The sequence below is a fragment of the Falco biarmicus genome, chromosome 4 (genome assembly GCF_023638135.1).
Source record: "Falco biarmicus isolate bFalBia1 chromosome 4, bFalBia1.pri, whole genome shotgun sequence".
Classification (NCBI taxonomy): domain Eukaryota; kingdom Metazoa; phylum Chordata; class Aves; order Falconiformes; family Falconidae; genus Falco; species Falco biarmicus.
Genome location: NC_079291.1, coordinates 42,431,516 through 42,575,694, shown reverse-complemented (window position 1 = coordinate 42,575,694; position 144,179 = coordinate 42,431,516). Strand labels below are relative to the sequence as shown.

Here is a 144,179-nt window from a genome sequence, read left to right as displayed (position 1 = left end):
CCCTCTAGTAATGACACTGTGCCCCCTGCAGTTTCCAGGGAATACGGGCTCTCTCCCGCCTGCCTCTTCTGAGCTGCGGGGCACGAGCTTTGCTTACCCAAACTGCTTGCTTTCAGCCCGAGGGAAGTCTGGCTTGAGACTGCGCTAGCACAGCTAGCAAGGGCTGGATCCTGGGAAGGAGCGCAACACGAGAGCTTGGGCAAAGTGGAGTTCTGCATCTCATTAACTGCTCTTCATTGCTGTGGAAGGTACTCAGGGGAAAGTCTTTATCAGTGCAAAAACAGATTTTCAGAGAAAGTACCCTCTTCCCTCTGGAAGCTCAGCCTTCCTCCTTCCTCCGCTGCCAAGCAGGACAGAGACACACTTATGTGCCACTTCCATGTTGTCAGACCAACTCCAGAGGCCACAGAACCAGCACCGCTCCTTGAGCATCCCTCCTGCTGCACCACCCGCCTGTCAGCGAGGGATGCTGTTGCCGGGGCAAAGCTCAAACTGAAGGCGAGGGCAGTTACATCTGCATGGCGGGGCCTTTCTAGCAAACTTTGTAATAAATATCTACAAACTCACAGATGGTATGTTACTGGCTGTATAATTACCATCACAAATCATTTTTCCACACAGAGTTAAGCATAAGTTCGCAGCAATCCTGTATTATTAATATTGCAAACAATGTTATTAACACTATTGCAAATAACATACAAAGCAAATAAAATACACAGCAGATGATACCTCTGCAGAATGATTGAGAACTAGCGAAAGCACAAGCTTCACTGACTATACCTATTCCTAAAGGACTAAGATTTAATCTAAAACTTCCCTTCTAAACAAATCATGATTTCTGTAACATAAATAAAACACTTCTCTGGCTCAAGCCCAGGCAGCATGTTGACCCATTTACACAACCTTGTTTCCTGCTCATAGGTGGTAATTACCACATCTGTGTTTGTTTCTGAAATTGGAAATTAAAACACAATTTGGTTTACCTAAAACAGGGTCATCATCTGCAGGCTCAAGAAGAAAACAGCTTTCTGTAACACTTAGGGATCACCAAATCTACACTGGCTGAATTTAAGGAGGCAAAGGAATGTAAATTTTTTTGCCCCATGTGAAACGTGGACTCTCACGGAGTCAGGGGAAAATCCTTTTCACTTCAATCAGGCCAGAATTGGGTCACCTCTGCCACCATATCCCCCTTCAGCAAGTGAAATTTTGAGAGAATGAGTAACAGACTATGCACTGAAAAACATTACAGAGTGTAATATTATTGTCAGTTTTACAGAACAGCTAACATGCCTGGTGACTTTCAAAGGACCTTCTAGTTTTTAAGCAACTTAGCTGCTCAAGACAACAGCAAAGATTAAAGCAAGAAGTATGCAGTTCTTCACTCCCATGTGGCTTCTTTAAGATGGGATCTGCTGTCGCTGTGTTCCAGTGGGGGCTCGCCAGCCTCGCAGTGTCAGTAATTTCTCCGCAGGGTTTCTCTGGTCTTCCTACCTCACTAGCTCATTTCGTTAGAAATACTGAATTATTTGCACTACATCACTGCAAGGCAAGGTGGCATTATTCTCTTAGTTGTATATGCAAGACCTTGAAAGACAAAATTTAAAGCTGAAATGTTTGATCTCTCAAACGGTTTTGATCAGGAAGCAACAAGGCCTGGCTGCTCCCCTGGCTGGCAGGGCAGAGGCTACAGCATCCTACAGCATCACTGGGACAGGGACTGATGGCAGCAGGCTGGGCTGATGTGGGGTCCTGGGCCATGGGCAGGGTGGGTGAGGCCCCAGGTGAGGTTGGGCAGGGACAGAAAGACCTATTAGTGCCCTCAGTTTTGGATGTCCCAGCTGGAAACAATGGGAGATGGGTGTTGTGATACCTTTGTGTGCTGTAGTACTTCACGGATTGACAGTGTAACTCTGAACAACTTTGAAGCGTTTCCGAAATCAGATCTCCTTTAGTTCAGGTCTCAGCTGCTCTTTAAGCACCAGAAATAAGAACAGCACAAAATGGCCATCCCAGAAAAGTTTGTTGCAGGAACCAGCCCAGGTAACAGATGAGCTCTGCAGCAGAGGCAAAGCTGTGTCCCCAGCAGCCCCGATCTGCTGCCTGCAGGATTCCCCCTCCCGCACTGCCTACTCCTGCTGCCCACACAAGACCACAGCCCACACAAAGGAGGAACAGTGACTGAAACACCGGAGTCACTTGCAGGGCATGAGGTATCTTCTGCATCAAATGAGGGAGTCTTGCAGCAAAGATGATGCAAAAATCTCAAAACCAAAACGGTCAAAAAGCCCATTACAGTAAGGCCATGTTAACTTGTAGGGAAAATTTTCATTCTGTTGTTTGCTAATTTTTGAGTGCTTGATTTTATGTACCTATTCTTTTAACAGTATTTTACTCTGTGAATTTCCTACTCAGAAAAACACAACCTCCCAAGCAGCATGAAAAAAAACCCTTCTCATTGATTATAATTCTATCAATCCTGCACTCCATCACCTCACTTGGGACATCAGAAGCTGCAGGTGAGTCCTGTGTGACTTGTGTTAATGAAGATACAGTGTAGGAGTGTGCCTAGGGAAGGAAGGAACACAACTTCCCAGCAGAACTCGGTTACTAGACTTGGGAAAGAGGGGGGAAGAAAAAATAGCCATAACAATTCTTCAGTCTGAGTTACTCACGGCCCCACAGATAGCTCTGCGAGCACTGCACAGCAGGCAGCACATGGGCAGGAATGAATAAACTGGAGATAAGAGAGGAAGAGCTCCTTACCACCAAACGTGAGAGCACCACCAGTGCCACTGGCACCTCCTCTCTGGCTAGCGATAAGGTATGCTCACATGGCTCCTGCACTTAGTGTTGTGGCAGATCGTCCTGAGCATTAATTTATAAACTTGTGTTTTTAAGTAGTTTTCTGAAAGCTTGATGCCACATTTCCGCACAAATAATTAGCTCTCACCCTTTCAGCCTGGAAGGCAGCACACTGGATTTAAGACTTCACAAACAGTAGCACTAGCAGTCTATACACAACCAGGCATGCCCTAGCATCTGAAATAAAGGCTGCTGATATGTTTTGTATGAGAATCACTGCACAAAGTGCATTAATTTCACAGGGCACAGAGTCCCCAGTCCCCTCCGTTCTGGCAGGAGGTCCACAGCACGGGCTTTGGGCTCCCTTCTCATTTGCTGTCTGGCTGGCCCAGCAAACCCGGCGGCCCCTTCCATGCAGCACCCCAGCTTCACCCAGAAGGCCGCATGTCCTTTGGCAGGAGCAGTGCCCTCAGCTACCCCCATCTCGGGAGAGAAAGACAAGGCTTACCTCATGAGCCAGAAGCACGCCCTGGAGGCCAGGTGTCGGTTCCCCGGCAAGGGCTTGCAGGTATGTCAAGGCCAGCGGCACCTTCCCCTGCACACCTCGGTGGCCTCACCTGTGCCTCAGCTGCGCGGCGCCCGCCCCGCCAAGGGGTTATGCTGGGGACCGGCTCGTTCCCTCTCCCCCGGAAGAAGCGGGCACAGGCCGAGCTCGGGCAGCACCTACACAAGTCGGCCCCAGCACCGGTGCTAGAACCCGGCCGCGGTTCCACACCCAGCCGAGGGGCTGGCGCTCCCCAGCTCCTCCGGCCTGGCTCGGAGACCCCAGCGCGGGGCCCGACGCCGGCGGGGGCGCCCCTCCGGCCCCCGGACAAAGGCCCTGGGCGGCCCCCGGCAAACCCTGCCCGGCGGCCGCCCCGTCCCTCCCGCCTCGGCGGGCGGCGCGGCGGGGCCGGGCGGCGCGGAACGGCCCCCGGGAGGACCCCGGCCCCTGCTGCCGCACCAGGGGCGGCCAGCGGGAGTGCGACCCCGCTCGGCCGGGGGCGGGGGGTGCCCGTTCTCCCGGAGAGCTTATCCAGCGGCCGCGGGGGCCAGTGGCCGAACGGGTCCGCGGCAGCAATGGACCGGAGAGCCGGGCCAGGCATCGCCTCCGCTCCCGGGCGCCGTTGTCCCACCGCGGGGCGGCGTGCCCGCCCGGCCGCCAGGCGCCCCCCGAAGCCCCGCCAGCTGCCCCCGCACCCCCCCGCAGCGCCTCCCGCCGCCAGCCCAGCCTGTCCCCGGGAGTCGGGACGGGGGGCGGGGGCGGGCTTTTCCCGGCGGTGGGGTTTCCCGGGTAGCACGGCACAGCATATGGTTTACATGTTGCACTACTGCATTCACGGGCTAAAATTCAGCCCAGGGATTGACTTGATGTAAAAAAAGCCCTAATTACAATAATTTAGAGGTGCCTGAATGACAGCAGGCTCAATTTTTGGTTGAATTTGCAATTAAGGGAAGATAATTATGCCTCGCACTAGCGCAGAGTATTAATATTTATGGTACGAGCCAGAGGCTCCTTTGGCCGGGAGGATGCGGCGGAGCAAAGGTTGAAGCCCCGCGGTATTGGGGAGGGGAAAGTTTGGAGCCCCATAAAGCAGGAAGACCGCGGCTGCCTCCGTAGCGCTGATGGAATCCAGACCCCGCCAGCGCAGGCAAAGATTTATACATATCCTTTTATATATATTTATATCGCCTGAGATACGGATACTTCCTCTATAAACCTTTTACCATTCAGCAGGCACCTCCTTCACCTACTTCGGTTTTACTCCCGACTATCGATCCCGGGGGCTTTCCATGCCTCATTAACAGATTGGTGACTAAATGAGTAGAATTAATTTTTAAAACCCTTTAATTTACTTTATTAATTACACACATGCGCCCTTGACTACCCTGCGCGTCCCGGCTCCCTCGGCACACGGTGCGGGAAGCGGCTGGAGCGGGGCGGGGAAGGGGTGAAGGGCTCCGAGCCGCCCCCCTCGCCACAGCCGGGGCATCACCTGCCGCCGCCTTTTAGCGACCATTTACGGTTCCTTCCGTGACGCCTTCGCCGGTGCCGGGCTGAGCACAACAAAGGCGAGAGACCCGGGGCGGGGGCGCTTCCCCGACAGCTTCGGCCACTCGGTTTCGGAGAGAGGCGAGAGAAGCGGCTTTAAAAACCAGCGCGCGCCCCGAACGCCCCCGCAGGCCGGTGGCGCAGGCAAGCCGCGGGGAAAGCTGCCCCCCGGGCCGGCCGCCGGTGCCCGGGAGCCGCGGGCCGCCGCGGAGCGGTGCGGTGCGGTGGCACGGGTCCCATGGCAACCGGGAGGGAGGGCCGGGGCGGCGGGGCCGGCCAGGAGGGCTCCGCGCGGCGCCCGCGGCTGCCGGTGCCGGTGGGGCGGTTCTGGCAGCGGGGCGGCCCCGCTCCGAGCGCCGGCTGCGAGCTCCCGGACCGCGCGTCCCCTTCCGTGCTGACGCCGCTAAGGCGCCCGTGTGCACCTCTGCACCAGCGGCGGGGGCAGGTTTCAGCGCAAACGTGTGATGCGGACACGTAAACGAGTCAATACGTAAATGCTCCCCTGTATTTATATACGTCAAAACGATCTTGCCGCCGGGAAAGGCTTCTGTACCTTTCTCTAAGGCAGCCCCCGCCAATTAAAGCAGAATACTGGGAGGTAGCAGCCATAATTTGTTTGGTTTTCCCTCTCTGAGGACTTCCACTTACTCGCAGCGTTGCCTTCAAACAGTTAAACTCCCAACCCTCAGTCCACATGCCAGTAAATTAAAGAAAACCACCTTTATTTATTTATGCTTATCCTTGAAAAAATCCCTGTAAAACCCTGGCTGATTTTGTAGCCGTGTTGAAACACTATCTACGTTTTATTTTCATGAACTAGAGGTAAGTCTGACAGTGTAGAGAGACGTACACCTATGAATCGTTGCATCGTTTACAGTGCAAGTCAGAGGTATATTGTACCAGTCACCATTGGCTTCATACAGCTCGTATCCTTTTGTATGCCCTGTCATTTACTAAGCTGCTCTTTTTGACGAAGAGGGTAGGGAGGTGGAGAAAAAGAGATGCAAATCAGTTTTTGGGGGGTTGGAAGATGAGTATATATTGTCTTGCTAGTAGAGCTGGCTTTGCCATTCCAACAGTTTATGCCAATAGGATGATTTATTAATGGAGTTAGCATGACATTTCCCTGCACTGCCTGCGGAAAGGCATCACAGCATCATTGTAAACTCATCAGCGCTGCATGGAGAAAAACAATAGGATGCGGAAACTGCAGCTGGCTGGAAGAGAGGAACCTAAGTGGAGAGCCTTAAAGTATCTTCCATGAGGACAAATCCTGCCCCCCAGACTTCCAGATGATGAAACGCTCCGGTCCAAAGGACTAACAAGAGACCTCTGCAGCTTCCAAGCCTAATGCTGAGAGTCTGGGGGATTTAAATGATTCACTGACTTTGTACCTGTCTTTCTACACAGAATTTAGGATGAATTTTATCCATGGCTAATCCTATTGACTTCAAAGGGGATGCCTGCAGTAGTAAAGTGTTTTTTACTTAAGTGAGATCTTAAATATGTTTGAAAAAATGAAACAGCTTTGCCGTTTAGTTTCTAAGAATAATGCTGCTTGGATTCTGTTTCTCAGAAAGTTCAGTTTTTAATTTCTCTGTAATCTGACTAATTATCTCTGAACAAGTCCTCAATTTTGGGACAGCAGTCAAGCAGAAAGGCTTCATATTGTTCAGAATCCACTTAAAAGTGAAATATGGTACAATCTAGTCTGGACTCAATCAGAGAGACCCATGGACAAAACATGTTTGGTTTAGATTTTAAAAGCACAACTTAAATGTGGAGAAAACAGCATGGTGAGATTTTAATCAGTGCAGTAGTGTTTGAAATCATGGAAAGAGAAGATGCATAGACCTCTTCTTGTCTGGTTTTCTATTTTACTGCTAATTTCAAGGAAATCTCTTAACTGTGACTTCATCCTCTACTTATCAAAACACTTCTCAAGACAATTTCTTTTACAGTAATGGAGATTCCCAATCCCAGCAGTTGAGTTAAGTCTTTGATGTTTCTTCTCTTCTGATAAGTTCAACGTTTCCTGTTTTTCCAAGGTTCTCATGTTGGTTGATTTGTGTATTATTGGTGTTTGTTTGTAGTGCCATTCTCATCACCCCCAGTCAGCACCTTTTTCCAAAATAACTATGAATTCCAAAAAGTCAAACCTGTCACCTTGTTCAAACCAAATAGCAACCAACTCTATGGGAGAGCTGTTCACTGAGTAAAATAGTCTCCAGGCTTGCCCATATAGGTAAATAGAATGTGCAGGGATGTAACATTCTTTAGAATAATATCTTGGAAACTCTGACCATTCCTAAGTGGAAGAGACAAGAAGCTGTGCCATTACTTGAAAATGCAAATGAAGCGCACAAAATTACAGGTTAAAAAACCAACCAAACAAACACAAAACAAAACAAAACCTTCCCCTCGGGAGGAACATCTTTCACCATCTATGGATTACCATTTTTTTAAGACAAGTGGGCAAGAAGATAAATCAAGCTGCAGAGTTTATCTGATGAATGCTGTCTTCATATGAGGTCCTGTTTGGTCTTTATCTCTTAAGCAGAGATTGACTTCAATTGCAGTTAATATAAAGATTTATTAACTTGAGAAGTAAATATTGACCAAGGTGAAGCTAAGGTCAATGTTTACCTAGAGGACTAATAAATCTTTGCATTAACCTAAATATGGAAGCTGGTGGGCCATATTTTGCTCTCAAATCAGTATCTACCCTAAATTAACCCCAGTAAGATCAAGGTATTTGCACCAAATGTGTTCAGGATACACAGTGTTGTAAAATACATACTGTGTTGATTTATCATTGAGAGAAGAATTGGGCTTTTTTTCAAAGGGTAACTGATTATTTCTTCACATATTAAAATCTAAAGAATAAATAGCAGTAGATGGGTAGAGTTGTTTTTGCTTAAAGGTGAACAGTGATTTAAGTGAATATAGGTGCAGGCAAGGGGTTTGTTTTAATTAATGCACTGATGGGTAAATATTATAAATTACCATGGAGATAAAAGGATACTGATTTGACATGACCGATTTCAAGAAACAACAGCTTTTTACCCTCTTATTTATAGCAATACTAGTGCTGGCCCCTTCAGAACATGTGAGCTGCCTGTTCTAGGTAAAACAGCTGAAATACTCATCATATCTGCTGTCCTGCCTTTCTACAGCACCTCTTGACATAATTTCGGTGTTACAGCGCTTGACTGCTTTTGTCTTTGTAACATTTAATTTCTAATCCACACAGCTGTGCTGTTTTATTGGCCCTTGTAGATTTAGCTGTTTAGCTTATTTCATAGGCATTACTGGGCCTTTAACTTGTAAAAATGCCAAGAAAACACCAATCCTTTGGACCTACCTCAAATATTCTACTACAGCCTAGTCTCTATGTGCCTTGGAAGAATATCACCTTTATAAACCTCTCCGGATGCTTCATGAGTTTTGACAGAATTAGTATAAGTGCTTTTCTCTTTTGTTATCTCTTTAATAGATTTTTTTTTTTCCCTGGGTTCTCTGTCTCAGTTGTCTGGTTGAAATGCTGCTTTCTCTGTTCTCAGGAACAAAGAAATGGCTCCTGTTTAACTTAATCAAATACTCTGGTCTCTTTCTGATAGAAAGAATAGCGGCCAATTTACCTCTAGCACTATTAAGTCCCCAACAGTTTTCCTGTGTTTGATTTCTGTATGTGCTTTCAGTACAGCCTTTTTTTCCCTACCCGTTTTCCTTTGTCTCCCTCTCTTTGAGAAGACTGACACAAAAGAATATCTTACCCATAACATATTTTTCTTGCAAAATTTAGTAGTTTCATTAATTTATTTCTTGGCATTTATTTGCAATTAAATTAATTCTACCTTCTGCGTGCATGAGGTTTCAGTAAATAAAAGTATTGCTGCTCCAAGCACCAGATCTTTCTATCTTTGCTTTGCTTAGCCTTTGTGCAGCAGAAATCCCGTCAGCTGTAATGGAAAAGCAAAGTATTACTGACTTTAACAGTCTTGCCTGTGTGAGAAATGAGTCTCAAGTTTTGTCTGTTAGTAAATGCATTCTGGATCATATTTCACAATCAGACTTTCATACGCGCTCTGCTAACATTCGGTTTCTAGGCTCAATTTTTTAGTTGCACTTCCCATTCATCACACAGAATAACTGATCCTAGAAAATTAATCTGTGTAGGATGAAACAATAAAACGAGCATCCAGTCTCTGCTGCTCACTTTTCTCATGCAAGTGGACCCCTCGAAATCAATAGAATCATTCAGGGGAGTCAGACAAGCAAGAGCTAACTCAAAACAGGTACTCCGTACTGCCCAGAAACAAAATGCTTCTGTCCTCTCTGCCTCTATGAAATATAGGTGCCTCAGGCTGTATCAAAATTATGAAGGGAAACTAATTTTTTAAAGAATTGTGTGAAAAGGTCTGTTTAAACACTGATGGCTGGCTTTTGCATGCAAAGAGCACAGTTTGGCAGATGAGCAAAAATGCTATGATCAGGAAATGTTAAGTCACTTTTTTTTTTTTTTTTAAGGAACTATACAACTAATGCACAGTTAAAGCTCTTTTAACTTGTTTGGAATAGCAAATGCAACCTCTAAACTGCTCAGCTTTTTAAATAGTAAGTGTTAATGCAGAAGGCTGGGAACGCCTTAGAATGTTACTACAAAGTAGTTCTGCTGTTTAATTAATTTGTTTTCACTCTGTTTGCATTCCTTTTGTATCCAGTGTTTTCAAATGTGCTTCAGAAGTATAAAATATTGTCCAGGTGTTTGTAAAACCATCACTGATACAGTCATTTTTAATCAAAAGTGGAAAATACTCACAGAAGGGGAATCTGGAATTTACTGTGGTGCATGGTGGAAACTCAGGGTTCCAGGGCTGTGTTTCAGGGAAAGAAACATTCCTTGAGGTCCAGTCAAAATACCTCAGATGTCTACATGCTTGTCAGAAACTTGTTGTGAAGAAACTGTACACGAAGATTTATTTGCTTATATATTTTAAAATAACAAATATATTCAGATCTCTCCATATGTATTTAAAGTTAACATTCATATAAGAAAAGAGATTAATTTTGTTCATGTAATTGACAGACTAGAAATTATACTTACAGGACTGATGGAATACAGGTTGTCCACATGCCACATTTCTGTGGCAATGAAAACCTGGTCAGTCTGATGTTGTTTTATCTCTTAAGACTTGAATTTGCAGTTATTTATAGACAGTTTTTTTAAGTGTGGACTGCTCTCATCAGTAAAGCTACACACATGTTTAGGCTGCTCTAGTTTTACTGTGTTAATTACGCTGACCTAAACATCTACAAATTGCCTTTTAATTTCTACTATATCATGATAATTAGAATCTTTACAAATACTATTGTGAAGTCAAAAGCCTGGCTAAAGCATCAATTAAAACCTTAAGTTATGTTACTGCCAATAAGTGGTCATTAAGGGCATGTGAGGGCAACCTGCTTTTGTAGAATCAGATTCTTAGGGGTTGGTCTCTAAAGCAGAAGGTTTTAATTTTTATTTCTTTTTTAAATGACTTACAAACTAGTGAGACGACTGTAAGGATAGTGAAGATTTTTTTCTATCAACAGCACATTGTGAATGCAGAGCTAAGCTTTTATACACTAAACTGTGTTATTGAACATGGAAGAATAATCCCTGATCTGTGGAAAGACAAGCATTGCAATAATATTGATGGTTTAGGGGAATGCTCACTACATTTTAATGGAGAAAAGAGAAATTAGTAGCTTTCACTAGTCTGACAATTTTCCTGCAACATGAAAAAGGAACTTCTTCAAATATAATAAAGGAGCAGAATACAATTTCTTCACGCATTACAATTCTTCCTACTTACTGGAAGCATACTGCAAATTTTCAATACATGCTATGAAAAGGTAAAGTTTTAAGTCTGTTCAGTGTGATTTTTTTTTCCTTTAGTATGTCATGCATAGCTACAATGGAAGGAACTCTTACTCATGAGCTTGTGTTTTTCTGCATGACCTGCAAAATGTAATATTTGCTCAAAAAGTATTACTGCTAAAATACAGTCCCAGAAGAACACTTCCAAATGGAAATAGTTAATTAAACAAACCTCAGAGTAGGTGAAAACTGTTAATTTCACTCGCCTCCTTATTCCCATATCACATTGCCACCCTAATTAATTTAATCTTCACTGAAAATGAAGTATAAACTCTTGTTTGGGAAGTAATAATCACAGCATGTAACAGGCTGAAATACTGTTCTTAGTCAACACCAGCTGTTTGGCTTGAGGTAGTTTGTGGTGTTGAAAAAGCATTTAAATTATACAGCAGCAGTGGACTTTTAATGGAATATCTGTTTCCACTCAGTAGAAACTTCTCTGTTGAATCTCAACGTGAAACAGAGAAAAAGACAGACTCTCATCTCTTTTCTTGACAAATTTCAGCATGAAGTAGATGAAATTATAAGGGTTTAGATATAAAGCCCAGTGATGTAAGGAAAAATAGTATCCTTTGTGCACAAGCAATAAACTAGACTCTGAACACAATTAATTTTGTAAGGTAAACCACAGAATTAAATAGATATTAGTGGTGGGTTTATGTCCAACAAAGTGACTGGGCAATTTAGCATGTCTTGTGATATCCTCAGCGTACAGCACAGAATAGCTCTTTCTGTTTCCTTTCTCTGAAAATATTTTCATCTCAACTCAAGAACTACGGAGTTAATGGAATGGAAAATTCAGGCAACCTCATGGTCCTGATTTATGCGCGACAAGAGAAACAGTTCCCGTAGATTACTATGATAAAATGCTTTCCTTTTATTACGATCAAGTTCTTTGCAGTTTGTTTGCTTTTTGTGGGGGCGGATGTTACCCGTCACAAGTTGGACAGGACACAAGTGCTTTTGAGCTACTAAAGAGTTCTGCTGGGGTAGGTATGCAGGTCAGGGTGGCTAATCCCTAACATAGATGCAGTTTTACTAGCCTAATTTTGTTGTGTTTTTTTTCACCAGTACAGTTCGTGGAAAGTGATCCTGCAGCTGTGCAGTGTGCATTTGCAGCCATAGCACTTTACCAGTACGTTACACCACTCTCCCTATTTTGGTAGCATCTTCCTAGTAGAGGCATGACAAAATTACCCACCATAGCCCTGCCAATGCAAGTGCAAGCAGCTCGAGCAGGTATAAGTCAGGCGTCGCACAGAGCTATTTGTACATGCAAACCCTGACCTGCAGTGTGTTATTTGCAGCCCTCCACCAGATATCTACATTTGACCCTTCAATGTCAACAGAAATGTCTGACTACCAGCACCTAGTTGTCATCTCCTTTCATTATCACAGGATTTTCTTGGGCCTTTTTCTGTTCTTCATATTCGCAATGCTAAGCTTCCATATTAATTAAATGTCAACATTCACTAGTCTGAGACTATGTTATCCAATAAATACCTGCCTGAAGCCAACTACATGAAGGGTGGAACTCGCATGATTTTTAATACAAATTATTTGTTTGATCAAATTAATCAGTAGCAGAATAAATGGGAGCTGTAATCAGGGCTGAAAAGCATTTGAAAAAAAAAAATGCTGCTGTTGTAACTCGTCTCTCCACTCTGCCTCTGCCAGCCTTCATTTTGGGGAGCTCAGCCTTCCCCATGCAGGGCTGGGCTGCCTGCCTGTATCCACAACAAACAGCTGAAGACGGTGGGAAACCCCACACAAACAGAGCCTTACTCGGAGCCGGTGGGGCTTGGGTTTTATTCTCTTCCAGGTGTCTCAGCTCCAGGTGGCTTAGAAAGTCGAAAAAACCCGCATCCTGGTGGGAGAGCTAACAATACATGGCCCTTCTCTCTCGCTTGGTTTGCTCACGTTACCCGCGGGCTGCACCGCCGCAGCTCCGGCGGGTAGATGCTGTTGGCCGGACCCCCCCGGACAGGGAGCCCAGCCACGGCGGGGCCGGGGGCTGCCCTGCGCCCCCCGCCCACGGAGGCCTCCCCCGCCGGGCCTGCCCCGCCGGGCCCTGCTCCCCGGGGCGCCCCCAGCCCGGGCCGGCTGTCAGCCGCCGCGGTACAAGGCGCCTTGCGGCGGGGCCGAAGCAGCGCCGGCCCGGCAGGGAGCGCGGGCAGCCGCAGGCCCGTCCCGCCGCCCGCAGCCGCAGCGCCCTGGGCCAGGCGCCGGGGCCGGGCCGGGCCGCCCTCCCGCAGCCGGCGGCTCGGGGCCGGGCTCGGCGCAGGAGGCGCGCTGCTTTCCCCGGCGGTGCTGCAGATGGAGCTCCAAGCAACTGTCAGAAGCGCGGGGCCTCGCACCGCCCCGCAGCGGGAGGCCGCTGCAGCCGGCGGCGGCGGGCAGGGCCGGGGCGCCTTCCCCCGCTCCCGCCGCCCGGCCGCGCTGCCTCACCTCGGCAGCCTCCGCGGCTGCCACAGCGTGCTGCGGCGCTCCAGGCCTTACCTCCTCGTCGGGCCCTTTGGGATTCCTCGCCCTCCACGTGCTGCGTGCCATCTTCCCAGTGGGGCTTGCTGGGGCTCTGGGAGAAGCGGCCCCCGCCGGCGCCTGCGGCCCCTGGCAGCCCCCAAGCACGAGCTGAACGGCAGCTGCCACCCGTGGGACCCTGCAGGGTCGGCAGCCCTGAACCCGCTCTGCATCCGAAGCAGGAGAAACCCATGTAATTCCTTGGCTTTGCCTTTTCTTCCGGGGCATCAGGGAAGGACGAGGCAGCCCCGAGGAAGGGCCAGGTGTGGGATGAGCTTGGTGCTGTCGGCGAGGCTGGCAGACCCCTGCCTTGCCATGGTGCCCCGTCACCGCTCGGCCTTCCAGCAGGCTGCCGTGGGGCTGGTGCAGGAGAGTGGTGGGATCTCATACACGGTGGCTTGGAAGCCCTTGGAAAGGGCCTGGGATTTCAAAACAACATGCTGCCACCGCCAGCACTGCAGCATTTTAATTAAGATTCCACGATATCTGTATGACAAAACCTGGCAATCTTAATAACAAAGTACCACAATGCCACAAAGTAGTTTTACAACTAAAAAAACCTCTGCAGAATATTTCCCTGGAATGTATTAGGATCCGATTTCTGCATTCGTTAGTAATATCAAATAGCATGTGGTAGATGGTTATTTGGAAAAAATGCATTCAATGTAAATTGATTTTGTATTTTCAGGAATAATGTGGAGAGAGGCTTTTCCAGCATCTCCAAGCTTCAGCCATTCCACCGCCTGCTGCAGTTTGTGCCCTAATCTTGTGAGATTTACATAGCATTTTAATTTTCAGTCTTGTCTGCATTTGCCAGCTGAGGGATTCTTACTATACTTTATATTCATTCTGAATTCACACCATAACAATAGCAAAAAATCAAGTACTGACAAAAGCGAGAGGCCAAACATGACTCAATTAAAATAATATGTATCACTATTAATCACCTCTGCCTGTCCGCCTACGTTCCCGTGGCCGTGCCTCCCTCCACAGCAGCATCACCTATGAGAAAAGCCAGCTCTCATCCCTCCCCTCCTCCCTCCGCTGCCTTCCTGAGGGATGACGAGGAGCCGGGGAGAGTGGGAAGGAGCCCCCAAGGGCCGTGCTGGGAGAAGCCTGGGGCTAAGAGGAGAGGCGGGTGCTGAGCACCGTGCCAGCATGTGTTGGGCTGCCCTGCCCGCCTCAGCTCACACCAGCCACTGAACCGCGCGGCATGGCCAGCGCAGCGAGCAGCCTGGTGCCCGCCTTGTCCTCGTATTTGTGCAGAGCTCAGCTGGTCACCAAAGCTTAACACTTCACATTATTATTAACAGTTAATCCACATAAAAATAAGGCAGGACCAATGACAGGGAATAAAAGCAAGCCGGTAATAACTGTGCTCCACAAAGTAACCCCCCCTGGGTAAGCAAACCAAAGAGGACAGGGCTTCTGCACAATTTGCCACCATCCAGTCGTCAGGGTAGCAGGAGACTGATCGGAGACGAACAGTGACAAAGGGAACACCAGAGGCAGAGGCAGGAGGGCTGGCCCTGGCTGTCACCTCCCCAGGCCCTGCCACAGCCACGGTGCAGCACGTGAGCTGACGTGCAGAAACAGGGCGAGGGTCTCACAGGGCCTCGGCCCAGGGCAGCTGCTGGCAAGCTGGAAATCAGGTCAGTGAGCCGGGGGGCCACCCCCCTCAGAAGTGGTCGACAGAGCAACAAGCCCCAAATCTGCTCACTGCAAAGCCTGCCTCTGGCTGTTGTGGAGACCAGGTTTAACAGGGACCACAGGAATCAGTCTATCCCCTCTTCTGTGCTTCGTGCAATTACTGGCATTTGCTCAAGGTGGACACAAACCGCTGCTGGATCCAGCCAACGGCAGCCCTGTGCCCACCGGGACAGCGGGGGCCCCACTGCAAGGGAAAGCCCTTGTGCAGTGATGGAGAGCAGGGCTGGTATGTCTCTGTGTGACAGAGCAAAAACACAGCCCCACACGCTGCAGACATGCCCAAACATGATTTTGAAGGTCATAACATGAGGCTGGAAATGCAATGGCTGCCCATGAAATTATGAAGCTTTATAAGAATAATCTTACTGCTCTCCAGCATCTGTCTAGCCAAAGGCAGGTCCCCTCACCCCCAAAATCATTCAAATACAACCCAGGGAGCTTCTCTCAAAAGGACCTTTGACAAGGTCTCAACCTGTGACGGAAACGGACAGGACTGTGTATGCAGGAAGTGATGTGGACATCTGCTCCCCTCTCTTTTTCCAGATAAGTCCTATATGTGTCAGCGTTACCCAGAACCTATAGCACAGAGGCAGCAGTCACCAGAAACCACAGACTGCTTGGTTCAAAGGAGAGCAAGGAAAACCATGCAACACTTACCGTAAGCATACATATTTCATCTGGCCGTGCTAGCTGCTCCAGCCCAGTGCGTATGGGCTCCATTTCGTTTGAATAAAAACACTTCGGCTAGCCATGGAGGAAAAGCAACAACTTGCAAGAAGCACTTGCTAGTTTCACATGAGTAATCACACATCTGAAACTGGTAACAAAAAAATGGCCCTGTCGCCAAGCGTATCAAACTTCAGCTTGACTAATTTGTGACTGGTTATCTCTTTGTGAACAATATGTTGAATCAAATCCGGGGAAAAGTGGGTAATTAATGAATCAGTCAATGACATCAGGTCAGTTAGAGACAAAGCTCAGCATGGCTTTTAGCTTGGGACTGTTACTTGTTGCAAATGATCGAACACCTAAAGAACAAACATTTTTTCTGAAAAATGTACTGAGCCAGGCAGACCCAGAAGCATTCGCAACAGAACTGGGCTTGGCTGCTTCCTTGGGTAGCTGCCGTACCACACTTTTCCTCTATGGAAATAGCAACATGAGATGACACATCAGCCAGGTTAATAGTAAAAGGAATTATTTTTCTCTCCGTTCTCATAGCTGAAACTGCTGGGAGAGGCATTTCCGATTTCCTTTTTCAGTAGCAACTCTGGCCATCATGTAGTTTATCTGACCTTTGGCTATGCCACACCATGAAATCAGACACCACTAGGAGGGGGGCCAGAACAAAGCCTGGAGAGATTAATAAGAGCATTATTTGCGATGTGGCACAGGGCCATGAGTCACCGTGCAGCTAGGCTGCTGCACCTTCTGGCAACAGGAACAGCCCGAGTTCTGCATCAAGCTTTCTGCTTTAAAAATAAATAAATAAATAAAAGAACCATTATAATCTTCACTTCTGTTCTTCTTTTACACAAAATCCTGGTCTAATGAATGAATGGGAGAAAGAGGAAAAAACCCAGTCAACTGCAGTAGAAGCAAAATATAAACATAAAGTTAATGTGTGACTTTCATTCAAAAGAGTCTATTCTTTCCATGATTGTTTGGGGCTTTGGGGGATTAACCAATAAAGAAAAAAAATCTGCTTGCTCAGCCTGATGTTAATGTTAATGTGGTACTTTCATCAGTGCAAAGATTTGCTCACATGCCCCCTAATACCTTCCACCTTCACAGCCACAGCGTCCTCGGGTGTGAATGCAGCACTCTATGGCAAATACAACTTCATCTTCCAATGTCATCATGTGCAAATGTCTTGACTTAGAGAACACTAAATTCTGTACAGGTCAGGTTCAAAGAGCTCAAGGATAAATAAATATATGTAATTATTTTTATTACAGTTCTATACCAAGCCCAGATAGTAAGAAGGGGAATTAGATTTCTTATCTTTGACTGCATTTGACTGTAAGGTTAGAGATCAGCAACATCTTGATTAGGAAACAAGAACGATATGAATCAAGAGATTCAAAATGAATCAAGATTATGTGAATCACAGTGAAACAAACATGAACAGTATGACTTGTGCTCTATGTTAAGGAGCTCCCTGACAAGCTCCAGCAGGAAAGCTGAGACTGGGGGAGTCTCTGGGTGAGGAGCAGGGGGGACAGCCCTGCTGGAGGTGAGGCAGCCTCTCACAGCACAGCCAATCAGGAGGAGCCCACGAACGGGGCTTTCTACAGACAGACAGCAGAAGTGTCCTTCTTACCAGCCCTGGTCCTTACAGAGAATTTCAACCATCCAGGCATCTGCTGGAGGGCAACACAGCATTGAGCAGGCAATCCAGGAGCTTCTTACCCTGCACTGATGATAATTTCATCATGTGAATGCAGGAGGGGCCAGCTGGGGGTTACACTTGACTTTGCAGTGGTGAATGTGCTCACAGTATCAGTCTGAGTTTATCTTCCATCACCAAAATTGAATTCAGGATCTAGAAGAAGGCTGGAAAGGTAAGCTACAGAGTTATGACTTCGGATTTCAGAAGAAGAAACTTCAGTTTACTCAGCGAGTTGCTAAATAAAATCTCCTGGGATGCAACCATAAAGTGGAAACATGGCCAGAAGATCAGAACAATTTTTGAAGAGATCTTATTGAGAGCTCAGCAAAAAGCAATCCTGTTGTACAGGAAGATGGAATTTCAGGAGAAGACCTGATTGGGAACATCTTCTTGATGTAACCAGATGCAAAACAAGAGCATGCCAGAGATGGACACGAGCGATGGCGCACATTTCCTGAAAGAACTGCCCAGTGTGACTGTGAGACTTGTCTGCTGTCTGTGACAACTATCGTGACTGGGGAAGTTCCCAATGGCTGGAAAAAGTCTAACACTTCATCTGTCTTTAAAAAGATGAGAAAGGAAACTGGGGAACCATCTGCTGATCAGCAGCATCTCAGTCACTAGAAGTTCAGGGAGTGTGTCCCTCTCAGAATCCACTTCCAAGGCCATAAAGGACAAGAAGACATTTGGGAACAGTTAGTATGGATTCACTGATGGCAAACAACTTGACCAGCTGGCCTGATTTCTAAGATGAAATTACTGAATATGTGAAGAAGATGAAAGCACTGGGTGTAATCTACCCTGACATTAGTAAGGCTTCAACACCACCTCACACAGTGTCATCATTTGGAGGTTCAGAGGGTGTAGGCTAGAAAGACAGTCTGTAAGAGGAGCTGAAATCTGGAAGGTCATGTCTAGCAGGTCACCAGCAACCAGAGGAACACCCAAGGCGTCAGTACAGAGATCCACATTGTTCAGTATCTTCATCAGCAACCTGGTAACACAGTCAGGTTTGTTGGTGACTTAAACTGCCTGGACTGACAAAGGGCAAAGCTTCGATGCAGAGGCTCCTTCATAACTTGAAGTCTGGGCCAACAGACACTTCATGAAGTTCAACAAGGAAACATGATCCATTACAGGCTGGGAAGCACCTCGCTGAAGAGTCGTCTTGGTGAAAAGGAGCTGGGGATTACAGAGGGCACGAGGCCAAATGTGAGTCACCAGCATGTTCTCATCTGAACAGGGCATGTCACATCCTGGGCTACATTAGGAGGACAGTGGCCAGAAACCCAAGGGAAGTTATTACCTCCCTCTATTCAGCTTTGCATTGCAATTTTTGGGTCCAGCAGTCCAAGAAGGGCGTGGAGAAACTGGAAAGGGTCCAGTAGAGGGTTACGGAGGTGATCACAGGCCTGGAGCAACATGAGAGGGGCTGAGGGAGCTGTGCTTGTTTAATTTGATCAAGGGAAGGCTGAGGGTTGCTGGAACAGCTGCCCACAGCTCTTTGAAGGGTGGTTACGCAGACAAGAGCCAAACTTGCCTTCTTAGTGCTGGAGGCTGTAAAAGGGGCCAGTGGCCACAAGCTGTGGTATGGACATGAGAAGACGTCTTCACCAGGAGGGCAGTGTAACCCTGAAACAGATGAAGGTTGTGGAACTTCTGCTTCTGGATATGCTTCAAGATTTAGCTGGACCATGGCTGACTGTTGGTGACAGCCTCACTTCAAGCAGGGTGTTGGACTAGATGAACTCCAGAGGTCACTTGATTCTGTGAATAGCTAATTGAAATAACAACTGTATGAAATGATAACGAAGTATGATTATAAATAAGATTAAGTGGATTCATTTTCCATTTACACAAAGAAGGTAGCTGAATATGCTCTGTTTCATATTTTTGCGCTACACTAGAAGATATAGTGATTCCTGAGTAATATTTAAAAAAACTCGAAGATCAGGGGAACAGTAAATAACAAGGAGGAAAGACTGTAACCCAAAGAGTCAAGTTGATCATTTGCATGGGCACAATGAAACAACAAGCTTTCCAATACAACCAAAAGCAAACTCAGACATTTACAAGGATGAAAGATTTACAGTGGAAGAGATGCCATGCTGATCAGCAGAGGTTCGGTAAAAAGACCTGGAGAGCACAGTAAATGAATTTGAATTTGCAGAGCATATTGCTGTCACAAAAGGAGCTAATGTACAAAATCAGTGCACACCAACACGGATAAAAGGAGACACCAAGTATGACGCAGTAGGTTACGTCACCTCCGACACCAGCTCTCCTGAGCTGTTCTGCTGGCCACCTCCTGAGCTGAATACAAATGAACAGGGGAGAGTCCTAGAGGGTACGAAATGTCTTACGGTGAGAGACTGAAACATTTCAGTACGGTCACTTTTCAAGGTGAACCTAATGGAGATTTCTGCATGGGTTTGAAGAGAGACAGTTCCACATGGCACAGGGCCAAAACTGAGTTTTGCTGCTTCCTAGCTGAAAAGAAAAGAGCCTTTACGGGCACTTCAGTGTGTTTTCCTCCACGTTCAGCACAAATGCAGAGCCAGTGAACCCTGTAAGCCCATGTCAAGCCCTGCAAGCCTGTGCCGAACCCTGCAAGCCCATGCCCCAGTGCTGCAGGAGCAAACTCAAAGCCAGGCTGTGGGCATAAGCAGCAAGCAGGAACACGGTTTTCCCTCTGCAGATCTGTTTTGCCGCTTCCAGCAGTTTGCTGCCTGGGGCATCTGTCTGTTCAACCCTCACCCAACACGGGCTTTGGTCTCTGCGTATTTAGACAAGGAACACAGATTCAGCATCTCTTAAAGCTTTCCCAAAGGTTGGAAGTTGAAGCTAGATCAGCTGAAACAGGAAACATGCCACAGTTATGTACACAACATATATCTGAACTAAGTAACAGTCATTAACCATTGAAATAAATTACTGGTGACTGGCAAGAGAATGCTATTAAATTGAGTGTATGTTTGTCCCAAAAGCTGGTGTTTTCTGCAGCTATTAGGCTTGAAACATGACTTATTCCTGGGTTGGCTAGGCGGGAGGTCAGCTAGATGATCATCCTGGGTCTTTCCGGCCTTAAATTTTGTGGCTCTGTGGAAATTATGTGTCAGAGGGTTTTTCTCATTGTAGCCAGACTGAGAGCTTGAAATCCACATGGTTACTGACAACTCCCAACTGTCAGTAAAGCTGTTTCACAGAAAGTGTTACATGACTGATGTCTCTACAACTGCACTTTTCCAAACAGATGGGGGGGAAAAAAAAAGGCACTGGTCTCAAATCAAATTAGTCTTGATGGATTACGCAGAAGAAATTTAACACATGCTCCACATTTTGAGAAACTTCTAAATATAACATCTCCATTGAAAACAAAGTATATGACAGTGCTAAAAATATGTAAATACACAGCTATAAAACTATCTTCACATTACAGAATGAGGACCACTATTAGGGGCTGGAAAAATGACGTTTTCTTGATGTAGAAGACTCATGTCAGCATTGCCACACCTTGTTTAACCTCAAAGATAAGCTCATTTTTGAAAGCTCACTGTTTGGCTTCTTGAGGTTTGTCTTTACAGAGCACAGGACAAAGATAAAAACATTCCCATTGTAACTGATGTCGTCATTGTGTTTAGAAATAATAAATCCATTTTACATTATGGAAAAAAATAAAATAACTCACAAGAGAAAACATGATATTTAAATTCTGTTGCAGCTGGAAACGTACTGTAATAAAGAATTAACTACTGAGTCTTTGTCTACACCCTGGTTTTCTTTCATTATAATTAGGCAGGGTATAATCTTATTTTACCAGAGTAGTTATACTGGTTAAACATTTACTGCATATGCAATTTTACTCATCTAAAGGTATGATGCATTAGTATAAGTTACGCCATCACCATTTCAGGAAAGAGATACAGCAACATTAAGAATAGCACACTAGTATACCTACATATCTATCAAGCAATTGTATTGGTTTAAACAGAACCATGTAGTTAAGGGAACATACTGTGTATGTTCAAATAGGTTCTTGGGAACTTAGAGAGTGATATTCTGAAGATGTAAGTTTTTTACGATTACTTGTAGGAATTAATAACAATAGAAAAAGCAGTCTCAGAGACAGAATTAGCAGAATAAAAAGACAGAACTGAGACTTGTACAAACAAAAAAAGCAGATTTTTTTTCTGAATAATTTCAAATTACACAGGTCAAACAGGCCCTGAGAACTATAGCGAATAGGGTCTGTATAACAGAGAAATTATTTTCTCAAGAAAATTACATTTGAATTCATTTATAGCCATTTTGGTGCTCCAAGTGATAAAAAGCAAATCACTTCTCTAGGTTCTTTATTCCATGTAGAACCTGGTTTGAAAAAAGAATAATGACAGCTTCCTAATTATTATTTTTAAGGTAATTTTTAAAATAAGAAAAAGAATCTCCCATGTAATTATCAAAAAGAATAAATATCCTTCCAGGAACAGCAGCAAAAAATTGGCCTGTAGCCTCCTACCTGGTACAGCGCCAGGGAGTTTTCTTTGGTAAGACCGCGGCAGGAGGAAGAGGCATAAAAACCATTGTAGCAGCCGGCATTAAGAACACTGGCACAGAGGACAATTTTATTCCACTTGTCAGTGAACTCATACAAGATCATCTTACTTGGCTCGGTAAAGACCAGTGCAGCTCTGTGCGAGCAGCAGAACAACATCCCTTTCTCCATGAGAAACACCCGGAGCAGCACTGCAGGGAAAGGCACTTGCAGTTCCTGCAACAATGGTTAGGCTTATAACTAGGAGTACTGAAGAAATATTAATTACTGCCTAAGCAGTGCTTCTTTATATTCAGTGTATTTTACAAACATTCGTTTTGATTCAGCCCTGGCTTCCGCCAGCTTGTAGCAGCAGCCAGATGGGGCTCACTGCCCCACCAGGCACCTACACGACTTCGCGGGGATGTTTATATGGTGGGAGGTGCTGCCTGGGAAAGGATCTTGTTCAGGCATGTGCTGAGTCAATGTATTTCTCTGGCAGCTTGTAATGGCAGAACAATTATAGTGGCCAAAGAGTTATTTATAACTGTCCTCCTGCAACAGGATTCTTGAGGGAGGATGTTGGTACGAGCACTGCTATTCCATGTACACACACATCTACACACACGACAGCTGCGTCTCTATTTAATGAATGCAGCACACTGCTCTGACATAAGTTCTGGGTGGTTGTTTTTTTTCCCAAGGAGGTCACTTGTATGGCGGGAAAAAAAGAATGCAGCTCCAACCACAGTCAGTCTGCACCTCATCCGAAAGCCTGGAGGCCTGCCCGCAAATTGCCGTAACTTCTTCATGAACTCATCAGAACTGACAGCATGGGTAAGCCTCTGACCATACAAACAAACCCGAACGCTCATGTGGCTTCACTTGCTTTGGCTTGCCTTAGACTCACCTCCTCTCAGAAAGCAGCCACCACACAGCTTCTGAAGCCCGTGTGAGAGCGAGGAAAAGGAAACTTGTCCTTGAAAAACTGAGGGCTCTGAACTCATCACCCCGCAGGAAAGCCAGCCCCATCACAGCCCAGCCTCGCTCCCTGCTGGCTGCAGCCCCTTCGCTTGCTCATGTGGAACAAGTTACAAAATCAAATCGTTGCCTAACAAATTTAAGGAGTAATCTGCCACAGGTGAAGAATGACCTTCATAGTAGTGCTACTTTCTTCTACTCTAGAATATGGATGGACCAGGCAGAAAAATGACACAATCTGAATATGCAATGGCAAGTGCCTGATCTGCAAAATGCAGTTGTATGTATGGGGCCTCCACGCAGCAGCGCGCCTTTGTTATTGTACTGGCTGTGAGCAGATTGGTGAGGAACAGAAATAGTCCTTAGGCACTCAAGAATGTGTGCCTGCTAGTTTATTTTCTCTGTTTTGCAGTTTCAAATGCAAGCCTTCAGCTTGCCTGTCTGCTGCTAGAAGGCTCTGCAGAGGAGGAGACACTGCTTCCCGCGCTGAGGTTTTGTACAGTTTCCTTTCCTGGCATTTCCCTGTGCAGGGGGAACATGTGCCTTTTGCTCTTTGTATACAGAAAATGTAAAGAAACTGGGAAACAGGATGGGGCTGTTTACTAACCCTCTCCACAAGCCAATGTAACGGTAAAGGAAGACTGAATGTAAAATCTCCACGAGAGAAAACAAAGCCTGTCTCTCTTCCATCTTGAATCTCAGGGTCCTGCCAGGCAGGCACGATGCTTCGCACATTTAAAGATGCAAAGCACATAATAGGAGCTATATCATAGGGGAAATAAATATGCCTGCATGCATTTCAGAGAAGGTAGGACTAGAAGCACCACCCTTTCTCCACCATTTTTCTTTGGTATGTGGATCTGAATGTTATGAACTACCACAACAGTAAAAAGAGGTGTTGCAAAGACAATCAGGCGACTGATTCCAAAATTGGGATTCAAAACCTCTTGCACACAGCATAGACATTAGACTAAAGAAGTAATCTTTTGTACTGATGGGGCTGAATTAAGAAGCTTTCATCCATGGTTGTTCCATATTTATTTCAGCTGCACAAACCCTGGTTTTCTTTGGGGGTTCAGAGGAGCTGGAACGATTTCACAGTGCCACTGTGTCAAGAGTCTGATGGCTGGTTTTCACTCCAGACAACATAAGGGATGTACAGCAGCTATCAAAGTGCCAGTATCAAACAAACAGCAGTGATGTTGCCCTTCACAATTATTTTTATTCTATGTGCTTTGTTATATTTTCTTTAAAAAAATGAAAAAACCCCTATTCTTAGTGGTGCTAAAATTAGCAATGCCAGAAGTAGATACTGAAATCATCATCTTCCCCATTTATTTCGCTCAGATGTGAATGATGCTGCGTCAAGCACACAAAAGGAATCTCATGCTGCTGGAAAAACAAGTGTATTACATTGCTGAAATGTCAAGTTTCCACCATGCATTTGATAATAGATTGTGTGCTCAGTTTCTTGCATCCGTTGCAGCAGCTTACTAAAGATAGGCTCTGCACTTGCCAACAAACCAGCCTGCCCTTTGGACTTCCAGGCAACTGTGACTTTATCATTAGCCCTTTCAGGTGTGGCCTGGCCTGTCAGATGGTTGTGTATTTAAAAAATAGTTAATACTTTCTTAACAACAGAATCCTTCACCTGATTGATCTTTTTTTTTTTATTATTATCCCATAATCTTCCATCATGTGCTCTTCCCGCAAAGATTTTTGGCTACCGTAACAGGTGAAAGGTCACACCTGGACATCATCCATCACAGCGGCATTTTCTCTGCACTGCAATTGCATGGACAGTTGTTTGTTTTGCAGGCTGTGGTAAGCAGGTAGGAACAACTCCAGCAAAAAGGGTTGCACGCTGTCAGTGCCGGTCCCCAGATGACTTCTATCATAATTTTAAGGCTCTGCATGTCATGAAATGCCCTGACACTAAGCTTCAGTCTGTTTCGAATTATACCAAATGCCTGCACATAAATCTCATTCGGAACGGTCCCCCTCAGACACAGGCTGTGACAAGCTCAGGGTGTGGAGAGCTACATAACTAGGTACAATTGCTATATCCTAGTTATCATTTGGGGAAAGAAAGTACTTAGAGTACCTTTCTTCAACTTGCAAAAAAACAAGACTGGAAAGCATCAGTGGTCACGCACATCTCCGAAAAGTCTGGTGAGGAACTGGCTTCTAGAAATTCTTTCCCTTCAGCTGCAGCCTTGTGAAACTTGCTTGTCTTCAGAATCTTACAGCAGTAGTTGAACGAGCTGTGCTGTCACCTGCCCGGTTTTAGACACACTGCTGCTGCAGGCTAGCAAATAAACATGGGGTCCGTACCCAAGGGATGGGCACAGAGAGGGAGACATAAGAGGAGGGGAAGAAGCCTGTATCTATGAGAAGTGACCCACTTAAAAAGCCCCTGGTCACTGCCTGCTTTTGTCCTCCCACCTTGCCCCTGCCTCCTGTGGTGTGGGATGCTGTGTTGTGCGGGAAAGGTGAGCTGAAAAGCAGTGCAGGGGGAAGACAGTAACACACTACCAGGCACTGGAAAGTAGTCAGCATCTCCAGAAACAGGGAAAGCGGACAGTATCAGTGGGTACAGAGAAGATGCTATCAGCTTGACGGAGGTAAGAAGAACAGTTGTATGAAAACGAGAAAGTGAACAAATTAGCTGAATAAATTTTGTGGTGAAAACAGCTGGATGAGCATCTCTGGAGACTGAGAAAAACCAGAAACAGAATGGAGAGATCATCATCATCTGTCCATGCTTATAATGATGACAGATATGACAGCCTGCCCAAGCCAAGCATTCCCATCCTGCTGCAGCACTTTCTTTTCCCAGAACAAAGCTCGGCAATTGCTTCGAGCTCAACAAAAAAATTGACACCTTTCACTGCTGCCTTCTGTGTTTTTATTTACTGTTCACTATTTCTTTTTTGCTTTTCTATTTTCCTTTCTCCCCATCTTGGTGATGACCAGTAAAGAGCATTACCTGCAAAACTGCATTGGCTGTAAGCGGGCACAAGAAAAATCTTCACTGCCTTCCAGCCTCTTTCCCGAGCTGGATCCTCTCAAAGTCTCCTTAGCAGCATTTGTGCCTCATCAGATATAAGAAATAGCTGTGTTTAATAGTGGGGCCAAAAACTGTTCATTGGGGTGTTTCTTTAGCCCAAAGGGCCTTTATTTAGCCATGCTCTTCAGTTTTGTGCTCATTTCTTCTGTTAAATCCTAATCTATACAATATGCTCTCTCCTCCCTTACTCCAATAAACTGCCAATGCAGATATTCCTGTCATGCTGTAGAGAATATCCTACCAATTAGCAATTATATATCAATAGTAGGTATAAGACCTACAACAGAAACTGTATTATCACCTAATCTCCATACATCTTCTCTGTATTTTGCAGACCATTTAATGAGAAGCCATGTAAAATGCCTTGTCTCTGTGGAGGGAAGTGTGGGAAAGAATAACTGGCGCCTAAGTACTCACTTCAAAAGTTGAGCAAATGTGTTTTGAAGTTAAAAAAAAATTAATTACTGACATTTCTCTGGATGATGGCTTCCACTCCTGAGTAGAGCTCCATTCTGTCCCTGACTGCTGTTCATACTCACCCTTCAGCCCTGGGCTGCATTCGATGGGGAAGGTAACCCGGCATGGCAAGCAGCAGGCTGCCAGAGGGATGGCAAGCTGCCATTGCAACTCCCAGGCACAGAAAGGACTTTAGAAGGGATCCCGAGATTTGCAGACCAGGAAGTTTGCCATCCATCCTTGCTAATGGCAGTAGAGTCTAAAAAAATAAAAGTCACTGTAGACAGGAATAGACATGGTCTGTTAGGAACAAGGCAGTGTGGCTTCTGCAGAGAGAAACCCTGTCTCACCAACCCAGCGCACTCCTTGGAATAAATCAGTAAAGACAGAGTGGCTCCAGCAGACGCAGAACAGTTCAATTTTGAAAAAGCTTTTGATGAGGTTCCACACCAAAGGTCATCAGAGAAACTAGCTTGCTACAGGATGGGAGGAAAGCCTGTTACAGACAGACAATTGGAGGCAGAACACAAAGGGAAAGATAAGGCTTAATAATCACTTTCCAGGGTGGAGAACAGGCATCAGACCATCCCTGCTGTGGGATTAATGGTGGGACTGGCTTTACCGAACATTTTCAGTGAGTACCTGAAAAGCAGAGTGTACAGTGAAGTCCTCAGGTTTGTATGTGATACTAAGCTCTTTCAGGCAAGTAACTTTAGAAGGACTTCATAACACTGAGTGGGCGATTAGTCCATAAGCAGATACTAAGAGGATTAGGCAGTGATGAGCCTCTAACATCCAAATGCAGCAGCTGGGGATGCCAGGGGAGTACAGAAGGGATGGGCTGCAGGACGTGACGAGGGTCACCTGCTCTCTGCAGGTAGTGCTGCCTCCTGCCACTGTTGGACACAGACTCAGGGCTGGATGGACCATTGGCTTGATGCAGCAGTTAATGCCTTACATTCTTAAATGTGCTTCTGCACACTGTCCCAAGACACTTCCTATTTCAGCGCATGCTCTAATGGGGTGAATTCCCTGCCTGGCACTAAGCTCGGGATGTAAAAACCCATGGAATCCAACCGCTTCAGTCCCTAAAGCCGGCACTGGCAACCTCCCTCCATGTCTTCATCATAGGTGACCTGTTAGACACGCTAAATATAAACCCCTTCAAGAACCACAGGACAGTTAAAGAGAGAAGGAAACTGTCTTCGCAGATGTGCTTTTGCACACATGCACTCTCTCACTTCCTCCATCTCCATTAGCAGCCCTTGAAGAGTAAAGGTCTGTGCAAAACCGACAAATGCTTGACTCGAAATCCCTGCTTCTACCTCCACACCTCTCCTTGGATATCTCTGGGGTTTGACAGCATCCTTTCAAGGTCCAGGATCACTCAGCGTTCCATTCTTCCTCTTCAGTTTACCGGTGCAGGCATGTCCATCCCTGCACTGCAGGAAGGCCTGTCTGTTTCAAAGGCAGGGTCTGCTGATGCTCGTTCCTCTACCCACATCCTCTACAGACCCAACCTCAGAGCAGCTGACTGGTAGAAGTCAGTGGCTCAACCTGCCGGCTCCAAAGCCACACTTTTGGTAGCCAAAAACAGCCTGATGCAGTTCCAAAGCACAGTCTGCCCTCAACTGTGACAGGGATATCTTAATCCATGCGGAAGGTCACTGTCAGAAATACCATTAATGAAATGAAGCTGAGGCCCTGCAGCCGGCAGGGCAGATGCCCTCCAACTGCTGCGATGAGGCTCTGCCTTGCAGCGCTGACACCGCCCGGCACAGAATCAAGGGCTGGGGCGGGGGGGGAAGCTAACATCAAGCATCAAGAAAGCATGATTTTAGCAGCTTCTGTAGCCTGTCAACCCTCCGTGCTGTGTGGTTTCTGCAGTGATAGGTAAAGGCTAAACCCTCTGTCTCTCACAGCTCCTCCTGCTTCCCTGTTTGTTCGGGTTGTATCCTGAAACCTTCCCTGCATTACATCCCCGTTTCCAACACCCAGATGCACGACCTCAGAGGCTCCTGAGTTCTCTTCACCAAGGGAGGACTGATGAGCCCAGCCTGAAGACAGACCTCTGCTACCACTTAGAGGAGCTGCATCCCAGCTCCCCCTCCCCCACCCCCTTCAACACCACCCACACAGCAATCCATCAGCATCACCCATGGAGCATCTGGGGGCAACATGTAATTAGGAATGATGCTGCCTGCCATTTATAGACATACTACTGCAAAGAAAAGCTGGTAGAAGTAATACCCACCAACAGACATACCTTACAGTGTGCATCAAACATTAATGGGGAAAAGTAATAGAAAGGTGGAGGAAAGATACAGAGAGGAGAGAGAAGGATGAAGGCAGCAGCATACTCCATGCAGCTCTGGAACAAAGCAGTCATTAAAACACATACTCTGAGTGATCATGATGTAGCTGTGTGACAAAACAGTTTATTTGAAGCAATAAACAAATTCTGTAAAATAAGAACACCCTGTCTTGCTGGGTAAGTAGAGCTGCATTTGCTTCATGATACCTTTATTGGGATACAACCCAGCAGAAATTGTGCAGGCACGCACGTGCTACGTTGCCTATACACAGGACATCACGGGGCCCATGGTGTTTTCCTCTCCTCTTGAAGTCTTTCACTGCAAGAGATCTTCTTTGCAATTTTCCTCACAGCTGATACTGTGTGGCTAATCTCAAGCACGCCTGCTCCTCAGTTTAGGAATATTTCTTCTCAATTATTTCCTATTTTGAATCTCCACCTTGTTTTTTTTTAAAGGACTCAAAAAAACTGGTTGTGCTTGTCACGACACTGTAAGCATTTAACATGCAGGCCTGTGTGTTCGCTTTTGAGGCATACATCAGCCTATTGTCACAGCAAAAACCAGCTGTTTCCGAAATGCTGTAACAATTCTGCCAAGACTCAGTAACCAGTCTTGGAAAAAGTAAAGTCAAACAAAAAGACTGTGAACTCTGGCAAGCAATGTGTGGAGTGGTAATTCACACGGGCTGAAGAAGACATAAAGAGTAACTAGTCAAATAAACAAAAACACAGGACAAATTATTTAAGTGCATCACAACCTGGAATCAAGGAACAGAAGAGTACTCAGAGGTCTGTAAAAGCATCCGAAGGAGCTGAAGGAGAGATTCTTGCCTCTCTCCCACAGATAAAGTCATGTAGGAGATATATGTATCAGTGAATTTGAGTTAAAGCAAATGAAAGAATTAAAAACCAAAAAGACAGGCAAGATGAAGGAAATCCAGACAAAACTGACTGAACCACTATTTCATTCAGCAGGAAAAAGGGAAGGAAGCAGATGAACCAGCTGTCCGCTCAAGGCACAACGATACAGCAACTGAAGACAGAGAAGACCTCATGCTCTGCTTTGGGGGCTATGGTAAACACTCTTCAAATGAGGAGTTTTTCAACTGCATTATGAAGCCAGATCCAATCTCTCCGTTGCTTTGTTCTTTCACTTGGTTTGCCAACCTGCAGCAGTAAATCGATGGTGGTTAAACAATGGAATTTTTATCAGGCTTACAAACTGTACTTGCTGCCTACAGTTCCCCTGCAGAACAGCTTCAAATTACAGTGCACTTGTGTGAAGTTGCAGAGTTTTGTCATCTAACCATCCCACCAGCCCAGAGCACATCACGGGAGCTGTGCCGCCGTCATCTGACTGCCATATGCCCAGGCCCGGGAACCTTCCTTCAGTGCACAGTCACCCTCAAATCAACAAAAGCTTCTGCCTGGCTGAGAATTTTCAGGACCAGCTCCCCAGACAAGCAGGATGGCCTCTCAACAGCACTATTTAACTAACATTCATCTTTTATGTATTCTTCGTGTGTCTTACCACCCCAGGATTCCAACACACTAGCACCACATTTCATTCATCTGCAACAGATTGGAATGAACATTCAGCTTAAGTTTTATTACCTTACTAGTGAATTTTCGCAAATTACCTTTTTGTTTTGTAGATTTTTTTCAGTTCCTTAACAGCTATTGCAAGGGGGTTTCACACTATGAACCTGACAGGTGACTTAACTGTGTATAAAAGGATCTCTAGGTCTGGTCCTTTGGACCACTTAGGTTGAGGGGAAAGGAAAGGTATATCCCTCCTTCAAGATTCAAATCATTTTCATTAAGATTACAGAAAATTATCTGTGGTCTCTGAGGAGCAGGAAAAATCCAGGTTTCAGATTGCTTTTGTAGTTCTGTGTCCTTCCTTTAGGTGTGCAATGATGTAGCTCCATTTTCACACAGAAGGAATCCAGCTGAGAGCACATTTTTTATTATAACTCCAGATGATGCTCAAGAAGATGAAAACCTCATTTTTCTCAGGTGGTCAGAGAACAAGTCCCAGTAAACTGACATTCTTTTCTCTCATCTGAATTCTGCGGAGGAACTCAAATTGTTTGTAAAGCCGTTCCAAAGATATTTTTAAAAAGATGCACACAAAATACAAAAGAGAGGACAGTCCTGGACTTTTTCACCTTTTCAATCACTTTTCAATCGCTTAAGAACAGTCATTTAGGTCAGAGTAGTTAAACTGCTATGAAACAGCTGCTAAAGCATTCTTCTATTGTAAATCAAACAGCAATTTTACCAAACGTTCCCATTGTACAACTACATTAACATAAACAAAAAAATCAGGATTTTAAAAAATCCTTGGGAGGGGGAAGGGCTAGGCCTAAAATAATGATTCATGACCTCATGATAATTCGAGTCAATGGCAAAAACATTAGCAGATTTTGTTACTAGTAGGTCGTGCCTGATATAAAAAGATACATAAATATGGGGAGATGGTCCAAACTGGAGCTCCACACCTCAGAGAGAAAGCCAAGTTTCCCATCTTGCTGTCAGACAAGGTGATGTATCACAGGCACAGCTATAGCTTCTGAAATGGCAGCTTCTTAAAACACTGCCATCAAAACGGTTCACGTTCTCCACTTTAACCAAGGGAATTACCACAAGAAAATGAGTTAAGGTCAGCTACACATTGATCACACTGGTAAACAGTAATAACACTTAGCACTCAGAGCAGTTTTCAACTTCAAAGCACTAATGAACAACACTCCTGGGACATCCTGAGGAGGTGGAAGTTCTCCCTGTGCCAGACCCAACCAGGCAAGGCTGGTGCACTGCTGCCAAATGGACATGGGATGGAGAAGGGGAGAGGAATCTATAAATCCTCTCAGCCCTATGGGTATACGCTGTACTTTGTCTTTTCTAGGGAAGGGTGGGGTCTTAATCCATGCAATTAAGGACAGACTGATTTCAGCTGCATCTCTGTGGCTATGGTGGCATATAAGCAGCACAGGCACAAGGGCTGCTTTCCTTGCCCCCTTCCCAGCCTCCCGGATTCTGGTGTGCTCCAAGCCCTTGCAGTCTTCACAGATAAACTACTGCAGGATTTGCTTTGGAGTGACTAAAAGCAAGAAAGTTTCATATTGTTAAACTGATCATAGAATCACTGGAGTTATCCTCCTTTCCATTCCCATAAAACAAAAATGTCTGTAGGAATCACGATCCAGTACTAGGCTGGCATGAGCGGCACTGCCACTGCATCACCAACCGATGCAACTGCCTGGCCCCAAAGTTGGAGGAAGAGACAAGCCCCATGACCAAACCTGGAGACGGCCACAGCAAGGAAGTATTACTCATGAAAGGAGATAGAAAACTTGAAGCTTCCTTACATATTCATTTCCCAAAGCAGGTAATAGCTGCAACACCAGTATGTTAGCGATTCTTCCAATCTCCCTTTCTATCTCATGCTCTGCACAGCTGGGCAACACAGCTCAGTCTCCAACACAGAGCATGAGCCATTCCCCAAAAGCTCTAGAAAGATTTTCCTACTGTTCCCTCATTTGAAGCACGATTGGGGAGGAAAAAGAGAGTAATTTTATCACTTCTGCTTAGTTTCCAGCAAGAAGCAGAGCTGTTCAGGGCACAAAGGAGTATAGCTGATGCAGATCCAGTGCCTGATTCTCACTGCAACGGAAATCAGGTGGGTGCTGCTGACCTTAATGGAAATTAGTACCATAAAGCTGGCATTAGTGAGCAAAGGACCTGCCAATGACCTGCTCTCCTCCAGCCACTAAAGATGCTTTACAGGGGCAAGCTTTGTGAAAGCAAAGACAGAAATCATTACAACTACGTTTTGGTTGACCATGCTTGCAAGTGTGCATGTGTGTGTTGTGCAAGTGTAACAGGAAGGGGTTGCCTAAAGATCAGAGCAGACTACAAATGGCAGCTGTTCTTCCTGAATTTTACACATTGCTCAAGTCATAAAGAATTAACTTTGCCCAACTCAGTAAAACTCCCTTCCCTCTTTGTTCATATTCACTCTAGTATAACCATCATTTTTGATCCTCTAGCAATTTCCATTGTTGGGGCTTATTTTCTGTGACTTGAGAACCTGAAATTATGCTATATACCTTTGTAGCTCATTGAACTAACCAGTATTTCTTTTAATTTAGTAAGGAAACATTTAACTGGGTGTGACCAAATAAATACTGTGTCTAAACCAACACAAATATACGTTGCACAAGGCTATAAACCTGTCTCAGAGCTCCAATGATATTGCAAGTCAATGAAGCTTCAGTGTTCTCATTAACGTGATTCCATCAGACCTCTACATTGTATATTATTAATTTTTCAGCAATAGATTGTAATATAATTTATGGCACTGTGGGGCAACAAAGGCTGCATCTTGGTAGTAATCCAACCTTTTAGGTTGATAATGGCTTTAACACTGCCCTAATATTAAAAGGTGAGCATGTACAGAGGCCATCAGACCCAATTATAAATAGAACAGGGATAAAACACACCACTAGTCTGTATCAGTGAAGACAAAACCTCCCTTGAAAAGAAAGGGCACAAATCTTGTCACAAGATTACAAAGAGTTTTGTTGCCAATTTTGACACAAAATATAATCAAGAACCTTGTTTTTTAGAAAGACATTAACATGCTTTCTCCCCTCTCAAAAATTTTTTTTTTTTTATAAAAGGAACAAAATATAGAACAGTTAAAGTTAATCTGGGTACCTATTCTTTAACTCTGTTTGGAGGTAGGAACTAGTTAGAATAAGTGTACTTTTCTGAAGAAAATGCAAGCCTTCAAAACCTCTGTGGAAATCTGCTAAGATGATGGCATCAGTACACTCACATTGTTCTCCATAGCTTGCTGATGTGCGATAGTGAACACAACCAGTTTCTGTTACAGACAGTAGATCACGGTCCTCAGCACTTCGCTGAGAATTCAGCGAGCCTTGTGATCAGACCTCTGAGAGAGAACACAAGCAACTACAAAATGTGTTTAACCCAAGTAAGAGTAACCTCTTGTGAAAGGCAGCACAATACAATTTACTGGTTTAAAAGGCATTCTCATCATCAAAATATGCATTAGTATTGCTTATATGTATTTTTTAATTCAATCTTTTGTGCAGTATCTAGAAATACAGTACAGTGGTAATAATATAATAGGTATTTTCACTAGCTAAATTATAGAGCTGACTGCAGAATACAGCATAGTAGCATCAATATTAACAGTTAAGTATTATACAAAAATGACATCAATAGTTTTACTATAGTCATGAGAGACATTGTAATTTCCTCTTTCTCCAAGATCCATTGAAATTGTGTCAGATGAGGAAACTCACAAAACCCACTGGCTTTTAGTTCAACTCAAATTCTAAAAATCAGCATCTCTAAGAGTCTTAGGTAAATTTTTGTCAGTTCTTGAACAATATTCCTTTCTGAATATGGTATTAGTTATAAAGAACTTAAGTTCCGCTGCATCAACCTCTCATATGAATTTAATTTTCCCAGCCCTTCTGCAGGTTAAAAAAGGAGTATAACAGGTACTTCACAGCTGAAGATGATGATACATTGGGATTTGTAATAATTATCCAAGATCATAAAACCAATCCTATGTCAGTGCAAGAAGTGGAACAACTGGCTTTGCAATCTAGTGCTGCTCCGTATTTCCTTTCTAACCTAATCACACAAGGAGATCTAAAACTCTTAACCACCAAGATACTGGACACCAAGCAGCCATTAAGAAAAATACCGAGGTAAGCATGTTTTCACAGATCCCTCACCTGAAGGGACAATGGTCAGCCACCCCTACATGCCCAGAAATCAGAGGACTCCAATTTACACCAGAAGCTGAAGGCTACCCCGCTGCACCCCCCCATGCATAAAACTCCCTTTTGGCCGACGTAATTCACAACCCCCTAGACCAAGTCAAGAACTTTAGGATCTACTCACACTCCATCCACTTCCTAATTACAGTAACTTTATGCTTTACTTCACAAAATGAGATTCCTTTCTTCCTTCACCAGTTCCACTCAGCTCCTTCATGATATTGTTTGTTAAGATGCAGATCTCCAGCAGACTGATTACTTCAGATGAGACAAAGCGATCCCTTGGTAAATCCCTCTGTACAACACTTGCAGAACATACTATATGCGCTATATGCACAAGAGCTAAACTCCTTGAATTTCCTCTTTTCGGATCCTCTTGGTTTCCAGTCATTCAAACAAAAATGGAGCTTTTGTAGGCCAATTAATCCATCCACTGAATGAAATATGGTAAAGTTTTACACATCCACATTTCTTTCAAAGCCCTGGTTTACATCTGTAGATTTAATAATAGCTGTAGTAATGTAGACAAAAATCATGGCTCAGGCCTCCAGAGAAGATCTTTAAAGACTTGGGTGGCAATATCCCAATGCTGCAGTCAAAGGAACTGGCAAAATTATTTAAGGACTGTTTCCGCTTAGATTTATTTCTGCCAAAACACTGGCTTAATTTTCTTTGTGTCTCTTAATAAGCTACCTCTGTGAGATGGACACTTACTTGAAATGCTTGTATGTCCTAAGCTCAGAAGTAGGCACTGTTCGGTGGCAAACTGAGACAAACATCCAAAGGTGGTGTCAGGCTTAAGCTGCAAAATGAGCCTGTTCATCTTCTCTAGCATCAGTCACAAACTAGCATGAAAACAGCATTTACACAATGAATTAAAATGCAAATCTACATTTTATTCTATGAAATTGAGACAAATGATACACACTTGAAGCCTGCCAGAGTAGCAATTACAAACATTAATATAGTTTTAGATGATGACTTAAGCCAAATGAGAGGATGCAATAGAAACGCTGAGCTTGTGAAACAGTACTGGAAAAAAACCCCAACTCCTGCCCTAGTAATGTAAGCCTAAAATACACATTAGTGATAATTCTGCTGTAAAGGGCTAGATCTACTTTGTAACTCCAGAGAAGCCTCCAGCCACAAGGTGTATATACAATGCAGGGAAGCAGCCTGCCAGCAAAGGAGAGCTCAGGGTGTCTCAAAGTATGTGGGAGAGGACTTCACACTGTCACAACTTAATGGCATGCGACATTGTCCAGGGAAGTCCCGCAACAAGAGGCCAAACAGTCACTGGCCTAGGACAGAACTGCCTAGCTGGTGTAAAGACGTATTTATGCTACGTCTGATTTAGATTGTGCTCTGCACAATCAGATAGATCTGAAGGTTTCCCTTGTGCAATCATTTCCTTTGCCAGGAATCAGAAAAAGACTGTGAAAAGACTGTGAACAAATTGTTTAGGTGTTGAAATTTAACTCTGTAGAATCCTTACAGTGTAATCACAGTGTGACACAGCAGGAGTACGTTTGTCAGAGGACTGAAGCCTCTTTGCTCTCTCTGCACAAAACTTATACATTAGCATTGTATGGTGTGGGAGTGCTCCCAAGCACACGATGCAGCTATGGGTACTGTCGTGGTTTAACCTCAGCTGACAACCAAGCATCACGCAGCCGCTTGCTCAAGCCCCCTCACCCAGAGGGATGGGGAGGAGAATCAGAAAGAAATGTAAAACTCAAGGGTTGAGATAAGAACAATTGAATAGGTAAATCCAAAGCCGTGCATGCAAGCAAAGCAAAACAAGGGATTCATTCAGTACTTCCCATGGGCAGGCAGGTGCTCAGCCACCTCCAGCAAAGCCAGGCTCCATCACATGTAACAGTTACTCGGGAAGACAAACACCATAATGCCAGATGTCCCCCCCTCTTCCTTCTTCCCCCAGATTATACACTCAGCATGATGTCATATGGTATGGAATATCCCTTTGGCTACTTCGGGTCAGCTGCCCTGACTGTGTCCCCTCCCAGCTTCTTGTGCCCCTCCAGCCCTCTCACTGGCAGGGCCCAAGGAACTGAAAAGTCCTTGATTTAGTATAAACATCACCCAGCAACACCCAAAAACATCAGTGTGCTATCAGGGTTGTTCTCACACCAAATCCAAAACACAGCACTGCACCAGCTACCAAGAAGAAAATTAACCCTATCCCAGCTGAAACCAGGACAGTACACAGCTCCATGCCTACCCTGCCTCCCATCTGCACTGCGACTGCGTTCAGCCCTCTGCACCATTTCTGTTCTGTTAGGGAAAATAAAGGCTTCAGATCCTTCAAGACTGTCTGGAAGACTTTCCATTACATTTTCTTTTAGAGACTGTATAAGAGTTTATTTTTAAATATCCATAATGTGTATGAGAAAATTATTACAAAAATCTTTTTAATAGACCTAATGTTTTTTCTACTAGTGTCCTAGCATTAATAATGTCAGAATATGAACACCAAAACTGAAAAGGCATTTAGTAGAAGCTAGTCAGTTCCAAGACTTTTCACTCTGATGTGTGCTAAGGAAAAAACCCAGCTGGTGGGGTTTCTATACCAGCATTCATGTCACCAAGAGTTTCCATCTCAGACTCCATACAACAAGGTACCATGCATCCCCTGCTCCTCTTGAAGAGCAGTCTGAGGGCATCAAGTACCTCACAGGAGCCGTACAGCCCTCTGTAGAATTAAACCTTTACACAAGATAGCCCATCAATGTTTTTGTGAACTGTTGAAAAATACGCTGACAAGGATAAAAGAAAATAGTCATTTGGAATTTTGCAGAGAAAAGCCACTCTAAATCATTTCCAACTGCAATAAGTTTTTGCTCCTGTTTTACGAGTAATAGAGGAGACTATCCCTGCTTTATAAACTCAATCAGTTAATATGTTTAAGAAAGTAGACAAGTTTGTCTCCTGCGGGGGTTTTCAAATATTGTCTTTCCTTGTGGCTGCCAGTATTTCAACATCCCGTTCCAGAAACACTCTTTATTACTCTTTGGGAAAAAAAAAAAATTAAAAAAAACCCACAAGAAACAGCTGCATCCGAGGAAAAGAAAAATGGTTAGAAGAACAAAAAATGGTAAATTACATTTACATATTAGGCAATACTAAAGGGTTGTACGCTGCTCCCCGCTGCTACAGTACACCAGAGGAATAAGCAGAATGTAAAAGTCTTTTCACTCTAATCTCTCAGGATGTTCTACAGACAAACAAGAGCTCACATCTCCAATAACCTCCACGTCAATGCATTCTGCAACTTCAAGACTAAGTTTCAAGTGTGTTTCAACTCAATTCTGCAGTAATTTCAGCTCTTGAAGAACAAGTACTGAACAGCCTTAGTCCCATCACGCGGGTCCCCTCTGAACGTGCTCAGAACTTTGCTAACACTCTTCCTGCAACCAAGCAGTTTTCTCTTCTGAGCTGCATAAATTTGCTGCTGATCCAAATGCAGATGAACCTCGGAGGGTCCTTTGTGCCCATGGAAGTTCTAAGTTCACTCTGTCCTTTCCAAGAAGAACAACAATGCATACACCAAACAGGGTACTGCTGCTTCCCTCCACAGTGAATCCTGCCTGAATTAGAACTTTTGAGAAGATGTATCCTCTACCATGCCAGGACCACCAGACTGTCACATATCATGCAGAATTCAACCCTTTTATCACCATCAGATCTGATTATTTCTTTACGTATAGCAGCTACTAACATGTTTGGAGATGCAAAATCATATCACTTTGCTTTCTGAAAGGTAGCAGTAGGCAATACCTCACCACAGAATGGATTCCATAATTAGAAAAAGCACAGGAGCCAGCTTTTTCCCCCTCATCAAGCTTGGGAAGCTCTAAACAATATGCAGAGGCAAAAGGGGAAAATGGTTACAGTACTGAAAAGGCTAAAATTTGAATGAGATAACAACAAACCTTTCTTGTGGAAGGAAAAGGAAATGACCGATTCTAAAAAAGCTTCTGTGATAAATCATCACCCCTGCATGAAATTCCATTCATATATGCTGCAAATGGGAGTGATGTCAGAGAAAAACAAAAAGGAACAAAAACTTAGCAACAAACAAGTTTATAAAGGACAAAATACAGCTTGCTGGAATTGCCGAGCTCTTTCAGTAGTTCAAACAGTAGAAGATTTCAGAATCAAACAAGTTTCAACGGCTGTATTTGTATTACAGCTCTAATAAAAATTTTGAGGTTTATAAAACTGGATGGTAATTTTCCACCCTTTCCAGAAGCATCTCAGAATATCCAGGGGAATAATACCTGAAAGAGAAACATTTTGTTTGTGCATTAGACTACAAGGCATGTTCTGTGCTAAATAATGAAACACTCTCTGTATTTCTATTGATCAGCAAAAATCCTAGCATTAAACACTAGTCAAGGAATTCAACAGTTATTCCCCTACAATATTTTAAGAGTCTGCTTTTCAACTTATATTACCACTCATACTTGGAAGTCAGGTTTCCAAAAATATGTTTAGCTTCTGTTAGGGTACGTAGGTAAGTGGCTAGTTTTCAGATAGGTTCAGCAGCCATAAGCATTGTCTTTACTGAGAAACGTAGATGTTAACTTCCTTTGAAATTATGTCCTTTAGTAAAAAAGCATGAGTTTACACAGAACCATAGACTGCCAGACAACAATAGCCTACTGCTGTTTGTCAAACATAAGCACACACCCCAAAATTAATGTGAAGTCTACAACAATGCAAGAGACATTGATTCTAGAACAAAAAAAAATTATCACAATGACCTTCTCTAATACCAACTCAAGGACAGAGATTATCCAGTAGGTTTTCATTAGAGTAGGACTCTATGGTGCCATTGTTGTCCTCCTGTCATTCAGTTGGTTTTCCACAACAGGCCAACTACATGCTTCCAATATGCAAACATCACCAAAACTGCATTTAATACTTGTTTCCCAGGTTAAGAGTATCTGACATTTATTACTGTGTGGTATTCTAAAAACATGCATCTTAGTACATTTCTGGTTTTGCAGGCATGTGAATTGTAATCTCTGAGCCCTGGAAGCTTTAAGTATAAAGATAGAGGAACACACTTCCACATAATGCATGCCTGAAATGTATTCAGGCAGAAATCCCCAATGTTTTCACACTGAAGGAAGATCTATTTACCTTGTTGATTTTCATTTTCTGGGTGATTTCTGCATAATGTAACTCTTTTTAAAACTCATATTAGTTCTCTGATTGAAAGCTAACTTTTCAATGCATTATTATATTCAGTCTGCAAACAGCCTAAAATAACAGGTCTCCAGGACAAACCCAGAGCTGGAGTCTATTATAGCAGCTGTGCCTCAGGCAGCACAACCAACATCAGGCAGTAGCACAAAGAGGCAAGCAGTAGATGTTGGAAGGGGCCCTTTTCTTTATTACATCCCAGCCTACATGAGTAACTTGTTTCATTTACAGGGGAAAAAACAGCTGTAACAAAGAAACATTAATTATGTCCAGCAAAGCATAAGCAAATGTCCTCTTCCCCTCTTAAGTATAAGCTGCAGAATGAAGTTTCTTTATGGTTTTGCTTTTACCCATTTGACAGCCACTAGCTTTTCCGTGTCAAGACAAGCAGGACTTCATTTTGTGTGACTTTGTAGCTACTATTAGCTGAAGAACTCTGTTGCTATAATTAAAATGATGATGCAGATTTCCAGAGCCTGTAGAGGGAGTGCACGAGTACAACATCGTTTTTCTGTGTTGATAGAGTGAAGGACTGCTAAATGGGTATCTAGAATCTAGGAGGGCATTTCTCTCATTATTACAATTTAAGATGGTGACATTTTGACTGTAAGCTATTTAATAGTGTTTCTGTATTCATTAAGGGCAAAGTTCAACTTGGTGCAGACAGCTGGTGTATGGTCTTTTTATATAACACTTAAGCCTCATGATGAGGCTTGGGGGAGGAAGGGCAGCTGTGGGCAGAGCAACTGTGCAGGAGAGTCTCTGGACCCTCTGTACATGAAAGGAAGTTTCGAATGAGCCTCTGAATACACTAATTCAGAAAGATTCTTAGGGCAGTCGAGGATGCAACCAAAGATTCACCAATACCTGTATTTTGGAGCCTGAGTAATCCATAACTAAGTTACCAAGTACAAACTGAACATCCACAGACATTAATATGGCAGCAGTTGTGCTGAAGCCTCAGTCTGGGTAGTGCAGGACTGACTCTTCTCTCCAGTTTCCTGCAACAACCTGATTATTTGGGCTTTGCTTACAAAGACATTTGATTCCAAAACCAATCAGAAATAAGAAAGTGTTCAAAAGTATGTGTCTAGCGGTTGTGTTACCACTGGGGCAATTAACCAAATGTTACAGTGTTTCATTAAAAATAAAATTAACATAGAAGTTAATTAATATTTTAAATACTTGCTTTGTATTGTTCCTGTTAAAAACATCTAACAGTGTTGTAAGTATGAATTTTTAAAATTTAATTTTCCCTACCTTACTATTTCTTCTGGATAGCAATTGTTAATAGTGTTGATATATTCTTGAAGAAGTGACCCAGGCTCTGCTTTTATTTCTTGAACCTTTTTAAGTCCACCAGTTGTTACAAAGAGACGACGTGCTTTACTGTCATGTGGTAACACCTACACACAGAAAAGTACATTAAAAAAAAATATTGTCTTTTAAAGGAACCTCTATGCTACTAGGCTCAAAGATTGCTTATCTGTTTTTAATTCAGAGGATAGATAAAAAGGAACAGAAGTACAACATCTGTAATGACTACTGTATTTTAACACCCAGTTGTACAGGGAAAAAAAAAAAAAATCACAAACCAGCCCTTTATGGTTATAACAATTTAGCATGTAATTTAATACATAACATATATCTAAAATTAATGAATTGAGTATTTCTTTTTACGTAAATAATATTTCTTGAATTATTCCTATGGAGACAGTAAGATTGTAGAGATGAAATAGATAATAAAAACAGAACACTAACATGGAATAACAGCAGCATCTGTTCCACTTAAACCAAGTTATTCAGGTCTTTTATGTCAATTCCCACAGTTTAATTGTAGAGCAGAATTTTATATCATTATAATGATCTAGTATAGATTAGTGCATGAAAACAATACTGAGAATCGTTGCAAGTGAACAATGCAGCCTTGAAGCATTACATGCTACTATTAAATTCCTAGATATTAAAATCCTACAACACACTGTGCAGCCATGGAAGCCTTTTACAAACACATACACACATGCACACAAAGCAAAAAATGTGAAGTTTCTGCAGCCAAAGGGGATGAGAAGCAGAAATGATCAGACAATACATTCTGTGCTCCCTGAGTGATGCCAATATGCAGCTCTGTCCAGAGGATGGGAGGGAGGGAGGTGGGGGCTGGGCCAGGCAAGGGAGAATGACAGCACATAGTCGATAGGCCTACAAGGCTGCAATAATATTAAAAAAAAAAAAAGAAAGAAGGGTGTGTGGGGGGTGTGTGTGTGTGGAGACAGATAATGCAAGACATCAGCTGCATCTACAACAAAACCACATGGATTTAAAACCAACTCAAGAGTTATATATCACAGGGGCAAAAGCATTTTGTAAGCCCTCACACTGGTCAGACAAATCAAGCCATAAATTTGACTATCTCAGTGTAAAACAAGAGCCTTGAAGGAAGAAGGGATTGCCTAAAAGGCTGAAGCAAAAGAAGGATGAGGCTTCTGCCATGCGTATAGGCAAACAGCCTTCATCTCTCTGGTCTCTCTAGGCTGTATAAAATCAACACACAGGTGAAGAAAAACACAGGAGCAGCATGACCTCTCCCTATTATATGCTCCACAAAAGTATCAGGAACAACTGTGATCATTTAATTGTGGGCACTGAAAAGACTGCTGTTTCCATGTATTTCCCATAACAAGAACTGCCAAGGAGGAACTAGCAAGGACACAGGATACAGCCCTTTCCCTGCCTTCCTCCTCCACACTGTGACTCCCGGGCTGGATAAGACAGCAGAAAACTCTCTTGGAAGAGACCCTAAAGACAGCAACTCTGAGACACATTCCCTTCCCCCAGTCCAAACTGAGACAGCACAGAATTGCACAGACCCTGAAAACAATAATGCTAAAATTACCCAGTCCAGCACCAAGAATGGATAGCATCCCACTCTGAAGCACAGCTCAGAAATAAGGCTTTTACTGTGCTATAAATAAGCCCACAGAAGTAATGCACCACAGCTCTAAGAACTGCAAATTCCCAAGCTATGGTACAGGAGAGAAAAAAAGCTTTTACTGCAGAGAACTTAATTTTAAATGTATACTTCAGAAGAGCAAATGCCAGACAAGTATAGTTTGTTTAATACAATGTAGGAGAAGAAGAAAAACAAAACAAAACATCAGCTGATATAAAGGGTACAAAACCACTTCAACAGCAAACAACATTCAAATCTATACACTGGGTAACCAACTACTGTGCACTCAGCTCATTAACAGCTCCAGTCAGCAGACAAACAAAAGGCACTGGATTCTGACCAAACCTCCGATCTTTGTACAGACTTAGCAAGAAGATAGGACAAACCTAAGTGTGGCAATGTAATCAGAAATCTGCACTACAAACACTAGTGCTTCCAGATCTGCAATAATCAGAACTGAATATCAAGAGTGTTTTACCTGGCTATTTCTAGAAAGAACACCTCACCAAGAGAGCCTGGTACCTCCTGCTGACATTATACTGCAGAGTATCGCACAAAAGATAGTCTATAGTTGAGCAGGATTCCAAACAGCTGGTAAACAATGCAGACACTGGAAATTTTCTGATTAGTTAGCAATTACTTAAATAATCTGGAATTTTTTTATCAAAGCGTATCACTTTTTATGTGCTGCACTCAAAATCAACAATGTAATAACAAACAGTTTCAAATTTTGAGAGGGATGAAAAAAGATCTAGGATTTTTACACTTACTTAATTGAGACTGAATATTATTAACAAGATAGAAGTGGTGAAGCCTTCATACTCTAGATTATTGTAAAATACCTGACTTAAGTCACTCCTGTACAGACAGCTTGTAGTTTATCAAAAACAGATGTGACTGGGATTTATGTGACACATTGGCTCAGTGAAAATATTTGCACATGAGTTAAAATTCCACTTCATCTCAAGAAGCAAGGAAGAAAAAAACACCTTGCTTATAAGCAACTGTTTTCCCAGCATTAGGATGAATTATGGCAGTTTCCAAATGAAACAAGTCTCTAGCTTTATCAGACAAAAGAACTGGTTGCTCCAAACCTACTTCTGCAGGGGATGCTTCAGGATCCTGAGAAAATAACTGAGACCTTTAGAAAGATTTCATCTTTGGAAAGATAGCTTCATTGCTAAATTGAAAACGATTAACATATTATCAAGCAGAGCCTCTTCTTACCTTACTAAACTGCCCAACAATATGTTTCATAATATTGGGAGGGGCATCATGCAGCAATGGTTCAAGTGCCGGAAGATAGGTGCATTTCTGAAGGATGTTCTTTAAGGCTTTTTTAGTCTATTGAAATGCAAAATAAAATTTCTCTAGTAAGACATCAATGAAAACAACAAGAAATCATGTTATATATCACTGAAGTCTAATCAAAAAGGCAAATTGATCAGAATTCTCAAAGAGCATTTTCTGAACAAAAAACTATGATATCTATCAGGTCACTTAATGAAGAATCAATTTTCTACTTAGATTTATTAAACCTCAAAACCTACAGTGCATCATATTCTTATTATGTTATCTATGGTCAAAGTAATGGCAATTTACCTTTGACTACAATAAAAGCAGGAGTAGAACCTTTAAGTAAATTGAAGTATTGTAATATAATAAGAAGGCTAAATCAAAACACATTTTAAAGGATTCTATTTTAGAAATGGCTTCCTAGAAGAGTCTGCCGATCTGGGACGTCAAAGTGCAGTACTGTCCAGGGGAAGAGAGAGTGAAACAGTTGTACATCAGTGCTTAGTTTCTGAAAACAGACTCAATGTTGACTGCTACGAGCAGTAAAGATCTTCTTGGGCAGGATTATAGCTACGGCTAATTCCACCTTGATATTTTGGTAACTACTGAAAATAATTATACAGAAGTTACTTTACAGATCTGGAATGTTATTCTTCAGTGGAACATACAGAAACATAGTACAACATGGGAGACCATATCCTGTCATATTGTACTCTTCAGCTGGCTGGCTTACTGTTGCTCAAAAATACACTTTTACCCAAACTGCAACTCTACTAGCTCCCACACAAGGAAGGCCCTAAACATGAACAGCTACATGTTTTCAAGAGCAGAGCTTTCAATATTTGTTATAGTTTTATTATAATAATAAAAGTGTAAGCAAATTTCCTACAAGGACTATATTTTGTACAAGGTCTTATACTTTAAAAAGAAGTAGATAATTAGAGATTAGTCACAAGAAATTATAGCATTTATGGGTGTATGCAACTGATCTAAACTGGGAAGAAAAGGGACCAGACTGCTGGTCTCTCACTGCACTCTCAGTTATGGTAGCAATCATTATTACTCTTCAAAAAGTTATCATTTAGGTGCTTTGCTTTCTCATTAACATAATCCTGGATTTATCCCATTTAATACAGCTTTAAAATGGCTGTATCATATGATTTGGTATATGCCATATGCACACCCATTAGGGCCAGCCAGTCCTAACAAATGATACACAGCCTTTGGACACCCTACACCCAGGAAATCCATGCCTCAATAAACATCAATAAAAGCACATACCATTTAGTAGGTTTTAAGCACTTATACCTGTTGATTACAATAAATATACTGTAGATACTACAAAAATACTTGCTTTCATTTGAAGGTCTTCTGAACTACGTGTGTCCACATACATAGCAAGCAGTGTAGGTAGCACGTTTGCTACTGCAACAGCACGTGCATGCGCAGGAGTATGTCTTCCAACCTGGCCCAAGGCCCAAGCAGCTGCTGCCTTAATATGATCTTCCTGTTCTTCTAGCAAGCAGGCACACAGTGGTGGTATTCCCTGTAGCATCAGTCAAAAGCACAACCTTAAAAAATCTACACCAGGGAAGGACAAGTTTAAACTGATACAAATTGGTAGAAAATATTTCTCTACACTCTTCTAAAATAAGCTATAAGAGAACGTATGCTAGTGGTGTCATTTTTACTTCATGACTATCAAGAATTTTTAATAAATCTTAATAAAGCTAGTTAAAGAAAGAGACAAACAGATTCAATGTTCTGACTCAGAAGGCAGTTTGAGCTAACACACAGATTTAAGGGATAAAAGAAATACATGACAATCAGGCTGTACTAAGAATAAAGGCTTCAAGTTTTGTCAGAGTGAAAATAAAAGAATTTCAGTGTTTATGAATTATTAAAGCAGTTTAAGACCAGAAGGGCTCAATCATTGGGTCTTTTTTTTTTTTTTAATCCACAGCACTAAATTTCAATTCAGCAACCTCTTCTTGAGTCCAGTACTTCATGTTTGACTCATCCAATCACTTCCAGAAAGGGTTTCAACTGTTGATTTGAAGACATCAATAGATGGAGAATACCTCACTCACATCCAGCTGTTACTTAAGTTCTTCTGGTTCAGGGTCACAGTCTTTACCCTTTCTCCACAGGATTATGGAGCTACTCAGTAGCTGGTATTTTATGCCAGGATACTTCAATAGGAATCATTTCATGCTAATTTAGGTAAGGCAAGGCTACTAAACATCTAACCAGAATACCTTTTTCTCCATCCCATGGATAATTTTTTAGTCTTTTCTGCACACTCATAAGGTTTTTTTCAGGATCCTTTTCTAATTACAACAACAGAACTATATACACTAGTACTACAGATAGATTAACCTCTCTTTTCCAATTATGCTTTCACTCTTCAATACCACAAAAGGACTGAATTGTCTGTCTTTTTTGCCACTACACTGCAGCAGACCACCACAATGAAGTGTTTGTTCAGTATGACCCCAAAAATCATTTTACAGAATTCATCCTTTCCAGGATATGCTACTGTTACATCGTAAGATTGTAGATCTGTAACTGCATGTGGTTATCCAACAGTGCATTTCTTTCAAATGGTTCCAGTTTATCAAGCCCTGTCCTCAGCACTATGTACCACTCCAAAAGCTTAGTTTCCCCTAAAGCAAATTTTTTTTAATGGGTTTTGGGTTTCTTTTGTGGATCATTCCTTAAAATATTTAATTTTCATAAGAGTTTGAACAGAATCCTATTAAAATCTCTCACTGCACTCTCAATCAGTTATGGTAGCAGCCATTATTACTCTTCAAAAAGTTATCATTTAGGTGCTTTCTCATGAACATAATCCTGGATTCATCCCATTTAATGTCAAGCCCTCAACAGCAAGAGCATGTTTGCTTTAGGCATCCCTGAAAGTGGAGAGAAATAGACACATCCCAGACAAGGGCCTCCAGAGAGGGCAAGGAAAAAGTGTCTATTGCTTTAGTTTTCAAATGCAGAAGAGCTTTTTTTTTGTAATCACTTCTACCTTCCTTGCATATTTATTGATGTTATGTTATAGCAACTTCCATTTTTTAACTTGCATTCCTACTAGAAGACATTTCTATTCCTCCATCTTTATTGTTTCTTTGTTTCCACTCACACAGTATATTTTAAATGACTGACACAGTGTGAAAATGGGCCAACAATGCTCAGTGAAATTACTTCCTTCCTCCTGTCATTAGTTAGCATTATTCACATCAGAATATTATGTCAGGCACTAATTTCACCTATTGTGAATATTGCAAATTCTCTCCCTTCTATATCATTGCACATTAGAATTTATTTAAACCTGAAAACGTATAGCTTATCTCATTTGAAATGTCACTTGCACAACTGAATCAAACCACACAACTTTAGAAACTGAAGTCTTTTCAAGTCTGAAGATTTCTGTTGTGAGACTACTCTGGCAGTACTAGCAAAGTCATGCTAGTGCAATGAAGAACATGTCATTAAATATTCTTGTTTCAAAAAGGGTTTTGATGTAGCCACAAATATTCATTTTAAGAGGAAACAGACCACAGAAATTCACTGACTTATTTTCTGTACCCGTGCAATTGCAACACACAAAAATCATGTATTGTAATACAAACAGATGCTCACAAACTAATCCAGGACATTTTATTAAAGGTTCTACTTCATGAAGACACACTTTGATCAGGTTACCACAATTTCAGCTGTATGAAGCAGCAGTATTAGGAGAAAGTGTGTTTGTCAACAGCAAGTATGTAATTCTGTTACAAAATACATTCTCTGTATATGTTAACGTGTATCTCCTTCTCAGAATACCACTGAAGAATTCCAGAAACACAATATAAAGTAACAGCTAACCTTAGAGACAATCACTGCCATTGACAGGTTCTCCGAATGAGCTGCTACGTAACCAAGCATCATGATGCCAGGCAGTCTGACAGTCCCTCTGCAGCTGCCAATACAATCAATCACAGCAGCAACTCCACCTGCATTTACTATAAGCTGTGAAAGCTGAAAAGATAAACAGAAGAATTTAAATACTGTGAAGTATCAACAGGCATAAAGCACTACATTAGCAAAGTCTTTAATGTATTGCTCCTGATTTGCAAAGTAAAGCTGCAATAACAGTGATATACCATACAAACTGTTGGGCACCAAGTGCAGCATGAAGTTCTCAGGAAGGAAGCTGTTTTGCTACTGGTTTTGATTGAGTTTACTGCAAAGAGATTGGGACTCTGAATTCTTGATGCTGTATAGCATGGAATGATACATCCTCAACTCCATTAGTATACACCAAAGAAATGTGCAAGTGACAGCCCGGTACATGAATGCTCTTGAAGATGCACCTACTAAGCCAGATATTCTTTCATACTAGTGCCCACTCATTCCCAAGCCAACATCACATGCTCTGTGCAGGGACAGAGGGAAAGGCCCAGTCCTCCTCTCACCTGCATTCTAGAAAACCTCTGCAGCATGAAAGCCTTTGTGGATCCCCCCACTGAGGCATGAAGCCAGAGACAACTGTCACGGGTGTGCAAAACAACTTGGACTACACTATTCTGCCATGTTAGTGTACTCAGAGAGGTGTCCAGGGAACACACTTGATGGGCAATGGAGTTTGCCCCAGAATGCCAATACAGCCTTGCTTACAAATTATAATCAAGCTATGCAACACATTTCTCCCCAAAAGGTATCACTTCTCACATCACTTGAAGGACAGTAGTAGGGTATGTACGATAGCAACAGTGAATAGAAATTAAAATTATTTTATATTATGATTATTTTCTTCTATCTTTTTAGGTATATCCCACTTTTCCCAAAGATTCCACAGCAATAGAAAATATTTTTTTAATATTTATTAAATATTAAATAAATACTTTAAGAAATAACTTTCTTAAAAGTCAAAATTAAATGAACAATACTGAGGAATGTGGATTTCCAATGCAGCTGATTCCTATAAACATGAAATCCACCCTTGCCTTAGAGCCTTTAAGAGGGCATTGTTTTATTCATGAAACAGCTACATGAAATTTAAAGTTATAACTTAGGAAAAGCTGTTCACACGATTATGAACTGCAGCTAGTGATGACTAAGTCCTACATCTGGCCACAGCCACGTGCACTTAGACACACAGAGCTGCTGCATAGACTCCCCAGTGCTGTGACCCTCAGGCCCTGCTGCAAGTCCCCCAGATCCTGACCTTCACATGAATTTTACTGCATATGCAGATATGCAGATAGAGAGCCGAGATCCAAAAGCCACAACGCTCACATGACTGACACAACCAGCTCCTCTAGAAATATTATTTGTCAATCTGTCTCTGCTGCAACATGTGTTGCTTGAATAGAGTTGCTCAGAGATGGACACAGATCACCGTCACTCTGAAGGTGAATAGTTAAATATGGGTTGTGACTCGCAAGTCACCCATGCACTTCCTACAGCTCCTTTAGAGAGCTGCTAGAATGGCCAATTCCCCTTGCGTGGAGGATCCCGTGCTAGCAGCTCTTGTGACTTCACCTGCAGCCTTGAGAGTCTGGCCTCACGCTTCCAGCTCTAGTGCCCTGCTTTGATAATGATAATTTCTTCACTTTTTTTGAGAAAGTGAAGTTGCATTGTTCATGAGAGGCAGAGAGAAAGCAGGAAATGTGACAAGAGTGTAACCTTTAATCACCAGCAGCAGCTTAAAGACTAGTAGGCTGAAGAAACAGCACAGTAGTAATGTTTAAACACTTCTCAGTTGTTAAGCTAGTATCATGATTTTGAAATGGCTGTGTTCCACAAATACACTGCTTGTATTTTATTCCAGTCATTTTTAGAGCCTTTTAATTACCTCTATGGTCCGACAGATTAACAAAAGTTATAATTCCTTGGTTTTCCTATTTCTTTTCTATTGACTTTGCCAAACATCCCCCACCTTTCTGTATCAATTACTGGCAAAAATGCTGCTAATGCTGAGACTGCAATTATAAACTTAATCTAATAAAAGAAACTACCATCAGTTTAATAATAAATAAAAGAATTTTTGACCTTCGTTGTCATTGGAAAAATAATTAAAATGTGATCCCAGCATCCCAGAAGATTTTTAAAAAAGACACACACTGTCTATTATTGTTACAGGATGATCTTGTAATTTATTAGCTGGTATCACGACTTCTGTGAGGCTTTTCTCATGATATTTTTAATATCTAGGACTGACAATACTGTCAGCCTAGAACTCCCTCTCTGTGCAGATATCGTATGGAATGAGGTAGGTAGGTATACATTGTATGATTCCTAGTTTCCTCACCCAATTCATATTCAATACACATCTCATAATATCAGCAACCATTTCCATATTTTTCCAATGAACATGCCAAACAGCTATTTGCCCTCCCTTTCGAAAAGCAAATGACAGAATAATCCTGTATTTTATTTAAAGTGTAAAATCTAATGATATGACCTTGTATTTGCATTTTCAAGGTTTTACCTCAGGCGTATGCTTTGCTATCTCTCTAATTAAAGTTGCACCATTTTTCTTGACATATTCATCTGAGTCCTTCAGGCATGTGAGCACAACTGGGAAAATTTCTGCTTCAACCACCAACTCTGCAAGATCCACTGAATGCTTTGCTATTTGGCTTAGAGCTGACAGCACCTGACGCTAGTAAATAAAAATTTGTTATAAAATCAATAGTATACAAACATCCCACAACACACACTCCTCCTGCACACAAAAAAATCTATTGCATCAAGGAAAACAAAGCACGATAGGGAAAACAATTACAGCTATTTTACAATTCACTGAGTCAATTCATGCAGGAATATAATGGCACAGAACATTCGCTGGTTCCTGAATAAAAGTTTCTCCTTTGTTTTATCCCATTCAAGCTTGCTACGTATTAAAAAAGAAAATATATATACACCTTTTAAAACTGTAATTTAAATTTAGTGAACTCTACAGAAAGTATCTTTATTTGCCTAAGTTTGGTCTGTCAGATCTTATATCAAAGAATTTTTATCTATTTGTTTGAAGTGGCATTTTTATGTTCTCTTCTGTTTCTGTTAGAGTAAGACAGAAAAATCATATTAAGAAACATTTTTTGTGTCCATTAAACTCTAGTGCTTAAACCTTTGACAACAGCTATTCACATCAGATAGTACGTACTAAAATACAATAATACATTTAATATTAACTGCTTTATAGTATAATCTTAAGTATGCAAACCCTTTTAATATAACTGAATTGCGCAAATTTTATCTATTAAAAATTTCTGTTGCATTCTTCACATACTATAAAATTCAAAAAAATTCATACTCTTCACTTTAAAGATTAGTTTAGCTGCTGCTCACAGAGCAGCAGTTTTTATCCGGTAGCTAAATCTGTGAATATGTTCAGAACTCTTTGTCACTAACTATGTAGTTATATTTTGTTTATGCCCAAAACAAGAGCTTCCTAAATAAATATGCACATCAGTGTCTTTGATGCAATATCAAGTAATGACTGGTATAATGGAGATTTAAAAAAAAAAATTTAAATGTACCTTCAGTTTAGCATCAGGGTTCAGGATCATCTGAGCTAAGTGAGCGATAGCTCCTGCATCCACTACTGTCTGTGCTAACTCTGGAGAATGCTTTGAAATATCACTGAGAGTTGAAGCAGCAATCCTTTTCAAAGCAATTTCTGGCTCCTGGATACAGAGCACTAAAAGGGGAACAGCGCCTGCATCCACCACAGCTTGTGACAGTTCTGTAGGTCCAAGGAAAGTAATTAAGTGAGTATGGGTGACTGACCCTTGTGCAAGCCATTTTTCACCCTGACAGATACAGCAAAGGAAAAAGGGGAGGGTGTAGTTCACTGTCTCGACATCTGCATTTCAAATCAGCCCTCCTGGTTTCATAAACCGTGTGGACCAATCCACAACTGAAAAGAATGCAGGTCAATAGATGGACCCCCATTTACATGCACACATTTGAGGTAGATTAGGCTGAAATGGTTTGTTATTCTGTTTTCTTTTTCTTTTTTTAAAGTAAGCAGATGTCAGCTGTTTAAACCCTGGCTATTCTACCCTGATCAATAGGAAAGCATTTTATGCATGGCTAACAACAACAAAGAAAGCCAAAGTACCAAAATTTTACCAACCACCTAATTAGAGAGCATTTTACCCTCTTTAAATGATAAGCAGATATTAGCATAGATCAAATGCCAAAAACAGAAATACAAAAAACATACATAAAAGACTTATCTCACATAAAAGATGGGAAAAATGGAAACTTGCTGATCAAAACTAGGCTTTGCTACCATATATGGGACAAGACAGAATTTATAGTTTAATCACATGAAAATGTTATCATACACAATTAGACAAATGAGAAATATCATCAGTGGGATATTGTGTGTCTGAGATTAGTACAATATCCTTAACTAACAGCACCTCAAATAAAAAAAAAATAAAAAAAAAAGAAAAAATCTGAGCATATGATTAGCTGACATTGACAAAAATTACACTGTTAGAAATTCATTAGCTCTCTCCATGTATGCAGCATTAATCACAGTCCTAAAACAAGAATTACTGGATATCAGAAGCAAAATTTATACTAAAACCAAGCTGTCCTATTTTAAAATACTGTTGAAGAAGTGGTAAAAATCAGGGGGGATTCAATAATCTATTAGGTTCTTAGTTCAGTTTTGCTACACCTTATTATGCATATCCATTATTATCTTTAACATTTATCTTGACTTACAGTACCATGGCAACATACGGCTGTTGTATTTCAAGACTCTAACTTAGCTTTTGATTTATAGTCCATCCATAAAGAGATTTTCATACTAAGAAAAATATAGCATACTTCATTAAATATACATAGACTAATATAGTTTTTCATGAAATCTCTAAGTCATGTCATTATTACGTTGTTAATATCCAATGTTCCTGACCAGATTTGTTTTCAATTAGCGAGTTATAGCCACACGCTCCAATACATGTGATAAGTCAAATATTTACACTGTGTATTATTTTATAATATTTTAAAGTACACTACCTCACAAAATTAATAAATAATGCAGTAATTTTTAAACTAATACAAAACCAACCCTTCAAGATTCACTTTTCAAATAACTATTTGACTGACATTTTAGAAAGTGCATCCTCCAAATACACACAAATCGTAAGATTTCAACAAAACCCAAATGCCAGATCTTCAGTTTTACAAATTTGAAATGAAATATACCTGAAACATATCTGAAAACAAACCTGAAAACTAGCTATTCAATGTAAGTGGTATAAGCTACATTCAGCTTTTAATGGAAAAAACATACCTTGTTTCTTCAAATAATATTTTGATGCAATACACTGGCCAACAGTCCAGACTAATCCATCTGACTGTGCTTCAGTAGCAGCTTCAGAGCAAACAACTCAATTCCCTACAGTCTGCTAGGAGATCCTAGTATCGGGAAAATCACGTCAAGTGGGACAGGATACTACTAGAAGAATAGGTTTCTTTGATGCCTTACGAGCTGAAATCATGAAGTTTGAGTAGGGAGATAAAAAGCAACACCTTAAGGTCACAGCTATGCCCAGGCATGCAGAAGTAACCATGTAGAGCAAACTAAACTTGATCCAATTTAGATCAGCTCTTGTTGTTAGAAGTCTGATATCATTTAAATACTGATGGTTACTGTTGGTCATGGTTAATTAAATGGTTGTTCTTCCAGTGGTGTTTATAAGGTTCACGGCTAATAACTTACCACATAGAGGGCTGTACCATGTATAAAAGACAGACAAGCAGTAAAAAGACTGTCACAAAAACAGGAAAGCTGAGGCAGGGACAAAAGAAAATATAGATCTATTCATCAAACTCCCCTGCAAACTCAGCCCAAAACTGCAGTTATAAGTATTAATGATTCTATGATATTTCTTTTTCTCATAAAGAGGCTCAAATAACTTTCCCACTCAGCAGAAAATCTTTAATTCAGACTATACACCAAAGAATTCATGAAACTTTGCTATCCAATTACAAAACACAGACAGGGTGGGGAAAAAAATGAAGGCTGAGAAAGAGTTAAAGGAAAAAATGCAGTTGTCAAGAAGAAATTTTAAAAACAACTATTAGGTCAAAGAAATTAAAAGATTTGGAACAAATTACAAAAAGACTTTTCTGAACACTATGCCAAGACTGCATTATATGGGCAAAGACAAGACCAATAGCTGAAGAGGAGAAAGGAAGCAGAGAAAAACTAATTTATGAATGTCATTTAATTCCACAGAAAGTTATGAAAAGCCTGGGCTTGGAACTTCAGTTTAGGATGCAACTCAGTAAACCTGTCCAACTACATAATGATAGCGTAGGACTTCTCCCTGCATGAATGAAGGCAGGGAATGCTGTTCTACATATGCTCAAAGACAAGAGAACCAAAATTCAAAACTCACCATAAATTAGTCACTTTAGGAAGATTTTAGCAAATGGAGATACTGCAGACAAGACAGACTGACATGGAGGTAGAAGACATACTGATAATGAAAGACTTCAGAGATTAGGACGTCACCAGTTCAACTAGAAGTTGTACTAGAATTGTACAGATTTGTCTCAATACAGAAGTACTCATCACAGACCAAGAAATTCATCCAAAGCAAGTTGAGGGCTAGTCATGAGTTTATGTGATCAGGAAGAGTGGCAAGTGAATGAAGAGGAGTTAGGATCCTGACTACATGCCCACTGAAATCAATGGGAAGTCTTACAGGATTGGTCTAAACTGGTTTACGGTGTTACCAAAAAAAAAAAAATCCACACTAACATTAGCATGTTGGCAATAATAGCATGAATAATAAAAAAAAAAAAAGATTAGGGAGAAAAGATGAAGTTGAGAAAATGAATGTGCAGGTAGTTCTCAGAAAAAGAAAATCAGCTCTGAACAAATGCCATATTCACATAACAGAGCAGCAGCAAAACTTTCTTTGCCTGGAAGCAAATGCAAGTTTCAGTCCAGACCAGGGTTCTCAAACAGACTCTGCTGTGGTAGCAGGTGTATCCACAGTAAATAACAGGTTTTGACCAAAACAGCCACCAATACTGTATTTTTCTGAGGACTGTGTCATCTTGTAATGGCTGCATAGGAAGACTAATCCCCACAAGTAGTCCAAAGGCTGCACTTCATAATCACAGGTTTATGCATACCACTACAACCACAGTGCTAAAGATTCCACTAGAACCAGTGGGAAAACCTTTCAGCAGGAGAAGGATGCAAGTCATTAGTTATGGGGCAAGCTTAGATCCTGGAATAAGGCAGTTACTGCTAGACTTGAATCACCGGAGCGCTGAGCAACCTGGCCTAATCTTGTAGCTAAACCTGTTCTGAGCAGGAAGCTGGACTAGAGACCTCCTGAGTCTCTTCCAAGCTGTGCTATCCTATGATCCTAAGAGTACCACTGTATGACAGAAAATGAGCACACCACCACTCTCAGCAATACACTTGAGTATAAACAGTACGGGGGGGGGGGGGGGGGGGGGAGGGGGTGTCCTACCAATTTACAATATGCTGAAGCAGGTAAGAGATGATTAATAAATTACTCCTTTTACAGACGCAAAGCAACTGGAAAGCTATGTTATTTACATACCTCAAACACAAGAATTTTGCATTTTAAAAGTAACTGAATATGGTATTAGTAAAAATTTACAAAATACTTCTCATGGACTGGATGGTATTTTCATGGTATTTGAAACACTTTACACTTTTTTTCAAACACAAATAGAAATAATGAATGGCAAAATCACAGCACACTGATCTGTACACTTTGGAGTAAGAACAGCATCTGAAATTCAGCTCAAAGGAATCTGCCAGACAAAGCAGAACTGCAAGAGCTGTTCCTAGATTTTGGAATCTGACCTGGCAAGATTTCTAGTGTCTTGAAATCTCATGAGACATCTGTCTTGACCTAAAATCTCACAGGCCTTCTGGAGACATCTGTTCACAGAAGAACTGCATTTTAAGAGATTGTTATATGAAGACAGTAGGGAACTTGCTAACCAGAGAATGTTTTCATCAGGGGAAAAAAAAAAAAAAAAAGAAGCCTTGATTTCTCAAAATTGAAGTCTTTTCATGGGAACATACACCACAGTTCCTAGAGAGCAGCTTTACCAGGTCATGGATGGAATTTCTGATTAAAAGCAGAGAGATCCTCCCATTGCACAGTTATTGCCGAACGCTGGGAGCCTTTGCTTGCATTCAGGGAAACAGAGGTTCACATCCTGCCTGAGACAAATCAGGACTTTAATCTGTCTCCCACATACATCCCAGACATATGTGCTAACTATTGAACTTTTCTTGCTGGGGCAAATAAGCCTCCCTACCCCTCAGACTTCTCATAAGAGGAAAAAAAATGAAATCTTGTCTTAATGTTGTCCCAGTTTGGAACTGAAACAGTTTTTGAAACTGAAAAACCTTTTGTGGGTGGGAAAAACATTTCACACCCAACTCTATTTTTAGAGTTTAAGCTGCAATATGTGTCCACAGACAGTCAATGAAAGAGACCCATAACTGCTAAATGTTGCCAACACAAGCATTGTGAGTTTAATCCAGAGTTTCTTGAACAGTAACACCAGATGTTGATAAGAACAGGTCCATCTATCTTTGTATCCCATCTCAACAATATCCTGTTGCAAAGGCATGCTTGTAGGAGTGTAAGAAACATACCATCACAAAGCGATCTTTCTTCAGTGTAACTCCTCTACTTTCAGTAATCATTGTAGAGACTTCCTGTGACTGTGTTGCACAGGAAGGTGAATCTCCAAAATTGGCTGTAGCTAGGCAGAAACAATTTCTTTCAGGGTTTTTGTTTTGTTTTGTTTTGTTTTTAACTGACTACATCTAGTGACCTGTCTATGTCCTGATGCTTGCAGCTTGGTAGCACTCGTGATTTCAACCTTATTTCTGAAAATGCTGTTATTGCTGGCATAAATTGACAGATATGTACCCATTCACTGTCAGTGAATAATTCATTCATAACCATGGAATAAAAATTTGTACAAGGAGTTTGTTGTTTTCAACACCCTCACATCACCTCCATCTTTGCAGACAATGCCATCACAGAGTGAACTGGATCACCCTAAAAATCAACCAGCATCCATGCAGTGAATAGCATGAATGGCAATTGAAGTGAGTCAATATTGATTTACTAACATAACAAAACCACAGAAATGTTTATGTTAGGAGTAACACAGACAGATACACTACACACATTTATACAAACACTTTCAAATGACACTTAAATATCTTTCAGATGGAAGCAACAATTATTTTCCACTAAGAGTGGAATTCAGACCCCATGACCAAACAATAAAAGATCTTTACTACAGAGGTGCCCCAAGAATGAATTTGTTCCCCAGAAAGAGCTGTCTGTTAGGAAAGGGCTGACAACTTTGGAGTCTGTCCCATTAAGTCAACCCCCTCTAAGTTTGAAGGGGAAATCCCCCATGCCTTCCACAGTCCAACACTCCATAACAATTAAAAAAAAAGGAAAGAAAATAACAGCTTTCAAATTCGGTCTACGTACATTTTAGAGCCAAAACCAAACATAAATGCATGAGTTAATGCTATGATCCTAGAATAAGTTTAACTTTAAACAACATGAACACAAGCCATTTCTCCCACCCTTTCCAGACAGCCGTTTCTTCCCTCAGTTCTTTTGATTCATTGCTCTAAACTTTTACTTGAATTCTTTTTCCAGCTATTTATATAGTTATCAACCACATGGATCAGCTTTTAAATAGGAACATGACACTGCCAGTGAGTTATACAACTGCTTGTGAGACAGCAGCGAACTGCTCGATATCGGATTCCTAGATCTATTCCTGACTCAGAGTATGGTCTACTGGCTAATGATAATATAGTCAGTGCAATGAATTTGGCACATTTATTTTGCAGGCAATGCTGTAAGCTGAATGAAACTTGGTTCTGCCTAGGCTTCTCCATTTTACTATGTATATAAAATAAGAACTAATGTCAAGCAAAAGAAACTTTGCTCCACAGGAACAGTTACACAATACATCAAGATTCTGAAATTTCTTCATGAAGGAGAATAAAGCAGAGTATCATTTCCTGGCCACAGGCCCAATGCATCTCCTCTTAGAGCAACTCTCATAACAACGCTGCTGGTGTCAGATATGCCCGTTTCCCACAAAAGGTACAGCACTGTTGAATTGGTATAGTTAGAGTAGGTTCTTATTCCAATTTAAAATTTCATGACAGTAGAGAAGAAAAAGAATCTTGCTATATTTATGAACACGACAATAATGCAATTTACTATAACGCTTACATAGCATTAAGCTAAAAGATAACACATGTGAAACCTGTTACCTGAATTGTGTCGGGCAACATACTCAAGCGCCCAAGATGCAGCTTCTTTGACTCCAGGGTCAAAATCTTCCAAGCAAATCACAAGCATTTCCAGTGCTCCACACTGAACTATTGCCTGAGCTAGCTGTGGAGAATGTTTAGCAACTGCTCTTAGTACAAATGCAGCTGCTTTCTTGTAGAAACGCTATACAAATCAGAAAGAAGAAAAAAAAAAAGCTTTCACTAACATTAAGTAGTTTGAAGCATAATACAATACAGACATGCATAAATTAGACTTCTTTAGTAGCAGCAATGTCTCATACAGCTCCAAATGAGGACCACCAGACATCACACAATGAACCTACAGTCCTTCTTTAAGACAGCTCACGATCTAAAACCTGCAGTAAGTGCATAAACAAACAGAAAAAATGAGAGGACTAAGAGGATATGGGTAAAAGATGATAGTCTAGATATGTCTGTCTGTCTAAGTGAGCAGTGAACAAGAAGAGCTGCAAAAACAATAGCTCTTAACATATTTAACCAGATTACACAGGTTGTGCAGGGCAAGCTCCTAAAGTAGTTCTATGCATTGTGACACTTGCAAGGTTTCACAATTTCTAATGTATATACCCTCACAACATCGCTATGAGAAAACATTTACATTTACAAACAGGAAACTGAGACATAAAGAATTAGATCCAACAAAAGCGTTTAGGAATTGAATCCTGAAATGCCTAAATACTGCCTAAGCCCACAACTAAGATCCTGAAAACACATCCTACCAAACACCCAACACTGGATGACCCTCCGTTTCAACCAGGCAGACTGCGATTTTACTCCTCCAAGTGTCCAGAAACAGCTCACTTGCAACAGGACTAAGCACCTCAGCACCTCTATCATAAGTTCAAGCAAAATCCAAGGACAGTTAGTCCTGCCCCCAGAAGTCACATTTCAGTCTCCTCCTGCAATTTCGTAACTATCATTGCGATGTCCAAGCTTAAGATTAAATTTCTTCCCCTGCCTTACAGTTTCAAAATCCAGAGCCCACTTAAAGTACTCCAGCCAGAGACAACCACATTGTGAGAAAGTTCCTCTCCCTCGTGATGCCACTGTGCAGCAATGAGTGCAAGATTCACTGGGACACAATTGACCTACTGCTATGTCCACGTGCCCAGAGTATGCTCTCCAGCCTGGTAGATCATCCTGACAGATCATCCCTATGGACAAGCTCTAGAGGGCTCTCTCTCCATGTCCAGTTGGCTTTAATCTCTTTCCAAGATTTGACTCTCCCCTGCTCTGCACAGGCAGCCTGAGCACTTTACAGTGCTAGATTCCTACTGCCAAGGTACCCAAAACTTAAACAATGCAAAGCCCACATCCCTTTTGGATCAAGTCCAGAGAAACAAAGAACCACATGAGTACTTTTGTACATCCTGTAAGGTGCCCAAACACCTCCAAATGTCTGATCTAAAGCACTAAGGCACAGCAAGAGAAGAGTATCTGCAGTGGCTCCATCAGAAGCAAAATGGACCCAGGCCTATGCCCTGACCCTGAAGGAAAGTGACACAACATGCCACATCCATCCACCTAAACTCCTCGGCCCTCAAAGCCCAATGGCCTCATCCATAATACTGGAAACTGTCCCTGCCTTGTGCTATCCCCTAAACCACATCCAGGGATTACCAAACAGTTTGATGGCTGGCATTGGCTAAAACCATATTAGGGAGCACGTTAACAATTAAAGAGCACTGTCATCTTCCAGCGCTCAAACACATGCCCTGGTCCTCCTTAGCTTACCGGTACTCATCTAATTCCTTAATGCCAAAAAAAACCCAGTTTCCTAAGTTAAGGCCTACAAGCAGGTACATTAAACACAATTTACAAGCAAAGCATTAAACATCATTTAGAGGAAACAGAAATTATGGGAAACAGTACAGACAAATGGTCAAATCCCTAGCTAATGTAAGTTATCGTAAGTTTTGCTGAACTCAATGGAGCTACAGTTGTTTACACCAGTCTGTCTGTGCAAATACAGGTATGTTATTTCCGTTACATAACTATGCTCCCGGCAAAGAAAAAACCACTTCTTTGTTTTTATTATTCAAAACACATTTATTTACAAACTGTATTCATGGGCACAGTCAGAACACACTGTAAAACTGTATTTTGTTCAGTTTAATTGACAAAACATTGATTTGGGATATGACCCTGTAACAGTTCTCCATAAATCAGCAGAATCAGTATTTGCTCTGTGCTCAAAGAATCTGATCCTTATAGATGTTGATACACAAAGAGCGAGTGGAATGGAAACTTTTTTTTGCCTATGGGAAGCAACAAACTGCATGCGTTGCTAAACTCTGCATGAACTGGATAATGAGCTTCCTTCACTTGCCCTCAGTCACCAAGGCATAGTAGGCTTTCCATGACCTCACACTAATCTTGCTGCTGCCCCAAGTGATTCTGAATTACAGCCATCTCTATGTAAGGACAGCACAGGCAGTAACATGGAAGACATAAATCAAGGTACTCGAGCTAATTTAGTGAGGGCTTTGAGTTGTAGCAGGGGGGTAGTTTCCAACCCAAAATAGAGGATAAAGAGTTTTGTTCCCCTTCTTCCCTTAAAAATAGAAATAACCAAAATGGTTATAAACTCTTCTAACTAAAACCTTAACTTTCTTTCCATGATAGACTAGTATCAACATCAAGGTTTTTCTTTAGCTTTTGGGGTTTTTTTAAGATTAATTGTATAGGCAATGACTTATATCCACCAAAAAATATGCAATGACTATTTTTGTTTTCCTCAAATGACTGAAAATGAAGATACATAGTTTTCCAAATTGATTTCCATTGAAATCCTACTTTTCCTAATTCTAATAAATCAAAACTGCAACCTAAGTATAGCTGTGATATCAGTGCACATAAGTCTCAGCTGACTCTTTCCAGTTATTAGGAACCTTATTTCAAAGTATTTCTGTTAATCTAGGTTAGAATCACTTGCAAAATCAAAGCTAGAATATATGCAAAACCTGAAGAAAAATGGCAAGGGAGAAAAAGAGACCACCAGATTTATTTGCATTGCAATTGTGACTACACTTGTTTGGTTTTTACAAATATGAAAACCTTTCAGCATAATTTCCTGTGTCAGTAGGTTGATATTTCTCATGCTACAGACTTCCAGAAGACTACGTTTGGATATATTAAATATTTAATTATAGAAGTTCAGGTTTTTATATGTATTTTACAAGTGTTTGGTATTACCGACAACTCCTAGTCAATTACCGCTACAGCTTTCAAATTGTCTCATTTTTAAAGAGGGACCTTTTGAAAACACAACAGTGCCATGAATATAGTTCTTATAGTGCACTAAAAGGTAAGATGACTTCAAATAAGCTTGACTTCAAAATATCAAACTTAGGCACACAGTACACACTGATCTCTCAGGGGTTCAAACATACGTGCATGTTGCCTCTGACTTCAGTACATTTATTGCTATATTAGAATAACAGCAGATAGCTAATACAGAAATATTTCCCTCTCCCTGTGCAATAGTTTAAAGGAAAAATATTACTTAAGAAAACAATGATGCCTTACATTCTGCTCAGACAATGAACACACGAGCTGTGGAAGAATGTCTCCCTTCACGACTGCCTCTGCCAGGTCATCGTTATAATTGGCAAGTCTCCCAAGAGCCAAAGCAGCAGTCTGTTGAACAGTTGGGACAACATCCAGCAAGAGAGGTCTCAGCAAAGATATTACACCTGAGTTATACCAGGAAGAGAAAAGCCCATTTAGTAAGCAGAATTTTTTCTAAACTTTTGCCTTTATTCATAAAAACCCTCTTCCAGGTAATAAGAACTTGTAGGAAATCCAGGTGTTCCGCTGAAATTAAGCTGGCACTTGGATAGCAGTGATGACACATAGCAAAGTTTCTGCCCATTTTTCATAGGTACAGAACACTTCTGAAATTTAAAAAAAAGTCACATGTAGAAATAAGCTATATGCAAACATATTAAAGTATACACGAGAAAATAAGGTATATTCAAACATATATAAAATGCATGTGTTAAAGTATGCACAGGAAACTACTCCATCTGGAGGTCCCAGTGAGCTGACATTGGCACATCACTCATTCAGCATGCCAGCAGAACCTCTACATTGAATTACACAGAAGTACATTTCATCTGTTATATGCAATGATTGATTTGGGGACCAATATCCATAATATATTACAGTCCAGACAGAAAAGTTGTAGATTTTCTTATCATGTTATTATTTATGTATCTTCACTGATGAGTCCACCGTGTATCAGTTAAACATGAAAGAATATTAACCATCCTCTAAGGTGGTCTTACAATACATGACATTATAAGTGAAGTAAGCAGCTGTGACATGAACCATTAGAAGTTATGGCCTAAGAAAGTCCTTAAATGGATAAACATCTGGCTAAAAACAGGAAGTGGGAGGAGTAAACTTTCCATTCTTGCAATACAAGGAAGGAGGTCACAGTGCAGTTCTGCAGTGCCATTCAGTAATCATCCATGATCTGAAACAGCATGAACAGTGAGGCAACTCAAAGTTAGCCAAGGTAGTACCTGTGAGGGAAACTATAAGAAACTAGAGGCTGAATGACTGTGTAACAAAACAACAAATGAAATGGAGCATATACAGGGAAACCAATCCCAACCTCACATATACAGTGATGGACCCCAAACAGGTCACTACCACCCAGGAGAAATATCTCTCTGTTAGAGCTGACAGTTGTGTGGAAATACCAGCTCACTGCTCAGCAGCAGAGAAGAAACTCTACCTACAGAGGTATACAGAGCACTCAGGTTTATTTGGAAAGGAACAGAGCACAAAGCAGAGACCATCATTATGCTATTGTATAAATCCATCCCACATTTAATACCCTCCCCTAGAGCAGAACTGAAAAAGGTTCAGTGAAAGGCAACAAGGATGATCAAAGATGACCAATCTGTAGGAAGAGCTTCAACATACAGAGAACTTCTATTTAATAAGACTGTCCAATAGGGATAGGAGATCCACATGGTTACATAGAAAAAATACTATTTGTAAGGTCTGAGAAGGAAAAATTACTTGTCTTGTGATTCTTCAAAAGTGCTGTCCCCTGTACCAGCCAGCTGCATGAATTAATACTTCTGAGCTTTATACCTCAGCCAGAAAGCAATGCCCTCTGAAGATGCCGATGTGCTACAACTGAACACCAAACACTCAGAGCTACAGTCAGAAATCTCCTTATCAGCTGTCTCAGTTCTTTCCACTACTTTTTTTTTTTTACTAACGAAGATAAAGATTTAGCTGGGTGAATGTGGAAGAAAGCAAGACCTCCTTCTCAAGGGCTTGTGTGGTTGTAAGCACTAAACGAATGTCTTTTGGTGCAACAGTCCCACAACAGTGGGATCACTGCCTAATGGCAGATGACACTCAGGTGTTGAACTAGCACACCACGACAACAAAAAGCTGAGGGCCTTAAAGCAAGGAACAGTCCACAGGGATGGAGCCAAGTTACACCCATAGCGTACTTCTGTATAGAAGGGCACTCTGAAAAGAAAAAAAAATTTGAACAGCAGTGTAATTCTCACAGAGAACATTTATTTTAAATTAAAACCAAATTGCTCCCAGCAAGAAGAAAATAGCCTAATAACCTACACATGGGTCTGAAGGGGGGGGGGGGCAGGCAGGATGTAAAACCATGGAGGCCATGCTGACCACTAATGAATTTGTTCTGAGACTGTCAATACTCCAGACAGAAGCTGTACTGTCATAAGAGGTACGGCCTCCCAGGATGTTCACAAGTCAAAACAAAACAGGTCTCAGGGGGGGCACACAGTAAAGGGAGAAAAGTGAAATGAAACTGTGATGTCTAACAGCAGTACAGAAGCACGAAAAATGGCTCTGTAATATGCATTAACTGAACACGCACATATAGAACCTATGGAAATAGGTCTGTAGTAAAGCTGGGGCCTGCTCACACTTCTGTCAAAGCCAGTGGGAGCTGAAGGAGGCCTCCTGTGTACAAACAGATAAAAGCTAGATTCTCCAGTACTGTAAGATCAACGCAAATTCATTTAGCACTTGGCAGAAATCACTACCTTCAGAATGTGGTCATCATATTGACATCATATCACAAACTCTCCCAAATAGCAGGTATGGTCTCACTAGCAAGTTATGCTTCGTATCAAAGTGCACTAAGTACTTTATATGACAAATTAAAAATAAACTAACATGTGAGTTGGAGCCAACCCCATATGTCATGTACAGTGACCTATCTTCTAGTAAGTCACCTGCACCCTCTACGGTGCATTTTCTCATCCTTCCCTCTAACATCAGTTGCATGGTCAAAAGCTGCTGAAATTCCTAAGGGGTCCTTCAAACTATTCTGACTACTTACACTGAAGGTATTTTAGCAAAGCAGGAACAGTTACAGTAACATGCTTGTATTTAGCGTACAGATATTACACTGGAGCCCCGAACTTGAGATAATATGAAAACAAGATTATTTTATAAAGGGTAGAGTTAGTTTTATTAGTTTTACTGATATTAAAGAGACTGTTAGAAGTGGTTGAGGAAGAGGAAAAGGAACACTTCAGTGTGCAGTGTCCTGACCCTAGAAAAGCCAAGAGCCTGATGGGTGGGACATTCAACCACGATGTCCCAGACAGTTCAGTTCCGGTGATGGTTTCCAAATCTAATGAAATTTACATCAACTACAATCACTTTACCCAGGAGGAACCCACAAGTTAGATCCAAACCACAGGACGTGTTTCTGGCCTGCATGACATACCTAGACACCGCAAAACATAAAAACACATTTAAGGAAGTTTACCTATACCTATGTTTTGAGTTGTCCCAAATACAAGATTTATAGCATTTGTATTTTCAAGATTAGCTGATACAGATTTCACTTTTAGAATAGGCTAAAAAGCCTTGAGCCTGAAAATGCTTCCAAGCAGCATGCCTCCCTATGGCCAATACCATTAATTTCATGGTAGTATAAACCATGTAAAGTGTGGTGATGATATTTAAGTGTCAGCACAAAATATTCTACTGCAAATTATTTTAGCTGATGAAACTGAAGGCAAGGAAAGAGATGAAAAGTGAAATGGGAGTTACTGTTTGAAGAAAGGACACAAGATGCTACAACAGGGTTGAAAAAAAAAACCAACAGTGAATGAATGGAAAAGGTTTAGAAATAATAGAAACTGTGCTGATCCTCAAGGAGACTATATTTTCCCCGAAGTGATGTCCAAGTGTGAGAAAAGAAGTGAACAAATAATTATCATGACAAGAGCTTTGAAGGAACAAGAAAAAGAAAAATCAATTCTTGTTGCTGTACAAGCCTTATATTGACATCAAATTAACTGAGAATTTAGAGAAGTGTATAGGCTTAGATTATGTCTGTGCATTGAACAATTAAAATCTTGTACCTCTACTTCCCACCTTCTCTAAAACCATTTTCTTTCCCTGCATCAAGATGTTATCCATCATCTCTAACTAATCTGCAAGACCAACTGCTTGAGGAGTTTTCACCATTGCCATGATTTTTACATCTCCAGCAAACCAAGTATTTCTTTCTTTACAGCACTTAAAAAAAATAAACAATTAATTCCGAGAGTGACGGTTACATAGAGATTATATGGTCTCCACTAAAACACCTATAGGAAAACCAAGACGTCCACCTTTCCTTCTGTAACTTTTGACAACAGTGCTGGAAATGAGATGCCTGATACAGAAGGAGGCTTTCCTCTCCTGGGCCCAGCCCAGCTTTCTTCTAGAGACAGCTGTATTTGGCAGGCTCCTCTATTTGATCTCTTCCTTCCTTGCTTTTGACTATCCTGTCTACAGCAAAGTCTACCTCTCTTCTCCAAAGAGGTCCAAGCCAGGATTCCTATCAGCATTTTTAACTAAATTTAAATGTATTTAACATTATCTTACAGCAAGAAAATAGGTAAGAACCTTTCAACAACTTCCTTTTACCTCTACTATTCACTCATGTGAACAGGGACATACAGAGCCAGGAGTAGCAGTGGCTTGCCCCTGAAAACTTTAGGAGAACCCTTTGGTCTTCTTCTAAATAAGTCTGTTGTGACAGAAGTAGGAAATTCATTAGCTCTAATTCAAAGGCAGCAACACAGAAAGTAAACTACAAAATAAGGCATTTAGACCATTGGACTAGATTTGTTTTGGAAGAGTTCCCACCAGCAACTCAGAGTAACAAAGAATTACTGCCAAATAATCTCTCTTGCATCATGGAACCTTGACTAAACTTGGGCAAGAAACGATTCCCCTTTCTATCCTCAGTTTCCCACTCAGATTTGTTTCAAAGAATAACACACTTTAGAAGCTGAATCACCCTTAACACACTCTTCTCAAGTGGAGCTGTTGTGCACAGGCCTGATGTACTTTCTTTTAGGAAGAAAGTGCTGACTGCTGCCTATCTGGGGGAAAAAAAACCAAAACAAAACAAAAAAAAACAACAACAAAAAAACCCAACAACAAAACCACTCAGGGCAGCAGCAGGTTCCAAGTTTTTTCATTCCAAGTTTTTGTAGCCAAACAAACGGTCACTATTCTGGAGACAGCAATCTTCATTTGGTCATTTTGATTTCTGGGAGAAAACTACCTGGAACACAGGGTCCTCTACCCTCCTCCCACCCCTGCAAAACCCTTGTCAAACCTGACTAGTCAAGCCAGAGAAACACCACTGTACGTTTGAAATTCTCTCCATTTCTGCACCTGAAGATAACCACTCATATCCTATTCTCCTTCCTTAAAAATAAAATTTATTTCCTTTTTAAAACGTAAATATGGAAAAAAAGTCATTCTACGCTAATGCTGTCTCTGAACACACCCTTATCTTGAAAATGTCCTTCTAATTTATGCTTTGCATCAAATATAATGTTGTCTTCTCATTTTTGTATGCTACCTGTTAGGCTAAGAACATTCACTGAGCTAACATTAGCACTCAAACATTCATCATATTACCTTGACTTTTCAGTACTCCTGATGTCAAATTCAGCTGATTTAAGAAGGAAACGTAACAAATTTATTTCTGTCTCACCACAACTACTTATCTTCAACTACCCTTTCCTAGAAGCAGCAAAGCAGCGAGTTTCAAGTAGGAGACAAATTTCCCAGAAGAATAGTGACAGAGAACTTTCACACTCGCTTGTCTTAACACTGCCTCTTCCAGAGACAATGTGGTACTCACTCCAAGAAAGGACTCCTCACTGCAATGGTTCCATGTATAACACAACTACAATCCTTTAAATATCAGAGGGAACCCAAATACAGTTTGGTAACAGAGACTCTGGGTAATCAAATAATTTGTACAGCAATGGTGTATGACATAATGCAGATTCAGTTTGACAGTGAGACTGGAGATTTCTGAAGGATCAAGGAGCTAAGTTTCTCCTGAAAAGCTGATCTGGCTGATCATTTCCCAGACCCTGTTTCTGCATTAATGGAACAGAACTAATCCTGATCCAAGAGGGCTGAGTTTCTGAAAATGCCCATCACAAGGCTAGTTAGTGACCGCCACACAATCCTTTACAGACACACCAAAACCAAGGCAGCCACAAAAGGCTGCTTCTTTTTAATGGCCACTTGTTCAGATGAGACTGAAATTCCTAACCAATTCTGGCTTTGAAATTTTACTTGCAAATCTCCTCCAAACAGGCCAGGAGGAATCCTGGAGCAGTTGAGCTTTTAGCTAACATGAGCTACAAAAAAAAAGAAGCCAGCGCTCCAGTTCCAGCTGCATTTACTTTCTCCTTCTCTGCCATCTCTCTGGTACTTTTCTTAATACATAGCCTCCTCCTTCCCTTCATCAGGCACCATCACCACCATCATCAAGCCTTGGGGAAAGCCACTCTCTTCACTTGATCTACTACAGCTCCAAAGATAAGCTTTTGCCTTTCATGCCACATTGCATACTTCTCTTCCACTTCTCCTCCCACTAAAGCTCAACAAAGCTTTTAACTCAAAAATAATTTAAACCAAAAAAATGTGCATCCTTCACAAGGAATGGTGCATAAACCCAAATACAGAAACTGGCTATATGGGGGCACTGGAGTCTGTCCACGCACATCTACTTGCAAGGTCCAGATAGCGCAGATGCTTTAAGGGAGCAGCTCTTCCTGCACAGCTGACTTGGCAGCCATGCTCCCTACACACCCTGTGCTCCCAGCAGGCTTTTTACAAAGCACTGTGCTATCAGAGCACATTCTTTAGTATTATTTTAAATGTGGAACTGCATCCTGAAATCCCTTCCAAGAGTCAGATTCTCCTTACACAGGGCCAAGTGTCCAACTGCCACATTCAAAACAGGTACATTTAAAATACATAAACTAGAAAGAGAAGTGGAGAAAAGCATAAGCAAAAAGCCTCAGTGTAATTGGATGAGGGGAAAACATTTGAACAGCCTTTTCTCAAAAATGAAGACTTCTAAAACCACCCCAAAGATCTGGAAGTACAACTTTTAGAACCTGTCACCAGTGGAATAGCTCTGGACCTGGGAAAGGACCAGCACTCATGACATCATCCTTTACCAGCATAAACAGACTATGAAGTAGGGGGAAATCTGCCATGCCACAAGGGTCTGTGACAGAGCCCTAGTCTGACACAGACAAGCCCTGCCCACAAACTGAGCCTCTTGCCAACATGGACTGTGAGGAACAGATACAGAAGATACCAAGAGGTAAAAGAGGAGGAGAGGATATGGCCCTGGAGTACAGCTTGTATAACTGGAAACATGAACTGAGATCAGGGTTGTGGGCTGATGGAGTGGGAGGGCAGTTGGAAAAGATTCACTGGGAAAGGGGTCTTCTTTTACACTGACATTTTGGAACTTTCTTGGAACCCTGCAGCCTGGCCAGCAAGTAGGTGTGGATAACTGGCTAGCTGAAAAGGGTCACATAGACATAGTCCAGCTGGCTGGACAAAAATGCACATGGCTCTCAGCTTATCTGAAGTAAAGCAAAAGTTACACAATAACAGCAAGATTGCAGTGGGAAAAGAATGTTGCAGGTGGGAACAGATAACTACAGAAGAGAAACTAGGGGCGGGCTTGGTATTTAGGCAACTAACCAATAATGAGCTTAACTTTTGTAATATGTATGAGCTAATTATAACAAAGGCATAAAAGGTGACTGTAAGGTTCAATAAAGGAAGTCTGCTGATCACTCATATTGAGTGACTGTGTCCTCCCTCCGTCGCAACAAGTAGGTAAGGCAGACAAACAGAAGTTGAATTTATCTGCCCAAGATGACAAAAATACCCCAGCAGCAATGAGAAGGGAACCCAGGTGTGCAGGGTCACAGCACACAGAGTGCCATGGCATCACACAAGCTGCTAGACCACACAGCTTCAAATTTCTTTTTCCAGATTCCAGACTCAGCTTTCCCTATGACTTCCACAGCCATTATGCTTAATAATATGATGAGTCCCAAGAAAGCGGTTAAAGACCTGATCTTGTAATAGCTTTAAAGTCAAAGGCTAAGTTGCAAGACTAAACTGTTTCTTAATCCCAATGATATCCTTAAATACCTTACAAATTAAAAAAAGCAGTGAACCCATCACCACAAGCTCTAATGCAAATAAATAAAAATTTAATTGATACTGTAAGAATACAAAAATGAATATTGAGAAGCAACTACAGTCTTATTCTGATACATTTACTAATGCTGAATTGTAAATGCCTTTAAGAAAATAAATTTTAAAACCGCACCATTTCAAAAGGACTATTTATTTACAGAGTGCTACACTTCACAAGGCAGATGAAGAAAGAAGAATTAGGCCCTCAGCGACTACGGCTCATAGAAACATACTGGAAACAGTTCAGATTTTCTCCTAAATTTTCTAAAAGACAGAAAGCTGCCTAAATCTCAGCGCAAGAAAGAAAGAAAGAGCTCAAGTTCATCTGCCATTATAACTGAAAATAGTCTGTAGGATTTAAAATTTTGGAAGGATGAGGGGGTGTGGAGCTCACTAATGCATTCCAGGACCAAACTTCATGAGCTGTAGCTGCCAAATGAATAGATTTATTTTAAGGAATATGTTTAAAGCTGTTACTATCAAAGCAGCTTCTCCCATTACTCAGCAGTCCTCCAGAAACAGGATTTGATAAATTAATTTTCTGGCACTGTTCCAAGTATATATTTACTAAACAAAAAATGTTTAGGAGTTTTGGAGGAGATTTTTTTTTCCAAGTATCCCTTAATTAAACATTCAAACGACAAATCCTGCGGTTATTATTCATGGTCGTATTTATTCATAAGGAACAACCTTATCAAAGCCAGCCACAGAGTCAGGGAACACACAGGAATGAGTTCTGACAAAGAGATTTCTCTCATCACTCCTTGTACTTCCCTGCCACCAGAAAGCTGTTGAGCTCCCAGGCACTAAATCCCCAAGACATTCCTGACCACAAGAAAGCCAGTGCTGTGTAAGTGTGTCAAAGTAAATAGGCCAGATTCTAGTTCCCTGGTTAAAGCCACTTTTGCGATTTCTGCTCAGAGGGAAAGGCAGCTCCAGAACTTGATGACATACAGAAGCCTTGTAAGAGAAATGCTCTGGGAAAAGGTGGGATTCCTGTTGGCCGTCTCTGGCCCTCCTTCCAGTTTGCCAGTTCCCACCAGTTTTCCTTACAGGTCATACACAGGAGTCTCCACAACAATGGTACCTTAAGGTTTCTCAACAGTCAAACCAGCATAAAAAACTCTTACCTCTGCTCCTGGCCACTTGCTTCCCTCCATGCTGCAGTCTGCCATCTCCTAATTTGCAACAATACCACTGCTTGTACCTGGCTTAATTCCACAGAAGCAGGGCTTATAGCATAGTAAAGAAGTACTTTTTAAACACACTTCCATCTTTCATGACATTAGCATGGTATCCAAAGACACCTCCACAAAGAACAAGGTCTCAAACCAGTATTTATTTTTCCTATAACATACTAAGCGTTTATCAAAAGGACTTCTAAAAACAGGAGCAAACACTTTATTCCTTGAGCACCGATCTTTCACTGCTGCCAGTCTAAATTTCAGATATTCCAGGAATATAAACTGAGGCAAATAATAGAAGAGTATGCTACAGTACGTTTTAAGGGCTCCATTTTGTTCAAATTCAAGTCACGGTAATCTTGCCTTCTGCTTCAGCCATAAAAAGACTAAACCCTGACAACCTTTGAGATCCAAGCAAAAAACCCTGCAAGGTGCCCCTGACTCCTAAAGCTAATGGAAAATGACAGCAGGCAAAGACTTCCCACATCTTCTTAAAACAGTGATTTCCCTAAGGGATAGCTAACTTTCTTTACCAGAATAAGAAACGAGCCCCCAGTCCTTTTATATATGGATTTATACAGAGATACATGTATAGACAGACACCCTTCTTTCCCAAATCACTGCTCCAGAGATCACTAGATCAACACCATAAAAGGAATGGCAGTTATCTGCTAGACAGATATGCCTCAAAATATTTGTGTAAGTGCTTTAAAAAAGGACCAAATCACATTTTTTGATGGGAGGTTTTAAAAACCACATAATCACATTTCACTTAGGAAGAGGTTTTAAAACCTGTATCTAGCACATCCAGAAAAAGGTCAAAACTAACAGCTAACATTTTAATCCATTAGTTTTAAAGACACAGGTTAGGGAAGACGGTAAAACATCTGTGGGCCTCAGCCATTCAAATTGTAATAAGAAATACCTTATTTGCAGACATCCCCCTCTTTTCTAGCATCTGAAAAACTAAAGCCTATGGAAAAGCAGCTCAGTACCAGAATAAGCCAAGAAGGCTGATAACCTACACAAATGCACATTTCCACATTACTGCCCCAGAGCCTCATGCTTGTAAAATTAACCTTCAGATCCACACCTGGTGTGAGCAGAAGACAAGTTGCAGACCTGTGAATTGATTATTTCTTCTGCACAAGCAACAAATCAGTTCTGAAGTAAAGCTACCAACCAGATTACATCAAAAAAATATTTTAAGAAGAAGTACAATTTAACTAAAAGTTAGTTGGGCACTTTGTTTGCTTTCTTGAGATAGAAACTGTCTACATTTTAAAAAACACTAAACAGTAAGAAGCCTACCTAAATGGGATCTCTTTGTGAGCAACTAAAACCAGAACTATAAACGGACACAGAGGGATCTCTTCTTACAAATAAGACATAAGTTATTCCTATGGCCAAGATGTCCATTTGGTATGAACTGAAGCAGCGGCATTAACTCACTGAAAGATAAAAAAAAACTTACCAAGAGGCACAGCAAGGTAATACAAAAGGCCTGGTGTCGGCATGTCACTCCCATAAGCAAAGCAAATGTTTCTTTAACAAGAGTTTAAGTGAAGACTTTTCAATAAAACCCTTTTCATAAACAGATACAAATACAGAAAACTGGAAGTAATTACATGATTGTTTTTCCTTTTTTGTTTGTTTGTTTACTTGATCCCATCATATCTCAAAAAAGACCAACCACTTTACTAGCTTTGGGAAACAAGTATTTAAAACAAAACCAAGACAAACCAAAACCTAATCAATTCACAAATACCATATGGTAAACCAACTACTGATTTATAGCACTTCTTCAAACTGTCTTTCAGGTAATCAATTACTGAGCACTTCTTTCTCCTCTGTTAAGCTCAGGAACTTTGGCCAAGCGGAGTGGGTCTGCCAGATGCCAGCAGCACAACAGCTGGTAGAAGTGCTCCCGCAGCTCCTGTTTCTAAAAACGCTCGATTTGGTTCACGACATCCCACGACAGCAATATAACAAAAGCGAATCCCTCCTAAACTGCGCAAATCTGCTGGTGGAAAGCATCGAAGAATTTAGGAACAACCTGTAAAGCTAGCACAAAACCAGTTACTTCTAAAGTAGGCTTTCCTTGGCAAGTCAGCGCTGGCTTCAGGGGGAATTCCGTTTTCTGTACTTTATATAAAGCTCTGTCAGAAGCATGAGGGAGTAAATGAAGAAGCGGGTTATACTGAGAAATTTTCCCTGAAATAAAAATAAGTTATGAGATCATAGCCAGAGGCATCTGCCTCAAAACAAACACAGAAATAACCCTGCACACAGGCGGGGCAGCCCGCACGCAGCTGACGAGCGTAATTAACTTTCCCACCGCGCCGCAGGAGATCGGCCAGGCCGGCCTCGCACCGCGGGCCGGGAGACCGGGCCAGATCCCGCGGGGGAGAAAAGTCCTTGGAATTAAGCGGCCAAGCTGGGGCGGGGGGGGGGGGGGGGGGTGGGGGCGGGCAGAGAAGCTCCCTGGCAGCCCGGCGCTCCCGGGACGGCGCGGCCCGGCCACCGCCGCGCTCCCCCGCGGCCCCCGACCCCCGCCGCGCTCCCCCTTCCCCGCCGCCGGGTCCCCCGTGGCGAAAGGGCGGCGAGCGCGTACCTGCGTTTTGGAGGGTCTCGATGTTCTGCGGCCGGGAGGCGAGCTCGGCCACCGCTTGCGCGAACTGCGTCCGGGCGCGCTGGTACTGCTCGAAAACTGCGGGCGGCAGCGCCGGGGCACCGGGTCAGCGGCCGCCCCGCCGGCCCCGGCCCCGGCCGCCGCCGCCCCGGCCTACCTTGCAGGACCTGCCGCTGGCTCATGGCGGCGGCGCAGCGGGCTGCGCGCCCGCGCAGGGCCGCACTGTGTGTACCCGTCGCCCTGGCAACCAGGCGGAAGCCGCGCCGCGGGGGGGCGGGGCCGCGCCACTGCCGCCTGTGACGTCACGCGCCCTCCCGCCGCGCACCGCCCCGCGCTGCCCCCGGCCCAGCTCGGCCCCCGGCCCCGCTCCGCGCCGCTCTGCGGCCCCCGGCCCCGCACCGACCGGCGGTGCGTGCAAGCGGGCACGAGATGCAGCCCGGGCGGGCTGCACCCGGATGGCGGCATGTCGTACACGTCTGTTAAACATATAGGTGCTGGGCGCAGGTGTGGCGCAGGCACCTATAGAGATGCGCGGGACGTACCGACCCGTAGCTCTGGGGGGAGAGGGCTCACGCCCCCGTACCGCACCTACGGCACAGGCACACGCAGCGGCGCGGGGACGTGCCTGTGGGTGCACACGGACACCGAGTTACAAAGGAGCGTACACTGGCGGCTGCGCGCGGTGCCGTCCATGCCAGGGAGTTGCTGCTCCCGGCGGCGCCGGGGTGGGGGGCGGCTGCGGGACGGGGCCGGGCTCTGCGCGGGGGCTCGCCCGAGCCGCACCCGGGGCTCGTCCCTCGCGGCCGCCGCTGCCGTCCCTCCGCGTCCCGCGCAGCGCGGGGGCGGGGGCGGGCGGGCCGGAGCCTGCCCGGCCCCGCATTTGGGAGCGGTGACACCGCCGCGCCGGTGCGCCTCGGCGGGACGGGTCGCTACGGGGCTGGTCGGTGGCTTCGCGGGGCGGGCGAGGCTCCCCGCTGCCCCGGCCGCCCCGCCCGCGCAGCCAGCCGCTCCTCGGGCCCCGGCGCGGAGCGGGCGGGAGGCGCGGTGCTCCGCTGCAGCGGAGATTCCTTGTCCCGCCGCGCTGCTGCGCGACTCGCCGAGGGAGAGTGAGAGCCGCGCCGCCCCGGCTGAGTCCCACGCATCGCCCGGCCGCTCCTCCGGGGTCCCCCCGCCCGGCTCTCGCTCCTCCTCCCCTCCCTGGGTGGGGGAGAAATAAAAAGGGAGAAAAAAGAAAAATCAGGGCAGCCGCAGCGCTCCCAGAGCTGCCCCCACCGCACCCCGCCGCGCCTTTATTCTTCGGGGAGGGGGGGTCCTTTGATTTTAATTGTTTTTCTTTTTTTTTTTTCTTCCCCTTTCTTTCTTTCTTGCCACCACTGCGGTTTCTCCTCGGGATCTCCGCGATTGCCTCACACCGCCGCGCCGGCCCACGCCGGGGTTTTTCGCGCCGCACGGGGAACGAACTCGCCCCGTGCAGGGCCACGGAGCCCCCGCACACCCGGGGCGCGGAGCGCGCGGGAGCCTCGGCGGTGCGGCCAGCGCGGGCGCGCAGGAGCGAGCCCGTGGGCTACGGCCACCGTGTCCGCCGGGAGCCACGCGGGTCGTGCCGCGGGGGGAGCGCCATCCCTGCAGGAAGGGACGGCTCTGCCGGCTCCGTGCACCCGCGCAGTCCATTATAAGCCCGAGCGCAGCCACCCGCGCAGCGCCGGGAGCTGCCAGCACCGCGCGGCTGCCCGGCGGCTGGGGGCAGCGCCTGCGCTCTCCGCGCAGGGGCCAGCCGCGCAGGGGGCCGCGCACCGGGCACCCGCGCAGTAAGCCCGCTGACTTTGCCAAGTACAGGCACTAGTTACCCCCGTGCACCATAACATTATTTTTTAATTTTTTTTTCCCAACAGCTGATCATTCCAGTCCATGAGCTAGGCACTACCTTCCACTTTTCCCATCTTGGTGTCTCTGGCTGTAAGGGCTATTTACGAATAATTTTCTTCGTAACCGGTCAGCCAAGGCATGGTTTCATCTATGAGTAAACACAGCCTTGGAGGTCTGTACAGCAACTAATGCAAACGGTGGGACTGCGAAATGAAATCAGGGTTATCAGGATCTGAATGGAAATAGAGCCTGCATCTCCTCCAGTATCTTTCGAGGGCGATTCCCAAGACGGGGGATATTTGTCAACGAAGTTACTGGTTAGCCCTGCTATCGATCAGGCTGCTCTAAGTGAAACTGTGATCCACAGCAGAAAACCAGAGTTACTATTCAACAAAAACCGTCCCTTTCTGTAGTCACCCTCTATCGCACATTGGCTTCGGGGTTTCATAGGCTTCTATTTTCTTCTGCAAAGCTCCAAATGTACACAATCAGATGACTGACACTATACAAACGTATTAATTGATAGATAGTGAAAAGTTTTGTCTCATACCTTAAAGTTGAAAGGCTGAAGTTACTTCAGCCGCATTTTAAAAGTTTTTAGAAGTGTAAGAAAGACGTCTAAATTTAATAAATAATCTCTGGGTTTGCACAGCTCCAAAAAGGTGGGCTACCGTAAACAATATCATAGCTTAAAATGACCCACGTGTTTCCAGGAGTATTTAATACTAAAAAAATATCTTTTTAAGCAAACAAGCAAAACAGGCGATGTGCTGTTCTTTACAAATAAATGAGACAAATTAAATCAGATTGGTGAGAAGGTCGTTTGCCACAGAAAATATTTTGGGAAATTATCACCATGTGTACTTGAGAAGGGAACAGCTGTTAAACACATTTCTTTATACTTATTTCTGTTCTTAAGTTAAATAAAAAAAATAAACAAACGGTGATGAATTACTTCCAGAGGTTTGGGGGTTTTTTTTAAGCAGATGTGTCGATTACAGATAAATTGATTTATCTGTCTAATTAAGTCTAATGTTCGGATAAATGAAAGAACAAAACTCACCCTGAGTACCTCCAAAATTCGCTGTTACATTTCGTTGCTTGATACTGAGAGTCTGTTCACATGGTTAATAACAATAATGAGGAATAAACACCATGCAAATGCGGTCTACGGAAATGTCACCGGTTCTCGCAAAAGTACTGAAGACGGAAAATCATTTATGGAAATGACGTAGTTGTGAGACTTCACTGCCTGCTGCTGGGGTGCTCATTAGTAGGAAACCTGTATCCTTAGGCGGGTGGTGTTAGTAACGACTGCGTTACTGCACACGTCATCTTAAAAAATAAACCGGAGACCAGGGGAATAGGCATCAATTATCCAAATTAATAACGTGCCCTCGCTTTCTGGCGGGTGTTCTTTGATCTCAGCCCTTGATTCACTTGGAAAGACACCCGTAACGGGGCGGGGAAGCATCATTTTTCCCAAGCCGGTGAAGGGCGAAGTTGCCTCTGGAGTTTTTTTGGAGGGGGTGAGGGGTGCCGGGGGGGCTTCCCACGGGCTTTCCCGGCTCGGTCCCGTCCCCGCAGGTGCGAGGCAACAGGTGGCTCAGCCCCCGTGCCGGGAGCTGCCCGGTCCCCCCAGCTGGAAGGGCGCCGCGGCGGGTCCTGGCCGGGCTCGCTGCCCCTCGACGGCTCACGCCCCGCGGCGGGGCGGCTGGCCAAGCCGTGGCTGCTCCTCCACGACGTGAAACTGCGTGGCGCTCATTGAAAGATGAGGTCTTCCTGCGTCGTGGTGTGGCGGCGTCCCCACCGGGCTGCGGGGACGTTCCCCGGGACAGCCCGCCGGGGCTGCGGGCCACCAGGGCTGGAGCCAGAGCCGCCCCCCGGGCCAACCCACCCCCCCCCCCCGCCTTTCGGCACGGCGCTGGGTCGCCCGATCTGCCTCTGGAGGGTCTCCTCCGCGCCTGGCAAATTGTTCGAAGCTTTGAGCAGATATTTGCAGGGTTACAGAAATAATTTTTTTAACCCCGTGCTTGCACGACTGAGCGCGTTTGGTGGGAAGAGGAACGCGCAAACTCCTCCTCTCGCTCTTGCGGACCCGAGTTGAAAGCGCTGGGCTTTTGCGGGGGACTTTTTTGGGCGGGGAGGTTGAGCGGGGAAAGGTTAGTGGGAGTCAATGGGGCGCAGGGAACCGAAGTGCTCTCTCGAAGAGAGTGTTCTGAGTGAGGGGACTCCAACTCCGTGTACAGCCTGCACTGAAATATAGTATCTGGGTCCCTGAATAATTAAATTTTCAATTTTAAGTTAGGCGTTACCATTACGTGGTTTTAGCAAAAATTCTGACAGTGGGACCGTAGCAGTGGAGTGTGCCCTCTCTTTTTCCCTGATCTTCGGCTCGGGGCTCCAGCGACTCACTCTATTGTGGGGTCCCCTCTCTGGATTTTCGGTGGTGAGTTTAGTCCGTGAGACCTTCCCATAGAGCAAATTAGTTCTGTAAGGCGAAGAAATGTCGAGGTACTTCAAAAGCACTAGAAGGAGGACTTCTCCTTTTTCTTCACCTAGGAGGGCGACGCTGGCATTTGAGCAGACATTTGTAATCATAAACATGTAAACGGTACAGATTTGGCTGGTGGAGATTGGTGCGTCGCCATTGCACTAGGCAAAATCAGGGGGAAAAAATATAAGGGATAAATAAACTGGATAAGGGAAAAACATTTCAGGTTCACTTGCAGGATGGGACCAGGAAATATTAGCTGGCAGGGCTGAGTCCCTTTTACCACGTGCGTATGGTTACACCTCTGGTTTCCTGCGGAACCGTCAGCGTTTGTGCAGTGCCATTAAAAAAAATATTTTTTTGGGACGTTCCAAAACTGAAAGCCAGAGCCTAATTTATTCTGGGGACTTGAAAGGAACGAGGTCTTCCTTTGTGTCTGTTGCTCCGGGGGAGGGTGTGCGTCGGGCTGGCGCTGAACGCTGCCCGCATCTACATATGTAAACCCAGCAGCGCTTCTCCCGCCCCGTGCCGGTAGGATTGCGGGCGCTGGCAGCTCACAACAATGCTGCCAGACAATGCGAAATACGCGGAGCCTGCGCGGCTGCGGCGGGAAGGTCGGGGAGGGGAGGGGGGCTGGCCAGTGTTTAGCTCCCGATCTGGAAGGACCAAATTTGCGCGATACCCGGCGGAGCCCACGGCTCGCCCCGCGGCCGCTCCGTCCTCCTGCCCCATCATTGTTCCTGGCTGCTGTGGTTAGAGGGGTGGGGACAAGCAGCAGCCAGACGACGATATCCCAGTCTGCAGAAGAAGGTGTAACGAGAGGCACTGGCAGCAGCAAAGGCTGCAAATCGCTGTCGTGTGGTTGCTATTAGCAACAAATCAGCTGAACAGCCTGCAAACCCCGAGCACCTAGTGCGGAGGTGGGAAGGAAAACGCCAGGGCTGGGGAGGCTGGGGCTGTGGGCGCTTTCCCGAGGGGACTTCCGAGCAGCCGCGGGCTGCCTCCCCGGAGGGCGGCCGGGGAGAGCAGGGCAAGGGGAGCCGCCGCTGCCGCCGCTGCGCACCGCGCTCCAGGAGAGAGGAGAGGCAACACACTTAAAAGAGACAAAATGGCAGCTCGTGGCTTGTAGGCATCCCTCTCGGCGCTGAGCGCCTGCCTCGCCTCCGCCGGTTCCCCCCGCTGCCGGCTCCTCGGTGCCTGGGGGCTCTCCCTGCGCGCCCGCCTGCCCGGGGATAGCGCCCGAGCCCGCGGAGCGGCAGCGCGGTGTCCCCCGGGGCTCCAGCCGCAGCCCTTCGCCCTCCGCAACCAGCCCACCCCTCCTGGAAATCAAACTCTCACCCCTGCGTGTGGGACACGTCCCGACCGGCTGCACCGTAGCACCCAGTGGCCGGGCAGAGCCGCGGCCCTGCGCACCCGGCTGCGCCTCGCGGGCTGCCGGCGCCGGGACCCCGCGGAGGGTGTGCGCAGGCTGCGCACCCCGCGCAGAGACAGCTGCCTCGCAGGGACACCACTCTCACAGCACCTCTGCCCCTTGGCCACGCCAACACCTTCCTTTGCAGCACTCTTTTCACGTTGCTCTGGGTTTTGTTTTGTTTTGTTTTGTTTTGGATTTGGTGGGGGTTTTTTTCTGCGTTTCCCATGTAAAGTTTTTGGGGTTGTGTATGCAAGGCTGTTGTGGGGTGTGCTGGTGATTGGTTTTATTTCTATTTCGTTTATTTTCCTTTTTTTAGGATCAGCCCATTTCGGAGGCCTCCGACAGCGACAGGGTATTTGGCACGGTGTTATCTCACAGATCAGAAAGTGCCTCGTCGAGGAGGCACCTCTCGAGCGTCCCCAGCACATCCAGAGGGAAGAGTGCGAAATGCCAGGGCTGGCAGGAGTGCCCGAGAGCTCTGCGCTCCGCGGAGGCCCCGGGATGCGGGGCGGCGCCTCCCGGCCTCGGCCTCTTCCACCGGGGATGCGGCGTGCGAGAGACACCGGCAGCGCGGAGCCCGCGGCGGGCGCGGTGTGTGTGTGTGTGCTGCTGGCTGGCCCTGCTGTTGGGAAAGTGCCTCCCTGCCACCGGGGAGATGTCACCCGGCCGCTCCCCGGGGAATATCCCCCGCCACCGGCGCGGGCAGCGGGGAAGGCATCTGCCTTTCCCTGGCGATGGGGAACATAGAGCCCTTTGTCTCTCTAGACGAGGTGCGATATTCAGCTGCGTGCCATGAAAATACAGGCGCCAAATGGCCACCGCGGCCCCATCCCTTCTCTGGGGGAGGTCGGGGCGTACCGGGGCCCCGCCGTGCCCTGGGGGAAAGCCGGGGCCGGCCAGCCTCGGGGGGAAGCGGGCTACCTGCGGCAGGGTGGACGGGGATACGGTACCGCGGCGCCCGGCAGCTTGCCCGGGACGCCGGAAAGTCACGTCCCGGTGCCTCCGTCCCGGTGCGCACACCCCGAGACGTGCGGGCTCGCTGGAGCGCCCTACGGGCAGGACGGCGGGGGCGCGGGGCGGAGCGGGGCTGCACCGCTACGCCTCGGCGGGGGGCGGCTGCGGCCGGGCGTGCTGCCCGCCGGGCGCGCCCGCCTCCTCCCGGCCCCGCGGCGGAGCGGGGCGCCTCATCCCGTCGCGGCCGCCCGCGCTAGCGGAGGCCGGTCGGGCAGCGCTGCGCGGGGGCGCGGTGCGGTGCGGAGGGGCACGGTGCGGGGCGGGGCGCCCGTGGGGGTCCCTGCGCGCCGCCCCCCTCGCGCCCCGTTCGAATCTGGCGGCGCGCGGGGGAAGTTCCGCGGGCGCGAGGCCGGAGAGCTGCGCAGGCGCAAGATGGCCTCTGCTCGGGCGGCGGCGGGGGGCGCGGAGCCGGCCCGGCCCGCCCGGCGGCGGGGGGGACGGCGGGGGCAGCCACCGGGGGCTGGGCCTCGGCCGTGGCACCGGCGGGGGCCGAGCGCCACGTTTCCGCGCCGGCCGGGCGAGCCGTGTTCCCGTCGGCGGAGGCGGCGCGGAGCGAAGCGCGGTCGTACCGCGGCTCCCCGCCGGCCCTCCGCGGCCCGGGGGAGGGGGCAGCCGCACGCCCCGGCGGCGGGGCGGCCGGGAGGCCTGCGGCCTCCTCGCAGCCCCGGGGCAGTGTCCGCCACCGCCGCTCGCGGCCTTCCCGCGGCCGCCGCTGTCCTGCCCGGCGCACCCGCGGCTCGGCGGCGGCGCCCGGGGATGGCGGTCCCGCTCCCTGGCCGCCCCAAGCAGGGAAAACCTCCGCATGCCGCAGGAGGTTCATGTTCTTCGTGCTTTACCCGTTACCGTCTCTCTTTTTTTTTTTTTTTTTTTTTCCCCTCCCCTTTTAGCCCGCATCCCCACATCGTTGCTGTTAAATAAATACAGATATCCCATCCCCAAAGACGGCGGGACCGAAAGCTGCCCCGGTCCCCACCGGGCTTTAGCGGCTTTTCTGTTGTCCTGGCGGGACTCCTCTGTTAGCGGTGAGGGAAAAGGAGTGAAGGAGGCAGAGCTGGAAAAAAATCCGTGCTGCCAGAATCCTTGCAATTCTTCAGTTTGTAAAGCACAAAGCGACGGCGGCTTGCAGCTCTCGGAGCGGGGCAACGGCTTGGAACCGCGGGGAGCGGAGACCCACGGCTCTCAGACGGCGGAGCCGGTCCTTCTCCCGGCGTCCTCCCGGTAACAGACAGGCAGAAAACATGAAAAAGAAACTGTTTAGAGTAAAATAAAGGAAATCCGTTTCAAGTACGCAGGAGTAGAAGCAAGAACGTTAAAAATTAACAGCGGAAACAGGAAACACTTCTCCGAGTAAACATTGTCTCCGAATGTCACCGTATCGAAACGGGGAGGGCGCAAGGTGCCGGCCGGGGCAGCCGCCACCCGCCTCCCGCGGCCGTACCTGGCGGCGGGGGCCGCCGCTGCCCCGCGCCGGGCCGGGAACCGGAGCCAGGCGGGGCGAGCCTGCCCGATCCTCGTGAACCGGTTTGGTGGCAAAGATCGGAACTGCAGGAGTTCCTGCGCGGTGAGCGATGAACAGTCCAGGAGTGATGTTCGGAAGGCAGGAGAGCAGCTCCCTGCCACCGGGGCGAGGGGACATGCGGGGCGGGGCGGCGGCGAGGCGCAGGGGCGGCGGGGGTGGAAGGCTGGGGGGGGGGTTCACCCCGGTTCCCGCACCGGGGGGACTTGCTTTCTCCGCGCCTTGAGAAACGAGTTAATCCCTGGGCAGCCGTACGGCGGAGGGGGGTGACAGGCGGAACGTCCTCGGCAGCCGCGGGGGGAAAAGGACCAAAAGCATCGCTTGGGCTGGAAGGACGCCTGCCGCTTGCTCTGCCTTCGCCTTCGGGTTTCAGCGCCCCCGTCCATTATCAGAAAATCGGAGAATGTGGCGTTCGGGTGGAGTTCCCAGCAGCCCCCCCGGTGCCGCCTGGTGCGCTGCCCCTGCCCACGGGCTTACCGGAGCTTCTCGGCGGTGGCCGCCCGCCGGCACCGGCCTGCCGAGCGGCAGCGGCGCAGTTTGTGAGCAGTGCTCGGTGCTGGGGGACGAACAGCTCGACTTAGCAAGCTCGTCATGCTCCTTCCCTTTCTCTTGTTGTACATTTCAGCATTTCTTCTCCCTATCCCTGCCTGTTTTGCCCAGAAGCTTGCGGAGCTCCGCACGCTCCCTCGCCCTCCCCGGGCTGGGCGGCGGCCGCCTATGCCCTGCCCCGGCCGGGCACAGAAGCGCCGCTCGGAGCCGCAGGCAGCTGAACCAGGGAGGAAAATTCGGTCGGACGAGGACTGAAAAACATCATTTTCCATCAGGCGCAGACCCCCTCCCCGTGCCTCCGTCTTTGCTCAGATTGCTTGTTGAACAAGCTCAGAAAAACGCAGCAGACCTCAGCTTTATCCCTCGATCTATATAAATGCAACGTCGCATAATTGTAAGAGTCTTCTTGCATATACCGAGCTGAGATTTCTTTCCAAACAGGGAGGATTCACGTACATCCGTAAGGAAACTCATTCGCTATGTAGCTGCAAAGAAAACCGGTGAGGCTGACACAGCAGCTTCGCAAGCAGAACATCAAGATGCTATCTTTGATCGTCCTCCCAGTTGTGCTTAGCAATATATACGCATCGCAGTGCCATCTGCCTAGGGCCAGCAGCAAAACAAAAGTTTCACATGGCAGCTCAAACATCCTCGGCGGCTTCTGCAGCTCAGCAAGAGAGCTACTGAAAACGTTTGTTCTTTTTCAGACGGGAGATGTCAAACTGGAAGATGTCGAAAGTACTGCAAGAGCTTAGTAAACCTCGAAGGGAATTGTCCAGCTCTTGTTTCATTGCTTTAGACTTCACGGACACTCCATAAAGACCGAGAATAGTTCCGGTTTGATGCTAAAAGTTGTGATTATCAGCTACTTCCAGCATAAACAGGGGCAGTTTGGCCAGTGTGCTAACATACAAGCCTCTGCTGCAGGTTCAGGGCTGGTCTTTGGATGAATTAATTCAACCAGTACAGTGCGATTAACTCATATAGTTGAGGGAACTATGCCAAGATAGTCACTCAGGCACACGGAGAGGTATCTTCACATTAAAACATAGTTCCACCGAGGCTTTAAAAAGCAATCCAGCGCAGTACAGGCAGAATCTGGCACTCGCCATCACAAAAATCATGTTCCTCCCTCCCCAGCCAGCACAGTTTATCAGGAGTTAGGTCTGGACAGATTGGAGGTAAAACTTGTGGCTGCCTGGGATGTGAGAATACACCATTTGCTTATTTTCAAGAATAATTCGGGAACAAATAAAGAACAGCAAATGTTTTTGAGGCAGGCAACCAAAACAAATCACTGCAATTTCTAGGCATTTTCTGTTGTTGTTGTTTCAGGACTCTACTGTTTTTTTTTTTCACTAAAATCTTTCATATATCCAGAAAGACTTCCAATGAGAACAAGATGCTTGTCCTTCAACACCACATTATCAACAGAGGTCATTTGCTATTTTTCAATGAATTATCCCTTTTATTTGTTTATTTCTTTGATCAGCTATAAATGAAAGTTATTCGTGTATATAAAACTGAAGTTTTTACTGTTGAAATTGAACTGTACATGTTTACTACAGGAAAAAATATCAACTCTTGTTTAACAAGACATTATACATCAATAAGCAATAACCTTGTGGAGGATTTGCAATCACCTGGTCTATAAAAACAAGCAGGACAAATAACAGCAATTTATATGCAAAAGTAATGATTTAATGACTATAAGCAAGACAAAGCAATAAGAATTGTGCTTCTTTTGCAGACTGGAGACAATGAAATGTTTAACTACAATTTTCCCGTACAAACATGAAACAATATCCATATAGAATAAACACCCTCACAAATGTATAACTGATGGGTGATGAACACACACAAAGTTCGACCAAAGCAAAGCACAAACTGAAAAGTGTTCTCGGCTGTTCATATTTTATGGTGGAAAAGTTCTTTCTACCCCCCCAAAAAATACCCTTAGAAGCCTCAAATAAAATGCACCTATTTTGCAGGCCATTAAAGAGGAGGCATTCTCCACAATTCATTGGAAATATTAAAGTACCTGTTAAATTTTAATGAAGTTAGTACTGTACCATATACATATATATTAAAACAAATTTAGATAAAATGCCTTCATCCAGCAACTTGCTGGTTCCTTAAAATTTATACCAAATAGTTTATGGCTTCTATAATGATTCCATGTGCTTTTAAAAACACAGTCCCACCACACCAAATAATAAAAAGGTAATCAAACAGGTCAAAGACTTCCATGTCCCTTAGCTTTTTTTTTTTTTTTTTTTTTTTTTCTTCTTCTTCACTGCATCACTTCAACATTTGGTAAAGTAAAAATATAACACTTGGAAAAAAAGACAAAGCCAGTCAAATCCTTTTAAGATTGCCAATTGCCTCCAGGTTATGAAAGACTTGAATGTACTTTCCCAATACTGTAGCTCTCACACGCAAAGTGTTTCTTGCAGTATGAGCAAAGCTCAAACAGGCGGCATCTGCAAGGGTCGAACCAGTTTAGAAATTTAACAACCATATTATGAGTGCATGAAACACAATATTTTCTTTATAGTATTTATAAATATATCATACAATACTGTTTCCTGTTATGTCATATACCAATATGGCATTGTACAATAAGCATAATGCCATCTGATTCTTACAAAAGCGAATCATTTAAACAAGTCAGTAAATAAAACGGTAATACCCGCTTTTAGGCATACAGATTGTAAAACTGAAGTTTACTTTTCTTTTGATCGGTTCTGCGCAGCAACAGAGAAGTAAAAGATGCAACATAAGAATCAAAATGGCTAATACGCAAAAATTGTTATTCACAGTGACATGGCTACATATATGCATTATTCTATGCATATTCTTTCCGTTTTGTTGGATTTCAAGATGAAAAAGCACTTGCTTTCTACAGGTTCACAAAACAGCATAAGAACAATAACAATCGAAGAGAATGCAATGGAGGAGTTAGTCTGGATTAACAAACTACTTCCCGGGATTTGTATCAACTTCTGGAGACTCCCGAGTCCAGATGATGGGGACGGAAACAACTCCGCATCACTCAGAACAGGTGAAGGTGTAACTTTTGTTTGCTTCCCAGTCCTCTGAAAACAATTTACATTTCAATCTTGCGTTTCCATTAACGTCCATCCTGAATGTCACCTAGTCCGCCTTTTATAGCCAAGTTCAGTGTCACTACAAAAGAAAGCAATTTGGACGATAGTCACATGGATTAGCATCTATAAAGCTGTAATGGCATGGAGAGATCTATATAAAGGAGGGGCGGGGAGGGCAGGGGGTGATAGCCTGGTTGGCACGTCAACCAGATGAAGTGGCCGAAGAGCCATTTATCGACGTTTTCCGTGCTCTGTTGGTAAAGGAGGACTGGTGGTTACTGCTGGGGCTGCTGCTGGTGCCGTTCATGGTGCTGGAGATGTGGGGGAACTGGGGGTGTGGAGACTGGACCGGCGTGCTGGGGCTGGGCAAACAGGAGGAGGTGGAGGGGATGCCTCCTGCTGGGCTGCTCGCCTTGTCGCTCCCAGAGTCACTTTCCAGCTCCCCGCTATTATTCAAGCCTTCCCTCTGGTGACTGATCTTCATTCTCTTGCATGTAGGTCGGACCCGGTATTTCAAGGGGAGAGGCCCGTTCTGCAAGGCAAAGGCAAAACCCTGGTAAGGACCCTCCCCGGGCCACAACCCGCACCTGCACCCCCCACCCTGCCCTGGGAGGAGGCATGCTGGAGATACTCACCCGCCTCCAGGTATAGATGTAGGCAATATCCATTAGGGTGTAGTAGTCCTTCAGAGGCTCCTCTTCGTACATCACATCAATCTGTCCGAGAGAAACCCTTGCATTAAGGAGCATCCAGGTATTTACCCCTAGCGTATGACTGCTCTAGGGGGGAAAGTAACCCCACTGCCATATGTATCAGAAAACTGAAAAAATGCTATACCAAACCCAGCAGGGGACATGGACTTTTCATATCTATTAGATATGTTTTAAATACATTAAGGAGCAGTTTCTCAATACTTTGGTATTTACAGCATTGAAAAAATTACAGAATGTCACCAAACTCTCCTGATAGATATTTTTAAAATAATGTTCATAATCCCATCAACATATTGCACACACCAGAAATACTTGGTAGTTGGCACTTGCTGAAACTGGCTGTAATGAGAAACTAAGTGCTAACCAGCAGTAGCAGGCTCAGAATAGCAAGACTGATTTAAAAAAAAAAACAAACCAACAATACAACACTCTTTCCCCATACGTACCTGGAAAGTGTTGGGTATATCCATTTTACTCCGCAGGAACTTTCTTAGGTGCATCACTGTCATTGCTGCTGGGCAGCGTAAGTATCTTTTGTCATTCACCTGATGGCATAGTAAAGAAAATCAGTCTACTGAGAACAAGCAATTACTCCCACCAAACTTGTATTCTAACATTTTATGTCATTAAAAAAAAAAAAAAAGGGACCTTGTTAGATTATGAATTATGATACAACAATTTCTGCTGCCTTAGAAGGAACAACAGAAATAAGAGCTAAATTACAGTTCCAGAGAAAGTAATAAAAAAGCAGCGAATTTCATATGTAAAGATTTGTATCTCATACAAAATCCCCTTTTTAGGATATATATGCATTACATAGGGTCTTTTTATATTCAATAATAAATAATTTATTAAAATATAAATTTACAGCAGAATTTGACAAAATATCAGCTTCTGCTTTAAAAGTAATACTACAGGTATTTTTTTTTATTTTAAAAAGTTGCTTACATATACAGCTGTATGGTGATGTTTTACCTCTTTTGTACCTAGCACCACAATAGGAGATATGCTTCTTTTGTTCTAGATACATATACCTATGCATTTTTCTCAGCTACAAACCTGCCCCGAAGATGCTTGTGTGTGTTACATTTCCCCTGGAGTAAAGGAAAGTTATTTACCTCTTCCTTTGATTTTTCTTTCTCCTTATTTCCTTTTCGTTCCAGTCTGCGAGAAGAAATGAAACAATTACAACAAATAATAAATATAGCTGCCAACAGTCAGGTAAACATAAAATATTGCCATTCTGGAACTTGCCTATTCTGGTCAAAGAATTCAATGGATAAGCTTATTATCTCGTCGTCTGTTATAATTCTTTTGTCTTCGTCAGCCACTTCTCCCCTGTCTTCATTAGAGCCATTGGCAGCTGCGCAGAAATTTCCACAATAATTTACATTTTGAAATTCAAATCAGGAAGAATGGCAATTCTCAGTAACAAGAAAAAAAAATCTCCATAGTAAGATTATTAATTAAAGCTCCCTAACTGCTAAAACAGTAAACTTTTATTAGGCTGAATTTACTTCTTAAAATTCTGTCATGGTAATACACGATTTGTAAGTTAAAAAGGAAACAGCAATGCATCTAGGTCAACGCTACATTCATTAAAATTGTGAACGAGAAGCTTTTACCATCAGCTGATGGATGAGCAGCATAAAAATCCCTTCTTCTTTTCATTTCATCTAGATGGAAAAGCACATATTTTTATTTTAGTATTTACTCTGTAGCTCCCGGTACTGATAGCAGCTCTGGTTTTGTTTTTCTGCTCTGAAGAAAAAATCCAGTTTAACTACTTACTTTTGAAAAGGCCTGGTACTAGCTTGTATACAATATCTTGGAGAGTTTTATCTGACCTGAAAAAAAGAACAACCCCAAAACATAAAATTAAGCATATGAAGCGATATTTTAATCCAAGCAGCAGCCCCCCATTTATAATCTTTCACAACAATGAGACATCTTCTACAAAGTGGGAGCCTAGTCATAAAAAGTTAACTTACAAGACCTTGTAATCAAACCGACAGTGTTCTAAATACTGCTATAAAACAAAAGTCATCTGTGCCACCACAACTGAAAAAGAACTAGCTTGGACTGAAGGAAGCCCTTAAAACCTGTATGTTTTTAAATAAATAAAGACAATAATAAAGAAAATAAAGACGGCAAAACGTAATACTGAAAGAAAAACATTTCTGAAAGAAGCAGCATGCTTTAAAGGCTTTTGCCCCTGAGCTTGGAAAGTTTCAGCAAGAGTTTCCATGACTGGAAGCTATGGCTGGAGTGAGGCATTTCTCAAAGATACAGAAACTAAAAACTGTCGGGATGGTACACATGAGAATGGGGGAGAGTGAGGAGGCACTGCATCAATGGGTGGCGTATGCAAAAACAGATCAACAAAAACTTTCTGTCTCGCATCCAGAGAAATCTTCAATTTCAATCAATGACAAAACTCCAAAGAGAGAGCATACTACACGAGTTGGCTTGTAAATTGACAAGCCCTTTCAGATTTAAATCACAGATGAAGAGATAACATCGACCAACTACTGCTCGTCTCCCCATAAAAAGTAAAGTAAGAGGCACAGGGTGCGCACTGCATCTTTCTCCTACCTTATATTCAAAAGCGGTCGAGTTTTGTGAACTTGGACATCACAGATAGGACAATACTTGCTGGTCTCCAAGTAACGCACGATACAGGTCTTACAGACTGTAAGTCAAACACGAAAGCCTTTTACTGATGGAAAGCCTTTTACTGATGGTCGTAGGTGACGCTCAGATATGCACAGACAGAGGTGCGATTTTCTAAACTATGCAAGCTTGAGCAAATCGTCCATTGTCAGCAGTGCGCTGCTTAAGCTAAACAAATAGCCAAATAAGCTGCAATTACCATGAAAAGGGGACGCTTAGAGTATATAGATTATTACTTTAACAAAGACCGCAGGGCCGCCGTCAGAAAAACTGCGTCGCGGCCAGACCACCTATTTCCCAGCCCGTCGGGGAGCCAAAGGGGCGGCGGTGCCGGGCACCTTGGGGGGCTTGGGCTGGGGGGTCTTTAGTGTTGTGTGTGTTCCTGGGATGCCGGGAAAGGTGGGAAGCGGCGGGGGAACAACGCGGAGCGCCCGGTCGTACTTACAGGAGTGGAGGCATTCTATGATGGTTGTTGCATCGATGAAGTACCCGCCGCAGAGCACGCACATGAGATGGGGGTTTAGCTCGGTGATTTTGATTCTGGTCGTTCGGTGCATTTTGGCGTGGCGAGTGGCGGCCCTGGAAGACACACACACACACAGAGGGCCGATCAGCGGGGACGAGCGCGGCGGCGTCCCAGGTGCCGAGCCCCGGCGCGTCGCTTTCCCCCCGTGCGGCCGCATCCCCCGGCGCCCGGGCAGATCAAGCGCGGGAGGCGGCGGCGGCGCGGGGCCGGGCGGCGGGCGGAGGCCGGTCCCGAGGCCGGCGGGCGGCCCCGCACCGCTCCGCACCGCCCCGGGCCGGCCTGGGCGCAGCCCCGCGGAGGCGCGGTCGCTCCGCGGCACCCACCGCGCCGCTCCCCGGCGGGCACGGGCTTTCCCTACGGCGCGGCGGGGCACCGGCCGGCTCGCGCTCCCCGGGCGGCTCGGCGGCGATGCGGCGGGTAGCTCCGGGGAGGGGGGGGACGGCCGGGCACCGGGCTGCCGGCGAGCAGCACAAAGGGGAACCAGCGCCTCCCGGTGCGGCTGCCCTGGCATTTCCGGAGAGCGGGGAGGGGCGGCGGGGGGGAGGGACGGGGGTGGGGGGGGGGACACACGCACCTCCGAGCGGGGCCGGGCACCGGGGCGGCGGGGCCGGCCCGCGAGGGGGGTCCGGGCGGCTGCCGCTGCTGCTCGGTGCCGATCCGGATCTGCTCCGCTCTCCGAGGGGGTTGCTATAGCAACTTACACTTACACTTGGCATCCTGCCACCGCTGGGAACACACGAGAGCTGGGCGGGGGGGCGGCCGGGGGGGGGGCGGGCCGGGCCGAGCCGAGCCGGGCCAGGGGGTGGGACGCGGGGCCCGGGGGCTGGCGGAGGGGGTGGAGGAGCCGAGAAGCCCGCGGGGGTCTGGGAGCCCGGCTGCGAGGGGAGGGGAGGGGGAGGGCGGGAGGTGCGGGGGGTGGCCCGGGGGGGGTCAGGGTGCCGCAGCCCGGGGGGTGCCGGGGCGCGGTACGGGGCTGCCCGGGCGGCGGGGGCGGCCGCGGGCCCGGAGCTGAGCCGGGCTTTGGGGTCTCAGCCCGGCGGAGCCGAGCGCCAGAGGCTCCTCCCGAGCCTCGGCCATTTCGGATCCTCTCAGGGGCCTCTCTCCACGTCGACTCGGTGCGAGGAGCTGTCTGAGATCGCTCCTCTCCCCCTCCGCTCTCTCCCGCCCTCCGCCGCGCCGCGCTCCCGGGGACCGAGCCCCCCGCGCCGCCGGCGGGGTGCCGAGCCCCAGCTCCGCGCCGCCAGCCTCCCCGCTCCCCCTTCTCCCCTTTCCTCCTTTCTCTCCTTCCCCCGCTCCAGCTCCTCTCTCTCTCTCTCTTTCTCCCCCCCCTCCCCTTTTGACTCTCGTTTGAAAAGCCTCCCGCGGACGAAGCGAGCGCGGTGCAAAGTTTTGCAAGAGGTGGAAAAAGACTGGCAGCACCATGGTAAGGTGGTTGGACGGGAGAAAACAAGTCTCCGGATCCTTAAACAAACCCCCTTTTCAGCAATAAAGCATACCAAGGTAGGGGTGGGGGTGGGTGGGGGGAAGTCCAGACCGACTTTAAACGGTACATTAGTGACAACATGCGAAGGACCATGTGACCAGATCATTCCTAAAGCTAAATCAACACCTTGTCAACACAATGCAGTGACAAGAGTGAAAAACAAATGTCATTTTCACAGTCTGAAACCCGTAACCCCCATCGGATGCACTGGCACCAACGTTTGATGCACACGTACGATTTAAAATGAGAGGGAATAAGAGGTAAACTACGTCGGGGGAAAAAACCCTGACAGCTACGTCAGTTGCAGAGTAAATTATTTTCTGTCAACCAGATCCTGATAACAACGTTACTCCAATGCAAACTATTCATTTCCCCACGTCAGTGCTCCCAGCACACCAGCTCCCACCCTTGGTCCCCACTCTCCCCGAGGCAGAGCTTGCCAGCCACCTCTCACTGCAGCACCGTGCGAGATGGAGCAGTCTCAAGATGCGAGGTTCTCCTCAGCCACTCGCAAACTTCGATGTTAAGGCAGCATCAAAAAAAAAAAAAAAAAAAAAAAAAAAGCAACACACCAAGCAAACCTATTTCCTAAAACCTTTGCATTTCAGCCAAATTGCCCAGGACAGGGGTACAATATTCCTCAAGAAGTGTGCACAGCGCCAACGAGCGACCCTAGCCAGGAAACTTCTCTTGCTGCTGCAGGAGAACCCTCGAGTGAGCAGCCGATAAAACCCCTCAGCATCAAACCACAGCCGGCCAGCACACAGAAAAGCAAAGTGCAAGAAGCACCCAGCCAGACCAGGTCCCCAAAGCTGTTCCTAGCCCTGTGCGGCAAAAAGCAAGACTCCCATTGCGTTGTACTGCGGCTTAAATGTCGCTTCCAGGGTCCCTGACCCTCCGCTTCTTACTTTTAAATTGATACCGAGGGTCTGCTTTTCCCAGAAAAGGCTGAGCTCGGGCTTCTGCACTCCTCTGCGGAGTCCAACGCCCTGAAGCCGGAGACTCTGGGGTCCCTTTAGGTACTTAAACACGGGCAGGCTGCTTTCACGGTTCTGTGTTTTATTTGCTGGAATCACTACCTTATAATTCAGAAATATCTGAACCAAAAAACCCAGCAGTGACCGAGGTCACGCAAGCCGGTTGACCGAGAATTCCTTCCCAGCCCTGACGGACTGGGACAAACCTTTCAAGACATTAACGCGTTTATTTCACACAGGCGTAGCCCCTTCCTAAATGGAGGGGGATTAAATTCAACCGTGAAACCCGTTTTGTCGAAGCAACCCCTAAACGTGGATTATTTATCGCCCAAAGTTAGCACATTTTCAACGTGCTATGAACTATCTTTGAAATCAGTGGTTTTTCTCCAGCGAGCTGAACCAAGCGCCTGACTTCTCCCCAAAAAGCCACCCGGCCGGGCACACGCACACGCGTGTCTGTCCTGCGGGTATGGCACACGAATGCAGCACGTTTCAGTACAGCAGCCTGAGCTTCATATTTTGGTACGAGGGAAACCCTCTCAGATTTTTTTTCCTGCTCGTGCTGCGAGCATGGCAAACACCAACACTTCACACAGTCAATACAAACAGCCTCTTAACCATGACAATATATATATTTACACACTGACACACGGAACAACTAAACGTAAAATACACGGACATAATACTCGCTAGAAGTAAACACTGGCAGCCAACTGATTATTTAGAGGCCTTAAACGGGTTATGTCAAAATGAAGAAAAACAGAAGTGCATTCTCCTGCTAAGAATCAGCTATGTTATTAAAAATCTATAAAGGCAATAAGCTATTAAACCTTGCTCGACAGGTCTCTAACAGAAATACATACATAAAAACCAGAAGCATCGCTCGGGTAGGTTTGTGTACTTTGCACCCATCTCCTCTCGGAAAATTCTCTCATCAGGAATAAAGCAGCCATCATTCTACATCTTCACCCTTTATCAGTCAGAGCCACTTTTACCATCGAGCCTGTTATTACTCTTTTGCTTAAGAATGGCCACATATGTTTCAAAGGAGGGGACGGTGCTTCTTTCAGAGAAGGCACACGGAGCTCAAATATCTCTGCCCAGCTCGCTGCAGCGAGGAAGGACCTGAATATTGGCAACTGAGTGCAAAAGGACCCCTGTCCCTTAAACCGCCTCACTGGAACTAAGTGAAGGACATGATCTGTCTGCTTACAGAATACACTAAAATGTTAATTTCGTGCTATCGAAGCGGTCAGGTAGGTCAAGCCTTCATGTCTCTGGCAAACTGCAACACAAGTTTGTCTCAGTTTCCAGGACACGCTGCAGAGTCACTCAAAGTGGTTTCACTGGACTGGCTTTGCAGAATCTCCCTGGTCTTTGGGACAGTCCCATAAAATAAGTTGCTCTGACCACTACAGACCAAGCAAAAAAAAAAAAAAAAATCCTTTTAACGCCAAGCTTGCAATGGGGCACACATGCCCAGGTTTTCCTCAACTTTTCTGGAGAGTGGAGGAGTGAATCAAAGTTTCTAGACACTGAAAAGTTCACTACCTCACTTTTGTAGAGACGCGATTTTTCTACTTATTTTTACCTGATTATTTGCAAATATTTACAGCAAACACAGAGGAACGTCCCGCGTTATATATTGCCAAGGCCACACAGTTACAAAAACACACACCAGCAACTTTCCAGTGCTGCCCATAAGTAGCACGAGGAGCCCACTCGTGTTATCTTTAAGATCTGACAAAGGATTTAATGTGGATTTACCCTTCCGGGGGTCAGGAGAAAAATAAATAAATAAATAAAAATAATAGAAAATAAATTAGAAAAAACCCCTCCAAAGCCAACACCACAACCCTGCGTCCCACAGACACATCACCTTTGCTCCAAAGGCTCCAGCAAACCGCACTCCCCAGCTCCCCAAGACCGCAGCCAAACTGCTACCCTGGCCCCCCAAAAAAGTTATTCCTCGGCGATGGCCACCCCCTTCCTCTCCCAGCAGGCACAAACCCCCAAAGTTTAGCATTTAGAGCAGAAATGTAAGAGGAGACATTGGAAACAACTGGGAACCGCCATCTTACAACCCATCCAATTTCACACAAGTACTTGTCCAACTTAAGTTAATAACATTTTCTGCTGGGTGCCCCGACCCCTAACAACCCCCCCAGGAGGATCGCTACCCCCCGCTGGCTCTATCTCTATAAAATGGGTGCGCTATCTGACATTTTAACCTCCCCCAGACACATTTCTTTCGGGGAGGACTGAAATCACTTGACCCAGGCAGCTCCAGATTTCACGAACGTCCCTGTTTAATCAAAATCTGCCTTTAAACAAAGGGCGCTCAGGCCGGGCTGGCAGCAGGGTCTGGAAATATAAATATTCTCCTCGGGGGCCATGTGCACAGAAAGGTTTTAGGGGGCGTCTGGAGAAAGAAAGGAACTAAAATTTGCAAATGTGGGTGCGTAACGCGAGCGAGTGCACAGGCTGCTGCTGCTGCTGCGTGTCTATATGTGTGTGTGTGTGGCTGGAGCAGCCTGTCAGCGCTTTTCCCATACGGAGAGCTCGGGGGACACCTAGGCTCCCCTTTGCAGCCCCCAAACCGGCCGAAAACCGCCGCCGAGCCCCCTTCGCCCCCCGCCCTTGGTAAGGCGACACCTCGCTTCATACGTACCCGGAAAACGGAGCCGGTGGGTGATGATCGGAGCGGCCAAAAAAGACAATGAAAGTTAAAAGTCGTTCAGCAGAAAATGAATGTGAGCCAAGCGGCCATCTTGAAATGAACTGCAGACGCTGTCAATTGCAATAAGCTTATTGCCGCCGCCGCCGCTGCGCTCCGCTCATTTTAGTTACAAAACACCCGGGTTCTCTCCTGGCGTCCACCGGCCCTTCTCGCTCCCTCGCTCTCCCGCCGAGTTCGCCGCCCGGGCGGCTCAGGCGCTGGGAGCGCAAAGTCTCCCCGGTCCGGATGGGTCCTCTCTCCACCAGCCCATTGTCTCTCCCTCTGCCCCCCGCTCCGCCTCGCGGCCTCGCTCGCGTTCCTTTTTTATTATTATTGTTATTATTACGAGTATTATTGTTGTTGTTATTTCATAGTTGGTGGCGGGGACCCGGGGAGGGAAGGAGGGCGGGCGGGCGGGCGGGCGGGAGGAGGGCGGAGGAGGGAAGAATGCAACGCTGAAGGCACACAGTGGAAACTGACACCGTCCCCAAAATGGCTCGGAGTTCGCCCGCCCCGCCAGCGTCACGTGGGGCGCCTCATTCCTTAAGGGCGGCCTGGGAATTAGCGGCGCTGCCGCCGGGGCCCGGCAGCCTCCCCGTGACCCAATCCCGCAACCCGGCCGCCTCCTCCCCCTCCCGCCCTCCCCTCCCCCGCCCGCCGCCCCTTCCCCTCCCTCCCGCCCTCCCCTCCCCCCGGCCCTGCACGCGCTCGCCCGCGCGCCGCCGATGCCTCCTTTTCCCCGCCGCGCCGCCCGCCCCGACCCCCGGCCCCGCTCCCGCTCCGCGGCTCCCGCCCGCCTCCCCCCGCCCGCCGCGCCCCGATGCCTCCTGCCTTCGCCCGCGCCGCCGCTCCCGCTCGGCCCCTCCGCTGGCCGCCCTCGCCCCCGCTCCCCGCGGGGCCCCGCGCCCCCCCCCCCCCGCCCCCCCCCGCCCCGAACACCGCCCGCCCTCGAGCACCCCGCGAGGTGCGGTCCCCGCCCCGCCCGGCGCTGCCCCCCCCATCCTTCCCCCCGCCGCAGCCCCCGCCCCCCCGCACACCCGCGCCCCCCCCCCGCGCCAGCCCGGCCCCCTTCCCCGCAGCTCTCGCCTCACTGCGCGGCACTTGTTGCGCGCGCCCACCCGCGGCCCCCGACACCCGCGGCCGCTCCGCGCGCCCCGTCCCGCCGTGGCCTCGCGCTCCCCGCCGCCTCTCGCGCGCTGCCCTCCGCCCGCGGGACGCGCCCCCCGCCCCGCCGCGCCCGCCCGGGGCTGCGCGGGGCCGCCGGCGTCGAAGGGCGACGCGTCCCCTCGAGGGCCGCGCCGACGCTTTCCTGCCCCCGAGCAGCGGCCGCCGGCCCCGGCGCCCCCCGAGCGGCGGCGGGTGCCGGTGTCGCGGGGGCCCGCGGTGTCCCCCGCCCCGCGGAGGGGACGGGGAGCGCCAGGCGCTGCCGCCGCCGAAGCGGGCGGGAGGGAAGCGGGGAAACCCTCGCGGGCGACCGCTCGCTGCCGGAGGCAACGCGCCGCCCGCCGCCCGGGCGCGGAGGAGCGGGGAGGGAAGAGCCCGGTTCCGCGCCGCGGGCCCCGCCGCCGCCGCGCTTGCTCCGCGGGGTCGCTCTCTCCCGCCGACAGGTGCCGACGGGCTCCGCGACGGCCGCCGGCGCCGGGGCGGCCCGCAGCGAGCGGAGGGCAGCAGCCCCGCCGCCGGGCGCGGGGCGGCACCGCGCGGGGGGAGCCGCCGCCCGGCTCCGCTCGGTCCCGCGGGCTGCCGGCTTCCCGGTAGGCGGCCGGCCCCGCGGAGCAGAGCCGGGGTGCAGCCTGCCGCCCGTGCCGGGGACCAACCTTCACTCCGACCGGAGATGCGAGAGCAGCTGGAGCGAAATACCGCAGCGCGGTGGGCAATTTAGCAAACGCGCCGCGGCACGGGAGGAAGGGATTTTCGCCTCACAAGCGCTGATCTAACGTTTAGCATCTTACTTTTAGGTACAGCTAATTCACCCGTAGAAATTGCGGAACAGGAGTGCATAAACTTTATTAGATCCCAGAGAAAAATAATCGGTGACAACTCTAAAAATACACAGAATAACATAAAAGGAATGCTTTGAAGACACGACAGTCCAGCAAATATTTAACAAGAGTTAATTAAAAAAAAATGACATGAGCAAGGAATACCAAGTGTGGTCAGAAAAAAGTTATTTCGCATCCAAGGACTTGAAGAAGAAAAACAATAAAAATGAACAGTTTGCATCAAGAGATGAAAGCTATTTGTCATTTAGAAGACACTCTTAGGAATCAGAGTACTTGGGCTCAGCAGGCTGACACCTTCCTTCAATCACATCTGAGTCGCTCTTTCTAGACTTTTTGCAGCATCTTTTAGTTTTCCAACTAAATCCTAAGAGATGAAACACTGTCTTAGAATAAACATTTTTTTTGAAAGGTCAGCTAGAGGAACATAAATTTTTTTTTTATAGAGTGGCAAGGGAAACCAGCACCTTATACCACAAAGAAAGTTTGCAACTGATGAACAATGCCAGCAAGTAATTAAATAGCTCCCTATTTTTACAACGTAGTAAGAAAAGTGGGAACTGAAGGAAAACAGCTTTAAACCATATTATCTACTAAAATAGATCATTATTCTTAACAGGTAGATCTTATCAGTACCCTTAGGATAGCCAAAGAGGACATTTGCTCTAGGCTCTCAAGTACTATATACATTTCTAAAACTGAAAACATTTTGAATGCAATTTTGTACCAGGACCATTCTCCAGCCAAAAATGCGTCAGATTTAACTAAATCAGCAAACTGATTAAATACACTCATTAGTGAGAAAAGGATGACTTTTCAGACACACATTACAAAAGCAGAGGTATAAACCTGAAGTTTTAATATCTTGCTTTTTCTCTCCCTCCCCCTCCCGCCCCCCCCCCGCCCCCCCCAATCCCTCTTCCCAATCCTCCAGAGTTTGGTCACTTCCAAGCATCACAATACCTCTATTGTTCAGTTACACATTTAAATCACTAAACAAAGATCAACATTTGTTTCAGTACATTTCTTACATGTCATTAACACCACTGAAGAGCCGTCAGATCCTTTTCTATTTTTAATCATGACACATTTAAATCATTGAACCAGCTTCTTTAATAATTTCTCTAAAGCATGGGAAATCAGAGTTTCAGAAAAATGATGTATTTCTTCTCATATATGTATGTATATATATTACAGTTATGAAAACAAATAAAATATTTAGGCATGTATGTAAAACACTCCCCATGCAACTGAAATCAGTTACTTTGCAACTTTATTTGAGAGGACAGGAAAGCTACACTCATAATTTTTGTAGAAGATTCTCCCCTACCCTTCCAGTCCTGGATTTTTATTTTCTATAACAGTATGTATGATTTCTTTTTGACTGGCAAGCTGTTAAAAACATTTACATCCACAACTGGAGCCAAACATAGAAATGATGATGAAGGAAAGAAGTACCTGTAATTGCTCCATCGTGCAACTAAAACTAACATCTGGGTGTGATCCTGAATCATTATTCTGAAGAAAAACAAAACAAAACAACGTCTGTTTTATATATATAAAAAATTGTGGTATTGCATTTTTTCCTCTGAGGGTGCCAGGAGTACAGTACCTCTACGTTTAAGGTCACCAAGTAGGAAGGCTGGTAAGTTTTATGAAGTTGATTGCTCTAAATTAAAAACAAAGAGCGTAAAAAAAAGTCAAGTCTCAGCACCCAAACAGACTAAAGAAACACCTTGATGTGCTAAAATTACCTTGATCTGATATTCCAAGCGCCAAGAGACATCAGTTATATGGAGAGGAGATCTGCCTATGCTGAAAGACACAACAGTTACAAGTTCCCTACGCTAAAAGAAAATGCCATTTACACAAGCTGTCCATCAATAAATAACTTTTTCATGATCCTTGTCATGTTTCTTGAAAAGTTCAAAAAGTTTCTTTAAAGTAGAATTCCAAAAGGAAGAAGAAAAGTTTCAACAGCTGTTTTCTAAAGTTTGTTAAAAATTTACTTTTTTTTTTTTAATGGAACAACATTTTAAACTTTAATCACCTAAAGTATGCATAGGTGTTTTCCAGGACAGTTTCAAAGTACTTGTAATTGAAACTATGTATCTGTGCTGACTGATTGACCTACCTTCCCAATAGGATTTCCAATGCATCCTTGTTTTTCTGGGGAAAAGAAAGAAAAAAAGGGGAAAAAAAAGGAAAAAAATATTTGCTAGGTTCAAGAAATTCCTATGAGAGAAAGAAAAGATAAATATGTTAAAATTGGTTTAAGAACCTGATATTCGGTGCAAAATTGTTCTATTCTCTCTTTATCCAGCTTACATTCTTCTAGACACGTGCTACAGGGAGAAAGAATTTATTAATTTTCTGTTAACTCAGCAGCCCACTTTAGAGTAACAAGCGCCAGAAAAATGGGGTAGCTTCAACGTATTAATACCTTATAGCAGATATGTCGGCTTTCTGCTTTCCTGCCTCCAGAATACACGTTGCGGCCGCAGCATGGCAATGTTTTAATACCGTAGGGTCAATATCTTTCAGGTCTGGATCGTCTAAAATGAATGAATTACTGATCACACACGTTGTTTGCCACATGCCCGCACCCGATACCAAGAGCTGCTGCTCGCCCTTTGAACGGCACCTTTCCCACGCACGCTTCCAAACGAACGGCGTTTGGTGGCTCGGAGCGAGGGGACGGAGCGAGCAGGCGGGGTGCGCGGGGGCAGGGGCAGCGCCTGGTGCCAGCCGTACCGGGCGGGGCTGGCCGCCGGCGATCGCCCCGCCGCCTCTGCAGCTCCTTCCCCTGAAAAAACAGGAGCAAGGGGAAAAAAAAAAAAAAAAAAAAAAAAAAAAAAAAAAGAAAACCTCAATTTCCTCCCCAAGCCCCGTCCGCGCTTCTCAGAAGCCTGTCGCCAAAGGCGAGGAGCGCAGCCGGGGCCGCCCGTCGCCCCCGGCCGGCACCGGCGGCTCCCTCCGTGCGCCGGGGCGGCGGCGGGGTCATTAACACCGCCAAATTAATTGCACGGCCGTATGCCCTCACGCCGGGGTTGCCGCTGCAAGCGTCCACACGCGAAAAAACCCGCGGTCGCAGCGAGGCGGCCGAGGAAACCCGCCTCCTCACCCCGCCCCGCGGACACGATCGTGGGGGGACCCCGTCGCGGGCCGCCCCCACCCCTGTTTCCGACCGGTTCCAGCCGTAACGCAGCGGCCGCGCATTAGCGGTGACACCCCGCGCCGTGGCACCCTGGAGCCGCCCGCGGGCGACGCTCCGGGTGGGAGCCGCCCCGTGTGCGCGGGGCGAGGGAGGGTGGCGGACGCCGGCCCCTGCAGCGCGGACACGCGTGTACAGCCGCGTGCCCCCGCCGGGGGACGGAGCACGGTGCCCGCCTGCGCGCCCCGCGGAGCGGCGCGGCCCGCACCGCCCCCACGCCGCGCTCCCCACGCCTTACCCAGCCCGGCCTGCGGGTGATCGAGGAGGCTGCGGAACGCGGCGCGGAGGAGAGCGGCGTAAGGGCGGCGGGGGAAGCGGCGGGGGTCGCCCAGCAGCCGCCACCCGCCCTGCGCGTACGCCGACAGCTCCATTGTGGGCGCCGTGACCTTCGACACGCGCCCACGTGACGCGCGCGCAGCTGATCGCCGCGACGAGGCGGAGCCGCCGCCGTGGGGCGGCCGGGAGGGGGCGGGAGGAGGCGCCGCTCGCCGGGCGCTGCGGGGCCGCGGGGAGCTCGGGGCGCGGCGCGTCCCCCCGCTCCCCCGAGTCACGCCGCTGTCCTGCCCACGCGTGACTGCTGCGCGGGTGGCGGCGCGCCCCGCTGCTCGGCCCGTGGGGCTTGCGGCGGGAGTTGATGCCGTTTCTGACCGGGTTTGGGGCAGGATGCGGCGCCTGGCGCAGCGGCGGTTGCTTGGGGCGTATGTAGCCCGTCAGTGCTTTCAGTTCTTAATAAATCTTCAAAGTGCTTATATCTCATTAAATCCCTAAAGCGCTTGTATCTCAACACATCTTTAACCTGCATATATCGGTGTGAAACTGTGAAAGTCCACAAATTCAAGCTGTAAGTTTCTGCAGACCTGCCGCCTGCTAACTTAGAACGTCAGAAAGAGAGCATAACCCTTTTCCTTGTAGGTTATTTTGCTTCTGAGATAGCCACCTTAGATATGTGTCACAAGGCATTTGCCCCGTGTGTGGTTATAGACCTGCATATCAAACCAAATTTTATTTTTTTTATCTATGGTTACGTCCGTCTTAAATGCGAGCATAGAATCAAAATGATCTTGTAACTAAGACTGCGGTAGCATTTTGCTAAAGGCTTTGCATATTTTGACATACATAAAATAGTGGTTTACAATACAGCCTTCACTGGTGATTTAGTAAAGATGTACAAATGCTATCTAAAAACAGCTCCACATTAAGCTAATAAATTCCTAATGTGAGGCATTAACCTGTTGCGTTACCTTTTTCTTTTTTGTCATAGTGAAACATTGTCATAGTCTACAAAAAAATCTTAAAAGTTAATATTTTACAAGTGAACAATGAAATGGTGTGTGTTCATATTAGCTAAGGACCAAATTAGGACTGATCTAATAAAGCACAGGTAAAGGCCTTACTATGTCACATGAATTATGATGTATATACCCTTTGGAGCTGAAGGATGCAAAATGCTTTAGATACCACCTTTTTCTTCGCTCATGGCTGTTCCAAATGGACAAGAACATTACTGTGCAATCTGTTCCTCTTTATTGAACAAACGTTTCTGCTGAACCTTTCTTAAAGGAAAATTCAATGTTGAAAGTTGCTCAGCCTAAAAAAATGAGCAAAAGTGAAAGGCCTCTGACAGATTCATGATTTTAAAATAACATCTATATAATGTCAAAAAGATAATCCTTTTTTTCCTGCTACAGATACATATCAGACAACAAGAAGGGCAAAACCAACTGACTTTGCAAATTATTGCCATATATGTCAAATAATAGAAAAACAGAGCAGAGCATTTTCCCCCTCTAAATTTTTAATGTTACTTAAATAGTGTTGCTGATAAAAGCAGGTCAGATAGCTGTACTTATAAAGTATAATATTCCAGAGTAACTCAATTTAAAATAGTGCATATAGCCCCACTCTTTTGATCATCTGCTGACCTGTGCTGCAATCCATTTGCAGGTTGACAGTGCTGTCAGAGGACTGCACTTCTTACTGGGAAAGGGCTTTCAACAAACACATTTCACTTCATCTGAACTATTCATGGTAATTGACTGGTCACTGATTTAATCAAAAAGCTGTTAGGAATTTTGTATCTGTATCCATAGCTCTCACTAATTACAATCAGTTGTCTTAAGAGCTCAGTCCAGCTTTGGAGGCCAGTTCAAGTTTTGTTGCAGTAAGAACGGTAAGGTTAAACTTCATGAAGTCACATTTTATGTTTATTTGAATCACACTGCTTTTGAGATCATCACTGGATTTTTATTTCCTTTTTACTTTTTGTGATACTAATATAGTTCTTTTCTGCAAACCCAGCTGCCCCCTTGGCAGCGTGTGTGTCTCCTTCAGTACGGATGCAGAGCACGGTTGACTGGGTGATCCTATCTCCTTGGTTTCCTGGCACCGTGGGTTGTCTGGTCACTGTGTTGTAAAAACATGTGTTTGTACACCTAGGTCTCAGTCATGCCCAGGTTAAGGTAAAAAGAAAAACAGCTGCAGGATCAGGCCCTTAGTTCTAGCACACTGTGTATGTACGGTATTAGGCCTCATGATACTGTGAAGAATGAATGCTTAGAGTTTTGGGGTGTGATCTGAAGGAGTATCACTGGCCTGATCCTTTGGCATAAAAATTAATACACTGGATTGTTGAAATCTGAGCTTCAGAGTTCCGGCTGACAGAAGTCTGGTAATCTTCATTTTGCCAGAAACAAGAAAGGCATGGCAACAGGCAGGAGGACTCACAAAATAAGACTTCCTCTATCTTTTGGTGTGATGGTCAAATATAGACACGATACTTAAGAAAAGACAGCATAAAATGGAGGAGAAGAAAAAACATAAAATGGAGGAAAGGACAAAGCTCCTGAACTGTAGAATTACAAAGGTAAAGAGATGAAGGCTATAAAAGAGGATAGTACCCCCAAAAAGTATGAAATGTATGCATACGGCACGATTGCATGTTACAGAAATGTAATCTTCACCATGCCCTTATAATTTATAGCGTATTGAAATCGATAAATTAAAACCTAGCTTTAAAAACAAAACAACTGCTAACGATTCATTGCAAGATTATGTGGTACATGGAAGTTTAACTCATTTTCATCACCAAATTTGTATTATCAATTCCCCTACCCTACCTCTCAGCCTGACTTTTTTTCTTTCTCTCTTTTTTGCTCCAAAAAGGACATGAGATGGATTCAGACTGTTAGATTGCTATCAGATTTTATTGTCTGTGCATAGTGTGTACACATTTAAAAACCTTATTCATTACAATTTCCAAGAGGAAGCTAAACTGTATATTGAATAAAGAAATGATGAAGGAAATGCATTAATACTTGAATACTAATTATCAGGGAAACAAACTACCTCAGTCCACGCAAGCTAATATTTTTTACAGCTTGCACTTTGTTGGTCGAAACAAAATAATGCCACTGTCTAAAATGAAGGGAAATCACTTAGCGTGTCCACAGGACTAATTCATAAAAATTAAGAATTGCTGTAAATATTTCCAAAAAGTCTCAGATTAGCATTTTTTCTTCTGGGTATTGCTCTTCACAGAGTTTAGCTATTCTAGCATCAGTTTTTTGCAAAATTATTACTGACTTTCAAGAGTTTCACCCACATGTTAATGGAATGCCCCTAGAACTTTTCTTTTAAGTCAGTATCAAGTCTTCTTTATTATAAAATATATTTTACTGAAAAGAAGTTTAAGGCAGGTAAGAACAGTAAAGAATAAGTATTTTCTACAAAATTTATTTCTTGCTGGAATCGTATCTGAAGAAAAAACATGATACTTATGTATCAGTCACTGACATGATCACAGCATCAAAGAAAAGGAGTCTGCTTACCCCAGAAGGCCCAGGGAAATTTCTCTCATGTCACAGGCACAACAGTGCAATACAGTAAATAAAATACTTCCTTGAACCAAGCCACTATGTGGATTATTTATTTGGTGTGATTGCTGTAGGCAATCCTCATATCTGGTGAAAGTGCAGTACTTGTCACATATTTTAAAAAATACTTTATACTCCCAGACTTTTTTTGGTATGTATTGATTTCCATAAATGCAAGGACTGTTCAATAAAACATACTTTGTTTGCTCACAAATAGTTCTGATTAGCGGTTAAGGAAATCGTCTTTTTAATTAAATATGTAAAAGCACTTGATTTATTTCAGTAAGGTAAAACCTCTAGTAGCTGAATACATTTTTATCAACTATTTAATAGTTTTTTATTCTATTTAACCTGAAAAACATTTTTGCTATTAGGTAGTATTTTTGAATTAAGTGACATTATTAAAAAAGAAGAAGGACTTACCTATTTACATTTTGCTTAGCTTTATTCTGACTTGTTTTTAGCTTCTAGTTGTCAAAACTTAGAATCTTCTGATTTTCTTCTCATACATGAAAAAAGCTATATATTCTTAGGGTGTAAGATATTGAAAACAACTTAGAGCTTTCACATTTAAATGATACACTTCTAAGCAATTAATACTTCTGTCCTTATTTAAGTTCCCAGGAATAGAGGCAACCAGCGAAGTATCATTTCCTTAAAACATCATTGCTCCTCTGATTTCTAACAGTTCTGGAAAATCACATATATATTATAAAAGTTCCATTTTCTCCTTGCTTTACTAAAACATGTATCAGATCAAAACTAAAAAAAATAATTATATTTTATTATTTCTTGTCAAATAAAAAAATCACAGGGAGAATTTGTACACTTTATGTCTAAGGGCACACAAAAGCCTGCGTAATAAAAGGATGTAGGGATTTAGGCATGTGCGCAAGCATCACTGGGATGTACTAGATAGTACATCATCCTCCAGGACAGCAGCTTTGTCTTTTTATATGGTTTAACATATTTTAAAGTCCTTCTAATTAAGTGAAAATCCTGTATTTTGTATTTACTAAATTTTCAGTCATTCTTTTTCTCTCACAGAGAAATAAAGCTATGTAGCTCATAATGTGTTTGCTCTTTCTTAAAACTGTAGTGTCTTTGACTAAATTGGAGGAGGTATATAAATGAGGCCTACATGAAAGATGCTGTCTTTAATGTTGGCTGGAGAAATACAAAGATTTCTGCTGCTTTAGTGGAACTACTACTGTAATTCTGTGTCTAGTCCTGTGTCACAGATGAACATAGTTTGTCATACTCACAAAAATGCTGGGAAATGCTTTTTAGTGACTATACTGTTATTTTCTTTTTGTAAGCAACATTTATTGGTAGTGGCTTGTAAATGGAAATTTTTGCTACTTTCCAAATGACCTGACATAATTTACAGATACTTCAAAGTTGTACCTACTGCTTGTGCTACTCAGGCAGCACTCAGATACAGACATTACACAATAGTACCCGAAGTTCTTTACATTTAGACTTAGTATTTAGATCTACTGAGAAATGGCTAGTCAGTATGTGCTTTTAAACAGTAAACCAAATACATTTGAAATTTGTCAATGTTTTAAGTAAGCCTTTTTACATGTTTATACACTCGATGGTAAGACTGTAGCCTTGCTGGTAGAAGCCTGTAAGGAGGATATTATGCTCTGTTGTCAAGAAGCATTCACAGTCTGTCACATTAGTGCTAGAGATGTGTATAGAAGAGTAATTATTATAAGCTGACATCCAGCAAATGTAAGTAAGAATAGATAAACCTCAAAGGAAAATTAAGCTGTATGTTTTAGGTACTATTTGTCTCCAGATGTTTAATGTCAGGACACTAAAATGTTATTTAGCATAGCACCTAATTGGTAAAATAATTTTTTATTTATATAACAAACAGAAATGTGACTTTCTTAGCTCTGCACTTAGCTTCTTATCAAGGTAGATAAATACAGAAATACAAACAACGAGCTATCAATTATCCAGTATTTAAAGAGACGCATGGTATAACATTTTAATTCTCTTTATACAGTTCAGCAGTACCAAGCAGCAAAAGTATCTAAATCTGCTAATGTAATATGCGGTTTTCATTAAAAAAAAAAAAAAAATAAAGTTGGAACAGATATATGAACAGCACTATATGGCATTTTTTGCTAGACTTACTCCTGCTGTTTCATGGAAATGTTTGATTCTGGTCATAAAGCAAGGCTTGCAAGCCAAAATGATAGATGCCTTAAAAGAAGCATTGATAAATAAAATCCTGCAGACCTTGGCATTCACAGTTCCCTTTTGGCAATAGTGAGGAAAGGCTGAGTAATAGTTAGGAAACAGACTTATTTAAGATGTTTATTGCAGCTAAAGATATTAGGGCTAGAGCTGCAGCTAGTGTAGATCAGCATATCTGCCTTGAAATTACTTATATTGCTTTGTGTCAGCAGAGAATCTGGCCCATATCCATTATCTAGAGGGAATATAAACTACTACAAAGCATACTTATCTAACCAAAAGCAAACGTAGTGTGAGTAGCTCATTGATGTTTCTTGTAACACTTATGTTAACCTTTATAATGTGATAAAAATCTGGCACAGTTATGTATGGTTGCAAATGATCTTGCTTTGATAATAGCAACAATTATAAATTAGCATTTATCGCTTTTAATCGCTTTTCAAATTACATTGGTAAAAGCTTAACTTGATACTGATGAGAGGGCTAATAATTTAGGACCTTGTTGTTGCTCTAATTAACTTTACTGGGAGCAGAATTAGGCCTCTTGTCTGAAACAGATCTGCCTGTCATAGTAGGGAACTGTATTTTTTTAATATAATGTCTTTTTTGTGTTCTCTTTTGTGAACTTACTTCATATCTAGTGATGACCACATTTCACAGAGCCACTAAGTTTAGACTGCTGGCTTTTACATATAAACAAGTGTGTTACTCAACCCAGTAAAATCACAGAGAGTGAAGTTCAGATGCAGGCATCTGCAAACTGCAAGTTAAAAGTTGTAGTTGAAAAGACTGTGCTGTGAGACTTAGAATAACATAACAAACCCTGGCTCATTCTTAATTTGCTTGGCTCAATTAATGAAAGAGGAAGTTTACTAATTATCCAAATTTTGAGCAGTAAACACTGGGTCTAAGTAGTATCTCAATTAGTGGTTATAATGCTGCAACCATTAGACCTGTTCAGCAGCCGTTCCGGCAATGACTTACATGCAAATCAAGGCATTGAAATACATGGAATTTTACACATGCTGAATTGTCCGCATCGTTTATATGACAACAAGTTTATTTCAGATTGTAGAAATAGTTTTGATATTAAAAATACAGTTGTGGTTTCTGCCCATTTTTAAATAGCAACTGTCGTTATGGCCAATCTGAGAAAACAAAGGGGAATGCTTTGGTGACCCTAAGTTTATTATATCGGCAACACCACTGAAAACTACCAAGTGTCCATGTACTGTCTGTTTCATGCAAGATTTATTTGTTGTGAGAGAAAACCCTGATGGTTGGTTAGTGAATTAGGTCAATAAGCAGTAGGATAGTGATAGGGGAGATTCTATTGCTCTTGGGGATTTAGGCTTCCTAGCACGACATTTAAATCAATAGGAATCATCAGTTACCCTAATCTGCCCATACCAAATAGCACTTGGGCCTGAGGTGGTGGAAAAAAATTGGAAGAGACCCTGGGAAAATGTTTTTTTCCCCCTGAGATAATTAATGTAATGCACTGTGTAGATTCTTATAAAAATATTTTATCTACTTTTACTGTATGTGCAATTTTATTTAAAAATATACTTCAAAAGGTAACATTACTTATGATCATCATCACTTCTTATTGGTGCACTCATAGAACACTTCAACTGTTTTTGCAAATGCATCAGTAACCTGTCAAACTGTACACAAGAAAGAGGCACAAGGCAAGAAATTCCCATTGCAGTATAAACAAAATGTTAAGATCCTGGCTTGTGACTTCTGGTATTAGTTAACATAGTACAATGTTGATACAGTCAAAATGATAACAGAAAGACAGAGTTAAAATTACAAAGCTATGTACAACCAATATGAAGAAGTGTAAGAAGCCTGTATTTCATAAGTAAAGTGAACACTTCCTCAGTAATAATTCAAATTGGTGAGGATACAAATGCAGAACTATATAAGTGCGTCAATGAGATGCAAAGATAAATCTACATTGTTTTCACATCCTTTGTTTTCACTGTGGACACAGGAATCTGAGGTGAATGTATACTGCCATAGCAGCACTTAGAAATCTGGGAGACAATGTTCTTCTAAAATAAAGTTTATTTTCTTGATCTATTAGTAGCAGGCAAATATAGTTTTGGTCAATTTGCTACGTTAAATCCTAAATAATATTTGTTATATAGGTGAGAACAGTTTTAGACAATGTTATAAACAGTCCATCATTGAAAAAACCTCTTACCTCCTTTTGCCTTATGCTTATTGTAAGACATAAGTGAACCCATTCTTTGTTTAAATAGTTATATTAATCAAAGGGACGTTTTCAGACAAAACACTTTATCCTAGACCACTATTCAAAATAAGCATTAGATACTCCCCTTCGGCTCCACGGTATGCTCACATAGGAACATGTTAACCTTAGAGAGCTACATCAGCTTGTAACAGACATTCATTGATGGCATCATTCTGATTTTGGTGGTCAGGAAGCCTGCTTGCAGCACCTACATGGGATGTGTATTTGTTCAGTCAAATGTTGTTGCCATTATACCATTTTCACAGCAATAAAGTTCCATTGAGGCCAATTAGGAACTACTAGAGTGGAGAGTGAGCAACAAATTTCAAAATTTGATCCATCATTTCTTGGCTGTCGAACCCTGTGCCCATCTGTTCAGATGGCAAGCAGCCCACTTGCAAGTGAGCTAGACCTTTCCCCTAAGAAATGAATGACTGGCAAGAACAGTTTAGTTAGTCCATGTAACAATGTGAACAATTTTTTTTCCTGCAGGAGGTATGGTCCGGTATCTAGGATAGCTGGACAGCATTTGCATCTTTTCACTTCTTTACATTTTTTAGACTTGTACATTGTTAGAAATGGTTAAGTGAGGGAGGAAAGAAAATCAGGGGCTTATTGGTAATGGTTGCTGCCAAAAAGACAGGTTGTATTGGAGCAGGTGCTTTGAAAATCTGTGAAAGCCAGCTGAAAGGTGTCAAAATGTGCATAACATGAACCAACAGTTCACAGACATTTTGTGTGAATTTGGTCTTGTAGCAGGAAAGTTCAGAAGGAACCCTCAGCGGAAAGTATCTGCCTTAGGAACAGCCAGCCAGCTTAACAGGCATACCCTTGTCTGCTCAGTCACACCGTGCATGATGCTCTCATGCAGGAGGGAAGACAAAGAAAAAGAAAAGGTTTCCTCTTGTTACATTTGTATCCTTCATTATCTTGGAATTGTCAAATAATGAAAAAAGATATGATAATCTGTTCCTAAAATATGTTAAGCCAATCATCTAGTCTAAAAATAAAAGCAGATCAATTGAAACTCCATAAGCTGTGTTCGGGTGGGTGATTAACTCCAGAGCGTGTGCAGGTAAAAAGAAAGAAGAATGCATGATCCTTTTTATAGTACCAGTCAAACTAATGCCTGTGAGCCACACTTGTCCCTTGACCTTGTTAAATGTGGCCCACGTGTTGGAGGGAGTACAAGAAACTTTTCCGACACATTCCCTTCCCACATGTTTTTCCTGCAGTGTGCTACTGTAGATAGTTCTAAAACACATGGGAGTACAAGTGGCTTCCCCATGTGTATTTAAAATCTAACAGAGCTACAGCAGTCAAAACCACATGGGGATAGAAAAGGAGCATCAGGAAGAAAATGCTTTTCCACTATTTGTGCTCATGGTCTTCATGTGCTCAGGGAACACATGGGAGAGCAAAAGCAAGACAAAAAAAGACAAGGGAGCACAAGAGAAGAAAGAAAGAGGAAGAAGGAAAGAGACAGAAGCAAAGAAAAAGGAACAAAGCATTGAAATGACATTGGGGGGAAAAAAAGGAGAAAAGACAAATGAGAAAGGAGAAGGCATTGCAAGGAAAGGACGGGAACTGACAGGGAAAAAAATCACGGAGAAAATAATTTTGCTGCTTGAAAGGATAAAACCAAATAAGCCTGCCTGTGCTTTTCCTTTCAGCTTTATAGTTTGTGTGCGTGCTTAGTTTCAACAAATGTAGGAAGAGGCGCATTTTGCACATTCCCCGATGTCATCCCTCCTTTCGTTTTGTCTCCAGATACTGCATCTTTGTTTCTGCTTCTGCTTTCTGTCTCACTACGTCTCCGGCTTCCCCCTCCCCTTTTTCTTTTTTCTGCCTCTCACAGGCAATGAATGAGATGTGGCATATCATTGTATTAGCAGGGCCAGTTTTTTTTCCCAAACTTGCCTTAAAAATGGAATGCCAACGAGTATGTTGTTATTCTTTGAGCCTTTTTTCCCCCCAAGAAGACTGAATTGAGACAGCCTGAAGTCATCAACATAAACCTAAGTGAGCATATGGGTGAAATGTGACTTTTGCACAATGCTAGTCATGGGATATAGTTATAGCTTGATTTCAAGGAGCTTTACAATGTCAGTGCTGAGAAAGTTTTTACTTTAGTTGGTGAAGTCCAAGAGGAACAAATAAACATTCTCTTGCCTTTGCCTCTCATGCTTGTGGATCACATGTCTGCATCCACAGCCTCTCCTCTGGACTTCCCTAGGTGAACTGCTTTCTAGGTGCACCACTTACCCTGTAAGCTGTCCTCAGGAAAGATGCTTTTGTATGTTGCACAGCAAATCTGAGCACACTCACAGGAGTATACAAATATTATGTTATCTAATATTATAAATTTGGTGCAACTTGGATTGGAATAAAAATTAAATCGCTTTGAACACAATTTTTATTGTATTATGATTTGATAAGACTTCTGTTCATCTCAGAATTTTTTTCCTTCATTTGGGGATGAAGATAATACTGAGTTTTGGCATTGCATGTAGATTTACGATTTTTATTTTTAAAAGCAAAGGAAGACTCTTAAAACATGTATATACTCTGCTTCTGGCCCCAGTTTCTCCTGGTTTTACATCTTATGCTCTATTTTTTTTCTTCTTGTTGACCCTTTTTAGTTGTATGCCAGGATCTCAAGCTTTCCAAACTAAAGCCAGGAGCTCAGGAGGATGAACAGCTTTCAGAAAATGGTCAACAGCTCTCAGGGTGCAATTCTAAAGGTCGTTTGTTATCACATCTGTTCCTGTCAAGACATCCTCTCTGAGGCAAAGCCCATCGGAGAGGCTGGAAACCCTGGGAGGTTCTATGCTAGCATTTTCTCTCTCATGCTGTATGGTGAGACTGAAAAGAGTGCATTCATCTGTGGAGTTCTCCCAGTGTCAGTGAAAACTGTCAGAAACCTTTTCCCTCTGCCCTGTTTTACTGTGACCTTCATTTCCCAGCCAATGGCCTGACTCTTAAGTGAAAAAAAACCCAAACAGTTAATGTTAGGATTGGTCTGATTCCCTCTGCGTCTCTTGGGGCAGAGTAAAACTGGAGACCAGCATGTCACAGAAAGTCCAAAATTTCTTGAAAGTGGCTATGAAGAACAGGAGTCAGAGGAGAAAGGAAGAATGCTGGGTTGAATGACCTGTTAGTTTTGCTAGGGTTGGAACTTCCCAATGCTGGAAGCTGTTCACACCATGGAAGTTATGGAGCTGATTAGGCTGGGCAAGTCATGCTGCTCAGGCTTGGAGGTGGACTGCTGCTTTGAGCTTCCCATCCACCATCCACCTGCATCACTAGGATCACCATGCCACATTCTACTGGAAAAATGCCATAAGGATTTTACATATAGAAATGGAGTCAAGCATGCATTTTATGGTAGTAATCTAATTTAATGATTTAAGTTGATAATATTACCATTACATTACAGTCCTCTGGAAAAAAAGAGGGCAGAATTTAGAGTGTTATCTAGATCAGTTTTTAAATAGTCTGTGAATACAGTAAAATACCTGATTAACTTAAAAAGAGTTGCTGTATCAGGTAGATAATACGTGTTTTAAAATGTAAGCACATACTAGAGTACTTGTTCATTTAATCTATTATTTACAGGACAATGTATAAGTCTAATGTTATGGGCCAAAGTATCTCCTAGCACAAGCTGGTAAAGCTCTGTTGGGAACCGTGTAGCTCTGCCAATTACACCAGTGAATAACAGTTTGGTATTTTTCTATATTAAATGAATAGGCTACTTAAATTAACTAAACTATGATATGCCTCTGTTCATATTTTGGAGAATAATTTATTTAATTTAAAGACAGTGAAGATGTAGTAGCTTAAAGTACAAACCATTTTTAAGCATAAATAAATTCAGACAGATTCTTTACACATTCTAAGATTTCAGTTCATTTTTAACACCTATATTGTTTTGTGAAGGCAAGAAAGTTAGGTAAAAGTGGTATTTTGTGGAAGAGGCTTTTGTCCTTGTCTGCAAAGGAGAGGTGATCCAGAACTGTTCCACATTGTATTTTACATGGCAGACAGAGGATGAAAAATGGTGAATTCTGCATCTGTCACTATTCTGCATCTGTCATTCAAAGAAAATTCCCCTTTCCCTTTTTAGGAAAGTTGCCTAAGGATGATGGGATATGGCTGATAACAATAATCCATATTTAGGCAACCAGAAGATTGTGACAACATTAGCCAGAGTAAGGGAATGCAGACTTAAAATCAAAACATCTGTTATGGTAACTTTAACTTACCCTATTATTCCTAGATGTTGCAGTGTCATAACTTACATTCCTGCATCGTTTTGCCATAAAAATACACATCTAGCCTTGAAATTCAGCACTAAATTTAATTTGCTTTAAACTTCATATCATTAAATTAATATTACTGAAGCACAGCTGTTCATCTTTGTATTGGGTTTGCGTGGCAAGGTTTTGGTAGTGGGGGGGCTGCAGGAGTCGTGTCTGTGAGAAGCTGCTAGAAGATTCCCCTGTGTCTGATAGAGCCAACACCAGCCGGCTCCACTGCTGGCCAAGGCCAAGCCCATCAGCAATGGTGGTAGCACCTCTGGGGTAACGTATTTAAGAAGGGAGAAAAAACTGCTACAAAACCAGCAGCTGGAGGAGAGGAGTGAGAACATGTGAGAGCAACAACTCTGCAGACACCACAGTCATTAAAGAAACAGGGGGAGGAGGTGCTCCACGTGCTGGAGCAGAGATTCCCCAGCAGCCCCTGGTGAAGCCCACGGTGAGGCAGCTGTGCCCTCAGCCCAGGGAGGTTCATGGTGGAGCAGATCCCCACCTGCAGCCCATGGAGGAGCCCATGCCAGAAAGGGTGGATACCTGGAAAAGGATGTGACCCTGTGGGAAGCCCATACTGGAGCAGGTTCCTGGCAGGACCTGGGGACCCATGCAGACAGGAGCCCATGCTGAAGCAGGACTTGTGACGCCACAAGGGACCCACACTGGAGCAGTCTATCCTGAAGGACTGCACCTCGTGGAAGGGACCCGCACTGGAGCAGTTAGTGAAGAATGGCAGCATGTGGGAAGGGCTCACGTTGGAGAAGTTTGTGGAGAGCTGTCTCTGGTGAGAGGGACCCCACGCTGGAGCAGGGGAAGAGTGTGAGGAGTCCTCCCCCCGCGGATGAAGGAGTGGCAGAGAGAATGTGTGATGAACTGACTGCAACCTCCATTCCCTGTCCCCCTGTGCTGCAGGAGGGGGAGGAGGTTGAGAAATAGGGAATGAAGCTGAGCCTGGGAAGAAGGAAGGGATGGAGGTAAGATGATTTTAAGATTTGGTTTTATTTCTCATTATCCTACTCTGATTTGATTGGTAATAACTTAAATGATTTTTTTCCCCATGTTGGGTCTGTTTTCCCCATGTTGGTAATTGTTGAGTGATCTCTCCCTGTCCTTATCTTGAACCATGAGCCTTTTGTTATATTTTCTCTCCCCTGCCCAGCTGAGGAGGGGAGCAACTGAGCAGCTTTGGTGGGCACCTGGCACCCAGCCAGGGTCAACCCACCACAATCTTTAGACACTAACAGTACAAGTAAGTAATCTTCTACTTAATGGATTGCAAAATATGTTGTAATTTGTCCCTGATTATAAGAATAATTTTATTTGCCTCAGCATAACTATTAAATACAGAGAGATTGTAGTGGTATGAAGGATTTCATTATTAATAGTTTTATGAGAGAGATTCAGAATATAAACAGATTTCATGGCTGTTCTTAACCAAAATACCTAATATATACCCTTCATTCATGCACATCAAGTTTGCCGTGGAAATTTCTGTCAACATACAGAGTTCTTTGATTTTCCTGTGCTTCATATCACAACGTGTTGCTGTATCACCAGCACTATAGCAATGAGCACAAGGTTGCATAAATCACAGGAGGCAAATGCCCCAAATAAAATACTATAATGAATGAATGGAGGTGTAGTGCGTGATGAGACTGATTCTGTTATGTGATAGATCTCGGTCAGAAGATTTCATTCTGTTAGTTTCAGAGAGAATCAGTCCCATTATGTGTGCTAGGAAATGCTGATATTAATTCTGATTCTGCCCTCTTTCTACCAATCATTCTTCTCATGAGCAAGACCCAGTGCTGGTAACTTACAGCTGCTGCAGAGCTTGAATTTAGGACCGTATGCAGTGTCTGCGCTTGTGCTGCCAAATCACATTGCTTGTCCTCTGTTTTGTTCACTGTGCCTACTGACTATGATACTGGACTTCCAAAGAATATATTAACTTCCTGACTCTCTATAGTAATACCATACAGATGGTTCAAATAAACATTCCAAGACAGTGCATTTTTCATCTTGAAAAAAATAGCAATCCCAAAGAAGTTTTGTATTTATTCAGTGCTTACTGTCATTGCCTTTGACACCAAGCACAAAATTAATAGTTCAAAAAATTGGAGTTAACTCTCTAGGCTTTTGCATTGATTCTCTTTTGTTGTTCTTCATTTATTTTGTTGACCACCGCAGTCAAAAAGAGAGGAAAAACTGCTCATGACATTCATTTTCTTGAGTTATTGCACTATTCTGTCTCACTAAAACTTTGTTGTTGTTTTTTATATTTTGAAAAAAATGTAACTGTTTTTATGTGAAGCACAATCTTCATAAAGAAATGAAGTTGCTCTTGACTCTACCTTACCATTCTGAAATTTCATTGACATTGATACAAAACATGACTAGGTAACTAAGTTACCTACATTAAACTTCTGCATATTAAAAATGTGCTGCTTTGTTTCTTTAATTATGTCATTGGCAGTTCATTTAGTAATATTGCTTCTATCAAAAAAGCTGCTGAAACATTATGAGTGAGAACCTTAGCAAAAATCATCATGTAAATAATGGATATTTTGGCTGTATATGGGCTGAAGGTTTGGTCATATTTGATCACACAGTTTTTATAGTTACATTATTGTAGGTGCACTGAAATTTTTGGCTTCAGAAAGAGTACACATGATTAAATAAAAAGAGACTTTGCTCCAAATATTACTCATCAGTAACATACTAATTCCCACCAGAGAAGATGAGATATATCACGGCCTACAGGTCTTCCATTTCTATTTCGTACTGCCATTTACTAAGTAATTACCTAATGAAAATTGTTAGATGTGCTAGGTTTCTGAGTTGGATTCTTGTACTCTAAGCTGTAATTATGGAAAAACTTACAGATGGAATGATGGAAATTATGGAAAACACTGTGCATGTCCATACTTTTCTGAGTTTTGTTTTAATTCTTTGGGCTAATTATGAAGATAAAAGTGATACTTCCAGTAAACTGCAGAACAATCAGAGTTAGTCAAATCCATATGATACCTGTTTTTAAAGGAGTTTTCAAAAGCTGGACACTAATTTTGATCTCTCATCCAATTGCGAGTGATGTAAATGGGAATGTGTCCCTGATTTCTATGGGAACAGGAGCAGGTGATAGTTTTTCATTGTTGTTTCACACATGAAGGTGGCAATTGTGTATGTATGACTTACAGTGATGTCAGATCTACATTTTTATATGTTTTGCTGCAGTCTGTGAATAACTGGACTGTATGGATATAAATCTGTCTTTGATTAAGACAGATTATTCTGGTGTCCCATTATAAGATTATTTTACATAAATAGAGTTATCATTGACAAGTACAGAATCATTCTGATTTATAGGACTTTCTGAAAAATATACACATCTGTGAAAAATGTTAACTTACGTGTAGAAATAAGGGTTTGATGCAGGTTCTTTTTATTCTGCTTTTGCATTAAGGAAAACTATTTTGCCTGTTACTGGTTCAAACAGTCATGGAAATTTGCTTTTATCAGAGATCTATTCTTCATAATTTACAGATAAAGTAAATCAATCTGTATTTTTATGACTGGAAGTGAGGGAGCATTGTAAAACTGCAGTATTAGGCAAAGTACATAAGAACATTCTGAACCCCCAAATGCTATATTAAGGTCACACACGTTTTAAATTAGGAGCCTCTGTTCTCACTCATAAATGTCTCAAACTTTCAGCTTCTGATCTGAAACTTTTGGTGGTTGAATATTGTAACAGTAGCCACTGGAATTAGTAGATACTGACCCTTGTGCCATATGACAGGGTATATATAACTGTTTGTGACCCTGACCAGATTCATGTAACTGGAGCGAAGAAATTAAGTCTAGTCTCTTTCTAGAGCTCCTGCACACTAGAACTTTAAGGTAAAGGTGACTGTTTTTTTTAATTGGTCTATCAGTATAAAATAAACTTACACAAAGAATAATACTAGATTTAAATACTTTTCTCCCCATTCACGTGACATCTATCATATTGTATTTATAAACATGAGGAAAGCAAAACATAGCTCAGTCTCACTGCCTTCAGATTGGTGGTTGTTACCAGTGAATACCTGAATATTTATCTTATATGTTTTCAGCTTAGATTTTTAAAAATTATTTTTGGTATTGTTTCTTTGTTATTTTTCTTTTGTTCTTACTATCTGCAAGACACATAACATGACAAGCACTGAGCATCTATTTATGTGGAGCATTCAAGGATATGGAGAGTTATAAATATGTATGTGTGATGATAATATGTAACTATGACAAGGATATTCCTGCCTATATTTTTTGGAAGTGACCATACAAAGCTATGGTTTATTGAAATAATGGTAAAAATAACATTCTATAAGTGTACTAGTTACATAAATACTCAAAAATACAAAAATGTGTTCTTAGTCCCAGGTAGAAAAGCTCCTCTTTGAAATATTTGGAGACAGATGTCCCTACGCCTCCCTATCCCCCAAGATCCATTTTCTGCAAAGCTCTTTTAAATGTGAGAGAGGATAGAGTTTCGCAACAGTTTATTGCTAGATTTACAATACTGGCAACAAAGTCATTCTTAAAAAATGGGAAAGACTTCTTCCAGGAACTGATTTCTGGTTGGGTTAATGTATTATATAGGCCAGACTGTGTCTGCGACTAGCCTTTACACAGTAATCCTGCTACAAATGCACGTGAGATCCAGTCCTGTAGGAAAAATGCTTCTGGGAGCCAAGCACCCCTACCTTCTGGGTAATCTCTTCAATGGAGCAAGAGTAAGATAGGGTCATGCTTCCACATTGATGCAAACATAGAAAGAACAGTCAATGGCTTCCTAAAGGTGCTGCAAGCCAGCAATGTCCTTACATTGGTTTACAGACAGATTGTTCCTTTTCCAATTATTCCTAATGTGTTGTTTGAAACAACCATCGTCACGACTGCTGGTCAGCACACAGAAGGTTAATTATTTGGCCGTGTATTTTGACATTACTGGCTAGATTTTATGATGTCCTTTTTTGTTTCTTACATAGAACATTAGCTGAAATCAGCTGGATGTAAAATGGACATTCTGTATTTCATTTCTATATATTATTTTAAATAATTCCCAGAAGAGCTGTGCCACATCAAAAGGCAAAAATAGTGGCTAAAATGGTTTGGTGCATTAAATTGGGTAGGATATTTTTTCCTTTCTAAGTAGAATAGGATCACTGTGTATCAGAGTCTTTATCACACCACCTACCTGGTTTGCAAAACCTTGCTGCTGCAGGCAGCTTGATGCGGCTGCCCGTGACACCAGTGGCAAAACCCTGTGGGGGTTTTTTTGTCTTCAGCAGAAGAGGGATTGGGCTGTCCAGTGCCAACAGCATGGAAATCTGGTGGGTCCTCAGTGTCGCACTAGGTGTACAGTGATTTTTCACTCTTCGTTGTTTCAAGGAGCTCCACTGAGGGCTGCTCCACAGTAGTAAAACTTAAAGCGGCGCAGGGTATGAGAAAAGCATACAAAACCTTTGAAAATTCACTTTTAAAATGTAAATCCTTTATAAAAGGTTAAAAGATTACAGCTATTAATTTTAGCATGTCTTTTTGGATAATAATTGCTTTTGAAGTGGCTCTGTCCTTAGACCAGGGTAACTTCATTTTGTGTTACTTGGTGACGGCCAGGTTTTGTTTACACATAAACGGATAATTATTTTGTAAGAACGATAGAAAGAAATGGCATTGCACAGAAGTAGTGTGTCTACATGCACATATACGTGCACACAAGGCTTACCTTCACGCCACGAGCCAGTGCTTTTGGGGCTGCGGCAGCAGGACTCGCTGTGTCTCTCATTTCCCCTCATGGCCGCGTGAGGGGCTGGCGAAGAAGGGGCAGGTGAGGAAGGGGCTGGTGAAGAAGAGGTTGTTCTCCGCTGCCGCCTCTTCTGGAGGGCCTCTGGAGGAGGCACTGCCACACGGCGGTGGCGAGGTGCCAGGGTGGCGGCCGAGGCGGCGGTTCTCGGGCACAGGCATTACCCTGAGGCGGGGTGCGGGAGGAAACCGTGGCAGGGCGGCCAGGTAGGGCGGCCGGTGGCACGTGGTGCCTGTGGAGAAGGGCGGGAAGGAGCGCTGCTGCCGCTGCGGTGCTCGCTGAGGGGAGCACGGGCAATGGCGGGCTCCCAGGGCTGGCTGAAGGCAGGGTTCCCTGGAAAGAGGTCAGCACCTGGCAGGGTGGGTGCTGGCGGGTGCTGCAGGCTGGCTCGGGAGCGTTTTCCCTCAGGGGAGGCCCGTGATGGCGGCCATCAGGGCATGTGCCTGGGTGGGGAGGTTGTTGCAGCTCTGCCACCATGTCAGGATTGGCAGTTCTGTGCGCGGGGCTCAGGCGTGCATGGGGTTCATCTGTACCTTTTTTATTAGCAAAACAAAAAAGTCTGTGAAATTCAAACCTTTTGCCATCCCTCCAGCTTAAGCAGTTCTACGGGTAATTATTTTAAAAACAATTACACAAGATGTTACCTCAGGCAAATCATATAAAATTAAAAGAAAGTACAGTGCCATATTGTCAAATTTCACATCAGTAGGAAGTTTTAAAACTCGCAGCCTTCTGGAATTCCTGTGGTTCAGTGTTTGTTCACGATACGCGCCGGGGGAAAATGTATGGTAATTCCATGCAGAAATAAATGTGACTGAATCCTGTTTGCTTTCAAATAATTGCATTTATTTACATCAGTTTAACCTCCATTTAAAATGTCATGTATATCTCAGTTAGATTAATGCATGTAAAAAAACAAGCCTCTGTGGGAAGTGTTTTGAGTAAGCAATTTGTTTTGCTTGTAATTAATGGATTCTTACCTAAAGTACAAGTTATAAGTAAAAATAAACTAATGGTGAGTGGTAGTTTGCTGCTGTCCTTCAAGTAGTGGACAGTTGGGTAATTACAGACCATCAAAGAACTAGTGCACTGCTGATTATTATCTTTTAAGAATTTACCAGCCTCTCATTGTTCAAAAGAAACTTGCATTGAAGGCTTTAAATATATGCTATTAATAAAACAGACCTATTAAGTGGTGTGGTGGTTGGTATTTACAGCTCACACAGGAGAACAAGTCACCTTTCCTTTGTTGCTTTGTCTGATACAGAATACCACATTGTGAAATCGTAAGCCAAATCTCATTTAGCCATGTGTATCTGCGTCTGTGCTGAGGGCTTCATTCTGCAAATGTTTAAGCAGCTTGAATATGATGAGAAGCTTTGAAGCAGAGTCAGACTATACCTCTGGAGAAAGTTTCTTGAGTGTTTGTAAGGCCAGATCCTGAAAATGTCAGAAAATCCAAACCTTGTGAGCAAACCTTGGAACTGAAATGAAATAGTACCAGTGAGGAAGGTATTGGCAATAGCATCTGCTCTGAACTAGAAATGTGTGCAATTTCTAACATGTTTTTATATGTATACTTATGCCATGTGTTGTTAAAGATTTGTTATTTTAAAATCCTTATTGATAGGTATTTACAGAATTTATTTTCCAAAACTAAACAAGTCACTAGCCCCAGAAGTATTTTTCACAGTTGTGATTCTCCATTTATTTAATATCAGAGTGAACAAAACATACATTTCCATGGTGATTTTAGTTAAAAACTGTGCTTGGGATGGAAATGATGTTATATATATCCCTTTTTGTCATAGAGGTAAATCCATATTTAATATAATCTAGGCTGTGGTCTTTGTATTGGCTAGAATTAACATTTGAAGCATAATATTGAAATATGTGTTAATGCACGCAGTGGTGCTGGAGATAGTGAACTTTTTGTAGGGGGGGAGGAGGGGGTACATGCTATGTAAAGCTGGTTGCAATGTTTCCATCAGAAGTACTGCACAGCTCTTGAAGCTTGTCAGGAGTTTGGATTCAACGTCGTTGTGCTCATTTGCCTGTAGACCATGTACAGAGAGCAGACACGTTGTCTTCAGTAAGGAGGCATCCACTGCCTAAGTTGATCTATGTAGTTTGGCTACCCATTTATCTTGTGTTTGTATCAGAATGAAAGAGTCAGTCCCGCATCTCTCATTCAGAATACTTACATGAGGTTGGATTCTTCATCTGAGTAAGATTACCAGGATAGGCATCATAAACCTCTCTAAATAGAACACTGAAATTGTAAATAATGTAAAACAAATGCTAAATATTGTACTCTTCAGTCGCTTTCATTGAGCCAAACTCTAATAATCATTAAGGCATGTAAAAAAATTCAGACGTACATGGTTTATAGGAAAGGTCAGATGCAGCCCATGGTTATTTTTAATTCACTGAATTGTTTTCAGCAGACATATCTGTATGTAGCGTAATCTGTTGCCCATTTTCAGCAAAACATCCCTAAATTCATCATACATGAAAACAGAACCGGAGGAAGAGGAAATGAACAATTTTCCAATTTATGCAATTTAAGAGAAATATGGGGGCGATCTTTAATGATCATTGGCTGTATGAAATACAAATTATCTGTACCTACCAAGCTACAAAGGTCTGTTGAAGATGGCAGAAATGCTGCTTTTAAATGGTTCTGTAGTCTTGTGAGACTAGTCTTGTTATAAATCTGCTTGTGTGTCATTGAACTGGATCCTGTGATTTGTAAAAGACCATAAATATATATATTTTTTGTTAATGTAATTCATTTTGACATGTTTTAGCTTTGTGGTTTTGGCATAATATTTTAACAAGCTTCAAAAACTCCTAAGTTAAAATCAAATGAAAGAATATCAGAAAATGAGCTATTTTAAGGTTGCTTGACAATTTAATTGAGAATTCACTGATTTTAACAGTACAATTGTGTTATTACAATTGTGTTTTCTTGATTTTTTAACAAAGATGAAAAATTTCCAGGTACGTTGACAGACTTATGCACATCTGTTTTGGGGGAGGTTGGGTGTTGTTTGTTGGTTGTGGGTGTTGTTTTTTTTTATAAACTGCAAAGAAGAAAAAGGTTAAAACTGAGAATCTGGAAATACCCATTACATGAATACCATAAGGAAAGCAATTGTTCAAGTGCTATGTTAGCAGAATTTTTTAAAGCTGGTTAATGTAATGACAAGACTAGGAAGGAATATAAGACTTTAAAATATATTCATTCATACAATAATGTACATGATTATATTTTTTTCATATTTTGTATTTATACTTAGGTAGTTACTTGTGGAAATTGAGCAGATGTACAGTGTATTAACATACAGTGTGAACAAACTGGAAAAGCTAATGATACTGCAGTGACTGCTTGGCTGTGTGAAAAACTGAAAATGCTAGTTTGTGTTCTTTTGAAAAATACATAGTTGCGATGTGGGATGATTGGAGGTATCTTCAGTAGCAATTGGGTACCTTGCGGTGCATATTTATTAATGTACCTTTTTTTTCTTAAAGTAGAATTTCATATATGTATAATTATTATATGGATGTAGTAAATAAATACTTGCAACACAAAACTGAGGAAAATTAGAAAGGCTTTTATATGAATGGAAGAAAAGTGAAAAAGGAGAAGGGCAAAGGAATAGTTTTAGTCCTTTCAGGCCTAGGGGGTTCCTGGCCAGGTGAAATTATGAGATTTTACATGTTGCCTGACTGCTCTTGGACTTATTAGGGCCTTACATCATGGCCTTGAGGAGGAGGACAATGACTTTGGTATTGTCAGAATATGCTGCTGTGCACAGCCTATACTTCCTTTTCCTGAGAGGATTATGCTGTGTGTGAGTGGCAGTGTTCTGCCTAACAGTAGAGATGTCTGAATGGAAGATCCCTTCCCTCAGAGGTGGCACATCTCAGTAAATGTTCTGGTCACTTGAGCCAGGGGCATTTTGACCAAGATGTATTAAACTACTCTTCCTATTTATTAATTACTGCATGTGATTCTTTATTTAGGGGCAAATTGTTCTCATTTTATTCACAGTTAGTGAATTGCAAGTGTGTGGAAAGGGAGAGAGATTTAGCTTTCGTATATCTCTGAAATAATTTATAATACAGTCTAATAATAATAAAGTCCCTCTGAAGTCCCTCCTGGCAAGGACAATGGCAAAAAAGGATTGTGGCTCCTCATAACATCCTTGTCCTGTCTTACTTTTTACTTACTTTTACCAGCTTAGCTATATTAAATGTCCAAACAACAGTCTGTGTACACTGTGTTCATACTTTTAGACATGTATCATGCTTTTATTTCACCTTTGATTTTCTTGGGACATGATGCTATAGGGAATTAAGATAAAGTGCAGTCATCTGTCCAGTTTCCTTCCTGTAGCCATATTGTATATTATACTCTCAGGCCCCACAGTGTTCTGCAGGAGATTATCCATGAAATGATAAATCCTCGGTAGGAGCCATCAAAGCATCATTGCCAGTTTGTAGCCGCCAAAAGACCCTCACATCTCTTTCACTGTCACTGCATTATTGATTAGCTTGCGAAATAGTGAAGCTGTATTGATGGCAAATATTTAAGGATGAAAAAGGAAACTGTCCTCCAAGGTATCTGCAGTCCTCTCTTCTCTGTTAAAGAGACCTTTCTTCTCTTGTATTTCTCTGGCTGTCTTCTACCTATTGTATGCCGTAGGATGACGTGCTCATCCGAGGGTACTGGCAGGATGGGCAAATGGTTGCCTCAGCCTGCTGGGGCTGGTAGTTGCCAAAAGCTGAGAAAGGCACATGAAGGAGAGTGCTTAGATAAAAATTGCTTGGTTGGTTTTGCACACACGTGCATTTTGACAGAAATTATAGGAAGCAATTCCCATTTTCTATTTGTCTATATTTCAATTAATTTGTATTTTAAAATTACCGTAATAACCCAGGCAGTCTAGGCCATGAGGTCTGAAGCAGTCCTGCCTAAAGCAGCACATAACTGGCTGATATTCTAGTCCCATTAGACAACATAGCTGTTGGAATCCCAGCGTGTTCTGTCTTAATATTTATGGGTTCTCCTGATCCAGTTACAGGAATACTCTGTGCAGACAGGCTAAAATACAAGATCTGAGAAAAATCTTAGCTTGTTGATCCATTTGGGTGAATGAAGAACAGCAAAGTACACAACAAAACAATTCCCTGCAAACTCAGCAAGTTATTTCTCCCTGTCCCTTCTCCAAGGAGTCCCTGCTTAGCTACATTGGCACATGCAGGTGGTTTCTGCCTGGTTAGTGTATATTTAGTTCTCTGCCTGGTACTTTAGCTGAAATCATTAACATGTGTCTTGTGTGTTACCTGAATGAAAGGCGAGTTCACGGGTTATTATTGCCCATTTTTTCTCTTTGCTCCTGCACTTCCCTGTTTCGATTACAAATCCCCCTCCAGGCACAAAGCAAGCTGGACACCTACAGTGCAGCTAAAGAGTTATTTGTTCCCTAGGTGGACACTAATGAATGACTGCAGTGCTGCCCTGAGTGAGGGGGTCCCCACTATTAAAAGTTTAATAGAAAGATCTGAGAAGCTGGGGGCCAAGAGGAGGAGGAGGGGACAGGGAGCTGTAACTCACTAAGTGCCTTCTCTGTTCCTTTGCTGTAGTAGAGATTATACCATTCATTAGGACAGGGGCAAGAGGAGAGATGTCAGTTCTCTCTGCATTCTCCTTTTGCCTTCAGTGTCACCACAAGCTGTTGAAACTGCAAAAATATGTTGGTTCCTTTCCACTGTAGAATCCTTGAAAGCAGCAGGAGTACAGCCTGTCTGAAAAATGAGTTAGTTCACACTTCCTTTCATTTTTCTGATTTTTTATCCTTTTGTTTCCTTCCCACTCCTCTTTGTTCTCTTTTTTTCTCCATGATCTGTCTGTCTTTTCTTTACACTCTGTACTCTTATTTTCCTCTATAACATACTTTTCAAGGCTTGGCATTAGGATAGGTATATTTAATTTAGGATAGGTATATTTAATTCGGGGACTTAAAGGTTCTTAAAAAAATATTATTTAAATATTCCAGCACCCACATGATCACCCATGAGTGATCAAAAAATTTCATAGAACAGTGGAAATACATTGTCTCTCATTTCAACTTCCTCAAATTTTCTCTCTCCCACTCTATTGTAGTAGAGAGATACCTGGTTTTAGTTTTGCTTTTAGTTTTTGATCTAGGCCCCATTACTGTAGCATCTGTCCATGTCTGAGACCATATGAAGAAAAGGGATTGATTATAATTAAGAGAGGTATAGATGTATCCTTTTGTTTCTCTCTGCTGTTTATGACCAAGCATATTCTGAATTTCTCTTACGCAATCCTTATGAGGAACAAGATGAATCTCTTGTACACCATTCCTATTATAGTGCCAAGAAAGAGGTTTTTGTTGCATGTTCAGGCCACCAATGTTTGGTATCCTGGCGTCCCGCAGGATGCTGCTCAGATTGCAAGGGACAGACAGGGTACAGCAATGGAAGAAGCTTCCTTGCACCAGAGGGGTCTGAGAGAGTTTGAATTCTGCTGGAGCTAACTGTAACCATAGGAATTCAAGTTTGTTTTCATGATGGGATATCATAACCTCCCTCCATTTTGGCAATAGGGTTCTAGGATTAGGAACCTCTGCTAACCTTTTGTTAGCTGGTAATAGATGTAGCTGGAGGAACAAAAATATAATGGCTTCTCCATGGTTCTTTGGACCCCATGTGTCATCTTTCATACAGAGCTCTTCCAGAAGGCAATGCAAGAACATTTTGAGTCTGTAAACGCATCCTGAAAAGAGCACTGATACCTGAATTTGATGCCTGAGCTCTTTGAAACAGTCTGATGAAGAAAAGGCCTCCAGAAGTGGTGTTGCCCAAACAACCTGTCAGCACAGGTTTCTTAAGATTGCTGCCTGGCTGAATATGTCTGATCCCTGTTTGGAAATATCTAGAGTGGATCCACAAAGTTTACCTGTGTCTTCCTTTCTCACTGCCTTTCCTTCAAACAATGTTCTGGATGAATTATAGCACTTGGACAGATGTAAAGCTCACTAGTGTGATCACTTGCAAAATAACTTTTAGAACTGAGGTGGATGTTTTCTGGTGAGAATATTTCAGGGAAATGGGTATTCCTAAGCAATGCAAGATATAAAATTTATGTTCTTTTTATTTTTTAACACAATGGGTTTTAGTCCACTCTAAAATTTGCCTTAACTTTTTTTTCTTAATTTTTCTTAACTTTAATTTTTTCTTAACTTCAACCTATTTAAGAAAATACTTTTATACCATGCTAGTAATCTGATTGTACTTGAAGTTAATCTGATTGTACTTGAAGTTAACACAGACTTTTGTATTGCTCCGAATACAGTTGCTTACCTGTACTGAGGCCTATGTTTAGAACTTAAACCTGAATCCTGGACTTCAGAAAATATTAAAATAGGTTTCTGCTCCTGAAAACACAGGTTGGCAATTCCTCTGCTTTCCTGTGTGTTCTGTAGACACAACATTAAAGTTCAGTTGCATAAGACTCATTCTTATTTTCGTGATATTCACTATCATTTTAAGAACTCTTAAGCATTCTTAGTATGTTTAGTTCAAAAAACCTGCAAGGACAGGAAATTTCTCCCTTTCTTACCATGATAATAAGAAGTGCTTGAGAGAAGTAAGTGCTATGGGAGAAGCATCATTATTGCTCTCCTCAGTGTTATGCTCACTTCTTATGCCAGTAAAATTTTATTCTTTTCACGTTTTTGAAGCAGTATCTTAGGATTGTTTTGGTGGGTTTTGTTTGTGTGTGTGTGTAAACTATGAAACTGACTGCCATAATGATTGTACTCTCTTCAGTAGTCACTCAGAACAGATAGATGGCAGGGAACTGCAATTCAAAATCCTCCTTATAGTGTGTTGAGTGAGATCTGTACATCAGTTCTGAATGTACCCCTCTCTGTTTGTTTTGGGTTGTTTGGGGTTTTTTTGTATCTTTTGTCATAGCTGCAGACTATGTTCCAAGTTGCTGATAATAGCAGTGGCTATTGTATAATTTTGTCACAAGCTGCACTGAAACAACTTTTTGTTTCTTGGAACGTAAGTGCAACTATACGTTTTGTGATCCAGAACTGGGTAGCCTAGGCCATTTCCTTTTGGTAAACATAGTTATAGAAGTTGAGAGAACGGTTGACTTTTAGGTTACCCAACAGTATGCAATTAGCAACACCCCAAGATTTCTGGATTTTCTCAACTAGCCACCTTTTGTATGACTCACATTATAAGAGAAGGCAGAACTAAGTGAACTGGAGAGGTCAGTAAAATACTATTGTTCAGCCTTGTTCTTTGTTTTTAAGGTAAGTTGATCCTATTGGCAGGGATGTCCTTTCAGTTATAACACTTCTCTGACTTTACTAAAAGGCCCAAGAGTAGAAGTTAATAAAGTCTTAAAAAAGGTATGGTAAGCTGCCTTTGTATTTGAAAAACAGAAAATCTGTATACACACAACTGAATAAAAAAGCTAAAAATGCATTTTATTTGAAGAATGAAAAGAAGTCTTGCAACTGATCAAGAAAAACTATCTATACCTGCTTCTGCCAACCTTTTGAATCCTTCTACAGGAATAATCTTTCCATGGTCTGATGCTTGCAGCTGCATAAAAAATGCCACTTTTGTCATGGAAATCTTATTCTCTGCTTTTAGTAATTTTAATAGCAATGTTGAATTATGTTAGTTGTCCATTTATTTTAATGTCTTGGTTCTGGTATGGACTAGAATCATGTTTCAGAGAAAGCCACAGGAAATCTTTGGATGGTAAGCTGTGTACTTACAGACTTCTGTTACAAAGTAAGCAATCGCGAATATATTTGGGCAGAAGCTGATCAGCTGTTCTGAAATTTTTTGTGACTGTGAATTTTTGTAGTGTGGGCCAAGTTGTAACTTGAGAGTTGACAAAAAGTTGATGAAAAATGACACATAGAATAATAAATAATGTAGGTGCATGTGCTTGTTGGGGGGTAAATGGTCCTTTCCTCTGAGAAACTGTAGAAATAGTTAATGAGTAATTCTGTGATGTAAGTGGGAAGATTCTTTTGTCTCTGTTACATCCTACTGAATTCATTTTAGGAACAGTTCTGAATGAATAACTAGACTTGTTTTTCTGAACAGAGGATGAGAATATGGTATGTTTATAAAACTCATAAACAATACCCAGTCTCACCCTCTGTCCTATGTTAACTTTCTCTGACATTCAGGAACCAAAGCCTATATTTGAAGAAGATTGCAGATGTCATAGCAATAAACATGCCAGTTCCTGGATCTCAAAATAGCAATAAAATAATGTTATAAAATATTTAAATACAGGAAATATAAAAATAGTTTACTATTACAGAGTATAATATTTTCATATATTCATATATAATTTAATTGTATACATTTACGTTTTAATAAAAATAGAAAATAAAACATTATCCATAATTAGTGAATCCAATAATGGCATTTAAATTATATACACTAGATACTGGGAAAGACTTGGCAACTCCAGATACAATTCGCAAGAAACAGCCTATCAACAAAAAGAGCCGTCCAGAAATAAAGAACAAAAAACACTGATAGGGAGGACGATTAATCTGAAGTAGCAGCCCTTTCTGGTTTCTGAACGCCTTAAACAGCACTCGGCCTCTTCCTTTCTACTGAAGATAAAGTCAGAAACCTTCTCCTAAGGGTAGACAGCTAATCTTTTCCATTTGCAGAGCAGTGATAGATAATGTTGCTCTCTGCTATGGTGGCTCACTGGTTAGTGCTTCAACAGTCAGTGAAAGTCATCCATGTTAAGATCTTTTGCTGATCTCTTGGTTTCAAGCTGAAGAGGTAACATTCACTTCTGCGTATGTTTCTCGTTATTTTCTTTTTTACCTTGTAAGACTTTAAATGGAAGACTGAGATTCAGTGAGGAAGAATGCTGAGAAGAAAGGTGCCAAATGACTCTGTAGCCTCACCTGCAGCGCTCTCGCTGTCCTGACACATTGAATAGGCAGTCTGGTACGTCTAATGCCAGGTGCTGTGTTTCTCTGAGACACCTCGAAGTCAGAGCTTGTGCTCAGTATCAGCATAGGAAAGTCCATTTTTGGATCTGGCCTCAACACAGATTTTGAAAACAGTCAAGTTTACATTCATTAAAACTAACGGGAATATTTATGTGTATAAAGTAAAATGTTTCAGGGCCCAAAATCCATGCCCAAGTGTTCATCTACTGCTCTATGTGTTACGCCTTTGTTCAGACCAGAATTTTGGTATTTCCACTAAATAATTTGCTTGTGTGTAAAATCACAGGACTGTTTACTTGTCCTCCTACACAGAGAAAATAGAAGTGATCCAGCCTGTGAACTGATTCTTCTGACTGAGAATAGCAGAGGTCTGGGTAGGAAAGTATGCCACAGTGGGCATGATGGCCCAAAAAACAATCTTTAAAATAATTAATTACTGTTGAGGGCTTGCATATCTTGTCTTTCTCCTCCATGTTTTGAAAGATGTAGTTCAGTAAGGTACCAATGATACACAATGAAAGAATTGAGCAGTACTGTGATAATAGTGACATTTATGTTGCTCTTTTCAAAGTATTGGAAAAATGGGAAAGGCTAAGCTACGGATAATAAAGGGTCAGCTTAAAGTTACTCACTGGGCTGAGAAATTAAGTCTTACGGTGTTGAAGAGCAAGGCATTGTACAAAATATGAGAGCTGGAGTAACAGGCTTTTGCTCTTCTTCTGCTGAAGACTCTGGTTTCAGGAGTGACCTGGGCCGCCTTGGTCTTGGGTGGGCAGAGGCTAGGAGATACCCCACATCTGCTTGGAAAGGAGTTAGTACTCATCCCTGTAGTAGGTGTTGTGTGCCTGCTCGACTCCAAAGGCTTTCAGCAGACAGAGGAGCCATCAGGCAGAACTTCATGGAGCCATGGGGACAATGTGAAGCAACTGACACAGTAAGAATTCAAAGAGATTCGAACAGTATTAGTCTGTGAAAGAAAAGGGGAAAACATTTGTTTATGTTTGGATGTGAAAACTGTATTTGGTGGGGCTGTGGGTGTAGATTTACTGTAAGGTAATGTGGGAAGCAGGTTTCAATGAAACAGTAATAGGAAGGTCAGCTTTTCTTCACGGCTGTTTTCAGTCACTTGGAAAGGTAAATGTAACTTACCTACATACCTGGATGGGGATGCTGTCTGTTTTAAACAGCCCACCTATTCCCTGCAGTCACTTAAATTACCTTTTAAATATACTAATAGGGCAAATTTTCAACGATATTTGGGAATTACATTTTGGCTGGCATGTGTAACGAATGAATTAGCAGCAGCCAAGAAGAAGCTGTTTTAACTCTGATTCGTGAATTTACTCCCCAGAAAAAGAATGCTGTTCTGAACAACGATCTCGGGAATTAGCCTTTCATATTCTTTTAGCATTTCGCAAGATTCGCCCTTCGTAGGCCGGGACTCGCACGCACAACCGCGCAGCGCGGTGGCCCGCAGGACGGAGGCAGCGGAGCGCGCGACCGGCCTGGGCGCCGTAGCACATGGGCGGCGCGGCGGAGGCGGTACCCAGCGGCAGTCTCTGTGGCGCAATCGGTTAGCGCGTTCGGCTGTTAACCGAAAGGTTGGTGGTTCGAGCCCACCCAGGGACGGGTTCCCCTTTTGGCTCGCCGCTTTTCCTGCAGCGCCCGTCGTTTTGTGCGTGTGCGCCGGGGGAGGATGTGAGATTAGCGCCGGCGGCCCTGCAGGCGCCGCGTGTTTCTGGGCAGGGGGGCCCGCGGCGGGGAGCGCGGCGCGGCAGCAGCCCCAGCTGCGGCGGAGGCAGCTGCCCCCCGCGCCAAGCTCTGGCAGCGAGCGGTGTCGCCTGCGGGGTGAGGTGGCCCCGGCCTGCGTCGCCCGGCCCCCAGCGCCGCGAGAGGCTGGGGCCCCGAGCCCCTGTCCTCGTCCCCCGGTGCGGGTCCCCGCGGCCCCCACTGCGCTGAGCGCCGCGGCCGGCGGGCGAGAAGGGGCTGGCTGCGGCTCCGTCCCGAGGCGGGCGGGGACCAGAGTTTCTTCACGCGCTGCCGCGAGGGAAGGTGCAGAGGAAAAGATCTTGTTTGAGCTGCGTGATGATAATTAACGATGATGCCGAGCGGCCGGGGTTTGCTTCAGGAGGCGCTGCGTGTACAGCGCTGCAGTACTCGAGCTAGCGCCGTCGGAGAGCCGGGGCTCGGAGAGGGGCATGCCATTTGCGAGGAGAGCTGTTAGAATTACTGTTGTGTACGGCCGTGGCCGCTGTCGCCGGTGCCCATTAGCGCAGAAGTTAACAGGCACCCAGGCAGACTCCGTCTCTCCCGAGGGACGAAGGCTGCGCGGCTGCCCACCCTGCCCGGTCGGCGCTGAAGCCGCCGGGGGGAAGCCTCGGCACGGAGCGGGGGCTCCCAGCGCGCTGCCGGGGCCCGGCCGCCAGGGCCCGGCCCCCCGGTGCCCCCGCGGGTCCCCCCGCCCGCAGCGGGAGGGTTTCCAGGCCCGTTTCCTGCTGGCAGGCAGCGCTGCCGCGCCGGGCTCGCCCTGCCCGCACCAAACCGCTTTGCATAAATGAATGTTAAAGGCAAGTGCGTTGGGAGCTTCGCCTAAACGTATCAATTAGAAGTTGGCACCTTCGCCGCATCGGAGCCCGTGAGCTGGTTTCAATGAGCGTTCCGGCCGCGTGAAGTGCGGCTGCCTTCCGGAGCAACTTCTGTCAACTCTTGCGAGGGTCTACTTACGGTTTATAGAGAACAGAATTCGTATTAAAAATGCCCCCTTCCCCGGGGAAGTTGTGTTGCACAGGTCTGCCTTTGCAACGCTCCTGTTTTGAATAAGGAGTACGATATAGCCCTCTTAAAGGTCAGGCTGTGCCACTGATGTACCACTGATGACAAGATACGGCCCTCGCTAGCTGAGGTACCGGAGAAAAGACACGTATTTAGAAACACCGAAGAATCCTTTGAAAATAATAAACTCTAAATCGTTGATGTGCTCTATCTGCAGCAGTTCGCTGGCTTTTTTTGTTGTTTTTTTTTTTTTTTTTTTTTTTTTTTAAATCACCCTCATCTTTTCGGTAAAACATTTTGAAAAACTGGCAGCCGGGAGCTTAGCATCAGGGTAGGTGCAGCTGGCTGCAGGACCCACCGATTGCCATCAGCAACACCTAACCCATAAATATTTCCTCGTGATCAGGAGATTTTTATTTTAACCAGAGTAATTGAGATAAATCCTCTTCTTGGTATTTCCGTGCTGTTTGCAGCAAGAGGATGAATTCAGCCTGGTAGCGCTGCATTCGCTGCCTGCCAGCCAAGCCTCACAGGGGACAGAAAATTTAAAATCTGCATTTGCCTGTGCTTGGATTGCCTCGCTACCAGGCAGACGTCAAGAGCTGACAGGAATCAACAACAACAACAACAAAATTGATCATGTCAGTGTAAAGCAGCAATGGCTGGAAAGGCAGTAACAATTTAGGAGCTCGGCTGTACCAAACTGATACTTCGGGAGGAAGGGCAAGCGGTTCTGCCCCCATAAAGCAAATCTTGCTTTCCTTAGCGAGTCACAGATGCGTTTTATAGAGGTGACTATTCCTGACCACGAGGTTTGTTAACGCTCCTTCCAGTTGTTGCACGTTGGTGTGCAAATGTACACCAGCAAACCTGTTAGAAGAGATGCGGTATGTGAGCATCCACGCTGTGCTCCCGAGCGAGGTATGTGCAGGAGGAGGCTCTTTCAAATGCACATCATGGGCTCAATAATATAAAGCGACGTTTAGGCGATGCTTGATAAACTCATTTTGTAGAAGTGGAAAGCTCGTGCATGGGAAGTGCCTCATCCCATCTGCTCGCTAACTAATTACAATTAAGGTTGTGGAAAACGGGAAACCCGATACATTTTCGGGAGAAGATAGGGAATCGAAGCTTTCTTTGTATGAGGTAAAATTTTTTTAGAGGTCAGTGAAGCTTTCAGCTCTCAATCATGAAAAAAAAAAAAAGCTGCTCATAGCTGCGCAATGCATCCAGAGAAACCAACCAGTTCTTGCGTTAATCCATTTCTCTACATGCAGTTCAGGATAAACGCTGTGTTAAGTATAATAAGGAACGGCATCATCCGAGACTTTCAGGAAAAAGACTTGACATATTCAAAGTGACCTCCTAACAAACACCGAGTTGAATTCCAGTTCGTATTTCTAACCAGTATTCCAACCGATTTGTAGCGCAGCTGGGGAAGAGCCGCCGCCGAGATGCCCGAGGGCCCCGGCGGGCCCCCAGCCGGACAACCGGGCGTTTCTGTGCCCACCGGCGCCGGGCAAACCCCCGCAGCCCGCAACGCGCCGCGGCTCTTTGTTCGCCGGGCGATGGGCCGGGGCCGCGGGCAGCCCGGCGGCTCGGGTGGGCAGCCCCCGGTGAGGCGAGGCAGAGGGGACAGCTCTGCCGCGGTCTCCGCCTGGGGCTCGGCACCTCGTGGCGCGGAGCCGCCGCGGGCCGCCCGCCCGCCCCCGGCCGCTGCTCTGCCCGGCGGGGGGGGGGGGGGGGGGAGCTCGTGGGAGCGCGGCGCTGCCCGGGGGTGCGGGGCCCCCTCCCCGCCGCGTCCCGCGCAGCGAAGGGGGGAGGGGACAGCACGGCGACCCGCACTGCTGGCGCCTCCGGCCAGAGCCGACCCCCGCCTTTGCTCGGGGCCGGGGGGGGGGGGCCGCGACAAGCGGGGACAAAAGAACACTGCCCCCGCCAGGGGAAGCCCCAGGGGAGAGGTCGGCTGTGCGTGGGAGCCGGGGGGAGCCGTGCCGCCCCCTCCCCTCCCCGGGGCTTCCCACCGCCTCTTGCCAGCGGGCGGGGCGGCGGCGCCCCCAGGGCCGCGCGGAGCCGCCCCCCCCGCAGCCGCCGGCAGCGGAGCCGCGGCCCCCGCCGCCCCCCCGGCCCCCGCCGCGGCCGTCGGCCGCCCTGCCCCGCCCCGCAGCTGCTCGGTGGCAGCCCGGGAGGGGACGGCGGGGGCCCGCGCGGGAGTCCAGGTGCGGGGCGCGGGCCGCCCGCGGAGCCGCCGCGCTGCCGGGCGCTGCCCCGGCCCTGCCTCCGCTCCCGGGCGGTGGGGCCGAGCGGCTCTGCCGGGGGTGTCCCGCGGGGGCGGCCGCCCCGCCGCCGGCTGCGGCGCATCCTCGCCTGCCTGCGGCCGGCGGGCCGCGGTGCGGGGGCGGCATCCAGCCGGAGCGGCGTCCGGGGGGCGGCGCGGGTGTCCGGGCTGGCAGCGGGGGGGCTTGAAGCAGCCCCCTTTGAACTTTCGCCAATATTTAATGACTGGGGAGGTTGATAGGGTGGGGGATAAAATATTCGTAGTCTTAATAAAGACGGGGACCCGGAGTATTTGAGGCACGAAAAACTGTAGAGCTCGCAGAAAGGGTGCAGAAAACAGCCATCTTGAATATTTTAATCTCTGGCAAGTGTTTCTTTGGAACAAAATGGATGTTGGAGGGAAACAGCATAGTTAACATTACTGTAGCCTTCCATTTCTAACACCATCCCTCTCGTAGAATTCAGCTGGCACGAAGCAACGAAACTGGAAAGAACACCGCAGCCTTTCCTCTGCGTGCAGGGGCAATAAATAATCATCAGCTGAAGACTGTGCTCTGGAAATCAGAACCTCCCTACATCCTGGTGCTTTTTTTACCCGCGATTTGTATCGATTTGTTTCCATCGATGGCAGTCACATGTAATGCTGCAAAAACACTTTCAGAGCTTATGCAACGTAAACAATCGGTCTGTGTTCAGCCAGAACACGTTTGTAGAGATTTTTTCTTTATTTTTAATAATCCCGTACGTTGTTACTGTCACCGAAGTTGAAGGAGGTATTCCTGCCGATAACCCTGGAAATAGGATCAGGCCCTGGGCTCAGGGTTGGTTGTGTGGTTGTGTGTTCATGATACAAACCAATTATTCTAAGGATTCATTGTTTGGTCATAAAAATCACTCTAGGCTGAAATTAGGCTTAGAAAGTCCCCAGGATTTTTTTTTTTTACTTTTACTAAAACGGATTAACAGCTGTCTTTATTTTTTTTCTTTCCTCTCCCCCCCTCCCCAAACTGATGGTGAAAACAAATACAACATGCTGATTTCAGATGCTTTTTGTTTTCATATAACTGCAAAACAGCTTTCCCTTTTTTACTAAGAACTGTGAGGCTATTAGTGCTGGTTAGGCCTTCCCAAATTTTAAAAATAATTTTTTATTTTTTTTTAAAAAGGAACAACCGACTGCAGGGGGTGTGTGTGGTGAGAGCAGAGACAATAAGTCAGTGGTTCAGCTACACAGGCTCAGAAAGGCTCTTTCCCTGGCATTATTTATTTATTTATTTCCTCATCGCTGTTTGCTTACTTTGGACCTACTCCTCCGCAGATAAGCTCCGCAGAAACAACCCACTTTCAAAAGCCAAAGACAGCTAATAAGAACCACGCAGGGATGGCCGGAGAGCACTGTCTGAAGATTAAAGGACAGGATGCCAAGGCAGAACTGCTTGATTTTATTCACTTACTGATTTCTTTAATGTCAATTTGGGCAACATTTCTAATCCTGATTGCCAAGGATAAGGTTCCTATTGAGGAATTTAGAGTTTCTAATTTTTCAAGGAAATTTTGAGGTATGCATATACCTCAAATGCATATGCAGCTCCTGATTATTTCAGTACCTTGCTATAGCTTTACGTTCTGTATCTGAACATTTTTGCTTGAATTTCTGAGTGCCATACTTTCCCCCGTGGATTGATACATTAAAATATATTTAGCAACTGTTTCATAGGCATCCTGATGTTTGTAAAGCATTTCTTGAGACTGTTTGGATCAAAAGCCACTATGAAGTCAAGCAGCTACTTAGTCATTTTTTCAACTGGAGCATGTAGGAATCTCAAAAGAATAGCATTTGTGAAAAGAAGAGTGAGCAAAATTACTAAAATGGAAATAAGCTCCATCAGAGGTTAAAATTACAAACATGTTTATAAAAAAATTGCATAGCCTAGAATCAATAACCTAGAAAAGCAGGAGCTGGCTTCTAATGGGCAGGTCTTATTCTAAAAATGAAAGCAGCATTCAGCTCAAATTGTTAGTGTTATCTGAGAAGCAGGAAGATTTCAGCTAGATTGAATAATACTGGGAATGTGAGGACTGCTCTAGGGCCCAGAGAGGAAAGCCATATCAAATTTGTTGAAAGCTTAAGGAATTGCATTTAATGCCATGCAACTCCAATTTATGTGGGAAAGGTATGTAGGGTTCCGGGGAGGAAACAGGGTGCTCTGTATTTTGTGGGAAAAACTCTGTATTTTGTCCATCAAATGTGAAGGACAAAGGAATTTTGTAGAAATAAATAGAAGAAATAAATGAATTTAACTTACCCACTTGCCAAAGCAGGTGAGTTAAAAAGTGCCTTTTTAATTATGACTCAAAATATATATTTTGCCTAAAAAATGTATTCACAAGAAGAGAAACAACAGTACATTTTCCCTGTAAAGAATAAGTACATTTGTCCTCATATACCTAAGGCATTGTTACATGTGATGGGCTCAGAAATTTTTTTCTGGTGTTATATTCCTTTGTCATCATCATAGCTTTGGTGACAAAACCAGAGAGCTAGATTGCACCTTAATAAGTAAACAGGCAGGGACAGGTGTGGGGATACTCATATCCACACCTTCCAGAAGGCAAGGAGTACCTAGGAACTTCCAGATAACTGAGGCCAAAGGGACTGGTGTTTTTATGTTATATTCTGAATGGGCAGGATATTCTGGTTTTTTTTGTTTTCTTGATGGGTCATTGCCATACCAGGCTCTGCAAACAACTGTTAAGTGCTTATTAGAGTAGTGCATATATTGGTAAGGAATAATTGGTGTAACAACTTGAGGGCTGTTTGTAAATGTATCTGTTTGGAAATCAGGGCAGTTAAATCTATTGTGCTGTCTAAAAGATAATTGTAAAGTGATGCAGTAAAATGGCAGAAGAACTGAAGTGATCAGCTTTGGTCTCCTTTTCTTTTTACAGATTCCCTGCAAACATTTCTGGTTTTCTCAGACGGATGTGTTGTTCAGATCGCTTCTGTAAGTATTTCTTCTTCTACAGCTTGATTGAGAATAGGCAGTGACAAGTAGCTGCTATTCAAAATTCAGGTCTTCAGTTTTATTTGAGGACATACTGTACCTGACATTGGGGATTTTTTGGGTGCTATAAATATTCTGAAACTCAAACATTAGCTTCACATATACTCTCCATGATATAAATATTCTGAAACTCAAACATTAGCTTCACATATACTCTCCATGATTTGCTTAGCCTCAGCAGAGTGAAAGTGATACAGAAAAGGTCTGTGCTTGGTACTTCAGGGCCTCACAGGGTTGCCGGGCCCTGAGGTACTTCCAGTATAAATGAGAGATAAAACTCATAATTAATGATGTGCAAAGTTCTAAGTTTATACAAATATCTGCAAAAATGTTTTATTCATTTGGCTTTAGTATTTAGTAATGGATTCTGGGTTTGACCCGGTCTAAGTTAAAATGAGGAAAGAAAAAGAAAAAAAAAAAAAAGTACTTTTCCACTTTCATTTTCATTTGGGCAGTGCAGGTCTCATCAAACAGATGGTGGAGCTTCCCCAGAGTGCGGCGGTGACTGTCCTTGACTTCTCTAGTATGAATAGTTTGCTCCCAGCTTGTAACTTGTTCCGTTATATCATGTTGTGGAGAGCTTACAAACAAGGATCTTCTGTACGCCTAACCTAAGTATTCCCTTTTTTCAGTCCTGAGATCCAGCTCTTGCTTTTACTGCTGTCACATCATGCACTTTTAAAATCACAGATATGCTGGCTGGAAAGATAATAATTAGGAGTTTATTGTGGAAGGAAGGTAAGATTAGCTGCAGCAAAGATTTGTTACTAGAAAATTAATATCCTAATTTTCAAGATTTAAGAGACTTGTACAAAATACCTGCTGGACTTTTTTTTAGTTTCCAGTTCACATGAGTGCCGAAAGAACCATTTGGGGCCTATTACCCAGCTTTTGGAAAGTTTTCTTGTAGTGGAAAAAATTGTAAGGGATTTGGAAATGAGGACTCATCTGGCTAGTAGATGTTCATAAAAATCTTAATGACTTCAGCAGCCTGAGGCTGTTGGGGCTGGGCTGGGCTTGGATGGAAACTACTGGACTGGCTTACTGGAGGTTCCCCTCCCTACACGTGTGGTGATGATAAGGGAAGGGGAAGGGCTGGAAGCAGGCTTTGAAATCGTGGAGTGTATCTGTGGCTGGGCTGACACCATCTCTACACAAAATGGTACAAAATTATTTTGTACTATCAATTGCATGAAAAAAAATAGCTCTAATGCATGGGACAGTTTTGGAGCTTGCACATAAAACTCTTTGGGTTTTCCTACAAAGGCACTTCACAATTTTATACTTGCCATTTTCATGCTATAGTTTACAGCTTTATATAGAGAGTATATTGCTCTGAAGCGAAAGTGTTTTCAATTTAGTTTGTGTTTCTTTGGAGGGCTTTTTAAGCCAAAATCACAATGTATTTGACTTAAAATGGTGACATTGCTATATACAGAAAAGCTGCTTTGCAGCATTTCTAGAGGCTTTTACATACTTCAGTAATTTTACTGTTACTCAGACATCTGTGTGCTTTTAACTCAAAGGCAATACCATTGATCTCAGGGGTAACTCGACTTTGGTGGTAATATGCAAAGGAGAAACCTAATTTATGGTCAGTTTGACAGCTGGCTTGAAAAGTGGAATAATAAAAAAATATTAATTCATTAGAAAAAAACCCCCACACCTTCATAATCAGTTCTAGGCTGGTCTGTGTAATATACTGAGCACATGATATTGCAGTCAGGCCACTGGGTGCTATTGGCAATTGGGAATTATCTCTGAAACCCATGCTGATTTTCACTTGAACATATTTAAATCTGTTTCTCTCTAAGAGAATGTAGGGGATGTTGTCCCAGTGTTGTGGGGCTGAATGGGCTGGCCTGAAGGTGAGGAGTATTGTGATGCTCCCGCTAGGAAAAGAAGGTGTGTTTTAGAAAAACTGAGCAAATTGTCATTCTCTTCAGGAAAAATTATTTTGTTGCTCAGCCATGAAGCTATGGTACGGTACAGCAGTCTGCCGTTCTGCCAGCCTTTGGGGTGTTCTGCGGACACACTGAAACCCCAGCACTGAAGCTGAGTACCAGCAAGAGGCTCTGAAGCTGTGTGTGTCCTGAGAAGACCTTCAAGGTGAGCTGCTACGGCACGAAGTGACACTATGGCATTGATGACACCAGCAAAGCAGGACATTCTTTGTTACCCTTACCTTTTGGGAGGTACAGGGCCAATGAACAAGCCACCAAATAAGACCTTTTTTCTTTAACTATTTTTGATTATGTGTTGAATCCTGTTACCTCTCTCTCTCTCTGACTTTGCTAGGATTTCTCGACAGACAAGCAGGTTTTGGCCTCACCATCACTAATCTGCAGAGGAATAACAGATTTTTGCAACAATACAGTGGTCACTTAAACATCCATAAAGGATCATTTCTGGGGTTTGGTATTTTGGATACTCTGCTGATGTAGTTAGTCATGCAAAGTGTTCTCCTCAGCCTTACTTGAGCATGAACCTAGGTGTTGTCTTGGTTTAGAAAGGTATTCCAGTGTTGTTGAAGGTGTTGCAACAGGGTAAGTATAGGTGAGCAGACAGCCGTTGGGGCTGTGGAGGCTGCTGTGGCTCTTCTGGAGACCCAGAGCAGCTCTTGAAGCTCCAGCCCCACCAGCCCCAAGCAGTCACTGCTGTCAGAGGTAAAACCTGTCCATCCCTGAGCCCTCAGTGCCCTGGGTTGAGGAGTCCAAAGAAGAAAGAAACCTGTTTGCTTTTCTGGCACTGGTTCAATCAGTGCCATGTTCAGACTGTTCACCCATGGGTATATGACAGCAAATCCACCTTTCCTGTCTGTGATCCTGTCTCCTTCCTCTGCTGTGTGTTTGGAGCAGTTTTTCTGGCATGGATCAGGTGCTGCAGGCATCCATCCATCCATCCCTGCTGGTCCTGCAGCCTGCTGCGCTGCTGGCTTAGCTCCTCTGGAGCAGCGGTTCCTGTCGGGCAGCGACACGAGCGCTGTCTGCGCAAGATGAATTTTCTCACTCGCTTTCTCTCTCCTTCTCTCTGCATTTCCCCTTGGTCTCTGCTGCCTTTTTTTGCTTCTGAGATCCCTCACTGCCTTTAGTTGCTCCCCCATCTCTTCCCTCCTCCTTTCCTTTCTTCCTTTCTTCCATTTTTCCCATTTCTTGTATTCCCCCTTCACTTATTTTTCTCTCTATTATCTTTCCTGTCCTCCTCTGCATTCTTTCAATCCCAGCAGGGCTCGCGCATACAAATTGACCCCCTCCCAGCCAGTAATGTGATCGAAGCTCTTTGTGGCTCCTACTATCTCTATGGTAACTATCAGGGGGGTCTCGAGAGTGGTGGTAGACCCAATGCACCGGCCCTCATACTGTTGTTATGTGCTGACCACATGGGCCTGACTGCTCATTTACAACTACTTCTTATTTAAAAAATAAATAATCGATACCTTAAAGCACTTAAATGGGGAAAACAGACTACAGGCTTGAGCACAAATAGTTGGGTTCTCAGTGTTTTGGAAAATGGTTTCTGTGTTCAGAGCTGCTTTACTTGGCAGATCCGTTGTTGTTTTCCAGTCGTTGTGGAGTGGCGTGTTGGCTGCTTCATGTACTCTGGAGTTACGCTGCGAAAATGAGTATCCCCATTGCAGGGGTGGCCGGCAGCAGTGCAGCGGTGGTGGCTGTAACCACCAGCACAGACTGACAAAGTACGTAAGAGGGGTTTGTGTGTTATGCATGTTGTGACTCTTGCTTTTTCCCGTGCTAGCCAGCCTCCTGCATACCCCCGGGTGGCTGCTGTAATGCAGGTATTAAAAATTAAATTGTAGGCAAGGGTTGGGTTGGTAATATATCTACTTGGCCGCAATTTGGGATTTGTGCAAGCATGAAGCAGCCATGGGATCTGATGGAAGGAACCACTGAAAAACCTGTGGTGTGGACAGGAGAAAGGGACATGCACCCTTTTGGCTAGAAGGCTTTCCTCAAATAGCCAGGGGTGCCAGTGGGAATGTGGGGAACAGGGTAGACTTAATGAAATCTAAGTCTGTGTATATTATACCAAATCCGTTTGCTCAGGAGAGAAGAAACTAGCCCTAGAACTTCTGAAGATCTTAAATTAATAGTACAAAATTAATTAGATTCAGATACTTGTAGTAGTTATTTATGCAGTACATACAATATTAAAAATATAATTCCTGTCAGGACTCTACTCCGAATGTTGTTCTGTTCTGTTAAATACCTCAAAACCACTGTGATTCCCCCCCCCCCCCAAAGTGTGTGTCTAATATTTGTGTCCAAAAATTTGATTACGTTTGTAATAGCTGTTAATTCATTAATTATATCAGCCTATAGACAGCAATAAATAAAATGTGTGACAATTTTTTCAAGATTTACCTAGGTTTTAAAATAAATTGTTTCATTTCTTATGTAGCTTTGTAGACATTTCTGAACCTCAAAAAAAGTCAACTAACCTTATTATATCCTGACATGACATATTGCCACCTCAGGTAGGATGTGCAATGGCGATCAGTTAAGTACACTTTACCAGCCTTTATGCTACATGAAAATGCACTGCAAACCCAAGACCATCCTATTTGAATCTCTAAAACCCTCAAACAATTACACTGCAGAGTTGACACTGAAAGCATCATTTTGCTCAAATTCCTGAAAAGAATAAACTTCAGAAGATGATTATTAGATTTTTCAGCTGGCTGCGTAATCCATGTTCACAACTGTATTAATCGTTTAGTCCATTTAACTGTATATCGATTGTGAGTTTTGCATCTACCTGCCTATGGCTAAATCAACATCTATAAATTGCCCTTTTGGGTGAAATGCAGTCAGCGGTGAAAGGGTTAACACTGTGGGCATTTAAGTGGTCATAATTAACAGTCCATTAAGATGAATGGAGAAAGTTCGCACTTAGGGATGCTATTGTTTAATTCTGTCTGTTTACAGACTCAAGAGGACAACAGCTCGGGGCTTGACATTGCCCAGGGTTTGCACTAGGGAAGTTAGGAATCACATTTTAAAATGAATTATAACCTTAGATTAAAAAAAAAAAAAGGCAAAAATCCTTTGGGAAATATATTTCGTGCTTTTGTCGCAATTCACTCTCTAGAGTAAGTGGGTCTGATACTGCCATTTTGCTTTCCACTGAACAAGTCCACTGAAACAAAGCCCTCACTATACTTAATCCCCTCCCTGTTTCACAACGATTTATATGTGGTGGATTTTGTAGATGGTTATTAATAGGGATGCAGGAGGAACTCAGCTCTATGAACCTGTAAAGGTTCTCCTGGTTCTGATGGGTGACTGCTTTTCTGCAGGGTTTAACATTTGCTATAAAATCCCACTATTAATATCATTGATGTCGAGCATTGCAAATATGAAACAGGACACAAACCCAACATATCAGCCTAGAAAATCTCCATGTAAAAACTTGGTTTTATTTGCCTTTTGCATCCCTAAGATTTAACAAAAAATATTTTTCAACCTTTTCTCCAGTGAAGCTGGAAATACATTTCCTAAAAGGAAGCCGAATTTTTCATGTAATCTGTTCACTTTGAGCTCAGAATCTTAAAAAAAAAAATAAATGACAAGACCACAGCAATACCAAGACTTGCAACAAAATCCTGGGTGTTTGAACATCACTGCTGAAGAACGCAGCTTTCGCAGCAAGCCTGAAGTCAGAGCTCTCAGGAGAGCTGCGACGGGCCCAGGCTATTCACTATTTGAACAAGAACTTTTTTAACCAAAGTACAGTAGTGAAACCGCCAGAGAAGCCTATCATTTTGAAGTAACACACAGTTCTTTTTAAAAGGTCTCCATTTTATTGGTACAATTTTTTCCCTTGTAAAGGATTGTGAGTGTAATTAATTACAGGCAATAAATTGTAAGTGCATTTCATAGCTCCTGTATGTCTAGCTATATGACAGTGCTCAGAAATGCTGTTGTTAAACATACTGAAGGGCAATAGAAAAGGCAGACATTGTCACTAAATGTTATTCTTTCTTTTGGTATCAGAGCCCCTGAAAACAATATGACAAATATCTCCATGAAAATGTCCTAATTACTGATGTCAACATGAATTACTGTTAAGTTTTTTCAGACACAGTTTTGGTCTTAAGGGCAGGGATGCTTGCTAAAAGATAACCTCAAAATATGATTATAGAATTAGTTTACCTGTTCTCATTAGAAATAACGTATTCATGAATTAATATGGTTTTGCATGTCGTCTACAGTTTGGATTTCTTGTGCTTTTAAATGTAACTTTAGAAGTTAAAAATACAATGCTTTTTTTAAAAAAATAATGTTGATTTTAAGAATTCTCAATGTTAATTTTAGCAAGCATGTGCTTGGTTAAATTTAAATTAGACCATAATACCTTACACTTATTAACATTAAAAATGCAGCTGAAAGAGCCAGAATGATTCCTGGAGGTACTTTGTAGGAAATCTTGTTTTATTGCATTTTCCTGGCAAATCAGATTTATAGAAAGGTAAAATGCATCATTTTAAAATAAAGTATTTAAAATTAGTTCAGCAACTTGAGTTCTGCATGTTTCTGGTTAATAGAAATTGTTAATATTTTGAAAACAAACTGAAAAAAGTAGTCTGAATTAACAGGAAACAGTACTTTATGATGCATGTCCCATTAAAACTGTTAGTAATTTTTAAAAAATTAATAATTTATTTCATCGATTAAAAATGGAATCCAAAATAATAGAGGAGAAAGACTCAGAGACTAAAGCTGTGTTTGAAGAATGGTAGAATTCTTATGCATTAAACAGGAATTCAAGCAGCCACTATCTTTATCGGATTAAACCAGTGAACTCCAGCAGATGCTAATTCAAGATGGAATTGTTACTGAAGACGTGAAGCCTCAAGCCCAGCTCCATGGATTTGAGTTCGCGGTGCATAGGTGAGCTGCAGCCCCTGAGCACACCTCTGCTCACTTTGCTACTCCTGAAAGCTCTTTGGGTGCTGTAAGAAAGGCTTCATGCAAGAACAGACCCCTGTACGTCAGCGTCCAGGGCAATGATTAGGGTGTTCTCCTGAGAAGCTGGTTTGTATCCCCAGAGGCTGGCAGTATCATCTGAACTTGCCTCTTTTACTCTCTGGGTATTGCTGTGGCTGGAGTCTGGCAAAAACCCATGAGGAACTCTGAAAATTTTAGTGTTATTTCATGAGGGGCACCTCATCCCAATTTTTAACTGGAAATAGCTGTTGCTGCTGTGTTGTGTGCTGGATTCAGTGCTGGTACCCAGCAGCAACGTGCCTGCTGGAGCAAAGTGGAGGTGGAGGCATGCAGCAGCCCTTGGCGGCTCAGCTGAGCAGCAGCAGTTCTGGCCATACTCAGAACAAAAAGCCAAGATACCAGGATTTCC

At 43.9% G+C, this 144,179-nt stretch overlaps 2 protein-coding genes, 1 long non-coding RNA gene and 1 other non-coding gene across 6 annotated transcripts; 2 read left to right on the top strand and 2 right to left on the bottom strand.

Moving 5' to 3' along the window:
* Positions 1–28,914: 28,914 nt before the first annotated feature.
* Positions 28,915–74,114, bottom strand: SPAG6 (sperm associated antigen 6). The gene is made up of 11 exons (XM_056338168.1): positions 74,016–74,114; positions 73,841–73,936; positions 62,018–62,184; positions 58,448–58,631; positions 51,639–51,844; positions 50,585–50,758; positions 47,977–48,129; positions 45,455–45,646; positions 44,032–44,148; positions 41,112–41,257; positions 28,915–38,920 (listed from the first exon to the last, which is right to left on the bottom strand). Exons 1-11 carry the CDS (start codon positions 74,038–74,040, stop codon positions 38,854–38,856), a joined length of 1,527 nt encoding a protein of 508 aa, XP_056194143.1. The 5' UTR covers positions 74,041–74,114; the 3' UTR covers positions 28,915–38,853.
* Positions 74,115–82,366: 8,252 nt separating this feature from the next.
* LOC130148348 (uncharacterized) lies at positions 82,367–87,658 on the top strand. Its single transcript, XR_008821537.1, has 4 exons — positions 82,367–83,105; positions 85,620–85,775; positions 86,320–86,377; positions 87,559–87,658. It is a non-coding gene; the product is annotated as an uncharacterized LOC130148348 (long non-coding RNA).
* BMI1 (BMI1 proto-oncogene, polycomb ring finger) lies at positions 84,391–100,533 on the bottom strand. 3 transcript variants are annotated; one of them, XM_056336819.1, is made up of 14 exons: positions 100,365–100,533; positions 99,356–99,467; positions 99,194–99,257; positions 99,047–99,081; positions 98,362–98,430; positions 89,653–89,774; positions 89,130–89,226; positions 88,326–88,381; positions 88,160–88,210; positions 87,789–87,897; positions 87,653–87,698; positions 86,981–87,079; positions 86,457–86,537; positions 84,391–86,353 (listed from the first exon to the last, which is right to left on the bottom strand). In XM_056336819.1, the coding sequence occupies exons 1-14, from the start codon at positions 100,495–100,497 to the stop codon at positions 86,024–86,026; spliced, it is 1,404 nt and encodes a 467-aa protein (XP_056192794.1). In that variant the 5' UTR covers positions 100,498–100,533; the 3' UTR covers positions 84,391–86,023. The 3 variants fall into 3 exon arrangements, with proteins under 3 accessions (XP_056192794.1, XP_056192792.1, XP_056192793.1); XM_056336817.1 differs by lacking the exons at positions 98,362–98,430; positions 99,047–99,081; positions 99,194–99,257; positions 99,356–99,467; positions 100,365–100,533 and adding an exon at positions 94,865–95,348 and having other exon boundaries at positions 89,653–89,786; XM_056336818.1 differs by lacking the exons at positions 84,391–86,353; positions 86,457–86,537; positions 86,981–87,079; ... (4 more) ...; positions 89,130–89,226; positions 89,653–89,774 and adding exons at positions 96,900–97,279; positions 98,525–98,581; positions 98,667–98,727 and having other exon boundaries at positions 98,371–98,430.
* A 29,713-nt stretch (positions 100,534–130,246) lies between these two features.
* Positions 130,247–130,320, top strand: TRNAN-GUU (transfer RNA asparagine (anticodon GUU)). The gene has a single exon. It is a non-coding gene; the product is annotated as a tRNA-Asn (tRNA).
* The last annotated feature ends 13,859 nt before the right edge of the window (positions 130,321–144,179 follow it).

Bases quoted from the DNA above. Each gene is read 5' to 3' on its own strand.
- BMI1 (XM_056336819.1), bottom strand. From the start codon at position 100,497: ATGGAGCTGTCGGCGTACGCGCAGGGCGGGTGGCGGCTGCTGGGCGAC. The intron at 99,082-99,193 runs GTTCTTAAACCA...TCTTTTCCCCAG, and splicing joins AATTTTGCACCGAATATCAG to AAAAACAAGGATGCATTGGA. The intron at 86,354-86,456 runs GTGAGTATCTCC...TTTGCCTTGCAG, and splicing joins ACATCTATACCTGGAGGCGG to AACGGGCCTCTCCCCTTGAA.
- SPAG6 (XM_056338168.1), bottom strand. From the start codon at position 74,040: ATGAGCCAGCGGCAGGTCCTGCAAG. The intron at 51,845-58,447 runs GTAACAGGTTTC...TTGGACCTACAG, and splicing joins TGTTGCCCGACACAATTCAG to AACTGTCACAAGCTGTGGTG. The intron at 50,759-51,638 runs GTACATTTAAAT...TTTATTTACTAG, and splicing joins ACCCTGATGCTAAACTGAAG to CGTCAGGTGCTGTCAGCTCT.